Source organism: Dysidea avara, chromosome 9 (assembly GCF_963678975.1).
Source record: "Dysidea avara chromosome 9, odDysAvar1.4, whole genome shotgun sequence".
NCBI lineage: Eukaryota > Metazoa > Porifera > Demospongiae > Dictyoceratida > Dysideidae > Dysidea > Dysidea avara.
In genome coordinates this window covers 4497383-4641561 of record NC_089280.1, presented here as the reverse complement: position 1 = coordinate 4641561, position 144179 = coordinate 4497383, and the positions used below count along the sequence as shown (strand labels likewise).

The 144179-nt window shown below is 37.7% G+C and overlaps 6 protein-coding genes and 1 long non-coding RNA gene across 33 annotated transcripts; 3 read left to right on the top strand and 4 right to left on the bottom strand.

The window, feature by feature from the left end:
- Positions 1 to 12969: 12969 nt before the first annotated feature.
- Positions 12970 to 25018, bottom strand: LOC136265947 (uncharacterized). Its single transcript, XM_066060889.1, has 3 exons — positions 24846 to 25018; positions 19722 to 19890; positions 12970 to 13769 (listed from the first exon to the last, which is right to left on the bottom strand). The coding sequence occupies exons 1-3, from the start codon at positions 24898 to 24900 to the stop codon at positions 13178 to 13180; spliced, it is 816 nt and encodes a 271-aa protein (XP_065916961.1). The 5' UTR covers positions 24901 to 25018; the 3' UTR covers positions 12970 to 13177.
- Positions 25019 to 37626: 12608 nt separating this feature from the next.
- LOC136266391 (NLR family CARD domain-containing protein 3-like) lies at positions 37627 to 71145 on the top strand. The gene is made up of 4 exons (XM_066061403.1): positions 37627 to 37774; positions 37826 to 38182; positions 55955 to 56608; positions 68602 to 71145. Exons 1-4 carry the CDS (start codon positions 37768 to 37770, stop codon positions 70917 to 70919), a joined length of 3336 nt encoding a protein of 1111 aa, XP_065917475.1. The 5' UTR covers positions 37627 to 37767; the 3' UTR covers positions 70920 to 71145.
- Positions 71146 to 76760: 5615 nt separating this feature from the next.
- On the bottom strand, positions 76761 to 102719 carry LOC136266200 (TNF receptor-associated factor 2-like). 4 transcript variants are annotated; one of them, XM_066061202.1, is made up of 14 exons: positions 102628 to 102719; positions 102446 to 102568; positions 101944 to 102058; positions 94875 to 95140; positions 94662 to 94816; positions 94442 to 94609; positions 92166 to 92234; positions 90397 to 91197; positions 84184 to 84369; positions 82309 to 82342; positions 81242 to 81346; positions 81029 to 81193; positions 80908 to 80979; positions 76761 to 78178 (listed from the first exon to the last, which is right to left on the bottom strand). In XM_066061202.1, exons 9-14 carry the CDS (start codon positions 84330 to 84332, stop codon positions 77003 to 77005), a joined length of 1701 nt encoding a protein of 566 aa, XP_065917274.1. In that variant the 5' UTR covers positions 84333 to 84369; positions 90397 to 91197; positions 92166 to 92234; positions 94442 to 94609; positions 94662 to 94816; positions 94875 to 95140; positions 101944 to 102058; positions 102446 to 102568; positions 102628 to 102719; the 3' UTR covers positions 76761 to 77002. The 4 variants fall into 4 exon arrangements, with proteins under 4 accessions (XP_065917274.1, XP_065917276.1, XP_065917273.1 ...); XM_066061204.1 differs by lacking the exons at positions 102446 to 102568; positions 102628 to 102719 and adding an exon at positions 102172 to 102421 and having other exon boundaries at positions 94442 to 94504; XM_066061201.1 differs by lacking the exons at positions 102446 to 102568; positions 102628 to 102719 and adding an exon at positions 102172 to 102419.
- LOC136266202 (uncharacterized) lies at positions 102251 to 116378 on the top strand. 6 transcript variants are annotated; one of them, XR_010705939.1, is made up of 12 exons: positions 102251 to 102330; positions 108763 to 108907; positions 109608 to 109716; positions 109778 to 109865; positions 111227 to 111340; positions 111392 to 111474; positions 112851 to 112928; positions 113341 to 113457; positions 113766 to 113830; positions 114803 to 114940; positions 116068 to 116136; positions 116195 to 116378. It is a non-coding gene; the product is annotated as an uncharacterized lncRNA (long non-coding RNA). The 6 variants fall into 6 exon arrangements; XR_010705942.1 differs by having other exon boundaries at positions 108763 to 108857; positions 113341 to 113421; positions 116195 to 116377; XR_010705940.1 differs by having other exon boundaries at positions 108763 to 108857; positions 109676 to 109716; positions 116195 to 116376.
- Positions 116379 to 119282: 2904 nt separating this feature from the next.
- LOC136266436 (uncharacterized) lies at positions 119283 to 124012 on the bottom strand. Of its 19 annotated transcripts, none has more exons than XR_010706114.1 (9): positions 123728 to 124012; positions 123574 to 123676; positions 123107 to 123419; positions 122841 to 123040; positions 122350 to 122466; positions 121980 to 122044; positions 120706 to 120843; positions 119503 to 119575; positions 119283 to 119444 (listed from the first exon to the last, which is right to left on the bottom strand). XR_010706114.1 is itself a non-coding variant. In XM_066061454.1 (8 exons), exons 1-5 carry the CDS (start codon positions 123948 to 123950, stop codon positions 122005 to 122007), a joined length of 384 nt encoding a protein of 127 aa, XP_065917526.1. In that variant the 5' UTR covers positions 123951 to 124012; the 3' UTR covers positions 119283 to 119444; positions 119503 to 119575; positions 120706 to 120843; positions 121980 to 122004. The 19 variants fall into 19 exon arrangements, 1 of the variants encoding a protein (XP_065917526.1); XR_010706115.1 differs by having other exon boundaries at positions 122841 to 123257; positions 123306 to 123419; XR_010706116.1 differs by having other exon boundaries at positions 122841 to 123257; positions 123318 to 123419.
- Positions 124013 to 124434: 422 nt separating this feature from the next.
- On the top strand, positions 124435 to 131783 carry LOC136266518 (uncharacterized). The gene is made up of 2 exons (XM_066061530.1): positions 124435 to 124875; positions 129859 to 131783. The coding sequence occupies exons 1-2, from the start codon at positions 124751 to 124753 to the stop codon at positions 131024 to 131026; spliced, it is 1293 nt and encodes a 430-aa protein (XP_065917602.1). The 5' UTR covers positions 124435 to 124750; the 3' UTR covers positions 131027 to 131783.
- On the bottom strand, positions 130902 to 138624 carry LOC136266517 (uncharacterized). Its single transcript, XM_066061529.1, has 8 exons — positions 138520 to 138624; positions 136410 to 136604; positions 136192 to 136310; positions 135947 to 136136; positions 135462 to 135605; positions 133315 to 133594; positions 131354 to 131464; positions 130902 to 131303 (listed from the first exon to the last, which is right to left on the bottom strand). Exons 1-8 carry the CDS (start codon positions 138526 to 138528, stop codon positions 131047 to 131049), a joined length of 1305 nt encoding a protein of 434 aa, XP_065917601.1. The 5' UTR covers positions 138529 to 138624; the 3' UTR covers positions 130902 to 131046.
- Positions 138625 to 144179: the final 5555 nt, after the last annotated feature.

Genomic DNA, 144179 nt, shown 5'->3' with positions numbered 1-144179 from the left:
CTGAAATACTACCAGATTATTAATGCTTTACAGAATAGAGTGACTACCAGCCAAGTCTATTTTACTTCTACAAAACTAGTGGGAAGTATTAAATTAGGTATAGCTCAGCATTTGTTGATAGAAAGGGTTTGAGCAAATAGGTTCATCAACCTACCACATGATGAACTGCATTGCATCCTTTTACCCCATGAAATCATTGAATCTGATTCAACTACTATGTTCTCTACCAGATTGTTACATCATTTTTGATTGTCATGGCTGGACCACTAATTATCACTTTTCACTATAGTTGCTTTCAGTATAATTATTATGTATCTATAAATTTTTCAGGAGCTGTGATGCTTCAGCTCCCTGGGATAACATCTGCTTATATCCCAGCACACATGTACAATCAATCAATCAATCAATCAATCAATCAATCAATCAATCAATCAAATTCTTAATAATAGTGTGCGTCATCCTGAAAATAAACTGAATAATAATGACTTGAAAATAAACTGAATAATAATGACTTGAAAGGGCAGTGAAATATTATTTTATTATTTACAGGTAGCTGTCAAATTACAGTGTTTTGGTATCTATTTTTCAAACTTTTGCAGGCCAGGAGGGATATGGGCATGCCCTCAGGCCCTCCTGCATAGCTTCTTGCACATCTCCACCCGAAGATCCCCCCCCCCCCCTTATAATCCTTAACCACCCCCATATTATATTAGGAATTCTATATGGACATAAAATAAGTTTGTATATACTATACCTCAATACATGCACCTATCTTTTCTAAACTCACCACAAGTTTTGTTTTTCTTTTTCATTACATATTATAAATGTTACCAGTTGGGATTATGAGCTGATGAATTGGGCATAAGGGATCAGAACAGGCTGCTAAATCATGATACTGCAGATTAGTGGGGAAATGCAAAAATGCTAGCTCTATAGATTGGAAATTTAAAATCAACTCTGTTGACATTATTTTCACATCAAGATTTCTGATTTATGAGAATATCATTTTAAAATTCTCTAATAGAGCAGTCATACATTTTGTAATGTCATTTTCAAGATTTCATAAATCACAAAAAAATCAACATCCTTAAATGTGCTACACTATTGTACTGCACACACTCAGCACTAAAATCCATATTCACACTCTCTGTACACTATACAATATTAGCATTACTGGTACTTTTCACAACATCCAAATTAAAAGTATTTCCCTGTAATCCTGTAGTTATAGCATAGTATGAATTTATGAAAACTAGTCATTATTGTTCACGACAATGTAAGTACTATGGCTACTACAGCAGTGTCCATAGCAGGCTTTGTTGGTTGAAAAATACAGATCAGTATACACAATCAGACAATAAAATACTCTAATAAAACAGTCATCAAATAAGTAGTTGAAAATTATTTCAATTCCTGTCTGAAATACTGCCAGATTATTAATGCTTTACAGAATCAACTGACTACTGAAACCAAAAATGATTACAGAGTTAAATTTACCACATGTAATGCTTGTAGATCCTAACTTGTACAAAACTATATAAACTATCGCAAAGTGGTGCACAGTTGCATGCATTTTAGTATGTCATTTGGATTATTTTTAAACTACGTATATAGCCACATAACAATTTCAGTACAACCACGCATGCGTGCACTGTCTGTTGTATCAAAAAAACTTTACTAACCTGATGTCCTTAATAGGCTAATTCCAATTTTCAAAATATTGCATAAATAATAATAACTATGTCACCATATCCAATACAAAGTACTTCAAATTCAATGTACTATCAGTTTAGTATATAAACCATACTTCCCTTCAACTATTAGTTTTGCCAACAGACACTGCTTGAGATTTTCAGACAGACAGGGCATCATTATTTTCACACTTGCCACTTAATTAATAACAATAATTTGATTACAGTATGTATCTGATACTCTTGTTGAGTCTGTACATTATTAATAATAACCGATTTAATCAGTTAGTCAACTTCACAATTCAATCTTGATAATATTAACAGTGTTTCATCTATATACTGTTTCACATAAAGAACAAGGGTAACAAGGAATATATGTAATGCTAAATGCCTGGCAAACAAATTATAACTTTCTTTTGCACTTTAGTGCACCGGTCATCATGATATAAAGTAATTAAGTAATCTTGTTGTCACGTAATTCCAACCAAGTAATTGGTTGTTTTATGCTAAATAGATGACAAGCTTAAGCTTAAGTCAAAGTTGCTAGATGATTGCACCAATCTTTTGCGCATGCACTGATGACACAAAACAAGAAATAGCTAGCTACTGTGCTTATGTAAAGTGATTTGTATATTAAGGCACTTATATCCCATGGCAAGGTTAAAAGTGATCATGTTATTGAATTTTTAATTTAGCTAGTGGACTGTAACTAAATGAAACGATTTGGATCGTAAGGCAATTGTCCAAAAAGTATAAGGCATAGCAGCTAGCTAGTGCACAGGATTGGTCTTGAGGTAGCTACTTTTAATCAAATGTTAGACTGTACAAGTCACATGATTTAAACAAAACTTTGAGTAGCACAGTTATTTTAGTCTGTCTTTTACAACTACGTAGCTTCATCGCCTTTTGCAGCTAGCCCAAAGTCACTTCTGTACAACTAGCTTTTTGTCCACAACTACAGGGGGGGATCCAGGGTTTGGCAAGAGCAGGGTAATAGATATATATGGAACAGGAGGTCTGGCCCCCTCCCCCCCAGAAGCTAAAGCTATTGCACATGTTTCAGGTGACTGAATATTTTGATATAGAGTGTATCTAGATCACTCTGTTTTTTTAAAGTGGACTATATTGATCAAGAAATGTATAGAGATAAGTGACAATGAAGAGTAGTTCAATTAGCTATAGCTGGACCTAAAGTAATGACATACACAAGGCCATGTACATTTCATTTGCAAAAACATGCATATGCTTAGCAAGATAAACGTGTCCAAGTACTGCAGGTACTAGCTTTTTCGTACTTAACAACTATGGAGGATACACAATAGGTTGTATATGCAAGGTGATTGTTCTATTAGAGTACTTGACTGACTGCCACTGTGAAAAAGGTGGGATATAAGATGGTATTTCCAGTGGCTTATTGAATACAAATAAGCCTTAATATAAATCCTGTATTATACTCATCTTACACTTTAGTATGATGCATACTATACTATTGCATGTATGGTTTCAGTTTATTTACCACAATACTTGAAATAGTTTATATCTGATAAAATGCCCACACTATACCATCACATAAATGGTTTCAGTATGTTTAACACATTAACTAAAGCCTTATATGAGATTGTTAGTATACTACAGGTTATACCAAGCTTTTTGTATTCAATAAACCACTGGAAATACCATCTTATACCCCCCTTTTTTCACAGTGTGCTTTATTAGAGTATCAAAATATTGTATAATTTTTCTTTATTGGACTACCACGATCTCGTACCTGATATAATGTTTTTATTAGTAGGGATGTGCCCCCTTGGATCCGCCACCGAACTATGTAGGCCCCTTTTAGCTAGTGAGAAATCATGTCTTATTGACCTGACCACCAGTATCTCACTGGCTTTGTTGCCTTTGTATATAAAGCATATAGCTACGTAGGACAAAAACAAATTTTAAAAGACTGCAAGGTGCCAGGCACTAAATTAATACAGTTTATTTTCACCACTTATATGGCATTTCAAGAATGCTTCAGAATTTTTACTGATGTCTTGAATTATGTGTAGTACTTATAAGTGGCTAAAGTTCTTGTAAACTTTGGACTTCCAGCCCTTTCACTGTAATACAATTAACAGTCAAATACTCTAATAATGCACCTATGAAAGTTTTTCCCCAGGCCACCTACCCCCATTCAAGCAATGAAGGGGATATAGGATTTGACCAAATTCTATATAAGTCTAATTCCCCTACAGTGGGGCAAAATTTTAGGTCTAATCTTTTCCTTTCTCCATTAGAATATCTGTTTCAAGCATTCTCTAAACCCCCACACCTGGGGCCTAAATTGTTATTTAATCTCTCCATACAATGCCCCTCATTTTCCCACATGGGGGTAGGTAGGGTAAAACTTTTATAGGTGCATAAAACAGTCGGGCACAATTGAGTCAGACTCCCAAGACAATTCCATAGTAGTCTTTTGTATATTATCTAATGATTTATTACAATTGTATCTACATGTACAACCTATGGCTTTAAAACATTTTTAGAAGAGATCTGTAGTAATATAATTATCTCAAGTGGTCAAGTAACAGTGATACTGCATTACACTTACGGAATGGTTATACAGTAATGACTGGCAGTGGCATAACTGTATACATTTTGTTTCATAAAATTAAATTTCAGCTCAATTACTTCTGAAGTATAGCACATTTCAATTCTCAATCTTTTACTTAACACTTATGAAATCCCCTCTGTATAGATCCTTCCCTGAGAGATGAATACATCTATATTATTACATGGATTATATTTTTAAACACATGATGTTGCATGTTGTTACTCATTAGCTACTTTGGCACTGCTGGCAAACTAAATCATGTGTCCAGTTCCTATGTATCATATTCAAAAAGTCCTTGAAACCCCAACATACATGGGTAACTTTAAACTACAGAAGTCTTGGATAAAATGACCATCCATGCACTGTGGTAAGGGCAGAAATTTAAACTAAATCAGTCAAGAAACATCAAATAACCATTCAATTAGCTAGGATGTTGAATTGGAAATTTCAGCATGTGTAGTCAAGTCAACTATGGAAAGGTTGAGATGACCAGCTACATAAGTACACTGGTATAGCTATGCATAACAACTGTATTAATGTATGGGCTATGTTTTGATATGTTGTACACAGTGATCTAAGAAATGCTGACTTGAGTGACTTTAACTATTCACAGTGGAAACCCTAACAGCTTGCATTTGTTTGCAGTGTGGTTGTTCTCTTCTGAAAGTTTTCAGCAAAATTCAAGACTATAAGAAGTACAGCAAGTTGATAAAGGCATAGCTACCACCACTGCTGAAATTGAAATGGAAAGATTTTCTGAGCTGCATGCGGTTTAGCACATAAATAGATTTTAAAAAACCATGCAAGCTTCCACACACATCTATAGATATGTGAATCTAAAGGACCGTAACTTGACATAGCAGTAGGGAATCTCTTTTAAATTTTGACCTGTTATTGTATGATGAAATGAAACAATTGCATGAAATTAAAATTGTAGGTTGACAGCATACTGAGAGGTAAATTTACCAAGTCAATGAATTGGATGTGTGGAAGCCTGCTTTTGTCAAATCTAGTCACATATGATGGTGGTACCGCACTAATAGAACTCACCTTTTCTGGAGCAGGGTGCTGCTGTAGTAGAAGGTGGAATCACTTAACTAATCAAGACAAACTCTCAGTCTCACTGCATTTAATTTACATGTGCATGTGTTCAAGTATTACAATAACAACAACAAAATAACAAGTCACATTAAATTGTATTGTTGGACACACACTGATATAATATTATACCATCATGTGACAAACAGTGTGTTAGCATGCAATATGGGCAACATATGTTTGGATGGTATCATTGTGGTATCAACCGTTCCTTGTATCATTGTGGTGTCAACCGTTCCTTGTATCATTGTGGTGTCAACCGTTCCTTGTCCAACAGACAAGGAAAGGAAGGGTTATGTAACAACAACTCATTATTGAGTTATTGAGGAACTTAACCTACAGTTCTTGTTGCAATAAACACTACTGGAAGATTTGCCTATGAGCATCCATTCAAATTTGGGTTTTCATGAGAATTTTTTCATGAGAATTATTCCAGTAGTGAAAGCATGCAGTTACAGCGATTCTGTTGTATCCACTAATACAAGCTAAAAGTGAAGTGTTGATGTAAAACCAGTTATGTGGCTTTACTATGTTGGATGAAGTGAATGTACAGTAAGATCATCCAATGGACTATATTGTGGAACTACTATCTCAGTTGAATAAGTGCAATACCATCACACACTGCACCTTTAGCCCTCCATAATAATAAATGTGTAGCGTATCTGTCTGTTTGTGCATGCAAACACCCTCCTGCATATTTAAAGCTACTGACAATAATCTTGACATCAAAAACACAGTATACACACTGAATCAACCCTGCATGGTGACTGATTTCAGGCATCTGAAGAATGACCCATGGTTCTCCCAACTAGGTTTCTATACAATACAAGAAGGACTTGGGTGCCAGTTGTTTACAAAGACAGGACAGAGTTGCTACACCCAAGTGGCTAAAAGAAACTATCTGAGAGTCAAATTTCACCTGTGCAGTAGCTTAATCCAATTCTTTATTTCTCACATGCTAGTCACTTTACCGTTTAATGGTTTTAATGACATAGGCACATACGGACAAACAGTGAAACAAATATAGGTAGATACAAGTATATAAACACACACACACACACACACACACACACACACACACACACACACACACACACACACACACACACACACACACACACACACACACACACACACACACCTTATACTTTATTGGCCTGTCAAATGACAAAGGCAGCTCAGCAGAACTGGACCTAGCACAGCCTCAGCTGAGCAGTATCACAGGTGGTGGGTGAGATCACCTTTGCTATTCTACCTCACCCACATTGAAAGTCGGTTTGGGGAGGTTGACTAGCACAGTATTGTGGTGATAAGTTAGATCTCCAGAATGGCTCAAGAAGTTCTCCCACAGCCCACAGACAACAGAGCCAGTGACTATAGTATGACCTAGTAACTCCTCCAGATGAGGTAACGTCAAGCTGAGTTTGTACCAGATCCAGTTCTGCAGATCCAGGACCCTGCCTTTGTCAGTTGACAGTCTAATAAGGTGTCTACCTATGTTTACTTGTCCATATGCACCCACGTGAAAAAAGCCATTAAATGGTAAAAAGCAACCAGCATGTGAGAAAATGAAGCCTTTAAAACATGCACAGATGTTACTGTCAGTATGAAATCTCGTATGGCAGTACATCTCTATGTAACATCAGCTCACTTGTTCTGAAGGCGTATAATTTTTATATTCATCTTTTAAAGTGTATACACATACTAGTATGCCATCATGGCAACATATGTTTGAACAGAATCATTGTGGTATCAACAGTTCCTTGTCCAGTAGACTCGGAAAAGGAAGAGCTATCTAACAATTCAGGAACTTCCTTGGTAGAGAACTGCTGTCCTTTTTGCAACAAAGCAGTTACAGTGATTTTGTTCTATGCACTAATACAATGTATAGTTGAAAATGAAGATTACACTGTTGATGTATAACATGTGGCTTTACCATGTTGGGTGAAGTGGATGTACTGTACGATAAAATAGTCCAGTAGACTAGATTGTAGAACTACTATCTCGATTGAATAAGTGTAATACTATCACACACTGCACCTTTAGCCCTCCATATAAAAGGTGCAACATGTAGTGTGTCTGTCTGTCTGTCCCTGTGCATGCAAACACCCTCCTGCACATTTAAGGCTACTGACAGTAATCTTAACATCAAAAACACGGTAGACACTCTAAATCAGCCCTGCATGGTGACTAATTTCAGGAATCTGAGCACCCACAGGTCACTAGATAATGGTTCTCCCAATAATGTTGTCTACCATATGAACTTGAATGCCAGCAGTTGTTTACAAAGCCTGGACAGAATTGCTACACCCATATTTTATGGTAGCTAAACAAAACTATCCAAGAGTACTGTGCAGCAGTTGGTTGCTTTACCATAGAGTGGTTTTACTCATGTGGGTACATAATTTATGAACAAACAAAATAGGTAGATGCAACTAAGCAGCTGTGCACATAACCAAAGCAAAGACTCTGGCAGCCATAGCAATTGCTGTCCAGCAAACAAGCATTGGCCTGCCTGTACACCACTCATACACTCGGGCAAATAAACATGGGGCAGGACTAGTAAACCCGCAGGAGGACTGTCCAAGTCTCATGAAGAGAGGTCGTGGAACCCAAAGGTCCTCAATGATCCCAACACCCCTAAGTGAGACAAGGACGGTTGGGCATTTGCTTCCTCAATAAATGCCAAGGTATGTACATACCAAGTACCCATTGATGTTACAGCTTCATGGCCACCAGGTACCCATTAATACTGCTGGGCAGGTGAATAAAGTTTCTTGCTCAAGGAAACTACAACAACACCAATGATGTGGCATAACCAAGGATCAAATCTGGCATCACCAGACCAATGCCCTATCCTTTTGGCTATGCTGCCTACACAAACACACGCACGGTTTTACAAAAGCAATCCTGACCAGTATTGTGGGGCTAGTTTCTGGTCAATTGAATTGTTGTAGTAACCCTTGTAGTACTGTATGATAACATCACATAACAGTTGGTACTGTTGATAATTATACCATTTAAAGTCAATGGCTTGTTTCTAGTTAAGGTAATGATCCCTAGTACTACTGTACTGTTTGATGGCAATAGTTGTAATATATATATTTATAGAAAGCGACATTTTCAAATGATACCATTTACATTAAAGCTAATACTCCTTCAAATAAACAGAATTACCATTTTGCCAATTATTAATGATGCAACTCTTGTGCAAACGTTTCCCTATTTGTCACACTTTAGCTCAGTATAAATAAATCTTGTGACCAGTAGATTTTTAGTTGATACAATCAGGAGCTTACAGTAACCATGTTTCTGATTACTAGTTGCATTCTGGTTGGAGTGATCTTTTCTGCTCATGCTGATTTACAGCAGACAGTTGACCTACTAGAAAAGAAAGTTGAAAATCTTGAAGAACAACTAGAGTACGGTGGAAAACGTTATCAGTCTATAACATACAGTAAGTTATGCATGTCATTACGTGCTTTGTATATGATATTACCGTGCAATTAAATCGAAGCTGTCACTGCATGTGTGTACGTATGACACAGTACCCACCTAGCACATGTTGTATAACTACAACCTAAGCCAGACAGTGTGTTTTTGTTTAGCTACTATGCACAAAGAAGCTTATCTGCACTTGTATGCTCTACAGGCAATGAGGAGTTGAGAGATTTTGACTACTTGAGACTACAATTCCTGGGTGCTCACAATGGCTGGCTTGGGTGTCCCTTGTCCGTATGTGATCTCCGTATATGCCCAAGTGGTGATAAATATAAGGACTTTAATCAATGTACAGGAGAAACATTTCAAATAATTGCAGATGGTAATGCCTTTGGTCCTATTAAGTCAGGTCAACGCATCAGACTGCGCTTAGTATCACTACAAAATTCCTGGGTGAGCTGTGTACATTATACTCAATGTGACCTCCAGACCTGTCCTGGTACACTTTCGGAAGCTAGAGATTTTAACAAGTGCCAAGGAGAAGTGTTTGCAATTCATGCTCGTGGCAAAAAGAATGGTGAAACTATCCACAGTGGTGATGTAATGATGCTTGTATTTCATGGAAGATATATTATCATACAAGGAAACAATGAAGGAGATGATACCAGTCTTGATGTCTGTCCTGGAATTGCTCCTCCAGCTTATCTCAGTTATGGGATATGCTCCAATAATGTTTTCCGTGTTTACCGAAGGCCAGGACCAGTATTCTCACTGCCTTTCTCTGGATAAGACTGTATAATTGCGCATAATTATTACATGGTAAATGATTTTTGTTGTTGGTACTATTGTTATAGAAGCTTGACTTTGTAGGTAAACTAGGTATAGGCCATAAAATCACAGACTTGTTTAATTGTATATAGTTGCATACAAGATGGACTTCATAGAAAGAATGGTACACACAGCATGGAGTATGAAGCATATGAAACAAATGTGAATGCCATTTTGCGGGTCTGGGAGCATGCAACAATTTAGACTATTCTCACTCCATCGTAATGGGTAATTCGAGTAGCTAGCTACTTAAACTGAGCTATGAAGTTTAGCAATTATATTAGTCTAAGAGTGGCTGACTGCTCTCTGGTGAGTATCCCAATCTTGCTATCCATAATTATGAAGTGTTTGATACAACTGAAATATTATTAAGCATGTGCCTATATGCCATAGATACATTACATCAAAAGCTATGTGGATGAATATTATACTACTGCAGCCCTTGGGCATTGTGGACATACCAGGCAGACCACTCACAACCGTGCATAACATAGCATACAGACATATATAGTAAACTCTTTGAAGTATGGATTCTGGGTAATAATTAATATATATACTATATGTAATTAAATATACAGCAAGAAGTTATCCAGTTATTCTGTTGTACACAGTATTCATCTAGAGCTTCTAATGTTATGTATCTATGGCATAGTAAGGAGGCCACATAGACATAATGTAGATACTTTAGCTAGGTTAAAAGTCACCCTGTAGAGGGTTAAGCTATAGGTTAAAAGTCATCCAGATACTTCAGCTAGGTTAAAAATCATCCTTTAGAGAGTTCAGCTAAGTTACAAGTAATCCTGTAGACAGTTCAACTACATTAAAAGTTACCCTGTAGAGACTTAGGTTATATATATAATAGGTTAAAAGTCATCCTGTATATACTTCAGCTAGGTTAAAAGTCACCCTGCAAACAATTCAGCTACTAGTAGGGTAATTACTTTAGATAGTTTAGCTAGCTAGGTTAAAAGTATAATCCTGTAGAGAGTTCAGCTAGGTCAGAAGTCACCTTGTAAACAATTTTGCTATAGGTTAGAACTCATCCTTTAGACAGTTCAGATAGGTTGAAAATCATCCTTTTAATTCCTTTACATTAAAAGTAATCCTGTAGAAAGTTCAGCGAGATTTAAAATTCCCTGTAGAAGCTGGGTTAAAGTAATCCTGTAGATACTTTGGCTAGGCTAAAAGTCACCCTGTACACAGTTCAGCTTGGTTGAAGGTCATCCTTTAGAGAGTTCAGCTAGGTAAAAGTGACTCTGTAGAGGGTTACGATAGGATCATCCTGTAGCTAGATACTTCAGCTATCTTTAAAGTCAATCTATGGAGAGTTCAGCTAGGTTAAAATTAATCTTGAAGATAGGTTAATAGTTACCCTGTAGAAGTTTTAAGCTATAGGCTAAAAGTCATCTTGTATATACACAATTCAGCTAGGTTAAAAATCACCTTGTGGATACTTATCACTTCCTCAACTAGTTTGACACCCATCTGATTGTGGTTGATTTACAATAGCTTACAGAGATTAATTACTATCTTGATAAAACAGAATTTATTATATAATTTTATGATGGAGCCCATGAACTGTCTGCACCTTTACTGTCTTCTATCAACAGTCACCATTATTCTTTTTATGTGAATACTGCATGTATTTTTGTGGAGCACTGCATCATTTGATACACTCACTATCAAACCTGTATATTCTTTTCATCATGCCATTTACAGGGTTGGGGGTAACGCGTTACTTAATTAACTCATTATGCAATAATTATTACTTTTGTGGTAACCAAGCAATATAACAAAATGTGCTATAATAAAACTAGGTTAAAAAAATCCATCCTGTAGATACTTCAACCATAGGTTTAGGTCACCCTGTACACACTTCAGCTAGGTTAAAATCATCCTTTAAAAAGTTCAGCAAGGTAAAAAGTCATCCTATAGAGAGTTCAGCTAAGTTAAAAGTCGTGAATTTAGCTAAATTAAAAGTCATGTCATAGAGAGTTCGGTCAACATAAAAATTGAGAGTTCAGATACATTATCAGTCAGCCACCATGTACACATTACAAGTCATCTTGTAAAGAGTTCAACTAAATCTAAAGTAAACTTTTAGAGAGTTCAGCTATAGGTTAAAAGTTATCATGTAGATAGGGTAAAAGTAGACCAATAGAAAATTCAGCTAGGTTAAAAGCCATCCTTTAGGTAGTTCAGATAGATTAAAACTCATCCTGTAGAAAGTTAAGATAGGTTAAAAGCCACCCTCAGCTACAAATAAGTCACACAGTACAGAATTCAGCTAAGTTCCAATTTACCCTGTAGAGAGTCAGCTAAGTTCCAAGTCACCATGTAGAAGTTCAGCTACAAAAAAGTCACCCTGTAGAGAGTTCAGTAAAGTTCCTGTAGAAAGTTTCAGCTACAAATGCGTCACACAGTAGAGGGTTCAGCTGAGTTACAAGTCACCCTGTAGAGAGCCCATGCAACTTGATTAGTTCCAAGTCACCCTGAAAAAAAAAGAAAAAGTCTATACAAGTCACCTTGTAGGGAGTTCAGCTAAGTTCCAAGTCACCCTGTAGAAAAGAAGTCACACTGTAGAGTTCAGCTACATTCCAAGTCATCCTGTAGACAGTTCAGCTACAAGCAATTAAGTCATGCTGTAGAATTCAGCTAAGTTCCTCCAAGTCATCCTGTAGAGAGTCCACTAAGCTACAAATCACCCTGTAGAGAGTTCAACTACACATTGTAGAGTTTAGCTAAGTTACAAAATCACCCTGTAGAGAGTTCAGCTACAAACAAGTCACACTGTAGAGGGTACATGATGTAGATAATTCAGCATACTTTCAAGTCACCCTGTAGAGAGTTCAGTTAAGTTACAAGTCATCCTGTAGAGAGTTCAGTTAAGTTACAAGTCACCCTGTAGAGAGTTCAGTTAAGTTACAAGTCATCCTGTAGAGAGTTCAGTTAAGTTACAAGTCACCCTGCACAGAGTTCAGTTAAGTTACAAGTCACCCTGCTGAGAGTTCAGTTAAGTTACAAGTCACCCTGCAGAGAGTTTAGTTAAGTTACAAGTCACCCTGCAGAAAGAGTAGCTACATTAATATTGTAATTCATCCTATACGATTCCCAAAGCAGCTTGCAATCTAGGCAACTACCTCAGTAGTAAGCAGCAAGAGCCACATAACTGAGATCTGGAGTTCCTTGCTACTACACGCTTTGATGTTTTGCTTCTCTAGAAAAGTATGTGGCAGCAAAACTAAATGATCATTATGAGGCACATGACAGTAACTAGTACTAACTACTATATTACATCACTGAACCACTTACATGTAAATCTTCAACATAAATGACAAATATTTAGGTACATTTAAACACACAATTTACAGGGATACATAAATAACACAGCATTACAAAAGTAACTATTTTAATAATTAACTAATTATGCAAATAACAACTCAATAGCTACACATGTATGTACAGTATCAGAAATAAATATATTCTCTGCCTCTGCACATGATAACAAACATTAACAATACAATCACTGAACAGTTAACATAGGCACATCATCAGTAGATACACTAGGAGTATACTCAGGTGGTGGTTCTGATGGTACATCACTAGATGGAGCAGTTGGTGTAGTAGTGTAGTCACCAGTAGCAACTGGTTGATAACCTCTTGGTGGAACTGGAGTATAATCACTAGTGGGTTTGGTTGGAGTGTAAGGAGGAGGTGGTGGGGAACCTGATGGGACTGTAGTACGAGTCACTCTGGCTACTAATATTCTTGGACGCTGTTGAGTGATGACATAGGTTTGGTTCCGTTGTCGTGTACGTGAGTGCCTTGCATAGACACGACAAATAGCTAACAAGACGACACATCCACAAATTGACAAGCTTGCAGTTACAGTGCCAGCGATTCCTCCAAAAGATAAGCCACCACTGTCAGAAGCAGCATTGTTACAACTTCCATCATCATCATCATGGCAAGTGATAACAACATCATCATAGTGGGAACAACCACAACCATTAGGATTGTACTGTACTGTACATTGACTAATAGAACTGGCATCAGAACTACATTCAATGCTACAGATAGCAACTGGAAGTTTTGAAGAATAATCTCTGCTACCCCTGCAAGATATTACAAAATAGTATGTATGTGCCCAACACCATATGTATCTCAACTGCATAAATATGAATGCATAAAAATAGGTTGACCACAAAATGGCACTTAGTTATTAAAACACAAGTGCTTGATAAACTTCAGTTATGAATATAAACCTCAATTCCAAAATGACAGTAGTTAAAGAGTACCTTGTGTAGCAGATCTAAAAAAGCGTAAAAGTGACTGATTCACTGTTGTAAGTGGGGCAGACTGCTGCCCTACTAAACCCACTGACTAGGCCTGCGAAGTTCCTAAGATCCATACTCTTTAATAGAACTGTCACCTTGCAGTGAAATACTCTAATAAAGCATTCACTGGTTACAATAACTATTCCAAGATTGTTGTAAGAAATGTTGTTACCCTAGGAACATAATGCAAGCATAATTGGACAAACAAAGAAGAAACGACTCAACTTCCTTTGCTTTGTAGCATGTGAGTTCTGTGTGTTATTGTGAAACTTTTTAGTGTTATGTGTGAATTGAGGAAATGAAGGTCATTCGAAGATATATCAGGTGGTGTCCATGCGTATCAAACAAGTCACACTAACTATATTGCTTTGTTTTTTGCAGTTTTAAAAATAATTCAGGTAACAAGGGGATATTATTAATTAATTAATTAATTAGACATCTGGGTTACTCATTCAGCCAGATTACTATCTGGGTCAGTGATAGAGTCATATATCCTTAAAATTTTGCCTAAAATGCTTTCAGGAATTTCTCAAATTTTCACCTATTTTGCTCTTCCGGGAAATTACAAGTTGAGCCACCATCTTGTTGTTACATCTGATGACGTCGTACTGTATATCAATCGACTCACCATCATGTGACGAGTCATTTAAACTTTATTTCAATTGTTAAGATGAAAGTTACGACAGCTTTTTCAAAGGTATGTAAACAGTATATGTATTTAAACTTCTACTGCATTTTCTAAGTGGTGAAGAATTCCCTGGCTGATTCTTTTGGCTTCACATGATACACCATTCAAAACACCTGGCCCCCCTAAATGAAATGATAATGGTTTCAGCCCTTTAGCCCCCAGATTGAAGGCGCTATGGAAGGAGTTTAATAGGGATGTGTTTGTAACAAGATAAAACAGAGGCATCACCAAGAGCTGCATAGATCTTCACAAATTAAATACGCATATTGCTATAAGAATGATTATCAACTGCAAGAAAGAAGTATTTCAACAGATGATATCAACAATTGACAAGTGAGTGTGGCTCCATGTAAGGCTACAGTGACCACAATTGGGCTCTCTTGACACCAGACTAGTTATTCACCTACAAGTAGCAACACTTAATCCTGATAAGTGGGTGTGATGCCATCTTCATTAAAGTTGAGTTTGTAAATTTATGATCACATATGATCCCATCCAGGTCAGACCCAGATATTCAATAGGATGAGACCCACTTGACCTGGACAATAATAATCTAAAGTACTGTAAATCATTGTTAGAAAGTTTAGTGTTGTGAAGTTAGCCAAGACACATTCATGTATAAAACATTCTGATTGCAGTTGTATCCATACCATCTGTAAAGTAAAGCTAATGAAACATAAATGGCAGTTTATATCAAGTTACAATCTAACCACGTCACTTCATTGTCTGACTCTATAATATGTTACTACACCAATTGCTTGTAAATGGAACAGCTACAAAACAGAACTTGTTATACAAAAAAAAATCAAGTTAGGTTTCTGAATTTTACAGCATACGAAGATCAAATTCTAACTTCCATGTACCATTATATAGCTATATGTGACCAGATCTGTGGAAACCTAACACATTTTGTATGGTCTGTATGCCTGAGTCAAATATGCTAAAACCTTTGCTCAAAATGCCTTCAGGAATTTTCCTAAAATTTTCATCTACTATGCTCATCAGTGTTCCCATTATGCTTGCTTTATGTTCCTAGGTTAGCAACATTTCTTATGATAATCTTGAAACATTTGAATCAGTGAATTCTCTACTAGAGTATTTCAATACAAAATGACCATTCTATTACAGAGTATTGATCTACGAGTGCTCTATTGCAGTTATATTCACTGGCTGCTTTATTAGGAAGTATCAGTCTATTTTTACAGAATTAAAGGGACAGTGCATCGGTATTGAAGCTGTTCAATTCTGCATTATTTCACTGCCAGTGAAATTATTATATAAGCGTAAGTATACGCACTTTTATGGTAAGTACATGCAGGATTCATGCTTCTTTATCAGCAGTTAGCCAGGTGACATATAGTCTAGTATATTTTCCAGCTGCACAACTGTCTGAACTTTGTGTATGAGACAATTAAACAGGCGCCTGGTGACAACTGCTGTATAGTGTTTCAATGATGATGTCATGACAATGGTAACACTCCACACATTCACCAGGTCAGGATGCATGAACATAAACTATAGGTTGTTGTGTAGCGTTAATTTCATACAGCTGTGCCTCGCCATGCTTTCACAGCAGTAGGAGTACACAAACTTCGCCTACTACTTTATTATATTACATCATGCAACTAAGTGATGTTGTGTCATAAACTGCTTTGCTATGTAAACAATACCGATGTACTGTCCCTTCATAGATTATAGATACACCCCAGGATTGGAAATGTGTCGCATGGTATCACAAAAATTGTTTCAAAATCAACTCTAAAGTTAAGTCTTATTGCGGAAAAGTTGTGTTGTTGTATTAAATAAGCCAGTCAGATAATACAAGCACCTTATCAAACAATTCTGTTTTCTATAGAACAGAATTTTAGGCTTGCGGACACTCCTAACCTACACACTTGTGGTACTGTCACTCATAGTGCATAGCAAAAATGAACAAACCCTGTGGATATATAGCTTATTTGATATATATTATGTACCTGAATCAATGCAAAATGTTTCTTCATGTTGTGGGGTATAATACAACATTCAGTGTTGACCATCAAAGGATTTTGTGGTACTGATTACTCAGCAATGTAGGCTACCACAAGGCAGTGATTCGAGTAATACAGTCCTTATGACCCACTATTCACCCAAGTTGAAGAATTATTTCTCTTCTACCTTCTGTTGGAGAGTTAAAACAGCTTTAACACCTGGCTGTAGGTGATGATCAGCTGCAAGTTTCCAATCCCGTGTGTGTCTCTCTCTATAATCTATGGTGGCCCCTTTAAGCTCCACAGTTTAAATTATCCACCTAATATGCTAGTATACAGTGGAACCCCTCTTAAAGGACACCCCTGAATTATGGGCAACTTCTCTGTTAAAGGACACTGTCTGGGTTCCAAATCAATACTGCTAGTAATTTATAAACCCCTAAACTAAGGACACCTCCTTTTAAAGTAAATTCCCCAATGGTATATCTTAGGGATTCCACAGTAATACTGAGAACTTTTGGAGTTACAATGCTATAAAGCAGAACAACAGAAACCTTGATTTTTATGGCAAGAATAGAGATTCAAATTAATTACAGCACTTATGTACATAACAGTAAATGGTCATGTTCATTACAGTATCTCTTCAAAGTGACATAAACATATGCACACATAACTTATGATCCATTATCATACAGTATGATAGTAACTGTATAGTAGGGACCACAAAGGAGTAGGCATGGCCCACGAAATAATATCACCCAAAAACCAGCCTCAATTTTCCCTTACGACGATGAGGCAGTATTGGTGAGGTAAAACTAAGCCCAAACAAGCTTTCAGATGGACCCGAAACACTTTCAAAAGTTGCTACTGAATTTAAAAAAATTTTTATCCAACAGAATTTTCTACTGACTGACTAAGTAAGTAAGTAACTGACTGACTGATGCCTTCAGACAAGCGTAACTCGATAACGGTTAGGGCTACAGGCTTGATTTTTTCACTGCTTGACGTCGCTTCGGCCCGACAGGTGCCTTTTGGCATACCGCAGTACGTACAATGCATACTTCATGGACTTACCAGTGTCCTCCTTTGTGTCCCATTCATCTTTGCTGACAGGGAAAGGTGTCGATTTAGCGTGAGCATGTGATGGCTTCCTTTCAAAGCGGAAATTGTCCGTGTTTTTCATAGTGGCTATTTTGATTACAGAGGTGCTTTTCAAACAGTTCTTGATTCGTATTGCTGTGTAACGGGTTGAACATAGCTGACAGCAAAACGTAATGGATACTTAACTTTCAGACGATGATTAATGAAATTGGGGCGCGGCACCATTTCTTTTGGTATGCGTAGATTGTAGAGGTGCTTCCGGGAGAGTTCTTGATTCGAAATGCTGTGTAACAGGTTGAGCATAGCTGACAACGAAGCGTAATGGAAATTTCACTTTTCAGACGATAATTGATATAGCTGGGCCGCGCGGTGTCATTTCAGTATGCGTGGGTTCACTAATCATAATAAAATTATTTACAAAAAAAGTTAACAAACAAGTACATGAAAAAATTTGGAATTTTCAACTAGAATAAGGACCATAGCACATCGATAAAAAGTACTGAAACTAGTCCATGAAATTAAATCACAGCAAAACAATAAGAAGTGTTATATTCCTACTGTGCATTTCCGTTATGGTATCTTGAGCACAGTAGGGATATAACACTTCTTATTGTTTTACTGTGATTTAATATCATGGACTACTCCAACTTGTTTCAGTACTTTTTACTGATGTGCTATGGTCCCTACTTTAGTTGAAAATTCCAAAATTTTTCGTGTACTTGTTATAATAGCATTTCAGTTATGGGGATGGGAGGGACACTCAACCCCTTTACAAATTCTTGCCCCTCCCCCACAAATTTAAGCATGGTTGTAATAAAAGTGCCTCAGGATGCATTAGAAGCAATCTACGAAACTCTAAAATGCAAAAAATTTCCTGCATCGACATGTCATTCTCAGGCACCTCAGAATGCACCAAAAGCAAACTAAGAGTCTAAAATTCAAAAAAATTTGTAGCAGCATGTCATCATTCTTAGGTACCTTAGAATGCACCAGAAGCAATCTAAGAGATCTAGAGTCTAAAATGAAAACATTTCTGGAACGGCATGTCACATTCTCAGGTACCTGAGAATGGACCAGAAGCAATGTACAAGACTCTAAAATGCAAAAAAATTTCTGCCCCTAGATACCACCCACATAAAAGTAAGCACTGAGATGTTTACACTATTGCTCCCCCTTCCTACTCTGGTAAAACTGTGTTTTGCAGTCCCCTTCGGTCATTTCCTAGATAAAGGCTTGGTATACTACAGACTATTGAACTCCTCCTATTTTCGCTACAGGAGGCAAAAAATGATATCTGTTAGACGTACCCTTTCTTCACAAAAAAAAACAACAACAAAACAAAGTGATTAAAAGTGTATACATTTTTTTAGTTCTCAGTAATACACAAATATTTTACCCATTAATTGATATTTGTAACATTATGATTGTGTGGTTATGTTGGGTTTTCAGATCTGGTCACTGCTAGTACAGCTATGGTCACTGCTAGTACAGCTATACTTATCTGCTTTGCTATCCAAATATTTTAGTTCATAAACCATTTTTAAGCTACGCTACATATACCCCACCCATTACAATATTTAGACACATACACTGGATAATGAAACTGAAATGTAGACTTTAACATTATGTACATCTATAGTCTGTTCGCGTTCACCTGAGCCCTTGTTTCTTGTTAATAACTCTTGTTACATGGGCCAGCTGCCCAAACATTTAGTAGCTTTGATACTGCAAGAACAAGTGAGTTATGAGGTTTTAAAAATATCCCATACATTTAGTATGGATGATTCAGGCACGCAAACATGTTTACAACATGAAAACATGCTTGTTCCAGACAAAACCATTGGGAGTGAACACATGTTCACTTCTTTGATATTACTATATTTGGCGGGGGCTCAGGCGGGGGGCTCAAGTGAACGCATACTGACTATAGGTGAGACATTTGTGTATGTACGTATATTAGTAAGTACTTACGCTTTTGCAATAAAAAGTGTGTCTCCATTGTATCCCAACTGCCTACATGCTGTGAAAGCAGCATTTGTGTCAAGCCCATTTTTACACACAGTGCTCCATGTTCCATCTTCCAATTGACACTCTAGTCTGCCAGAACAACCACCACCTTCAATCCGTACATCTACACAACCTGTTTAAATAGTGTCACACTAATAATCTGCCTTACAAAGAGAAGTAATAATATACATGATATCACTAACTATGACATCATAAAATAAGACTTCAGTGAAAATGTCACTATGGTGAGATAATAGGCGTGAAGATATAGCCAAGAGTTCATAATATGAACTTTTAATGTAACATTAATCCCATGCACCCATACACTGAAAGTTGTCTTAACTGTCGTGAAATTTTAGTGACTATACTTGAAAACAAATTTACCAATATTAAATTTTCAGCTTTTATATCCATGGACATGCACAAAACAAATTGCTCTAACTTTTAAACTGCTAATCCTACAGCTACACATTAAGTGAAACTGTATTTGTGATGTAGAAAGGAGGACTAGGGGTTCACTTTACAAAAACAAATCACATAGGCAGGCCTCGCAGTGAACACAAGTGGAACGCATCAGATTCGAATACAATACACACAACTCTTTCCAAGTTTGTTACATCAAGCTACAATTAATTCTAATGATTCATCATTCATTGATGAATCTCAACATTAGCACTGAGAATATACTATTGAAAACTCTACTGCAGCAACCGTCCTTAAGCAGAACAACTTGCTAAAGCATAAGCATGTTGTGTACTTTCAACAATTCGTCATTCATCATTAAATGGTGTATCTCAACATGAGCAGCCTAAGTAGATGCAATTATAAAAAATGGAATTATGGGATCGTAAAAAATTAAAAGTGCTATAACAGATGCTGTATTATATCAAGTGAGTAACTGTTGGTACATCCTTGCCCAGTTCATCAGACCAGTCCACATTCAAGGTGATTTTGAGGCCATGGACTGCTCTCACACAACTCCATGCATGCTTGTATAAACTCCACAGTTAGTTAGTACCACTCATGTTCTATCCATTTATGGCAATGACTTAGTCCAGTACTGCTGGGTCTGATTTACCTGGCTCGATTTGTACAAGTCTGTTATGACATACAAGACCTTCTACAAACAGACATAGGAAAGGCAGACCGAACAGTATTGGACTAACATAAATGGACGTATGTATATCATGTGTCCTAAGGGTAAGGGTTATTTACAGGTAAATGAATCTAGTTGCATGTACCTATGATCAGGTAGGCCGTACTAATTAGCTACTGAATTTAATTTGTATTAATGTAGATCTCATTAGATTAACTGAACAACTAATATGCATGGATGATTCTTATTTTTCTTTTCTTTTTGTTGATTAGCAAGTGTCATTAACAACCAAGGATAAAGAATTTCTCTTAACACCACACAGTGCTGATAACCCGGCATATTTATAGGCCATGCGTGATCTAGGGTGTGGCCCTCTATAAAAGTATATGAGCATAATAAGCCACCATTTTAAGGGCAAAAAATGTGTGTGCGCTATGCTAATAATTTCTCAATGCTAATAAGTTTTTGATCCTAATGAATAGTGATAGAGTGAAACAACACAGCATGTTTGCACTTTGGTAAAAACTAACAGCTTATAGTAATGTAAGCCTATGTAATTATTAATCGGGCTACTTCAGGAATCACCGGACGTCTTCAGATTTGTCAGTGAGTGGATTTTCAGCAGTTTTCAAATTCAAGAATTAATTCTAAAACACTTACAAACCCATTCATTAGCCTAAAAGTACATGACCCAATACACGTAAACAAGCCAGTCAGTTTCATGAGGCACAGATGGTATTTTTGGCACAGAGGATTATCGCTTTCAGTATAAGTGCCCGTGACAAAAAAATCTGCCAGTACCAAAGTTGCTCTGAGAAGCTATGCAAGTACTTATGTAACTCGTAGAGTCTCCAAGCAACACTTCACAGTACTTCTCCTTGGGAACTTCAGGTGAGAGTGTGTTCTATTACTGATAACCACCTAGAGCTGGCTAGGCTAAGTCTTGGCTTCGTTGGCAATTTGTTCAACTTTAATTGCCTTGGTTGCCATCTCTACTTGTGTGTTATGCGCACGTATTAATAAATAAGCTAATTTACATTTGGTTTAACTTGGGGTACTTAGAGATAATGAGTCACTCTCTAGAGTTTCTATGGATATAAATACTTGAAAATAACAAGGAAAATAACAAGGAAAAATACATCTTGACCGCCTGGTAGTCTCCTGTAAGTGTTCGAGTGTAAATTGGATGGCTGCAGGTTCGAGGCTGCCTAGGTACACAGTCAAGGATTTTTCTTATATAACATCTTTAAACAGGCTGTAGAACTAGGTGTCCTACAGGCCTTCAGCACTTGTGCTGTAAAGCATTAATAAAATAAAACGTGTATATACCAATTAGTTATCTCAGGTTTTTTGGTATGTCTCAGAACATTTTTGGTACCAGGAAGGTGTTAGAGATTTTTTTTTTTTGGCATAATCGCTTATACTGAAAGCAATAAGCCTCTGTGCCCACGGTCTGTGCCACACAAGACTATACCACAATCACTATTTGATCATAAATTTGGTGGATATTGCTGTTGTCATGGAGATGAAAGAACTCTTAGACTACCGGTTAGTGTTGTTGCACTGATATGAAATTTTGCTGATATTTTGATAACTGATTTAGATAATAGCCATATTCAAGCTGATAAACATAGCCGATCCGATATAGTACTGCATGCCTATTTTTCAACAAATTGTACTAGTCTAAAAGTTTGATTATAAAAGACAAATTTACAGTACCTCGTTTATAGTGGCAGTAGTGCTCCAACATCAGCTAACAGTACATTGAAACAGTAATGACAACATAGTAATGCAGGAGAATGCTACCTTTTGCATTTGTAAACAACATTTGGTACACAGGAACATGTATTTATACGTATATCTGTATCTGCTACTTTTTCTGTCACGGTGCTGAATTTGCCGATCCGATACCGATATTAGTATCACGTAACGAACAATATATTTTACAGATCAACAAAATATTGATACTAAATATCCAGGCCTTTGGCCTTTCGATATACAAAAATGTAGCCAATAGATTATGGTATTTCTGGACGATAGCTGATCCGATTATATATTACTGGACATGTGGACTAGTAGTATTATAAGCACTGGCTTGGCACATCGCTGGCACATGCAACTGTGACGTTCAATTGATTGATTTGTTATTGGGATAGGCAGCTTACACTGATATTATCCCAGGGAGCTGTGAAATATCACAGCTCCAGAGCATACGTACAACCTACAATTTATATACATACAAGTACACAAACAAGTTAATGTTATGCTACTTCTAAAAACCAGCTGGCGCCCATGCAATTAATACCATCCAATTCTAAATTCATGCTATTGTTATTATTAATTCAACTACATAATTAGATTGCAATACTATAATTTAGCATATTTCATAATTCAAACAGTGAAAAAGCACCTCTGCAATCAAAGTAGCCACTATGAAAAATATTGGTGATTTCTGTTACGAAGGGAAGCCATCACGTACTACCACAAAATCGACACCTTTCACCATCAGCAAAGATGAATGGGACACAAAGGAGGATTCTGGTAAGTCCATGAAGAACGCATTGTACATACTGCAATATGCACAAAAGGCACCTCTCGGGCTGAAGCGACGTCAGACAGTGATAAAATCAAGTCCAGAGCCTTAGCAATTACTGAGTTACGCTTGTCTGAAGGCATCAGTCAGTTAGTCTGCATAGCCAGACCACTTTTTCTCGGCATGGCACTTATCAATTGCATTATAAGTGTCTGCTCAAAAAAGGGTCTGGGAACAACCAAATCTGACAACTTGTTCTTATTACCTACATGTTTCTGTAGATATTATTTGCGAACAACAGCTGTATGGTGCGCCTACTCTAACTTCTGTACAACTAACAGGTGACACTGATGCCGATTTACATAAGTCCAGGTGGCGCTAACAAATTAGGCCAGAACGAGTTTTCAATTTGGTTGTCTTTTTCGAGCAGGCGCTTATCAGAGGAGGTACGACACGCACACGTGAGCGCATATGTTTTGTGCAGGGAAGCTATTTCGTGGGGTTATCAATGAAAAATACGTGCCGATCGAACTCTTTTCTTATGCTTAATTCAACTGTGCAGTCTATCCCATTCTACCCCAGTGGTTTAGTTTCGATATACACAGCCTATTGGAGGAACCGTCACGTGATGAATAACTAACCGTACGAAATCAAGCCAAGCAGCAAGTTGGGAAGAGAAAACCAGTGAAAATTAACTGCACAAGTGTCTAAGTAGCTTTGCAGTTAAATCTTGTCTGCTACGGATTGATTTTCCGAAATTTTACCATTTGAAGAATGCAATTACTGTGAATTCTTTTCAATAGCGCTTAATTCGTGTCGTACCGTACGACAGGAAATTTTGACGAAAGGAAACTTTGACGAATTATTTGTGTCGTCAATATTTAATTCGTCAAACTTCTACTAAATAAGCGCCTCATTTTGTATTAATTTTTGTGCGTATTATACCGGTAGCAGCAGTTCATCTGAAGCGAAATCAAATGTTTTTACAGGCGCTATAAGCTAGTCCAAACGTTTCGTCAATATTTAATTCGTCAATGCTCGAGAATTGTGGATTTGTCAAATTTTCCTTTCGTCAATATTTCCTGTCGTACGGTACCTCCTCTGGGCGCTTATAATGCAATCGATAAGCGCCGTGCCGAGAAAAAGTGCGAGACTAATCAATTATCTATGGTCAGTAGAAAATTCCATTAATTAAACATTTAAAAAATAAATAAATCTGTAGCAACTTGTTGAAAGTGTTTCGGGTCGATCTGAAAGCTTGTTTGGCCCTAACCAATACTGCCTCATCCGGTTTTTCAGGGAAAATTGAGGTTGGTTTTTGGGTGATGTTTTTCGTGGCTCCTTTGTGGTCCCTACTAGAGTATATACAGTACTATCATACTGTATCAGTGTATGATACCTAGTCTATAAAAAATTTATAACTAAAAGACGTTCACTACACATATACAATAGCTTTTACCTGCTAAAACGGAAGAAATGAAAGCGAAAGTAGACAGCAACTGAAACAGTTTCATCTCGAGTTTCTAGCGGAGAGTTGGTCCACCCCGTTTGATAATCAACCTTTACACTCTAAATAACCACACCGCCACGCCCGAGGCCACGCCACACACTGCCACACGATAGGGGAAACACTAGTCTCGCGGCGCCCGACCCTAAAAAGAGGGTCCGGTTGAGCTATGGAATGTTTATTGGATGACGTTTATGTTGACATACGTAAGTGCAATGATTACATCACAACATCGATTTACAGCATCACCAAACTAATGCAGGGGCGTAGCCAGGGGGGGTTCAAAGGGTTCGGACGAACCCCCTTTTCAGAGTTAAGTTTTTTAAATCGTGATACTGGTTAACTAGAACTGAATTAACTTACACAAATCCACTGAAATGGGTAGCTACAGGTCTTCAGGCAGAGGAATTCAAGTACCTCTACTCGCTATTGCGAATGAATTTATAAGAATACACATGTTTACACGTGTACACGGCCCCAGACCCCCGCTGTGGAGATTCTATACTTAGGGCAGAACCCTCCTTTTGGAAATCCTGCCTACGCCCCTGTAATGGCGCTACTTTACGATTAAACGAACCCAACAGAATTGTATGGCTGTTTTCGCAACGATTTTAAGCGGCAAAGGGGTCGGGCGCCGCGAGACTACTGAGGCCTGGGAAACACCTAACTTTCAGACTATGGACCATGTACTGTCACAAATCGTACTACAATGGACGCATTTTACGAGTGGGCTCCCACGTCTGGAGTGCAGCCGGGCTAGCTCACAGCAAGTATCCAACTGCAGGGGCGTAGGGAGGGGGGTTCCGGGGGGTTCAGGAACCCCCCCTGTAAAATTTTGACTTCTGCAAGCAGGATCCTAACACACCATTTAGTGTGGCAGGACAAAATGAGTGAGTAATATAGTGTAACGGCACAGCACAACAATTGATAAAGCTTGCATTCATCTCTCAAGGAAGGATTTACTGAGGTACATAGAGCAGCCAGGTATATACTCTAATAGAGCAGTCAGGTTTATATTCTAATAGAGCAGTCAGGTATACTCTAATAGAACATGTATGTAAATATATCCATGTCCATATGAAGTTTTTCAGACATTCTAACATTAAATGCAAAACTTAGCATGACCTTATACGCTATAGCTTTGGTGTGCAGTGTTTAAAGATATAGAGCTCCAGTAGTTTATCACTTGTGTTATGCAAAATGAATTCATGCTATGCATATTTGTATAGTTATATTGTTTTGATTGTAAGTCATTCCATTTGTATCAGTGGATTCATGGCTCTTATACCACAGTGAGATAACTATCACTTACAGATTACTAGTATGTGTCTCTATGTGTTATGCTGTCTGTTTCCACTAGGTGGCTTTATCTAGTACTACCTTCATCGCGGGGCACTTATATGCATCACAATTAATGTACTTTTGCGTAAAATATAGCAATTTGCTGAGTTTTGATTCATTAAAATATTGAAAGTCTCTGAGCGGCTGGGGGCTGCACCCCCAGACCCCTGCTTCTGGTAACTCAATGCTGGTCTGGAACCCCCCTTCAAAAAATCCTGGCTACGCCCCTGAACTGAAATGTGAGCAGAACTGATGGCGGCGGCCCTAGTGTAGCGGCGCCCGCCCTCTTCCGTTTATGCTAAGGGTGGGCGCCACCACATACTATTAGTAGCTGCCTACTGCTCTGGGATGGGACACACTGAAGATCAGAACATGTATCATGTTTCAAGCGGTGCAGCTTGAGTATTAAACACTGTAGCTACAGCTACATGCCATCAGTTAAGCCATGTACAGTTGCAACACAAAACAATGTGCAAATCTTTGAAAGAAGACCTAATTGCAGGGATTATATTATTGACATGATACTTAGCTAGCTACATGTAGAAAAATTTTCATACTAGTTAGTGACTTGTTAGATTTTGCAATGTAAGCAACTGCCTCAATAGTAAGCAGCCAAGAACCACACAAATTACTGAGATCTAGAGTTCCTTATTTCTGCTGCATACTTTGGTTTTGCTTCTCTATAAGGTGTGTGGTGGCAAAACTGCATGATCATTATGAGACACATGACAGTAACTAATACTAGCTGCTGTAATACATCACCGAACCACTAGTACTTATTTTGTAAGTCAATCCAGGGGTGTCAGAGTAAAAGTGAAAGTGGTAAGGCTCAGTCTGGGGACATGCTTCAAAGAAACTTTTAAAATTGCACATTTAGAGATGCCATCTCTATGAGGCACTCTTTGGGTTGTAGTAGTGTGTGCAAGTGTTCAATGGAGACTAACCAAAAAGCGCTTCCATAATTATAAATTACTAACCTTATCATTTGAGTCCATTAAGGAGTGTTTTCAAAGCAGCTACAAAGCCAAAGCTGGTATAACAGTAATTACTTTTAGGGGCGCTTAATATGGATGAAGTTGACTGTTCTGAGTGAAAGACAAGTTAAGATAACTTAAGTGTTGTTTTCGTCCATTATATTGCCATTAAATTAAAGCCAAGTATTAAATGTTAACTACTTTTAGTTTTGGTTTCATCAAGTTTAATTTTTTTTATTTCACCGAGCCAAAAAGTGGTGAGGCTCTGGCCTCACTGGTCACACCTACTCTGACGCCCTTACAATTATGAGAGATGTTCAAAATAAATGCCAAATATTCAAGTATATTCAACAGAATCAACACCACTACAAAACACAGGAATATACACAATAACAAAGCATTACATGAAGTAATTACTTTTGATACTTAGCAAAATAACACCTTAACAACTATAACAAACAAATAGACCATCCTGTACACATAATAACAAACATTAACAATACAATCACTGAACAGTTAGCATAGGCACATCATCAGTAGATACACTAGGAGTATATTCAGGTGGTGGTTCTGATGGTACATCACTAGATGGAACAGTTGGTGTAGTAGTGTAGTCATCAGTAGCAACTGGTTGATAACCTCTTGGTGGAACTGGAGTATAATCACTAGTGGGTTGAGTAACACTGTAGGTTTGATTCCGTCGCCGCATGAATGAACGCCTCTTATAGACAAGGCAGACAATCAGCAAAGTAGCTATTGCAAAAATTACTACTATTGAAATAGCAGATGCTATAATAGCTATGACAGCCCAAGACAAGCCAGAAGATTGATTGTACTGAACAGCAGCTGTAGTATAACTTTGACCATTATCATATGGAGGAAGTACATGTATACTGTAGTATCCTATAGCATACAAGACAAGTGATGATAAATCAACACTGAATTACTAGTTACTCACTGCATTGAATGTAGATGTCATCATCATGAGAACAGTACCACCATCCATTTGAGCAACTATCATTAGGAACGCAACCACTTAACATACAATTTGCATGCATGTGATCATGAGTTCAGTGAAGAGTGCTATGCCATAATCCAAACAATACAAATATACTGTCATCTTACTTGTTGCTTAACTACAAGAATCTTGACAAGAATCAGCCGTATAGAAGATTTACTGCTGTTAATTACACTGATTTTGAAGAGAATCTGCCTACATGAAAATCACTGATGAGAAACAAGTAACTATAGACATATCTTTGTCTAATGTTATAGCTTTTTTTCATGACTGCACATTTAGCTACATATATATAGCTATAGATGCAGATATAGATGTGATTGTAATTCCAACCAGGAATGACTTCTGTAAGGGGTTAATTCACTTCTGACTGTGTTAGCTAACACCAAAAGATGGCTGGCTCTAATGCCATTGCTAAGGTAACTGTTTCACAAGTTTTATAGCAATTCTTTCCTGCACAATACATGATGGTGGGCAAATCACCAAATTTTATGTAATAAGGACTGCTAGTATCATGATGAATACGTCAGTGAATGTTCCAATAAGTTATACAAACATCATGTTATACACCTTTCATAACCCACAGCATGCATCAGTATATAGATGAACTTGAAAGTAATATACTGAAATGATGTGAGCATGCAGGTACTCCAGCACAACTGTGTATATGTTTACCACACAGTTACAAACAATGTGAATGGTGCTAGTAGTATCTGTCCTTTATTATGCTATGCATAACCTACTGGCAATTGCTATAGCATTGATATCTACCCTACAGTGCAGGACTTAGTATAGAGGCCATGCATGTAACATACCATTTCACATTTTGCATGACATTCTTATTGACAGCAAAGAGAAAACATCAGTACTTGTCCTACAACACTGGTACCTACCCTATGTTGTACAATGTAGGAGTTTCTATATTGAGTAGAATCTATATTACACATTCAAGTAAAATGATAAATTTGTGACTGACAACTGTGTATTTAATTTTATTGCTCTTTAGTATAGTGAGACCTCTATTATCCGCATTGCATGTGCACCAGTTTAATTACAAAAGTGTTCGGATAAGCGAATTTGTTTGGATATGTAAATTTATATGCAAATCTATAAACTACTCTAATAGAACAAATGTCAAAATATTTTAATAGAACAGTGATTTATACTGTTTAGATAATTGAGAGTACAAATGATTGAAGTCTGGATAATCAAGGACCTACTGTACCACTATTTCTCTATAGCACTGCAATGTTAGCCATTTTAATGCATTAAGACAATACTGCACTCCTGCTCCCTTTGTTACTTTCCAGTCTACCTATTGTCATCACCTTCCTAAGTTAGCTACTTATATAACAAAAAGCACTTAATTATGGAAAAGTGTAAGTGTTTTGACTGAAACACTAAGGTATGGTATGAAAAGTTACACATGTAGGAAGAGGGAAAAAAAACAACAGATATATCAGAAAAAAGTTGCAACCAAAAAGGTTGCCAAAACGGTTGTTAAAGCATTAAAAAAGTTTTAGCCTGCAAAAAAGTTTGGCTAAAGAGAAAAAGGAAATGCATAATAAGGACACTTCAGACTTTGGCCCCAAAAGGTTCTGTATGATGTACATCAAGTCATAATCCTTTAGTCCATAGGCATCTAATGTTACACTGTACCACACATGTACATATTAGTAAAATGAAACAAAAAATTTGTACACAGAGTCATGAAATACAACTTCTCTAAATGATCACTACAACAAAGTGGTTGTAATAATGTGACTATGGAGTTAGGGGACGTACTTGACATGGTCATGAAATATACCATGTTTATATTTGGAACCTAACATGTTTATGTTTGGAACCTAACATGTTTATGTTTGGAACCTAACAGCTGAGCTAAATATTAATATGAATGCATAGCATCAAAAAGGCAAGCCTACTTACTTCATAGCTATAGCAATCTGCATGTTTGCTTACAATGATAGTACTGACAGTTTATAGACATTCTACAATGTATTTTCTCCACTGCAACAAGTAACAGGAAGCCAAAATATCAAGAGTTCATGAACTCTTGGAAATATGTATGATTTGAGGGTTAGGTACAGACAATTAACATATTTTGAGGATATCAAATATATATCAACACACAAGAGAGCATGACACTGTATAACTGTTATATATAAGTCACTATCTCACAAAAACCAATATTGGCAATGACGAGTCAGAGGGATCAATTTACATGGTTTGTATGGTTAGTACTTAGATGGCTTAAGCCAAATAGCTATTGCACTTCAGTGGGTTATCCGTTGTAATGTTTAATCTACATTTTAATAGCTTTTATCCCTTATAAGGAATGAAGTTCACTTTCCATTTCAGTTTCAATTTCCATTGTATCCAATGTCCCTTATCAGGGGTGTAGCCAGGATTTTTTGAAGGGGGGTTCCAGACCAGCATTGAGTTACCAGAAGCAGGGGTCTGGGGGCACAGCCCCCAGCCGCTCAGAGACTTTCAATATTTTAATGAATCAAAACTCAGCAAATTGCTATATTTTACGCAAAAGTACATTAATTGTGATGCATATAAGTGCCCCGCGATGAAGGTAGTACTAGATAAAGCCACCTAGTGGAAACAGACAGCATAACACATAGAGACACATACTAGTAATCTGTAAGTGATAGTTATCTCACTGTGGTATAAGAGCCATGAATCCACTGATACAAATGGAATAACTTACAATCAAAACAATATAACTATATAAATATGCATAGCATGAATTCATTTTGCATAACACAAGTGATAAACTACTGGAGCTCTATATCTTTAAACACTGCACACCAAAGCTATAGCAGTATAAGGTCATGCTAAGTTTTGCATTTAATGTTAGAATGTCTGAAAAACTTCATATGGACATGGATATATTTACATGCATGTTCTATTAGAGTATACCTGACTGCTCTATTAGAGTATATACCTGACTGCTCTATTAGAGTATATACCTGACTGCTCTATTAGAGTATATCGATCTTTTTAACAAGTTTTGAAGAAGTCTAAGGCTCATGTTACCTCTGTAAATCCTTCCTTGAGAGATGAATGCAAGCTTTATCAATTGTTGTGCTGTGCCATTACACTATATTACTCACTCATTTTGTCCTGCCACACTAAATGGTGTGTTAGGATCCTGCTTGCAGAAGTCAAAATTTTACAGGGGGGGGGGGGGGGGGGGGGTTCCTGAACCCCCCGGAACCCCCCGGAACCCCCCCTCCCTACGCCCCTGTTTATTATGTGCTAAGTATTGTGGCATGATATAGGACCAATGTGTATAAAGGGTATACAAGCGTGTAGATATGGTTATGATAGTTATGCATGGCCATCTTTTGTTGGATCCAGACCTTATATGTACTCCAGATCATAATGCTGCCATGCAAAGTTATATTTCAGGTACAGAATATCAAGTAGCATTAAACTTTGTGCTGGTTACAGTAAGATATTCAAGGGCACCATCACCACCAGATGATCTCTGCATAAAGCAGCAGGAGTGTTGCAAATAGTTAAAGGAATGCAGAAACAATAATTTGCCTATCACTTTGATCAGTTGTGCACTAAACTTCACTTCCCAACATTTCTCTCTAGTCACTCATGATCTTGATCTGCAAGAATCGCATAAAATTTCTGCATCACTTTCACTTAATCATAGGTAATGTAATCTGACTGCTACTTATTACCTTTGTAGTACTTGACATGTATCTGTTATGTATGCAACCAACTTTTGTGATTTTAGTTACTGCGCTGCAATATACTACTTGTTTTTTATAAGGTTTTATAGGTTGTTGTTTAGCAGTGATTTTCGTATGTCCAGCTTTTGTTTTGTATATATGCCACTTGTATGTGTCTATAACAGTACATGGCTTAAAGTACTTTTCCCCTATAGAATGGAAAATAGTTAATGTTGTCCTGGCTTTTAAAAGGTGATCCAGGTACTATACTGTATAGAGGCCCGTTCCCTTTATCTGTGTGTTCAGTAAGCTACTTGAACACATTATATAGCTATATTCCAACATCTGAAGAAGTCAAAGCACACTAAAATTTATTGTGTAAAGAGCAATGTATATTAGTTTCTTTTTGTTGCTCATGTACTTTTTCGTTTTATACTTGTTTGTGCTTATGTACGTTTTGTGTATCTATTTAGCTAGTATGTTGCTCTGGTAAGGAAGAACAGCTTTGTCCACTAGTGCAATGCAGTATGCAAGAATATAGGGGCAAGAGTTAGCCGGTGTAGAAAATGGTGGTATTCATTGCCCTTCCAATACAACTGATTTTCAAGACTGATGTTTGCCACTACTACTGTAACTCTGGATATCGGCTAACTGGGAATCCTGAAGTACAATGTGGTGCTAGTGGAAAATGAATCAGTAGAAATGTAACATGCAATCCAGGTGATATGATGAAACATGCATTATTAAGAATTTCATTTGTGATTTTTTTGTAGTACACTGTGATACCTTGTTTAACCCAGACAATGGCAATAATGTTACTTGCCCTTCTAATCCAGGTATCTTTCAGGATATATGTACTTATCATTGTGATCATGGATATCAGTTGGTTGGTAACAGCAAAACACAATGCTTAGCTGATGGAATATGGAGCAGTGAGCCAGTGACATGTAGCAGCTTAAGGTGCTTTCATACAAATGTGGAGATAGCAAGCAGCCAACCAGTCAGAACTTGCAATAGAACCTATGGCTCATATTGTTTACTAAACTGCACTAGTGGTTTTAGTTCTCATGGAAATAAAGAATATGTGTGTGATGATTTAAATGAAGTAGGTACTTCAGTAAAGTGGAGAGGTGTAGATGGTTCCTTAATATGCACTGGGAGTGCTGCTAGTGAATCTGGAGCTTCAGGCAATGCTATTGGTGGCATATATAGTAGCAGGAATTGTAATTTTCGCTTTGATTATTTCTATTGCTGTACTGCTGTCGGTGATATGGCTAAGGAGACGTCAGCTGAAGAAGTCATCATACCTGATTGCATCAACTTCAGAAGATGATGATGGTCAGTACACATATCAATGTAGTACACACACAATTAAGTTCAATTACTTTTATCTCGTCAGTAACGTTGACTATATTATGATAGCTATCTCATAAAATCTAGCATTACGTTTTGAGCAGTGCTTGACGAATCACTGAGAAAGTAGCCACCATCTTAGGCTACTTATTGTATGTATTACCTGATGTTTCAGCTAATAGTCTTCTATTCTGTTATACCTGGTTGCTAAATTAGAGTATTCCATTTCATAACTGTGTTACTAGAGTAGTATAATTGCATTACTGTTCTATTGCCATTTCTGACTGTGATCTATTATCAATCTTTACCAGTAGATTCTCTTACTGTAAAGCTTTACAGTTGCTTCAAAATGTCAGTGTAATGCCCAATTTTCACACATACATATTATTCCCAAAATTATGGCAGCATAAGTGCTGCATCCCTAAACATCATTCAAAGAACACTGTGACATTAATCCAATTTCTTGTTTGTTCTACAGGTGTGTTACTACCACAACGATGAAAAGTGATTCTTCATCAATGGAACATGTGTACATACATTTTGATAGCTACTAACTAGGTCTTTCCTCTGTAAGTGGCTAGTGATTATTGAACTGATTATCAATGCAACACTAATCTATTATATACATGAATGTGGATCCAACAGTGCCCCCCAAGCAGTGGCGATTCTAGACCTGATCTATGGGGGGCAAGTAGGGAACAGCATGACTATTGTTGTATGGCTATAGAATTTCAGGGGGCTCTGGGGGTGCAACCTCCAGGATTTTTGCACTTTGAAGGCTTGAAAACAGCCTTAAATTTATGCTAAAAACAAGAAAAATGCCAAAAATAACAATGTCAATGTATACTGCAACTTTCTCCAACACTTTCAAAAAGTTATTTTTCAGCAGGGGGGGAGGGACCATGGCTCCCTTAGAATCGCTTATGCCTCCAAGTTATGCAAAGCACAGCCCTTACTATGAAGCCATTAGAATATATATTGACCTGAGCAGTGTCCACTGCAAATCTATTTTCATCATTAGCCACCTTCACATAATTAGATATGAGTCAAGCCCACTAGTAGTTAAAATTGGCTAACCAGTCCAAAGAAGTGGTGATCATCAGCACCCACAAAAGGGTTGCTCAGTTACCAATGTTTACTATTTGGAGTGTCCTTCACATCTGAAATATTCTAACAAACACCTTGCTACATGGAATATATACTCAAAAGCACTGATTTACTTAGATGATATACTTGTAACAGGGACATTACAAGAAGAGCATATAATCCATGAGTTTTATCAAGGCAACAAGAAGCTGTCTCTGCAGCTTCAAATATAAGTGCCGAGTAATTCATGGCACCTGCTGTGCAGCATTATGTATAGAGATCACAGTTAGAAACTTAACTAGCACCCATTTATATACTCTAAAAATGTAAAACCAGTACACTTCTAGCTAACATGAATTATCTTCCCTATAAACTCATGCCCAAATGATGTTGCAACAAGAAAAACGACCTAGTGACCATCGCTACTTTTTGTGGAAAATTCCAGTGAAGGCCACTGACAAAGTAGTGATGGTCACTGGGAATTGCCACAAAAATGTAGTGATGGTTACTAGGTACTTTTACAGTAGGCACCAGCCTATTATACTTTTAATTTTGCCTATTATATGCTATGCTGCAGTGCTCAAAAATTTTGCTTATTATGCTCATAATTATGCTAAAAATTTTCTGCACTTCCCATGTTTTGTTACTTTCTAATGGATAATGATAAACTTTGGTTTATGAACATGCAACTGTAAAAGTTAACACTTGTGCATTAAGAATTTGGCTGCATTGCAAACTATATAATAGTTGTGTCACATATGGAAGAATTCAATACAAAAAAAAATGACAGACTGCTTTATTAGAGTGTTTGATGAAAATCTTTCTGTCATATAACAGAGATAGTCATACTGAGAGATGATTGATGTATACAAACATTTTTAGTTGTTGATCAGTTGCCTATCTAACCAATGAAATCCCTACAAGTGCAAATTATATTCATATGGCAATATGCAACAGTAAGTCTTTTCTATGTCCCATTAATTTTCTTTAACATGATTCATTATTGAAGGGAATTCATTAGCTCATACAGTGCACATAATAATTGTCTTCAAGGCAAACCCTTCACTTTTTCTTCAAGTGATCACTGTTTACTGTCAACAAATTAAATACAAACCTGGCCGACTGCTTTATTAGAGAACTTCAAAATAATTGTTATCGTATATCAGAAACAATTGTACTTAAAGTCAGTTGCTCTGTATTGCCTTCTTTAGTGGTCAGCTACTTACTTATTCAGGTAATGAAATTCTTACAACTGTTAAGTATATTCATACCACTCAATGAGACAGGTATGACATATTTGGTTTCTTAAATGTTATTCATTATTAAAGCAAATTCATTGGTCCATATGATGTATATAGCACTTTACTAAGTGTCTATACACACAAACATTCTGAATGTGTTATGTATATCAATGAAATCCATGGAGACTGTATTTACATGCTCTAATAGAACATTCACAGATGTCGCAAAATTGTTTCCATATGAAAAACTATGCTCCACTGCGGCATCAACTGTTCTGTCCACCTTTTTCAGTGGCATGCATATTTGCTTTATTTTGCTTACAGTATGACACATTTATTCTTCCTATTATGCTAGCATTATGCTTGATGCTTTCAGGCACCTATTATGCTCAAAATTATGCCAGCATAATAGGCTGGTGCCTATTTTACAGTGTACCAATACTTTTAGGTGAAGGTTTACTCAAGGACGAAGGTTAAACTCCTGTACTGTGATAAAGGATCAAGACTACAGAGAGTTATGGCTCACAATCTCAGATTTTGCAGCAATTTCTACCAGAAGAAGGCAATAGAAATTACCACCACTGCAGCTGTATTCAAATGAGAAACATGCATGTAACAGTTATTTTGATGATTTCGATTGGTAACCCTAACATATGTATTCCTACGCTCACTTGTTGAGTTTGTACATGATGATGAGAGACGTCTTATTTATTAAGACAATATACAACATAAAAGTACAGGGGTCTGGACTAAGGGGTAGCTGATGTATTGATATTGGCAGGGTGGTCACAGTCTGGGGAGGATCTACATAGCTGAATTTATATATTTTTTTAATTTGTAACTACAAGCAGGAGACTGCAATTCAATGCGAGCAGCCTGATCTTATGGTTTACAATAGCTACAGTAAAGAAATTTTGCCAGCAGCTCAAAGGCATTTCCAATTATTAAACGGGATATTCCACAGTGACGTAACTAGACTTGTACCGACACCAGGGCCCAGTGCAATAAGTTAAAGTCGTATTCACAAGTAAAGCTATTACAGTACTGGAATTATCGAAACGACAATTATTTCTAGAGGCGCTTATACAGATAACCTGGTAGTTTGAAGTGATTTTACTATAACGAAAGGTAATATAGCTGTTTTGCAACCAAAAATGTGTGCTGTTGTCAAGGTCTCGATCGATTATTCGGTGAAATAGTCTTTTTCTACTACTATATTGCTAATTCTGTGGGCGTGACTTAGGCCCGGTTTAGTTACGCCACTGATATTCCAATGGATATGTGCAATAGCGGGGCGTACGCTACGAAGCAAAAAAGAATGCACCTGTCAATTTCATGCCCCACCCCCGGGGGGGGGGGTTACAGGAGATTTGACAAAATTTAATCGTGGTGTCAAATTCCCCACTAGTGGGGCAAAATCGGCTGTCAAATGCCCACTATGTCCCCACCCCCAAAAGTAGGGGATTTGACAACACCTCAAGGGTGACTGACTAAGCGCATATTTCTTGCATGCGACTAGTAATAAACCTGCCCTGTGGCTAGCTAGTAATTATAGCAAGTGCGATTTTATTGTTTAGAAATGTAACTACCGAAAATTGGTCAGTGAATTGGACAACTGTCAATGCCCCAGGGATGGGGACGAAAAGCAATGTCAAATCCCCACCTGGGGTGTGGGGGGTGGGGCATGAAATTTAATTTAGACCAAAAATTTCAGAGTGTGACCGCCCCGTAAGGGTTTTGACAAAGCTTATTGACCCCAGTATACTGGGGAATATTTGACACCAAATCCCCTGTTTGCCCCACCCTTCCCATGGTCGGGAGGTGACATGTGCACAGCTAGATCGGCGGTAGTTATGATCATGATGGAAGTAAAATCGAAGGTGAACGAACCCTACACATGCACTCATCCGTCTTACCGATATCTCATATACAACTCGAAGGGCATGCAGGTTGAGGTGATGGCTCCGGGGCATTTAACATCGCAGGGACTGTAGCGCATCTTGCTCACGTGAAACTAATCAGTATAGGCGTGGCATGGGAATCAGTTCAAGGTAACTGAAGCGTTGAAAGGTCTCGATTACGTGTTTCGTCCGGCTATTGGTCATCTCGGGTCATTCAAAGTCACGCTTTGCCATACTGTGATAACCCGGATTCAGTTTGACCATGAATGGTGAGTTGTACCTTATAACTTTCATTGTGAGTCGGTAAAAACTGTCAACAGGGGAACACGAAAATTCTGCTGAAAAGGATATTGCTACGCAACCAACAATGGAAGATGTACTCAATCGTGTGGCGTCACTGGTTGCTCCACATTGGTATCAAATTCGAGATCATATTAGTTTGGCACTAGATTTGGATAGCGACTCCATGGGAAGCGTAGTGAAAATGAACAACAAGCTAGCCGCCACCAACTGTTGTAAAGAAATGCTAAGTAAATGCTTGAAAACTTCCCGTGGTAGTACAATCTTTAACCAGTTGATCAAAGCTCTGAACTCTATCAAACTTGACAAGATAGCCGAAGAGATCAAACTACTGAAGAATTCATTGGCTGGTATTTCTGAGCAATATACAACATCAGGTATGTCCACTGTAGATACAAACACTGTTTTAATACTGCTTATGACTTGTGACATGGCCATAGTTACCATATGGAGCAGGGACATGACATCATAAATCACGACCGTTGCATGCATGTTTCGTGGTGGGGTGTGCTAGGGATAAAATGGACACACCCATATGCTCTTATTTTATAGACAATCGGATTATTTCTAGACTTTTACAATTACTATGTAAATGTATACAAGTGTTTCTTGTTAGAACTAGGGTAGTTTTAAACCATTCTTTAACTTGAATTCTATGTGATAATGAAGATGTTTTCCATACATGAATGGAGATACCTGAAGATCTTGAACATGTCGGACAGGAGTACGTATAGTAGCGGACAAAAAAAAAGCTTCTGTTGTGTTTGCGTTGGATTCAATTGTGTTTGCATTGCACTTTCGAAGTAGGCTGTAAAGTCTATAAAAGGCAACTGGATTAGTTATACTTGTCAGGCTATCCGAAGGGCTGCCATAAAGGTAAAAATAAGTGTAAGTCCAAGCTCAAGCTTGCAAGTCACCACTCAGCATTGAAACCGGTTCACTACCACTGACCAGGAGAGCCAGATAGCAATTTGGGTCAGACCCAGATCTGAGTTAAATAAAACTGAGGCGTGCGCCAAGAGCTACTGTATAGTAAAAAGCTTTAGCGGTAAAAAATTCAGCGAAAACTCACTATTACAAAATTGACAGGGAAAAAACTTTGGCAAATGGGGCTTCAACTGACTTTTTTTTTTAGCTAGCATGTACTGTACCGTTTGAATGCAACATCGTTACGTGCGAGTGATTAAACAACTCACCAATTAAGGGGCATGGAAGCCATTTCGATCGCAAGTCTATCCCTCACATTGAGGATAATGACTTATGATGGAAACAGCTGCTCCCTTGCACTTGCGCATAACCACGTTGCATTCGAGTAGTAGCTACCGTACAAGTGTATGTGTCATTCGCTGGTTGACAGCAATGTTTGGATTTTCGTGAACTCTTCAGTGTGGAACAATGAATCTCATGACAATCGAAGGGAACACTTGGAAATACCCACGATACCTGTAATGGTACTTCGATACCTATCCTTTCAACATGGCTAATCTGATCATGTGATTGCTAAAAATAATTGGCAGATAAAACTTTGGCGATTGTAATGCCATTCGCCAAAGTTTTTTACTTTACAGTACTTTTGGATGCTAGCTAGAGTGGTACAAGGGTAGCTATATGTAAACTACGTACTTGCAAACAGTACAATACATTCCCGATATTAAAGTGGGCATGGCTCACAATAAACTGGCTTACCGCAAGACTATAGACCATGTTTCATACAATAACAATCAACTAGTTGGGCGTCACCTACGGGCTGCAATACCAACAATAAATGGGCATGGCTGCACATATTGCTGCAGAAAATCATTCCAATAAGTAGGCGTGGCTCATGAAAGAAGCTTGGTTGCATTAGGACTTGACTATGACTCATTTATACACTTCCTTATTGTCCAACTAATTAATATACTTTACACATGATCTAATCTGGGTCAGCCTTGGATAATCTGTAAATCCAGATAACCGGTTGCCCCAGGTGACCCGACGTGGTTAAACACAGATACTACTGCATGAGGGTTTAAAATGGTGAGTTAGAGTCTACTACAAATTACTGAAATTGGTTTTTTGTACAGTGTTGAAGCCAGGTTGAGTCACACTGTATCCGGGTCATCCTTGTGTGACCCAGTTATAGAGTATCTGGGTCTAATCATGTGTGAAATTAATTTGGCAATTAATGTGAAAGATAATGCATTGTAGTCAGGCTTTCATAAGCCACTTCCTCTTATAGGGATTATGTGTTACTGTCTGCAGGTGTATGTATGTGGAGCCATGCCCGTTTGTCAGTAGATATATTGGAGTATGTGTATGCACAAATCCATGTCCATTGCTGTCTGCAGGATTATGCCCACCTATCGATTGTTATTTGGTGTACAAGTCATTGTGTTTATAACAATAGAAATGTAATTATTTTACAAGTCATAATCTAGTCTTGCAGCAAACCACCTCTTTTGTGAGTCGTCCATTTACTCACCTTAACATGCAGGTAGAGCACCTAAAATGTAGTTCTTAGCTCATGCCTCTGTTTTGATTTATCCGTGTCAGACCCAGATTGCTATCCAAGTCAGTGTATAGTCCAGGTTAGCAGCAATGACCCAGTTTCAATGCTGGATTTGTGGAAGTATGTATAAGTGTGTGCAATGTAAAACTTTCCTTAGTGTTAATATTGTACATTTAAATGAATATTTCTACATATTATAAATTAAGAGTTTTTTTATTGCCATCTTCGTTGATGTCAGTAGATTAGCCAGTTGGCTATAGTTCTTCTCTATGCTGGTGCTGGTAAGGTAAGCTGAGTAGGTAAAAAGAAATGGACACACATGAGTTATATAAATTGTAGTAGCCACCAGATACTATACAAGCTAGTGCTGCAGTTTCACTCTGTAAACACAGTGCGCTTGTAATTAGGTATGCCAATTAATACTCCATCTTTCATGAAAATTTCAGCTATGTAGCTGGCAAGATTGGTGCCTTTTTGCCATTTTTAAATATAAAATACCATTTCTCTACTAAAGGTCATTGTGCCCAAGTGGTTAGTTATGCAAACTTAGTTCATAATTATATTTGTGATGATTGTAGTAACTTACAATGTAAGTCTTTCCAAACAGATAACTGTCAGCTTAAAGTCTTGCAGATTTTGGCCAAAATCCTATGTGAAATTATTTTTGGCTATTCTGGATGCAAGTACGCACACTATACAGTTGCCATAACCTGATATAATTCCATTGCCTTTCATTAGGACTTTGTCCACACCATTATGTGTCTCAAATGCCACAAAGTGCCTTGTATACCTATTAGGGGTTATATGTTGGATGTGATAGAATTGGATCACTTAATAATTTCAACAATCACTCACAGCAGCAAGTACAACAGTCACAACCAAACAGCCCATTACACACATGGATAAGTAGTCATCAGTCACCACTGTGGTATCTGTTATGGTAGCTCTCTCAGGTGAAACAGTGGTATTTCCTGCTTTATGATGCAGTTGGTCAAAGTGATGCTAAATTATGGAGCCATCTTCAAGCTCTACTTCTATAGACACTGGACATGTAAGCTTCACCACCTTGCCATATAACCATGGAGAACCCAAACAGTTCTGCATACATTGCTTCTCCCTCAGTAGAAATACAGTTTGACGCAGTCTTGTCATGTATTGTCATTTGAATATCTTGCTGTCCATCCCAAACTGGTTTAAACAAGTCCAAGTGAATCTTGGCTGTCTGTCCAGCATTAGCTCAGCTGGAGACTTCTCTGTGGTACTGTGAAGAATTAGCCAATAGTTAAACAGCAACCTAAAGAATTGTTGTTCCACAGTGCCTTCTGTAAAGCTTGTTTAAAAGTTGAACAGCCCATTCAGCCATACCATTCAATGATGGATGATGTGGGGCAATCAAGGAATGGTAGATACCATGTTTATGGCGAACTCTTCAGAAGAGAATGTCAGAGACAAATGTTTTTGGCAATCTAAAATGAGAAAAATTGTTTTAAGGTGCTGTGTGGTTGCAGTTGAGGTTGTATTCAACATTTGACACACTTCAAACCACTTAGAGTGAGCATCAATAAGATCCGAACAAGAAACACCTTCCCTTACATAGGACCAGCAGGTCAACATGTACATGGGCCCAAGTACATGTGGGCCAACACCAGAGGTGCAAAGGGGCTCTGGGTGGTTACTTGTCGGCATTCTTCACACTCACATACTTACTGGTCATTGTCTTTGTCCATACTGAACCACTACGCATACATTCTGGCTAAATTAATGCCTTCATCTGTGAAGAGCCTGGGTGACCATCATGAAGCTCCCTCAAAACATACTGGCAACTTTGTTTAGGAATGTAAACTTGGCTGCCCCACAGTATACAGTCATGTAATATTGACAGTCCTGCCTGTCTCTGCCAGAATTGTTTCACCTCATCATCTCTAACATATTTGGACCATCCAACTGTGATGTAGTTGCTAACACAGAATCTGTAGGGTCCAGTTTCTGAACTATAATGGTAGCATTCTCTAGGTGCTGAACCAGTGGTACTAATTCAGCTGCATGGTACCGGTACATTGGTGGGCTGCTGCATTGCTGTGTTGGGAGGCTCTGTAGTGTACTCAAATGAAGCTACTATGATTGCCATCCTACCAGATGCTTGCACAGGTACAGGCTTGTCTGCTCATAGGAGGAACTGGAGTGGCTTGTGCATGGTCTGTCGCTAACAACCATATATAAGTAAGAACGGAAACAAGTTACGCCAAACACACATGTCAAACCTTCTTTCACGATCTGGGAGTATTGCAGTCACTGACACTGTTCTGAAAACCCAATTGGTTTTTCAGTTCTGTCTGGCAGGCAATAAGAAAGGACTACCCTGGCAGAGACATCACAGGCTACCACTGTGTCTAATTTGGGGTCAAAATGTGCTAGTACTTAAGAAGACAGCAGCAGTTTCTTTGACTGCTGGAATACTTCCCCCTCCTGAGTAGAATGCCAATGTACATTTTTTCAACAGCTGATAAAGTGGAGCCAAATGTGATGACATATATGGAAAGAACTTTGAGTAATAGGACAGCAGGATTTCAGTTCAGTAACATTCCTGGGCTCTGGAGCATCTTTTATAGCTTTGCGCTCTGGATGCAGTCCCTCAGCATCAATACGATTGCCAAGGTATGTTACAGATGGTACTAAAATCTCACACTTAAGCCTCCTGAAGCTTTGGAACACTATATCCAGCCTTCTTAAGTGTTCCTCTGATTTAGTTCCTGAAATTAAAATGTCATCTAAATACACCACCACTCCAGCCCTGCAGGACACTTTCCATCACTCTCTAGAAAATGTCTGGAGCAGAGGAAACACTATACGATAAGCAATTATCACACAGTACAGTAGGGACAGCGAAGGTGTGCAGTGCACGAAATTGTGCTGTAAAGCATTAATAAATAAACTAGTGTCCATTTGGTTCTACTTGGGGTACTTTGAGATAATGAGTTGCTCTCTAGAATTCCTATGGATATAGTTACATGAAAATAACAAGGAGAAAACATCCTGACCACCTGGTAGACTCCTGTAAGTGTTCGAACGTAAATCGGATGGCTGCATGTTCGAGGCTACATAGGTCCAGTCATGGATTTTTTCTCCTTTCTCCAACTTTTCAAACACACCTTAAGTAGTTAAAGTCTTTGAGCAGGCTGTAGGACCAGGTGTCCTACAGACCTTCAGCACTTGTGCTGTAAAGCATTAATAAATAATTTTTTTTAAAAAAGAAGTTTTTGGGACCCCACCTGACTTACTGTCAGGACATGATGAAATTGGAAAGACATTCTCAAAGATATCCGGACATGAAGATTTGATTGTAACCATACATATCTTTTAACAAAGTTACTGTGTAGTGCATGTATGTAAAATAAACACAACAGCTAATAATAAATTGTAGCCTTATTATAGACTATTATAGATAAGTACATACTCGATTATGACGTGCACACAGACACTAGAGTACTACAAAGGACAAACAAAGTTACTGTATAAAGTCTGTATTACCATTACAGTCACAATAATTAACATAATTATATTACACAATCACAAAAAATTAAATGGTAGCAGATATCACACAATTACAGGTAACTAGGTAACTAAGGTATTGTAGGCACTGTATCTTATATATGCATCACACTGATGATACTATAACTACACAATCATCATCACCAGATTCATTGTCATCATCATCAACACTAGGCAGCTCATCATTATTAGACTCTTCACCAATGCCAACGTGTACCCATTCTTTCCATTCATCCAAGGAAAAAATGGCTGTCACCTTTATCTTTTGGTTGATCCTTTGATGCATGACCTGTGGTACTGGTAGTTCTACTGTTGGCAGCCAACTGTCTAGATTTTTCTTTGTACCGTAATTCTATAGCACTCAGGCATCCCACTTATCCAATGGTGAACCTTCAACATTAATCCTCACCAGTTGGTCAAGCCTATTCTCAGACAAGCTGGTGCAGTGATCAGTTTAAGCTGAGAAAAGACTCTTTCCAGGTGACCATTGGAAAATGGGAGACAAAACAGAAGCTCTACTAGCCCTAATACATTGGACCAATGTTTGGAGTCTACACAATTAAACAATTTCCACCAAACAGTCTTGTAATCTTGCACCAGATTCAGATACTGCTTGCTGTACTCCACCATATCATCCCATTCTTCCTGTATAGCAGAGGTATCTATGCCAGCTTTCTCCAAAGGAATGGCAAACCACTGGCTGATTGCTTCTAATGAAACTTGCCCAAAAGAAGGAGCAGCAGTCCGCTCCCAACCTTGAGTAGCAAGGAGTGTCATGGCATGTGTAAACAGCACAAGCTCTTCCTCTTGTGCTTTCAGTCGATGCACAAGGCATTTATCAACAGCAGTGAGCCAAACCTTATAATCTTTTCTCAAAGAAGATGGAGCCTCAGAATGAAAATGTAAATCAGTACCTTGATAACAGTAGACTGTCTTAGTAACCGTGTCAGTCGTTATTTTATTTTGTTGAATTCATGTCAAAATCTTTTTCACAGTTGGAATGTCCTCAAAATGCTTTGCTTTTAGTTCCTCCGATTTTTTTTGTTTTGATAATTGCTTCAATTGCCCTTACAATACATAACTCGTCTCTTGTAGCACTTTGCTAAGTATTCCAAGAGGCTTTAATACATCATGGAAAAGGGCGCAACCTAGTAAAACCTTCAAGTTCCTCCATTTCAAGACATAGCTTTTCAATTTCTGTCTATCAAGTGATTTGACTATAGCATCCTGTGAGAGTGCAGTCAAGTGACCAAGGTAAGCTCCATACCTATCAACCAATCTTGCCAGAGCAGGAACTTGTGTGCAATGAATCTCGTTCCACTTTCCATAAGTGGTCGGGTACCTCCCTTCTTTGGCATTTCTATCTCTGTTAGACATTGTTTGAGATCATCTACAATATCCTTCAGTTCGTGACACTTCTTCGGCAACTTTTCATATACATAGTATAATACCCTGTAAAAGCAACTCATCAATTTCCTTTAAAAATGTATCTTTTAATGCATCCTTAACAGAAAGCTCCAGCCTATGAGCAAGATACCATGAAACAATAAGCCAAGGGATGTCTTTTGTGAGATAACCCTTAAGACCGCTCCCACTTTCTATATTGGAATTAGTCCCATCACACCCCAGCCCAATCATCTTACACTGCCATTCTAATGGTGTCATGCCCATGTAGGCCAGAGTTTTCTTCACACAAATATAAAGACCTTCCCCAGTTCTGCGTGAGAGATGATGAACAGCAAAAAAATTATCCCTCACGTGTACCATACCATCTTCTGAACCGGAGTAGGGATCAAAATAAAGCACTTTAAAAAGCTCTTCATCTATGTTAGCACAATCAGTGCTGCTATCTATCATCAAAGAAAAAAAACTTGGCCTTGGCCATTCCATGTTTTAAATTTTCTTTGAGGTCTGTGGCAATAGAGTCTACGAATGAAGCACAGCCATGATCATTTCAGCTTGCCCCAGCCTCCACTCCGTGGCTCTCCTTGATGTCACACAAAGGCTTCATCTTCTTAAAAGTAAGATTTTCCTTCAATCATATAAGCAATCTCGAACTTATGCTTCAGTGTCTGTCTAGTTGCTTCATCCATCGATGGCTGTAGAATAGCTTTTGCTATTGGTGCGTACTCACAGACATTCATAGAGTGTTGCTTCTTGTATAACATCATAGCACACTTGTGCATTTCTTTTTTTTCTTTTTTTATTAATGCTTTACAGCACAAGTGCTGAAGGTCTGTAGGACACCTGGTCCTACAGCCTGCTCAAAGACTTTAGCTACTTAAGGTGTGTTTGAAAGTTGGAGAAAGGAGAAAAAATCCATGACTGGACCTAGGTAGCCTCGAACCTGCAGCCATCCGATTTACGCTCGAACACTTACAGGAGTCTACCAGGTGGTCAGGATGTTTTCTCCTTGTTATTTTCATGTAACTATATCCATAGGAATTCTAGAGAGTAACTCATTATCTCAAAGTACCCCAAGTAGAACCAAATGGACACTAGTTTATTTATTAATGCTTTACTAGTTTATTTATTAATGCTTTACGTGTATCGGCGTATTCCTTCAATGTGGTATTCTTCGATCCATTAACAAAGGCTGGGTTATAATTACGCAGTGAAGTTAGCCACTCATTAAACTGTATACAAACCCTGCACTTGAGAGCAGACACGTGCTCACGGTCACCAGGTACCATGTCAAACTTCAACCATATCGTTGTATCTAGCTCTTTATCATTTTTTCTATTATCCATTTTTCAACTGTTCTTCGTGTTAGCACTCGTTTCTTGCTCGAATTGGATTGTCCAGACATAATTTCCGTACATTCTAATTATTGCCCAGACAGGTGTTAATAATTTCCAGATATTGTCTGGTGACCGACCATTATTTCACACACTGGTGTGGGTGTGGCCCGTGATATAATATAACCCAAATACTTGCCTCGATTTTTCCTCACAACAACGTGACAGTATTGGTTGGGTAAAATCAAGCCCAAAAGTGTCTTCAGATTGACCCGAAATGTTTCTGTCAAGTTGCTACAGAATTTAAAAAAAATATTATTCAACAGAATTTTCTAATGCCTGCCTGCCTGCCTGCCTGCCTGCCTGCCTGCCTGCCTGCCTGCCTGCCTGCCTGCCTGCCTGCCTGCCTGCCTGCCTGCCTGCCTGCCTGCCTGCCTGCCTGCCTGCCTGCCTGCCTGCCTGCCTGCCTGCCTGCCTGCCTGCCTGCCTGCCTGCCTGCCTGCCTGCCTGCCTGCCTGCCTGCCTGCCTGCCTGCCTGCCTGCCTGCCTGCCTGCCTGCCTGCCTGCCTGCCTGACGTCTTCAGTTAAACGTAGTGGAAAACTGGCTATAGCTACAGCCCTAATTCTTTCATAGAAACATTTCTAATTCAATGAAAAAGAACCCTTTGGTATATTGATAAACATACAATGCTTGTGCTATCGTCTTACCTTTTATCCTTCTTTACAATGGCCATCAGCCAAGGTTCTACCGCTGATAGTGCTAATGGACTACAGTAGGGCTTCCATCTACAGGTGTATATTGCATCAAACTATTCAAATACACATAGCTAGTTTAGCATTGCACCTGAACACATGTGGCTCAGTGGTTTTCGAAGTTGGTAGTTGATATCGATCAGTGAGAGTAACTTGCAGCAAACTATCCACGTGTATTGAAGTCAATAAATATAGTTTAGTAACAGCGTTAAAGCTGAGTTGGGTCATCCAGTTCCTGCTTTACAGATTATCTGCCAGATTGGATCACATGCTAAATTAATTAGCATATTGATGTGGACGTGCACATCTTAGCGTAGCCCTGCTTCTTTTGTGAGACACCCCCACTGATGTGTAAATTACTGCCTGTAGCCATATGATAGCCGCGCCCATTTATCAGTCTGTAGGTATGCATGAATCCACATCCGTTGTTGTCTGCAGGCTTATGTAGAGCCAAGCCCACTAACCAGTTATTATTGTATGGGTCATAATTTAGTATAATATTATAATACTGTGATTAACATATAATATTGTGACTGGTTTTGTAAAAAGTAGGCTAAAGATGGAATGGATTTCTGGGGAATGGATTTTAAATGGATTTTAAATTAGAGTAGGGATAGTGTATAGTGCTGCAATAAAAGGTACTGAAACTAGCTGGATCAGAGTAGTACGTAATGTCATAAAACAATAAGAAGTGAATGCTACAAAATGCACAGTAAGGATATTCACTTCTTGTGGTTTTACAGTATTTGGACATTACGTACTACACCGATCCAGCTTGTTTCAGTACTTTTTATTGCAGCACTATATAATGTCCCTACTCTAATCTAAAATTCCTAATTTGTTCTTATATTTGTATTTATACAAACCTCTGTGAGTGTTTATCACTGCCAATGTCTTCGATTCATTGTCATTCTTGGCTCAAGTCCAATTTTGAAAAAAAATCTCCTCTTACCAGGGTATATTCATCACTTGAGGCTTGGTCACTGCTCTCCTTCTCAGTCAAACTGCACTGATAAGCTCTGGGGTAGGTATAAACAGTGGACCCAGTGACCGGGGATCCAAGGACTCGGGGACACAAGGACCCATAAGGACCCTACGTTTTGTGGAACATTTGGGAATTTTGCATACTTCACAATGTTTATACATTCTATCCTTGTACTAGATACCTTTTCAAGTCACAGTGGCTAGTCTCAAATAGCCTAGATCACTCTTACTTTGTCCTATCATCATGACAGTTCCTTCCACAATACCTAGAAATTAAAAGTGCCTCATAGGCCACTCATTCTTTGTGCTTTCAGTAACTGTAGTATTAACCAAAGGATTCTAACAGGTCATTTCCTTCATGCACTACATGGCACAAAGTCTGTTTATTGAGCTGCTAGTGTACCTTGCAGTAATCACTTCACTGAAGCCATCTTCATGTGCACTGAATTTTATTAACTGGTGACTAGCGTACTCTTTGTGCTGCACGAGTAGGCAATTTTCAGAGGCACTTGTTATGAATTAAACACAATGTGAACAATTGCAACAGACAGAAAGTTGATTGGCCATGTGAGATTAGCCAGCATGTATATAAACATTGCAAAGTATGTGAAATTCCATGAAAAGTTGGGTCTCTGCGGATCCTTGGGTCCCGGGTCCACTACCCACTTTTCTGTCACCAATGGGCTACCTTTGTTGTTGGGCAGTGTGGTCTGGACTTCCTGTTGCGACATGCCCATTTGATGTGTCCAATTTTGCCAGATTGGTGGCATTTGGCTCCCTTGAATGGACATTGAGCTGGACTGTGGCCACAACAAAAGCACTATCAGTCTGAAACACTAAACCCATCTTGTGAATAGAATCTGGTATGCCAGGTGTGGTTTTCACTGACAGCTGATTTCTCTATTGTTCTTTACTGCCGCCTCCAGGTTCTGAGCCAGTTCAAAAGCCCTCTTGAAAGTGAGTGTACTCTCTGAAAGGAACTTCCGCTGAATAATCTCATTATTATTCCCACGACTAGTCAATCTCACAGCATGTTCTCTAAGGATTCACCGAAATTACACCATGCATCAAACTATCGAATGCAGTTTTGAATTATACTTGGCCACTTGTTGCCTGCTTCTCGTGTGGAAGTGGTGGACAGTAATGGTTAGTCAGTGCCTTCACCACAATGCTGTATTTTTCTCACCAGATGTTACTGGAGTTACAAGGCTTCCTGACAGTTTGTAGGCCAATAGTAGAGAAAAAATAGTGTGGTTTTTCCCTGCATCTTCCACACCATTGGCTATCAGCTAGGTATTGTCTAAACGTTTGACATACTGTTTCCACTCTTCCTGACCTTCCTCGTACGCTCCCACTTGTCTGAAAGTCACCATCCCCATCTGAACAGCTGTTGACATACATAGCAGGCCATGACTATATGTGACCAAATCTAAAGAACCCTACATGTTAGTGCATTTTTCATTTTATTACATTTTCTGTATCTAGATACCCAAAGGAATGGTCAACCAAAGTGTCAGCTCTAGAAGACTTGAAGTTTGAAAGACACAGCACTACAACAGAAAAAAAAAGATTTATACAGTAGCAATGTGGAAATAAACTACAGGCACTTAATTAAACAGTCGTAACTTACAAATGCGATTCTCTACCAAGATGCAACTTACACCATTGAATTCTCCATGAACAGGGTAATCCATTGCTGGATAAAAGGCCCTTCCTATGACCAGGGTGAATGCAAAAATGTGAGAAAAATAACAATGGTAAACCGCTCGTCCAACATGAGGCAGACTAATGCTCACATCTTCCATCTCCTTGGGATAACTGACACAAAACAAAGATTTCTGAACTCCTTTTGCTTTGGGAATCACAATGCTACCAAGGTTGTTTCCATTATCACCTTTTGTCACTGTGAAACAAGTGTTTCTCAAACCTTGGCTATGCTCACAGCTTCACTGTTTTTGCATAGAAGGACCCAGTCATATCTCCATGATTAATGGTAAACACTTAAGTATAAAGATTTATCTGAAACCACATAATGGTGTATTGTGCATCCAAGAATTCCAGCAAATCAAATCACACAATCACATATTAACAGAAACAAACAAAAAAATTTTTCATGCATACTCAGGGGCAGATCTAGGATTTGTAAAAGGGGGGGGGGCTAACTCAAGGTTGGGTAGAGGTGTGCAAAGCACACTTCCCTAGGGAGGTCTGGGGGCATGCCCCCCCAGGAAAATTTTGAAAAATAGATGCTAAAATACTGCAATTTGGAGACATTTCCACATAAAATTCATAATATTTTCTGCCTGCAGATATTTTATATACTGCCTTTAGATTATAGGTATGGCTCTCTAAAGCATTTTGCTAATCGAAAAGTTTGGTAGGTACAGACAACCAAGTACATGATGCACCCCTCTCGCAATTACACAATACTGAATAGGTGCATGTTAGAATTATTAAGAATGTTGAAAGTGGAAAATTTTGAAATTTGAACAATACAAGATTGAATCTGAGAACATTTTCAATGGAAATTGTGCACTTGAATTAAGTATTGCCATACATATTAGCTGCACAAGTAGATGAAAGAAGCCCTTTAAACAGACCAATGCACTTCATTGTATGTATAGGTGCTGGCAGATTTGGAAAAATTCCATAACAGAACCAACTACATGTTTCCAGTGAATGTTCTATTAGAGTAGTTAGCTGACTGCTCTATTAGAGTATCTCGATCTTGTACACCTCCAATGCTGATCTGGGTCCTTGTTACATAAACTTTAGCATAAATCCACTGATAATACCTTGGAAAGATGTTTATAAGGTAATTTTATGAGTATTTGTATTATTAGTGATCATATAATTATGCTAAGACAAAATTTCATTATAATACTCAGCATATTGATCAAGTAAAGCCTAAATAAGAAGGGGGGGCTTCAGCCCCCAAAGCCCCCCCCCCTGGATCCGCCCCTGATACTTAACTATCTGAAATACGTGATATTTTACAGTGAAAATTCCCTCATCAACATACCAGATTTGAGAAAAATTGCACTAAGCATTACAAGATATGTACAAGACCTCAAAGGTATTTCTTTTTTCCATGCACTTTCATACACTTACAAAAAACTTCCATAGACCTATAGGCAAACTCTCTGAACCACAGTTGGTATAAATCTAACAAACAGTCATAAAGTTACGAGTGACTAATGCTATTATGGTACCAAATTTTCTGTTACACTTGCAGGGCAAACAGTTGCTGGGCAAACAGTTGCTGAAATCTTTTGACTTCCGTTGTTACAGTACCGCTCAAATGTAGCATCATCTCTCAAGAACGCGAGCGATTATAGGTACATGTCACAAAACATCACATTAGATAATTTCATATCAAATCATCATAATGTTATTACTACAGATTTACTAGGCCCAGGGCAAATACAACCAAGTACAATTACCAATGGGACAACCTACTAATGGGGCATGTACAAACAGTGCACGGACAACACAGTGTATTCAGATAGAAAAGATACACAGTAATACAATTCTAGAGAAATTGACTGGCACACATAAGGGATATATTAGTATGCAATTACAACCAGTGATTATCTGACCATGGAGATGTGAGGCTTCAGGTGCAGAGGCGTAGCTAAGGTGGGGACTGGTAGGGGACAGGCCCAACCAATCAACTCCAGTGCCCTACCAACTCGGTTTGCAGAAACTATTCAAGCGAGATCGAAATACTCTAATAGAGCAGTCACCCTAATACAAGAGTCAAGCATTACAGTATGATAGTAAATGATCAACTGCTTAAATTGCTCTAAACTTTAGAGGGTCTAACTTCTAAAAATTTGCTGGGGGGGGCATACCCCCAGATCCCCCTAGCAATAGCATGCAAAGCATACTGTGTGCTTAGCACATCATGGTTGCTGTAGGTGCCCAACCAATCCTTCAGGGCTAGCTATGCCACTGTTCAGGTGGAGAGCTATGCATAATCACACAAACTTACCAGCTGGAAACTGCACCTTCTTCGCACAATGGCCTGCTAGTTTGAGGCTTTCTCCCATCCCATACACGAGTGAAGGTAGCCTAGTTACACGAGACTAAAGAAACAAGACTATCACAGTGTTGTAACCAACACAAATTAACCTCCAGCGATTAGTAGCAACTTCCAATCATTAAGCAGGAGTAGCAACCACTCGTCTTCCAATCAAAATAGTCTCTGTCTCCCACTTTCAAACACAAATGAACAGTAGTTCACTTGTCTAGAATCCGCCTGATCTATTAATAGTGGATGTCACATGCAAACTGTTTTGATCGGCATTAAATATATTCATTGTACGTTTCCATCACCTTCACGATAACACCCGCCCATTTTACGATTGTCTCTTCATACAACATGGATTCTATTCCCAGTGAGTGCGAAGCCTTTGGCCTTGTAGTTTTCTCAAACATTATTAATTTTATTGTTTATTCATTATTCATTCATTATTAATGACGTAATTTTAACCACATTTCGTATTATCTTTAGTACTTGGTTGTATAATTATGCATGTGATTTAACAACATAACAGTGCATGGTTGCTGAAGGAGTTTTGGATGTCAAAATACTGTGCTCACATCCAAGCTTTGAAATCTCAGGGGGGGTATGCCCCAACTCAGTGTACTTACGTATGCTGCTAAGCATTGCCATACAATGTCAGATCAACTTTGACTTTGATCTGACATAAAGACTAGTTATAATCTTCTCTGGCCTAGTAGCATGCTTCAGTTGTGAACAATTAAGTGCCTGTAATGTTTTTGCTGTATTGTTGCTGTGCAAATTGAATTTCTTATTGTTCTAAATGCCTAGTCTTATAATTCCAAGACAATTCATTATAAAAGACTAAAACTTTGGCAGTCAACTCCTTTGTTACTATAGATACAGTACTGCTCAACTGTAACATCGTCTCACGAGAGTGCAAGCGATTAAAAACTTGCTAATGAAAGGGCATGGTACCTGTTTCACTCACAAGTATTCATCCCAAATGAAACCGGATTAATACTTGTAAGTGAAATGGGTACCATGCCCTTTAATTAGTAAGTTTTTAAATTCAATAATGGTCATATACTGCAGGACATTTAAAACCCCTTTAGAAGCCACTAAAACAGTGTGTGAACATGTGGTAGAATGGTGCAGATTGTACTTCATTGAAGGTGCAGGTTCGATTTCCCAAGTCAGACAACTTTTTTTCGCTGTTTTGAATCTTTTAGGTATACAGTGTTGGGACAGTTACTTTTTATAAGTAACTAGTTACATATTACTTACAACAGAACTATTTAGTTACAGCTACATATTACCAAAATAATAAAGTAACTATAATAATAATACATATCAAGACACACGGTAGTGTGTTGTGCGGCCAAGAAAGCCGGCGACCACACCGTGAGTATACTTGCAGGAAGAAAGAAAACAGCTTTTTCATGTGTGCATACCTCCATGGCCCCTTCTCCAAAGCACACCATTTTTGCATTATAGCTGTCCCCCAAGTAGGGTACGCCACACAGAAAATTTGATTAAATTCGCAACAGCCATTTGCGAGATATGGGCGTTCAAAATTTCGTTTTAATTTCTTTGTTTTTTCTTCTTATGCCGTACGGGGGCTTCAATTTCTTTTCGCACACTTAGCAAAAATTGCTATAAAATGCAAACATGTAACTCGATTGCCACGATCTTTGGCACAAATGAAGAGTGTGTAACGGTGGATTCACGTACTAAGTTTGTTGTGAATCTGAGTAATATTCAAGGAGTTATGAGCATTTATTCACGTAAAAAAAGATCAAACTTCTGTCACGGCTACAGGGTAAACCAAGTAAAGAAATAACTTGAAAATTGGTGTATAGATAGGCTGATCATCGTAGCAGTGCCTTTTAATAGTTTGAATAGCAATATAGTTACAGCGACAAAGTTATAAAGCAAAAACTAAGCATATGTAAATCGCGGGATCGAGATACTCTAATAGAACAGTCACCACGGGGTAAAAAAGGTGTGCAAAAAATGTCGAAAAAAAACTTACCAGAGTTCGAACCAGGGACCTCCATACCTAACATCTGCATCCTTAACCACTGAACCTTGGCTGATCACCTCACTTAATTTCTGCTTTATAATGAAATTTCTATTTGAAATCTGCTCATAATCAAACGTTTGTAATTTCATAGATCTACCAATAGAAGTACTACATTGTTCTAGAACATTCTATATGTGTTCTATTAGAAGTCCTCAAAAAATGTGCACTCTATTAGAGTATTACAATAATATTATCAAATATTGAATTAAATCATGCAGTGAAATACATTTATAAGTCTGTCTTCAATAATCATCATTGTATCTACATAGAAAAGAAGAAATGTGAGTGAAAACAAACCTCAAAGTCAGCCATAGGCTGGTTTTGGGGCCTTATAAAGTACAAAAAGGAGTGAAATCCACACAAAAACAGCCAAGCTGTGAAAAAATGGTGCGGCCTTAAAAAGCCTGGGTGAAAAAAGTTGTGAAATCAAAGGTGGCGGCCAAGAAATGGCTGCAATGATGTTAATGCTAAAAATTTTAATAATGGCTGTGTGCATTGTTAAAATATATTAGCATTAACATCATTGCAGCCATTTCTTGGCCGCCACCATTGATTTCACAACTTTTTTCACCCAGGCTTTTTAAGGCCGCACCATTTTTTCACAGCTTGGCTGTTTTTGTGTGGATTATATTACTTTGTGTCCACAGCCTTAAGTGGTCAAGTGTGAAACTACCACCTTATCACGTGACATGATTGCATTGTTGGGCAATGTGCAAATCTTGGTTATAAGTAAGAAGCTGGTGAATAAGCTTCATTCAGCAGGCTTCATTACTTCGTTGTAGCTAGGCATTATACACAGTGGATTACTAATGACATTAGCAACTTCGTTACTTGTAGTAATAATATTATGTAATATTAGACTCGTTATAGCAACTATATTATTTAGGTAACGCGTTACATTAGTAAGTAAAGTAACTTGAGTTATATTACCTGTTTTTATAGCATATTTCATTATATTACTTAGTTACCACAAAAGTAATAATATTACATAACGCGTTACTTATGTAACGTGTTACTCCCAACACTGTAGGTACCTTTTTAAAAGCTGTTCGGCTACTCTATTAGAGTCGCTGATTCTATTAGAGTATATCAACCTTTTTTTAGCAAAATGCAGTTGACCATCCTTGACCGGTTCAGTAGGTAATTGGGCATTCTTCGAGGTAATAATTAGTTATATCCCATATACTTGGATGATAATATTGTTATTACACTGGTCCTCACTTTGTCTCAGACTTGAGTAAAGACAGTGATATCACCCTCATAGCTATAACATATAATTAAGACATACGTATGTACTAAGGATGGTAGAGGAAGCAAGTACTAACCTCTATGCATGTCAATTACCCTATGACTGGTTTTGATATGTTTGTGCAATAATTATAAATCTACAAGTCTTCGGCTAATGTTTTGGAGATACATAATATAATACTCTTACATTATTTTGTTTGTTACATTGACATACTTGTTTATCAGTAACACATATTGGCTTTCCTTTGCCACTACTGTGCACCTTAATTGTATTGTTTGGGTATGTATAATGTGTAGGTGTTGGCACACATGATGAAATCAACCAACCACAGTTAAGCAATGACATGAGTACATATCGCAAGTTCCTGCAGAGCAGGTACAACTCTCTAGAGTTGATCTCAATTGATGACTGCTCGCCATCATTGACTCTTGTGAAGATTGATAAACAAGGAAGAACAGTATCAACAGAGAACAGCAGAGATGACTATGTTACTTTATCTGAAGCACTTGATATCGATGATAAAATAAGAACGATGATTCTCATTGAAGGAAATCCGGAAATGGAGAAAACTACCCTTGCAGTCAATATTTGCAAATGTTGGGCAGAAGGCAGTTTATTGCAAAACTACAATGCAGTGATTCTATTGCCGTTGAATAATAAAAGGATACAAGAAGCTCAAACAGTTGATGAATTACTACAGACTGCAGATGATGAGTTGAATGAAAATCTCATTACAGAAATTACAAGGGATCTAGGAGAAAAAATTTGTTTCATAATTGAAGGATATGATGAGCTACCTCACCAATGTTCTGTGCTTACTAAATTGAAAAAATATCTTCCTGAATGTATGTTGCTTTACATAACCCATCCTGAAGCTTGTGACAAGGACAGTTTGGAAACTTTAACTTCTCGAATTATCAAAATTGAAAAGTGTAAAGAAAATTCAATAGGTAAGTACATATACTTTCATGCACATTTGAACATGTTAAAGATGGAGGAAAGTTATTGGGAAATCACAAACAAATTCTCCTATACTATAGCATAATGCCATGTACTTAACTTAATTATACTAACTTGTGCTAAGACCATAACTTAATAACAAAAGCAGTAGTACCTGTAGCTGCATGATAGATTTTTCACTATAAACATAGCATGACAACAATGCTCCTTGATGATCTAACTGGACATATGTGACCGGATCTTTGAAAAGGGATCTTAAAGCCTTTCCAAATTCCAAGTTTGACAAGTCATAGATCATCATGTGTTTAACCTATTGTCATAATATTATATTCAGCAATAGTGCTATGTTAGGAGTATAAAATGACCAAATTTCAGGCTGGTATCATACTCACAAGTCAAGTTATGGATTACCAAGTACATGCAATTGGAAAGGCTATAAGACCCCTCTTCACAGATCCGGTCGCATATAACGATTGAGCATAACAACCACACCCCTTAATGGTGTGACTACATTTTTATCTGTACCACCTAACTTTAAAAGCGAATTTCAAGGTAAGTAACTGTCTTATTGGTTGCAAATGGTACATTTAATGGCTTGCTGTGGTACACTTTATGGCTTTGATGTGGGAGCAGTACCACCAGTTTATTTTTATAAAAATTTAGGATTGTGTAAGTTTGTTATTGCTCACATGATGAACACTATGTGCCCAGTAGTGTAATGTGATGGAGGAAATTTGTCACCCTTATCACCCTATAAGTAGTTTAAGGTGAGAACTAGTACTATAGCCTATTCTGCCACATTTTTGAATCTGGATAATTCCCACTTTTCTTATAACATGAGGTAACCACCCTATAGTGAAGCTTATCCCTCTAGATGTTCATAAACTTTGTAAACAGTTTTGAAATGATGCAGCAGCTTTTAACCAGTTTTGTTTAATTGAACTTTTCCATGATATCTGTAGGATTTTCCTGTTCATACTAACAAATGTAGTTACAACGTTACTTGCTGCTGACCCATAATCAACTTCATTGCAACCTTTTTGTCTCTGTGGCTGATTAGGATCACTCTTGCTGTGTGTGCAGTCTCATTTGTACTGGCCTTTGCTGACTTGTGCATGTCTTCTACTATAGCAGCCACATGGTTGAAGCATATCTGCCAGATCTACATAGTTCTCTTATTTCCTTACCAGTATAATCCAGCTAGAAATGATGTTGTACAATGTTCAATTTGAGTTCTTGACTGGTCCACCTGAATATATTTTTCTTCAGGAAAAGAGATTTTAGTCACTACAACTGTGGGATAATATCCAGTAGTCACCGCCAAGATAACTTCCTGTTCTTGCCAATCTCTACCTGCTGTCTGTAGTCGTTGATGTTAGTAGCCTTAAGTGACATGTATGGTAGTAAGGCTGCTACCATTGAGCTGTGGTGGGTGTTCACAAAATACCACTGATGTACTGGTCCTACTGCGAGCCAGCTTTTACTGCATGTTTGCATGCTGAGCATCATCTTAAGACTTCTGCTAAACCTCTCAACTGCTGCATTGCATTGGGAATGATTCACAGTGGTGTTCAATTTCTCATTCCTAACATCTTACAAATGTGACCCAGTCTGGGAAAACCAGTCTTATCACCTATTTAAAAGTATCAAGAAACGCCAGTTTTAAGTATTTAGTGTGTTGTAGCTCACCAATGGTTGAAGCTATGTGTACCAAATTTTCACACGTTTTACACCAATTCCTTACCTTCCACAGCATCCACTGTGCAAGTAGCCAACTAAGTTTCCCGCCATTTTAGATAGCTTTTAAATCGAGGTTGACTGTATCAGGCAAGCTGCAAAATGGGTGGGAGGTGGGGGGGGGGGGGGGGGGGGGGGGCCTAGAAGGTGAACAAGATGGTGTTCAAAAATTAATAAGGAAGGCGTAGGGATGAATTAGGCCAAGTTTTGGGCCATTGAGGTCTCAAAATTGGCTAAAATGAAAGTAAATTCACAGCAGAGGTACTTATTCAACACCACAGAGCTGTACAGCCACATATATACAGTCATCCCCAGGCTGACCAGAGCTCCATTAAGGCCCCACACCGCACGTACGGATCGCCACTGGGCTTGGGAAAAGCAGCCAGCAAAACCAGACCTCTCAAGTCTAGCTGATTTTTACTGTGGAATTAGTTAATTTCTTCATGTAGCTTTGTGTCTTGGGTGAAAAATTGAATCTGCTGACATGGGCGATAAGACTGGTTTTCTCAGATGGGTCACAAATGTCCTTTATCAAGAACAAGAGGTTTGCACCTAGTATTGCTTCAGGCACTGTATAACTTCTTCAACTAACAACTGCATGGGAAATGTGCACTGCTTTCTGGTCTGGTATAGGGAAAACCATCAGCCATTTCATAAATAAGTTTTGAAACACAATTATGTAATGGTTACCTGTAGAAGTGATAAGTAAGTCTTCCCCAACTATCTAAAAAGAATGCTCAATAACAATGGGATGTATGGTGATTTCTGTCATCTCCTTAAACCTTGCACTATGACACACTTAAGGGTAACTTTTAGAATAATCTAAAGCATTAGTGTGCATTTGTGCATGACAGGTTGGCAAGTTAGTGTACATGACATTTAGGTTGGCAAAATGATCACTACAACGTGTAGAGTATGAATGCTGGCTGCCGAAGATTATAGGGAGGTCTAAAGGTAGTGTTTCTTGTCGCTGATAATAACGTGACATAGCAGCTATAGACTGCAATTGCACCATGTGTGAAACAGTTTTCTGTGTCAGTTTCGTGGTGGTGAAAAAGACTTGGTAAAGTAACTGGCTTGTGGTCTCTCAGTTTTCATCAAGTACTGCTGCTTCTTCTTGGGCTCATTCAATCTTCTTTTGTCTGATTTGGTTGCTAGACACAACTCTTTGTAATTCTGAGCATTAGAAAGGTGACTCCATCAAGCTCTAACCTTTTCTTCAGTGCCTTAGTAATGGCCTGGTAAGATTTCTTATATTCTGGCTTCTAGCTCTTACTTTCTATAAGGACTCTTTAGGTGGTAACCATTCATTCCATCTAGATGCTCTCTGTCTCTGTCTCTCCTTCTCTCAAGGTCAGTAACCAGTCATCAAATGTTATCTTTCCATCCTCAGCAATGAAAGATCTACTGGTGGTGCCTTTCCTTGACAAGGAGCACAAGCCCAACTTTCAGTAGTTGATTTACTATACCTAAGTATTTCAGTAGAACTTGTTGGTTTACTAGGACATCGGATAACAATGTACTTATCTTAACTTAGTTATACCTGTTGGCTAGATTGACACTTAAAGGAAGACTTCTAATTCTGATCAATAGAATGCCTCTCATTTATCTGTGGTGTATAACTAGTCACTAATGGCTGAATCAAGGTTGTCATTGGTGGCAACAAATGATCTCCCTTAAATAGTGTGATATTTCTTTTCTTGAAATGGGCTTGTTGTAATCACACTTTGCAAATATAAACTATCAAGTGATGTTGATGTTGAAAATTTTCCTAAAGTGAAAAATCAGCTGATGTTACTTTTGTACATACAAACGCATGACCTCTAGTATGGTCTGACAGTGTTGAAGCCCTTGAAATGGGATAATGAGAACATGAAATATGGTACTGCCCAAGCACAACGTTGCAGTCACCTGCACCTCGAAAATGCAAGGGATTAAAAAACTTGTTATTTAAAAGACATGGCATCCTTTTCACATGTGAGTCTTTATCCTTGAATTCAAGGGATAAAGACTCACACGCAAAATGGGTGCTACGCCCTTTAATTATAATCCCTTGCACTCTTGAGGTGCGGACAAGTGCGGCATTGCACTTGAGCGGTACCATATCAGGATTTTCCTGATAACCTTCTCCAGGTACACCACTGCTTGTAGAAAGAGATTGACTTTTACTGCCCAATATACTCACAGAGTCTTTAATGTTTGGCTTTGTAGCTTTACTTGAGAGTTCCATGGACTTTATCCACAATGACATCACGAGCAACAAGATGGCCACATTATTTGGGGTAACAATGTACAGGTGTCTATGGAGAAATTGTATTAATCCATCATATTTCACTCGTGAAGCAAGATATCGAGGAGTAACCAACAGGTATGGATATAAAGTAACAAAAACTAATGCAAACAAGCATTATCTTGAAAATTTTCCAGCATGAGATACAAACCATTTGTTGTACTGTCTTGTAACCGTACCTGCTGCTTAGAGCTTGGTATCTTCTTCCCTATGATCAATCAAAAGAATTTCTCCATAGGCGCCTGTACATTAGTACCCCAAATGACGCGGCCATCTTGTGCTTGTGACGTCATTGTGGATAAAGTCCATTCCCCTCAAATTTGACAACTTCAATCTGGCTAGCTCTAGTTTCCCCATTTGCAACTGTCTGTAATTAGTTGCCTCCCTTGCTCTGTTAAAGCATTATTATACTCTATCAGCAGCTTGCAGTTTTCCTGCCAGAGTTCCTATTCATTGGCGTTACTGAGCTCAGCCTTCAATTGAGCTACTTCACCCTGGTTGACTCTAACTCTACATAGCCACTTTCTCTTCTTCTATCCGTTGAAGTAAATTACATCTAATCTAAAATAGCCGAACCAGCCAAACTTTAAAAGAGGTGCGGCCTTCAAAAAATAGAGTAGCGTGAAAAAGATGTGATAGTGTGATATCAAAGGTGGCAGTCAAGTGGTTTATTATTGCTGTCACCAACAAATCACACTATCATTGACTGCTCTATTAAAGTATCTCAATTGCATGACTATGACTCTTATTGGTATATGGCCAATTGTGCTTGTTTCACATGCTGGGATTTTTCTTTTATCTCATTAGCTAATAGTGATGCACCAATCCCTATACTAGCATCAGTATCGGTCCTGTTTTCATGGTATTACCTATTGGTTTAAGTACAGTCCGCTCAATACTACCGATACTTCAATGACGTGGTATTTTTCAAGATGCAAGATACAGGTGCAAATGGTGAAAGTAGCAAATGCCAGGTGCACCTCCTTTGGCCTTGTTGTGGCCAACATGTGCCGATAAAGCAGGCGGCATACAAACATATGCCCATCAAGCAAGTGGCATGTTGATACTCCCAGTGTAGGAGAGATAGCATTTGCTGGCTTTTGCATTGTGCTGACTTCTGGTAGCATTCATGTCCCTTTGAGGCAGTTAGCATTAGCTACATGTAATGGCCTGGTGGCTGTGGTAGTCTAGTCGTGGTAGTGGACCAGCAATTTCAATGATGTGGTCTACGGACTAGATGTCTGACTGCACCATCTGCATTGGTATACAGAATAACATACAGCAGGGAACACATGTACAGACAATAGCTAGTGTAGTTGTGTGCCTGCCATTATGTATGTGTACAGTGCAGTAGTTATGCACACATACAGGTCATGCACGCCCACTTCCTTATACATACATACATATACCAAAAAAATCTGTGCTCACTTATGCCTACCTGATAATTTTCTTATTTTTAATAATGTACTGCCAAACTGATAGCAACTAATAGCAACTAGTTGCAAATGGTGAAAGTAATATGGCTGTGATAATTGATGATGTGATAAAATACAAGATGAAATGAGAAGCCATGACGCTGCTGAAAGTAGCCACGAAGCCACTGTACAAACAGAAGGTGAACTGCAAGTGTTAATAAAGGAGTAAATGAATGAAAGAAAACCGGTGATATACAGAAATATTTAAAATTGACAGCAGCGACAATAAAAAAGTGGTATATCTTACGTGTGAGGTAAATGTTTTGCAAGGAGGAAGCGTTTCAACCGAATTCAACATAAGCAACCTTCGTAAACATTGGATGATTTACAAGGATCAATTTCAATAGCTTTTACAACAGGAGAAAAAAAGAAAGAAAACAAACATTGCTAGCATGCAATTGAAACAAATGATTGAAACATTCTAATACCATATTCACTTACCCAATGCGGTATGTTGTGATACTGTTGTCTCTTGTTTCATTACGTTCTTTTGCTTAGATCCTTTCTTCATTAAGAAAAATAATACACTGGTTTGTTTACTTTGTGTTGTGAGTGTTCTATTAGAATATCAAACTCGACTGCTGTATTAGGTAGACTGCTTTATTAAAGTATCTCTCTCTGTCCTGCTACTAATCTCAAGTGAGCCTTTAGTAGAAGTATCCCACATAATGAATCATTAAGGAACACATCACCATACTCTGTTTTCTGCAGTGAAGTAACTGATTACAACAACAGTTAAATAATTTGGGCTGTGGTTGTCAGAGATAGGGGTCAAAAGTAACCTATTAGTTACGTATAACTTATTACTAAATGCAAAATAATATGTTACTAAGTACATGTCATTCTCAGATAAAAAGTAATATTACTCGTTACCTCATTTGTTACTTTACTTTAATATCAACTGTTCTTAATAGCACTGTAAGTTATAAACAAGCTAGTCCAGCCTACTATACTGCAACTTGTTCCAGCTGCGAGTCCATCTGCGTCTGTTAAGGCCTACACGTACGCATTTTTCTCAAAGATTTCCCACCAACTGCAACTGCCAATGGCATAGTAAACAAATATTGGATGAAGCTCACTATCCACAGCACGTTGGTCATCTCAACTCTCACTGTGGAAACAGGAGTCATGTGCAACACACAAACAATTAAGAATAGCACTGATCTGGTTAGTAGCTGTTGTATATACTGTATATTAAGTGCTATCCCACTAGGAACCTGTGAGTAGGCTATGTCCAGCATCACTAGTAGACTGTAAATACAGATAGGCTTCACTGTAGATAGTGGACAAGTTAGATTACTTTGTTGCAATAATGAAGTAGTATATAATAGCAGCTCATTACTTTAGTAACTTGTTATATTTTTCGAAAGTACCGTTATATGTGTGCAGAAACCCAACACAATCTTTCAAATTCCTGTTGTTAAATATTTACAATCTACTTAACCAAGTGCATGCTCTAGCAAAGTTTCAGCCTCATATGCTAATAACTTGGGAGTTATAGCGGCTTATACAGCCCTACAAAGTAGTATCAACAGAAAGGTTCAGCAAGTATAGGGAGAATAAATTACAGGTACTTACTAAAACAGTTGCAACTCAGAATGACACACAGAGTTGAAATTTGCACCGTTATATTTGCCATGAGTAGCAGGGGCGTATCTAGCCCAAACATGATGCCCGGGCAAGCTCATTTACCTGTACACTAACTCCAGTGAACAACCTGTGTGGGTTCATACATGCATTCATCAAATTGTTGTTTTCAAGTGCATGGCATGGCTAGCTACAGTTATTAACTCTTATCTGTATGCATATAGAATAGCTCATCAGTCTACAATCACTCCATACTAGTCTCTAGCTACGATGCATGTATCGATTGTGGGACTGCAGCATCACGTGCACACAAAAGGATACTTCCAACTCATAATGAACAATACTACTGAACCGATAGATTTCTTGCACTGACTCGTACATGTGCGGATCACAAAACGCATGACACCGGTTCATCTATGCCATACTCAGTAGGGGCATCATCTACATACTCATTAGGGGCATCCATTCCCTGCAACCACCCACCAACTCTACCATGCCCTGCTGAGTGGTCCTACGAAGTATCATCAGCAGTTCTCTCACGTTATTCCCTCGTCGTAGTTGTATCGCAATAAATCCGGGCACAGATTATTCAGCACTAGACCTCTACCTGCTGAAATCAAGTAGCCAAACAGCTAGTCGTTTTGAGTATTTTCCACTTCACGCGGTCTATATACAGGCAAACTCCAAACTATCATCACTTCGATGCTCGCTTCAATGAGACTACACTATTCATTTTGGGTGGGCACATCTCCGTTTTTCAGATTTAAATATAGTAACTCGTAATATACGGGGCTATTATTAGAAGTCAGACTCTTAATTAAACACGCAGCGCTTATTTTCCATGCAAGAATTCGCGGTTCCCTAGTGGATAGAACTGTAATCATGAACAGTGTATTCATGCGTGGCCCTTGTGCGTGGCTGCCACGCCAGAAGATTTTCTGATGCCCGGGCAAGGTGAGCTGATGCCTGGGCGTATGCCCGGGTGTAGATACGCCACTGACGAGTAGTAGAACCCTTGTATCTGCTTTATTCATTACACACAAAAGTAAAATTTTGATCGCAAACTATCGTTTTGATGTGACATACATAAACAAGTGTCATTAACTTCCATATCCTTAAGTCTGCTGCAACGAAAAAGAAATTTTCGAGCTCCTATTGAGTAGGCAAATAAGATGATATACAGGTTTTTAAGGCCCTTTCTTGACTAAGAACAAAGCAGTCAAAACATTTGTGGTATGTTTTTAATAATATGTTTCACCCATTGTATTCAATGCTTTATACTGTAAATTTAGGCTTGCGTGATTGTGTTGGGTTTTTGCAGATCCAGTCACATATTACTTGTCACTTAAAAGTAACATGTACGTATATTACTTTGTTACTTAAAGCGTAATATTATTATGTGATGCGTTATCCCATCTCTGATGGTCGTCAACTTTCTGTACACTTTTTATAACCAATTATAAGTGCAGTAGGCATGGTTACTCTGAATCCTGTAGTGAACCGATCATTATAAATGTACCTACATATTTACTCCCTCTTATAATAGCATAAATGCTTGAAATAGGATTTGGGGGCTATGGGAAAGTCCCTACTTTGGCATTGAAAATATTTGTTATAGCTAATATGCCAAAGTAGGGACTTTCACACTGAGTTATGCTGTAATACCATCATTTATCTCTTGTTTCACTACTTTTTATTGCATAGATCCTTACTTCATTTTAAATTTTTTTTAAATACTAGTTTGGTTTTTGTTGTAACACAACTAGGTACAGTGTAATTTGTGACTGTTCTATTAGAATGTCACACATGACTGATGTATTAAAGTGACTGTTGTATTAGAGTATCTCGAGTCAGCCAAGGGGTTTACAGCTAGCTAGACCAATATGGGGTGAGGTCATCTTGTTTACTGTTAAGTAAACAGCTAGATTGTTAAGAGGTGTGGCATCCGTACTCCATTGCTATTAGTCCACTTAGATCTTTATTTGATGGATGTGGTTGCAAACCTATTGCGTATGGGATCCCCATTGATAAGTTGCAAATATATACTACTAAGCTAGTATACCGTATAGCAAAAAACTTTGGCAGTAAAAAATTTGGTGAAAATCCACTATTGCAAAATTGATGGAAGAAACTTCGGCAAATGGGGCTTCACCTGAATTTTTTCAGCTACCACATACTCAAATGCAACATTGCTACGTGCAAGTGCAAGTGATTAAACAACTTGCCAATTAAAAGATGTGGCAGCCATTTTGATCGTGAGTCTTTATCCCTCACATTGAGAGATAACAACTCATGATGGAAACGGTTGCCACACCCCTTACTTAGCAAGTCTTTCACTTGCATCACTTGTACGTAACGATGTTGCATTTGAGGGGTACGTAGCTACCATAGTCTCGCATAGCCAGACTGCTTTTTTTCTTTCAGGAAAAAAGGACACCCACACAAAAGAAAAAAGCAGTCCGGCTATGCGAGACTATAGCTACTGTACAAGCATAAGCATTCTTCGCTGGTTTTTGTAATGTCAAGAGCAATCTTTGGATTTTCGTGAACTCTTGTGGGACAATGAACCTTGTGGCAATCGAAGGAAACACCCACGACACCTGTCACAATACTTCGATACCCATATGCTCATGTGATTGTTAAAAATAATTGGTGGACAAAATTCTGGCAATTGTAATGCTATTCACCAAATTTGCTAAAGTTTTTTACTATACGGTACCTCTTATAGTAGTACCGGGACTAAAGCACTAAATCCAGCTCTGAAATAATTCTGTGGCGTCTAAATATTCTGCTGAAAAAATGTTGATACAGAAAATTAATACCTTGATATGGTTTCATTGGATGAAGAAGACAAGTGGCCTGATTGAAGATAAAAGAAAAGACAAGGTGCAGAAGGCCTACACTCATTGGAACCACAAAAAGCACATCCCACTGGTGAGTTTGTTATTGTGGCATAAAATGGTGGCCGTGCACTGCTTTGTTTGGCCTCTAGCCTTGTGACTGTGGTCAGTAAGGCAGTGAGACCAAAATTTGAGGATTTTTAAAAATTCTATACCCAGCCACCTACAAGTGTTTTGTTATATTTAATGTATAATGTGAACTAGTACTATTCTGTAAAGGTGATTTTTGTCACATAAGATGTCTCTAGGATGATGTTCAGAGGCAGGATTTTGGGCAGCGTGCAAAATGTTTGGGGCGATTCCTACTTAAACAGTACTACCATACCATTTGATACAAAAAAATTAATGCCTTTGTATGGTATCTTCTTAAGAAGAAGACAGTAATGACAAGGATTGGTGAATTCAAAGCACAGAGAGCAATAGTATGTATTTGTTGAACCCCAAAAGGAACACACAAGAGTTTATCATTGTCACGTAAATGGAGGTTGCATTATGCTCTAGCCTTTCAAACTGGCTGATTAGCAGTCAGGCAGTCGGCAGGCAGGCAGTCAGCAGGCGGGCAGGCAGTCAGCAGGCAGGCAATCGGCAGTCAGCAGGCAGGCAGGCAGTCGGCAGGTAGGCAGGCAGGCAGTCGGCAGGTAGGCAGGCAGGCAGGCACAGGAAGACAAGCAACAGGACCAATCATAGGCGGTGGAAAGGGGGGGCTAGGGGGCTGAAGCCCCCCTCGGTCAGCTGAGGGGGGCTTAGCCCCCCTCAGAATGATATCACGCCGAAATTATCCTTCTTGGAGTGAGCCGGGGCTGAAAACTGCGATAAAGATCGAGATAATCTAATAGAGCAGTCACTCTAATAAAGCAGTCACAGTATTAGAGCAGTGTGTAGCGAGCTATGTAAGGATTTTTATGTAGTTTATAAATGCATAGCTAGTGAGGTGGACTGCTATTGTCAGCTGGTTGTGACCTTTTTTTTTTTTTTGGTCTCACCTTACCAAACCAGAGACAATGTAGTACCTCATTTCCATAAGTCTGGGTCAGCCCAGCCCCCCCCCTCATATGAACTACTTCCTCTGCCCCTGGGACCAATAAATGGATTTTGGTGATTTTTTATTGGATATTGGTATTAGATCACAGAAGATTAAATTTTCAGTGCTAGAATTAATTTATGCCTCCTGTGAAAATATTTTTCTTCACACAAAATTCTTCTAGGATAAATTTTGGTACAAGCATTTAGGGTCAAGGGGTGCCATTTTCTTTAGGGTGACTTCTACTCTACTGTACAGCACTATGATAAAAAATATTTAGCTAAACAAGTACATAACTACCTATTATAAGGGAATGCTAAAGCTAGGGGATTGTCATCAACAGTGCCCTGTAGTGCCCAATACCTCTTGCATTGTGTCCGATGCTTCATGCCTCAGGTTTTTTTCTTGCGTTCCTTCTAGCACTCTAGATCATCTCATTATGCTGTCTGACAATCAAATTCATTATTTGAAAGCTGTCAATGGTAGTTTTACATTTTATGTCAAATGTACTGTGCTACAGAAGTTGTAATGGAGAAATTTTTCTTGCTAAGTAAAAATAAGTAGCAAAGGTTACTACTCATATACTAATCTCTGCCACAATACTCTAGGGCATGACAAATAGTCCTGACAAATGGATCTTCATGTATTTACTCAATTCTACATATTGTATTCTTTATACTGTCTTAATTCCAAAAATATAGTGTAATGCTATAGAATTAATCTGCCAAGACATCTGCAAATAAGCCTTTTATTTAATTTGTGAGCCGTCACTTACATGTTTCCAATGTTTACTGATTAATTTTATCGATGTATCACTAGTCACTACTAGAAGTATTGTCTATCATTAGTGGGTATTGTGGCTAAGATAAATAGTAAATTTCATTAGGTTTTACTGCATGTACATACATGTGTTATGGTGTTATGTGTGTACATATACCAACTTGGAAGTTGTACGCTGTCCTTGTATTCACAGATGACGTAATCACCAACATGAAAATTACAAGCATCAAAAATTACAAACAGCTGGATGTTTCTAAACTCTACCAAATTATAGCACTATTAAAAAGTAAAGATACTACAGCACTTATCACCTTATACGCACCTACTTCAAAAAATAGAGAGAGTAAACCATCCATGTCACCAAAGTTTACAGATATCGAGAAAATTTTTCATAATCCATTTGACAACAATCATAAAAGAGTAATACTTATTGAGGGACATCCTGGAATTGGTAAGACTACACTTGCTAATGAAATTGGTTTTAGATGGGCTAAGGGTGAGCTGTTGACTTCCTGTAAACTGTTACTTATTTTACCATTAAGAGATCCTACTGTGCAGAAAATCTCCTCATTAAAAGAATTTGTCTCGTATTTTACACATTCAACCAAGGAAAAAAGCTTACTTTGCAGTTATTTAGAAAACAAAGGTAATGTCACTATAATACTCGACGGTTTTGATGAATTAAACAATAAACTGCATGATCGTTCCTTTTTCATGAAATTGATTCAAGGCCAGTGCTTGCCAAAGGCTAGAATAGTGGTGACTTCACGACCTCAAGCCTCAGCTTGTCTGCATGGTAGGGTTGATCAAAGAGTTTTAATTTTTGGATTTAGCCGCGATAGCCGGGAACAATATACCAATGATGCCCTTAAAGGCTTTTCTTCAGAAACCTTATGGAAACATCTTCAACAACACCCCGGTATTGATGCATTGTGCTACACACCATCAGTAATGGCTATCATCACCTTTGTTTACTTGCATCAGCCAGATGAACTCCCATCAACTGCATCCAAATTGTACAAAATGTTTGTCTTACTCACAATATATCATTACGTGAAAAAAGAGAAGATGACATCTGACGACATCACCATTAATGAGATAGAAAAATTTCCACAGTCAATTAGCAAGGTTCTGCAACAGCTACAAAAGTTTGCATTTAAATCTCTTGTAGAAAACAAATCTGTGTTCACTGAAGAAGAAATACTAGATGTATGTCAAGGTAATCTGGCATGTTTTGGACTGATCCAATCCATTGAGCATGTCCACAGTTCTACCAAGTCTTTTCACTTCGTAAATTTTTCAGTTCAAGAATATTTAGCAGCTTGTTATATCACAAGTCTACAATCAGATGAGGCAGATCAGCTCTTTAAAAAAGTATTTTCCAGTACTGGTTGTGAGGAATTTTCTGATCATAGGGTTCGCTTCTCCAACATGTGGATGTTTTGTTGCGGTCTTACTGATGGAAAAGATGTTTCTCTATGGCAAATGTATACCACTGAAAATATAGAATTATTCTCTAACAATGATACCTTTTCACCAGAACTTTTAGAAGATCCTACAAAAATCTTTTATTCATCGCAATGTTTTCAAGAAGCCCAAGATGATAGGCTTTGTGAGGTTTTTTCCACATCATTCAACGATAAAATACTTAATCTCAGAGATAAGCAATACTTGATCCCACACCATATAGAGTCTCTGGGAATTTTTCTGGCAAGTACAAAATGGACAAAATTGATTTTGTCTAATTGTCAAATTGGAGATGATGGTATCATTCTGCTTCATCGTTATCTGTGTAGAGATACCAAAAAAGACCAAGAAATTTCAGTAATTGATCTTATGGAAAACAATCTTACTGATGTGTCTTTGCCTCTCATATCTGAAATAATCATTTATTGTTGCCCATATATTTTGAGGTTAGGTTGCAATCAGTTTTCTAGTTTGGAAGATATAACTAAAGCTGTAATCATTTCTTCTGCACCGAAAGTGCTTGACATGTGGGGTTGTAACATAACAGCTCAAGGAGCAAAAGCAATAGTTGACATGATGAGTCATATAGTGGAATTGGTTATTAGTAACAACAACCTCTCAGATGAAGGAGCAAAATATGTAGCACAAGGACTGGTCAAGACTAAAAGCCTACAAGTGTTGTACATTGTTGATAACAAAATTGGTTCAGAAGGAATAGTCACCATTGCACGTGGTCTTTCACTGAACACTTCACTGAAGGTACTAAACATGACTAACAATGTCATAGATCAAGATGGAGCTAGAGCAATTGCTGATGCCATTCTGAATAACAATACGCTAGATGAACTTTTTCTCTGGGGTACCTTGAATGAAGAATCGGCCATTTTGCTGCTAGAAAAGTTATGTAATTCTAACAATACCATTACTAAGCTGGGATTACCTGAGAAGCTTTTCACCAACAATTGCATAATAAGCTACATGGAAAATATTAACTTCACAAGAAAAAGGTATAATAAACAAGGTATAGAATTTGACTTTTACTAGGTCCAAACATGCACTGTATACATTGCTAATGTATATAGTAGCTATTTTAGTTGCACACAGCTATGTAGTTATATTTAGTCTAGCTTAGATTTATAAAAACTGTAAACCTGGATAGTTAAATAAGAACACTAAATAGTTTGTTGTCTGATAGCAATCTTATGTTTGTACGCTAACATTAAACATGTAGTGATAATATTTGTGTGTAAATTATTTTTGTTTGCCAAGAGAGACCTGTTGATATGCATCACAAAATAGCTAGTGATGGTGATCACAGCATCAGCGTGCAAATATGTAACCAAACATTCATCATGCATGAGAAAACGTTTAGGGGTGTAATTATCATGATAATTGATACCATTATGAATTAATAAATCTTCCTAAGCAGCCAGACAACAATAGCAATGGATGGTACATACACTTGTGAGAAGGTTCTCCAATTCAGGGGTGGATCCAGTGGGTTTCTGAGATTTTTCAGAAACTGGTCAAGTATATTCAGACAATTAAAATTTGCAAAGGTATCAAATCGAAATATTCTAATAGAGCAGTCAACTATCCTAATAGAACAGTCACATTTTGTAAATTTAAGATTTACATAGTTTACCTGAACCAACACAGTGTAAGAGTGATTGAGAACTGAAACTTTTCCTGGGACATGCCCCAGAATGGCTGCTATATGCTTCAAACTTCACATTGCTCCAGCTCTTAACTCTTTTGTCTTCTCCTGATACTATGCCAACAGAAGTAATATGTATAAGCAGCCTATAAGATTGTTTTGGTGAACTTTGTTATCTGACTCAATCTAGAATACACAATTTTCAAAAATTTCCTGGTGGAGCATGCCCCAAGACCCCCCTAGATCTAAGTATACATGCAACTAAAAGTTTGGAAACGTGTCACAAAATTCCTAGAGCTGCCCTTGCGATTAGTTGTGACAATGCTGAAAAATACTATTTTAGTAAGCATACTCGTCGTTACTTGCATTGAGATGTTATTGTGTGACAACAATAATGTATAAGGTGCTGTAGTTACATTATTTCATGGCCCTGCTGTAGTTCCTTTCTTGCAAAGCAATAGTTTTATAATGCCATATTGCTTCATGAAGATTGTCAATAATATCATGAAAAATTGCACTCACAAGAATATCCACTTTTATGACATTGTTCATAATTCTAATTTCTCATGCTGAAACTAGTCAAGCTGCAGAAGCAAAATATTATTGATTTCAGTTTTAGTATTATACTGAGACTTATTCTAGTACTGTTAGTATTTGTTGAAGTGGCAGTATCAGCTCTACCTGGTTTTATGGTTACTATTCCCAGGCATCTAATGACATCTTCGGAGAGTGACTGTGGAGATTTTGGAGTTTGTTTTAGTTTAATTGGAGTCTCTGTTATCACTTCCATGGACACATCTAGGAGGGTAGATGCATCCATGTCTTCTAAGTTGCTACTTGTAGGAGAGATAAAAACAGATATCAGCTTAGACTTGTGAATTTGTATCGTATATGTATGTATGTATGTTGTTAGAGAGTGGAGAAGGAGTGAAGAAAGAGGGAACTCTGAAGTTCAAAGTTCCAGTAGACTCTAACAATGGTATTGTCAATAGTCAGGTAACTAAGAACTCTATTAGCAGCCACTTATTAGCAGAGTAGTTTCAGAGTACTCTCAGTGCTCCCAACAACGGTCTGTTGTCTGACAATTTCTAGACAAATTAGCCAACATAACTGTATTTGGCAGGACATAATGTCCTATCAACAGAACTCACAAAGCCTATATATTTGATAACTGTTTGTTTCACTGATAATAGCTGTCACTTGGTTGCTAGGAGATTAAACATTCAAGCCACCCAAGGGAGTGACCACAAATGTACCAATGCCAACCCCTCAAATTTAACAATGCCTCAGCGCATAAAAGAATGCCTATCCCAGCACAACAAAAGGAATGCCTACAGCCAGAGTGCCTTACATTAGAGAATGCCTACTACAGCTGCAGGCAGTGTTAAAAGTCACTTGTGTCCATGCAATGTAAAAGTATGGCTGAACAACTGTTTTTGTCAGATAATTTTTTGTCCTGGAACTTAAGAATTCTTATCAGGAGCGCTGCTCTCTTCACTTGCATGATTTTAAACAGCAATTTATGCTGTGAACTCTCTTTATAGTTTGGGGAATAATATTACGTAGGTGAGAAAAAGAATTGTCAGAAAGAAAAATTGAAAGTTTAAGAGCATCGTAGACTTAAGCCATTATAAAGGAGGTGGTGCTGGCTAATGGCAGTGTTATAATAAATTTTATAGTTGGGGATTAGAAGTGGTCACATGGTATAAATGCTATAAATTATTTCAATGCATGTTTTATTTGTATCCAATATATTATTGCAAATCTGCTTTGTACAAAATTTTGCCTCATGCACCTATATTACTTATGAATATAGGTATAATGACTACTTTATTTTTACGAATGTATGCATTTCTAACTGAGGTTTATAAAATTAAAATCCACAGTTTGCTCTGATGAAATAATGCCTTTGACACAGTACTCATACTCAGGGATACAAATATTAATTTAAAGATTCAAAGTAGGGCTGGCCATTGGAGAATATGGTTGTCAGGTATCGAGATATAGGTTAACCATTATCGCACAGCCCTAATTCAAAATACTACAAAACTGGGATTGAAGCATGAAAACATCAAATATGCCAGCGTAATAAAAAGCAAATTAGGCTGGAGTGCATAATGTTAATGTATTAGGTGGATGTTTCTGATTATGGAGCTTAATTCCATGAAAATAGATTGATACTCCCTATTAGAACAGTCAGTGGAAACTGCAATAGAGCACTCAAATACATTGTGCATAGCTCCTAGCCTTACTCTCTAATAGAACAGTCACCTTGTGGTGAAATATTCTAATAGAGTATTCAATGAATGACACTGATTAAAATATTTCTAGAAAATTGTAAGAAAAGTTGCTAACCTAGGAGCATAATGCAAGCAAATGGGAACAATGAAGGACATAATATTGGGAATTCCTGAAAGCGTAGTGAGCAAAATTTTGAGCACGTTTAACTCAGGCCTAATGAAAATAAACTTGCTGAAAAAAAGAAAACTAAGAGCAGCAAGCATGTCATAATTAGGGTCATGGTGCCTTCATACTGATCAAAAGTTCATAATAATTACGAGCTCACATGTCTTGGTCCAATAGTAGGACCACCACACTCCAGGTTAATTAAAGTACCAAGTTCAGAGATATCACTGTAGAAAATCTGATGAATTCACTTGCAATTTTGTCAAACATTTTCCACTTAAAATTTAAAGGATTTTGTAAGACTATTTTGTCAAAATTCTATTTGTCAAACTAATTTTTATTTTATTTATTTATTTACAGATTGGTTAGAACCCATTAAGTGTAAAGTGTATACAAAAATAATGATAATAATTTAACAAGAACTGTAAAAGTAACCTTTAAAAGAGTCGAAATCACAAGTAAATATGTCCTCACTATTTTTATTGTTACAATCTCGGATTGTCCTTGGTAGTGGTAAGTGGTAACAATTTGTTCTTGTGTACAGTTGCATAAGCTTTTGATTGTGGTTCACCCTTAGGGGATGGTGCTGGCAAGTACTGGGTGGGAATCTGTTTCATTCTGTTTAAACACAATTAAACACCAGTGTCTTCTACATTTCTCAAATGATGGCCAATTCAATGTTTTTTAGCATTTCAGCTATATACTGTCTTGCAATTGGCGGTTCCTCCTCCATAGTTAGCAATTGTGTTTAGCACAAAGCACACAGCGCGATGCTGTATCTTCTCCATGGATGTATGTTTGTTGGTCTGGATCCCAGATTGAAGATCAATATTCAATTGATGATATTTGTATGTTGTTGTTTTAAATGAGATGGACAATGGTAAAGAATTCTGCATAAAAATCACAGTAGACAATCTGCTTTATTGCAGTGTGACAGCTTAAGTGCACCTAAATTGTGATGGTTCTCAACAACCTGTAAGGGGGATTTTGTACATTGTACATGGAAGATTGCTAGTGGAATGTAGAATGGATATCCGAATAAACAACATTTTATTTGTTGTCCACCTTGTCAAATTTTTGCCACTTCTTATCATGTTTTGTACAATTATAGTCAGTATATTATAGCTAATGTATTGCTGCAAATTAGTGCCGTATAGGCATGTATTGATTATGCCAGCATAATTTGGGGCATACTAAGGCACAATGCCAGTATAATAAGCAAGTTTTTGTGAATTGAGAAAAGATGAAACTCTGTATAATCACACTGAATGATCCACAATGGAATTGTCCAATAAACATGTACTAGATTTATAGCTCCTTATGAAGAAAAGAGTGGCTAGAGAATAGAGTAGTTAACACACGTTGAAATAATTATGCTAATTGAACAATCACAGGTGCATTAACACCCTACTAGAACAGTCAAGATACAGTTTTCTAGTAGCATATTTTGGGCATAATGGGGGAAATTTTATAGCATTGTTCAATAATAAGCAATTTCAAAAGCAAAATAGGGTCAGGCCTAGTTTCACGCTGCACTAAGCTATAGTTGGCTCCAGTCACATTCACCTAAACCCTTGCTTCTTGTTAATAACTTTCAATCTTTAATGCTGAATCATTTTACAGTGATGTAAAGGCCTATAAGCACAATTTGATGCAATTAAGTTATATGAGGTTTAAATATCCCATACATTTAGTATGGACAACTCAGGGTGCACATGTTTGAACACTTGTTCCAATACAAAACCACTGAGAGTGAGTCATACATAATGATATAATGTTATGCATGCTTGACTCTTTGATATTAGTGTTTTTGGTGGGGACTCAGGTAAACGAGAGTAGGGCTGCAGCACTGGTATTATAAAGTGCCAAGATCATTCTCCACACCTTTGAATGGTTTGGCCCCATACTAATTAGAGCAAAGCATGCATGGAGGCTAGCTTGCAACTAGCTATTATTAAATCTGTACTCATCCAACCCCCCTCTTCCTACAATGCATCCTAAGTTATTGTCAATCACCATTATGCAGTGCTACACCAAAGTCTTAATTTACAGTTTCTCATCATTTGGTTTAAGTATAATTATGTACTATGCATTCACGAAAAACTATATAGCCATCAAAGATAGATACTTGAAAATATTTAGTTCCAATATCACAGTTTGCAGCACACCATAATTGTTTCCATTATAATATAGGCTGAAATTTTTAGCCTGTTGGCATAGCACAACTACTAAGTAAATTAAATACATAATAGACCTTATTCACTGAATTAATTTCATAGCGCTTATAACTCGTTGCGAAGGAGATGTCCACCAAAGTTCGCCATTTGCAGTACCAAAACCATAGTAACATCACAATTCTCCGCCAAATTCGCCATTTGCAGTACCATAACTATAGTAACATGATAGCAACCGTTGTGCTCGCCCAGTTTTAGAACTCAAAATGGCGGCCGAAAAGCTATCACCATGGTAAATAGGGACCCTTGTATGGCTTCGCGTGACATCAGAGGGCGCTTACTGTTCTAAATGAATAGTCGATTATAGCAATGGCAATAAAGTTTCTAATTACTACCAAGAGTTAATGTAATAATAGCGGTAGGAAGAGTATCCAACACTGAATTATGGTCTGTGTAAAATGAGCGCATAGAGTGTAATTGCATTCATTTCACAGAAGTCATTTTAGTTGTGACGGAAACCAACCCAGTTCCTTTCTCTCAAAAGCCCTTAAACAGAATTCATTCCATAGAAACCCTTTGACTTCCTATGAATGCAATTACACTCTACACACTCATTTTTGACAGACCATACAGGTTTGGACACTCTTCCTACCACTATTATTAACTCTTGCTACTACTTTTTTTTTAATTGAAGAAAATCACGTGTACAGGATTAATGTACGACACAACACATACCATACATACTAATATTACTTTTTATTCATTTACAAAAGGCAACACATGTACATTGCACAGAACAATACTACTACTATTACTACTACTACTACTGCTGCAGCAAAATTAGTCTTGTTACAAATTTTAAAAAAAATCTAAATAAAATAAATTAGCTATTATGGATGAAAAATTTTAGAAATATCAACAATGGCTTTGATGTACATCACATCTTCCTTGACATAACTGGGGTGATCAAGGACTGAGAGCTTGGCAAAGTTAGGACAACCACTGGCAACATTCATGTCACTAACTGGTCTCTTAAAACTGCTGGAGTGTGGGTCAGGTATAAAGCTTTGGACTACATGCTTCAAATGATCTTGGTCAACAAAGATTAAACTGACTCTAGGCTCGAACGGCCACTGAAGGAGGGGGTCATACTCACCCCTCATTAGTACAAAGAAGAAGGAGAGGTGTGTCCCTTCTCCAGTACCATCACCATTAAGGTAAGCTCTGATGCACATTTTGTAACCATTTCTTCCTGTGTAAAATGGTGGGGAATAAATGCTGGTGATACGACCACTTTTAGCATCTTGTACTTTTCGACTAACTTCAGCAATACGCCATACGAATGTTCCATTGTGGGTACTAATGAGAGAGGCTTGTAATTGTAGCTCTAATTCTGAATGATGCAGACTAAGGGCATTAAGTGTACGTTCAATTTCCAACACCTTGTCTTCAACTTGTTTGACTGAGGGTGGCTTCTCAATCGGGACTACTTCACCACCATAACCAACCTTTTGTTTGATTGCTACAGTTTGTTGTGGCTGCTGTTGAACATTCTGAGAATAATTGTTAGTGTTTGAGCTCTTTACAGAATTTATATCCTCTCTCGTTGTAGTCCAATTCTTTTCTGTCATTGTTATTCTCTGTTGGAGATGCTGAATTTGTTGACCAATGCTGTTCACCTGTGCATCTAGTTGATCACTGTTTCTTGGAGAAATCGCTGAGAATAGATTTTCTTGCAACTGTACATTTTTCTCAGTCAGCTGGGCATTTTGCTTGTCTATTATTTCAATATGTTTTTCACAAGCTTCAACCTTATCACGCAAAATATCAGCTAAGGTTTCATATTCACCAGATTTGTTTTCAAGAAGAGCTAATTTTTCATTTAACTGATGAGCACTGTTCTCAAGTGATTTGTTCTTTATTTCCAAGTCCTCAACTCTCTTAACTAACTGTTGGTAGGCTGCAGTCATCTCCTGGAAAGCAAGGGACATCTTGGAGAACTCACTGATCGTTGGTGCTGAATGATCATCAAGTTCACTGGTGTCCTTGAGATTGTCGCTGTCAACCTGTGAATGATTTCACAAATGAATATGCATTGATGTAATGTACATGTAGGTAATTGTGTACATTCTATTAACCCATGTAGTGTTTAGAGTACTAGACGCACAAGGTATCACCTAAAATTCTACAAAAAAACAATGTGCAAAATATGCTCAAATCAAGACACATGGCAAGGTGTCACGTGGCCCAAGAAGGCGGTGTATCACACAAGCAAGTCATTGTGATTTTCACGTCTACACACCAAATTTGAGCAAAGTTATATATGTCTGGTAGTCCTGGAGATACGATCCTTCAAAAATTCTTCCTTTTGTTCCTTCTTACTTTACTTTGTCTTTTCGCACACTTACAAAAACACACGTTATTGATTGCCTTGAAATTTGGCACCCAGAAGAAGGGTTTTATGGTAACAAGTTTGGTTTGAATATGATAAGTAGTTGCAGAGTATTTACGAAAATAACAAATATGTTGTCACGCCCACAGGATAATGAGAAGATACTGAACTACAGTGAGGCAAGTCATGTTTAATAGGTGTCAGCTAAATATGATAGAATTTAAAGCCAGGTTATATACTGGTGGTTGCTAAGGGCAGGCTCCATGGTAATTCAAGAACTTCATAATTGACCTAATTAAAAACAAAAAACAGTTTGTCTTTTCCCATTAAGCCACAATGCTATAACATATCCACTCATACATTTTGTTCAATTCCAAAGTAGGGATTTTCCCACCAAGCTGTGCTGTAATATCATTATTCACCTCTTGTTTAATTACATTTTATCACTTGGATTATTCGTTTTTAAATCTCTAAATATACTAGTTTGTTTGAATTTGTTGTGGTAGCATACAGCTATACAAGTGTGAATACTCTATTAGGGTGACTTCTGTATTAGAGTGTCTTAAGTCAGCCTTTTACCTAACCAGGAGGCATGTCACTATTTCATATTCTCTAGATACAGCTAAACCAATAATAAGGGGTGTGGTTATTGTGATCAAGTAAACAAATTGTTAAGAGGTGTGGTCTACATGCTCGATCATTACTAATCAACCAAGATCATTAATGGGCGTGGTCTCAAAGCTATTGTGAAGTTACAGTTATCTACTGAGCATACGTGCTTCAAATAATTGTGCATCTAAATTTGCTGCTCAAAGAAAGTGTTGATACAAAAAAATTAATGCCGCGGTATGGTTTCACTACATGAAGATGACAACTAGCCTGATTGAAGAAAAAAGGAAAGACAAGGTGCAGATGGCACACTTGTTGGAACCACAAAATGCACATTCCACTGGTGAGTTTGCTTTGTGGCATAAAATGGTGGGCATGCACTGCTTCGTTTGGCCTCCAGCCCTGCAACTGTGGTTAGGCAGGCAAGCAGGCAGGTTCTGTGATATATTTTCTATATCCAGCCCACCTATAAGTGTTTTCTTGTTTTTAATGCTTGATGTTAGATGAACTAATATTATTCCTTAAAGGTGACGTAAGATGTCTCTAGGATGATTTCTAAAAGGAGGTATTTTAGGCAGCATGTGCCACTCCTACTTAAAACACTACTACCATAATGAGACATCGCAAAACTTTTCTGCAGCATACAAAGAGTGGTATTCACTAAACTTTTCCCACCAATGCTATTTGAACACCTTTGCTCCAAAAGTTAGACAGTAGTCAGATACATGTAGGCTACTTTGTTCAGATAACTGAATCTATTGATTTATAGAGATCCATTCAAATATTCTAATAGAACAGTCATTTATTCTAAAATGAAATACTCTAATTGAACAGTCACTCTTGGCATTCAGATAATGAGTTGTTCAGATTACAACTGAAGTTTGGATACTAATAGCTGCATCATTACTTAAAACCAGCACAACATTGTGGACCAGTTGTATAGCCACAAGACATGGGAAAACACTTTGTAATTTAGTTGGTCAAAAAATTAATTTTAGGTCAGACGTATAATGTATGCTGAAAATACACAGTAATCCTATATACTGTATGTAAGATGTTAAGGGAGTCTAAACAGCAGGCAGAAGAAAGAGTTGTGACTGGACATATGTGACCGGATCTGCGAAAACCCAACATAATGGTGCATTTTTCAAATTCTTTATTATTGCATATTTATACCCTACTTAGCTGAGTGCATGCTCTGGCCAAGTTTCAGCCTTGCATGCCAACAACTTTTGGAGTTACAGCCCTACAAAGTAGTAGCAACAGAAAGATCAATTTGTACAGCAAGTATTGAGAAAATAAATAACAGGTGCTTACAAAAACAACTATAACTTACAAACGCAATGCAGTACAGAGTTGCAACTTGCACCATCGTGTTCGCCATGAATAGGGACGTCCATTACATGGTGAGTTTTTTCCTCCTACCACCTTTCTTCACTACATACATCAGTGAAGAAAATCGATCGCGTATGACTACTTCAACATGACGTAAACAAATGTCCATAACTCACATATCCTTTAGGCTACTGCTACAAAACAAAGATTTTCGACCTCCTCTTGAGTAGGCGAATAAGATGGTACCATTGTGTTTATCATTGCACCCTTTCTTCATAAAGAACAAAGCGTTTATAAAAATTTAACGAATTTTTTTTTTTCATTTACGCAAATATTTTACGCATTACAATCAATAGCCTATACTGAAATTTAGGCTTGCACCATTATGTCGGGTTTTCGTAGATCCGGTCACAATTATAATATAAGTACACTCTTAAATTACATTGCTACAACACATACCTGGGATGCTGATAGTTTCTTTTTACAGTTCCCACAAAATTTCGGAGCATTAGGACACAGTTCAGTGTGTTCCTGTAAGTATCATCACATCACCCACACACTACACTACCATATTACATACCTTTAGCTCTGTGTAAACCATCTTCTTGCCACAGTCCTTACACTCTACTTGTCGGTAAAGACATTTCTCCTTCAAGTGCATATCTAGTTCTGACATTAACATTTGTTCACCACATCCAGGGTTCTTACACTCCTCTGTAACAAACTGACACATGTCTGTGTGCTCCTAAAGAGTGATATGTACAAGACAGTCACACATGTTTGAAATATATACCGTCAACTCCTTGTATAATCCTGTCCAACGACATCCAAACATGTAGTTATCACATTTCACATTGAGGTTATCTATCTCTCGCTTTTTATGACTATCTGATCGAGCCTATAGTAACATAATATTGATATGCAGTTCTTATCACTAAGTAGTACTTATAGGGATCATAAAGATTTTCTGCCAAACAAGTTAATGTTGTGTCACTTAAGGGCTAGGTACAGTGTACATCTAAAAATCCTGGACACAGACAGATTATATAGTAGACACCACTGGTATCTACTATATAATCTGTGTGTGATCCAGCTAGGTACAATAACTCCCGAAACATTGCACTGATTGACCTCAGACTTGCTGCATATTAATCACCATCAAGCTGGCACCGATGGGTTTACTAATAGAAATTTCTAGCTGCCGAAAAATTTCCATTACCACAAATTCCAATAGGCTTCCAATTATGCTTTGAAAACAGCCAGAAACAATAAATATAGCAACAGTACATATTTTCTTAATATGAAATGCAGCAATAAGGTGCAGTGTGTTCATGTTTGCTGTATTTTTGGCACGCAATGTGCATGTTAATTTTTTTTTTTAAATTGAAAATTGCCTTATTATGCTGGCATAATGCTTGATGCTTTTGCTAGCTTGACACTATACCAGCATAATCTGGTGCAAGCCTATTTTTCAAGCACAGCTACTTCTCACTATGTGGAATGCACTATGCCATTGATCTATGTTATAATGCACCCCAGTTACATGGTGGTTTCTATTACTAGGGTGTCACTATGGTGTAGAAGTCTTGAACATTTTCTGACACATGTATTATTTTGTCAGTAATTAACTTCAAACTCTACAATGTACCTCAAATAGTGTATCCTATGGTGAATTAGGTGGAATTTAAAACCTTTCTGTTTAAGGTTTTCATATTATTGCACCCAACTAATACTGCCAAGGCGATGGATGTCTATGAAGTACATACTGTACAGGCTGGTTTCTCCTCAATATTTTTTTGTGGAAGGCAGTAGGTGGGACAAACCTTTGTGATCCCTACTACTTACTGAACATACACTCACCTCATCTCCAGGATAAAACTTGATGTTTGGATCACTACAGTGACAAGTTAATTAGACATAAAACACTACGTTATACACATAACACTTTTAAAATGTACCAAATGTGTATAGGTAATGGTGCTCATTGGTTACTGCATCGTCTCAAAATTGTGATCTAGGCAATTATTTCTTTTCACCACTAAACAAGACTACATGCTTTAGGCATCAAAAATGTTCCCATTCTATTGAATTGCATGTATGGCTGTTTTCAGGTGCCATACAAGTGGCATTCTGTCTCCATTTCAATGCCGTTTGGACGCCATTCCCCTGCCTTCGCAACAGAACAAAATGCTGGCAAACTAGAATATTTTTTAGATGTCTACTGTATACAAGGCCAACACCCAGAGTCAAAGAGCTGAAGTGATTATTTGGATATTTGACTATTTGGTCGGCATGATATATTCAATTAGTTAACACACTATTCAAATGTTCGTTAGTCATTTGGAAACCATGATCAGATGGATGAAGCCAACCTTAATGCTCGCTTTGAAACTGTATAGACACGTGCTTAAAGAATAATCACATATTTGGGTGTTCAGTTCACAACTCACTTACTATTCATGCACTTCAGCACTGATTTTATACTGTGTTGTTTTCTACAAAATATTTCATAGATGTAAGAAGGGTTTTGCTTGGACATTTTTGGCACTGCCTAGAATTGCTAGAGAATGTGATTGCATCAAGCATTTCCTTGAGCTGAGACCTAACACTTATTGGTATTTTGTACTCCCACGAACTAAACTGCACTAAGCAAGGATAACAAGACCACTGGTAAGTACTACCTGCTGTTACTATTGCTTATTTTGTACAATCGGTTTGAAAAAATGGTGGTATAAGTGTAATGTACAACAGCATCTTTGTGCATAGGCATCATCTGTACTGTGTCCCTGCCATATATGGTACAGCTTTAATCCAACGTCACTCGAGCAATTTACTCGCCATTAAATAACTCGCTAATTAAGGGGCATGGCAGCCGTTTCACTCACGAATCTTCATCTTATGACTTGAGGGATGAAGACTCATGAGGAAAATGATAGCCATACCCCTTAATTAGCAAGTTATTTAATTGCAAGCAACTTGCTCAAGCGATGTTGGATTAAAGCTATACTGCAAATGAAGGACACATAAGTATTGTAGGAAACTTTTATGCAGATACACAACTTTTATGTCAGTTTGAAGTACTAGTCTAAACACACTGTGAACAGTTTTTTTTTGTCAGGCTGTACGGAAGTTTTGATGGTCAGGAAAAAAAACTTTTAGGCTAGTAGGTATATAGAAATAGTGCACGCCTATGAGATGAAATGGGACATGTTCCTTTTATATGTGTACAAAATTAAAGAGAATACTCAAGGCTTGTCAAAGTAATTTTAATAAGAGAAAACAACAGACAAACTTTAAAACAGCTGAATATGTGGATTTGAAGCAACTACGCAAGTAAGTCATGCTTCCTTTAAACAAACAGTAGTAATTATGTAATGAATTACAATAATAAACAATGAACTAAGAAATACCTGGCATTTAATGTATCATAAAAAATATACTGCCTACTGGGTGAATTATCCCAACATCAACAACAGAATTTTAAATTCACTAAACAGACATGCTATCAAAACATTCCTAAACTTTGTAAACAGTAACTAAAACCTAGGCAGTCAACATCATGTCCTATGTTGTCACCACTTGCAAGCCTTTGTGATTACAGTGAAGCCTGTGTTGTATTTTGGGTACCTTGGTACCTGAACAAAAGAATCCTGCATATACGTACATACATGCATATCATATACAAACAATATCAATCATGCAGTGTCCAGCTACTACATTGGTAATTTGACTTACTTCTGAGCACTATCAAAACACACCCTGCAAAAACAGTGTCCCGTTTGAGTAGTTTGCACAGGGTCTTTCATCACCAGACGACAGTAGAAACAAAGTAGTCCATCAGGAACTTCTCTACCATCTTGTGGGTATACTTTGTGCCCTTGCATGGCTCAGCAACAAAAGCCAAGAACGTCTGTACGTATCCTGGTAAGAAAACAGCAACATTACAGGCATACAGCACAGTATAAAAGCCCCAATAAAAACTGACAAAATGATTGTAAAGTGAACCAACACACTATGACGATAAAATTACAAGCAGTTTACATTACCATGGTTTTGCACATTACTGATAACTAAAAACTTTTCCACAACTAAATTATTGCTTATACGGTACATATTTTAGTATTAGCACCAATACTGTAATTGTCACTATGTACTGTCACAGTTATAATTGTCAATAATAATTATCACACTTTCTAACATCGTGCATCACTAGCATCTGGCACGCAATAATTGGAAAATTTTAACGATGCATGCATGTACCCTAAAAGCCAGCATCACTTTTCCTTCATACCAGCTTGGTAGTGATGATTAGGCAAAATTTCAAAATTGCCAATAAGTTTTAGTGAATTTCATCCATACATACCACACACATGTACGCACGCTAAATACATGCATGCATGCGTGCATGCACACACACACACACGCACACACACACACACACGCACACACACACACACACTACAACACACACACACACACACACTACAACACACACACACACACACACATACTACAAAAGCATAAAACAAATCCTTCAGCTGCTGAGGTGAACCAGCACTAGGACACTTGTTTGCCACTCAGGTGCTATGAGGACTAGTAATCTGCAGGAGGCTGTGCCATGTCTTACTGGTCAAGGTGTGGGCACCCAAAGTCCCACCTGGAATAATTTCTTCACCCACTATGTGAGACATGGACAGTTGGCATTTGCTTCCCCTGTGTACAGCAGGTATCCAACTACCAATTGATGTTACAGCTGAGCCACTTGGCTCAGCTGTACTCTAGCCACTTGGCACAGCTGTACCCTAGCCACTTGGCACAGCTGTGCCCTAGCCACTTGGCTATCCACATACTAATCACTACACACACACACACACACACACACACACACACACACACGCACTCACTGAATTAGGAATTAAACATCCAGCAGTATAGACGCAGTTAATAATGAACAGGAGAGAGCTGATGCATAACATCTCACAGGTGGTGTTTATGTATACCCGAGTACCAACCTCATGATCAGGCCAAACATTTGGCATTTGTTTTTTTAGTTAACTGCAGGACCCCATTACTACTACTGAATAGACTGTACCGATGCTAGTAAACGTTTCCTGTCTAACAGCAATATTAAATCTGGGACCATTACAAAATACACAATGGGGCAATGGAGCAGGTGAAAGAGTGAAGAAACCTCAATTTGGCCTTCACTGCAGTTTGAAGCACAGAAAATACATGGATGTTATTTCAGGGAAGTCTGCAGACATGCCCCTCTAATCATAACCCTCTAATAAAATGTCTCTAGGATGATTGCTAAAGTCAGAAAATTTGGCGGCACATGAAATTTTCAAGGAGATTCCTACTTAAATGGTGCTATCATACTGTTTGATTAAGTAAATTGTAATTTTTTATTTACAGGGTAAAATTCTTGAAATCAATGTGAATTTATATATGTTAAAAGTATTTATTTACAGTATGTTACAATTGCTCACATAATGTTTGACTAATAGCTACATCATCATGGAAAAGTTGACATGTACATTTGCTCAAAGAAAACTTTTAAATGAGGTTGTAATTGAAACTCAAAAACATCTTGGCTAAAGGCAAGATTAGTGGAAAATGCTATAGTAAAGAGTCCATAATCAACCATTCCGATTTGCTCTTGTACATTTGGAAAATGTACAGTGATCTTGGATAATCTACACATTCTCATGAGTTTATGTTTGGTCACTTCATCCAAGTCTGAGTAATTATAGTGAATCATAAACATTAACTTCTCCAACTTTTCATCCAATAATACTCACAGAGTACCAATAACACTGCCATATTTGGATATAGTTGTTAACCCAGAATCCAATGCAGTGCTGTAACAGCGTGTTGTGTAATCCTTAGTATATTGGAAACTGGTAAGCAACTTTTGGGCTGTATTTATAAGCATGTCGATTAGTTCTTTCCCTAGCAACAACAAAGTTCTGTCAGGTAGAGCTGAAAATCTGTACCCCCTCATCATTTTCTCCTGCTTCTTGCCCACTGCTAGCCTCTTCAATCTCTTGAATATGACAAAATTTAGGTTGCTTAGTTTGTTGTGTGAGATTCACCACTTTGCTTGTTGCCTGTGCCTTCACTGGTTTCTTAGTTTCTTCTCTGTCATCACTGGTTGGTTTTGTCCCTTGGTATTTTTCAATTTCTCTAGTTTCTTTGATGTCTAGTTTCTTCAACAAACTTTTTGATATCTTCAAAAATCAAACGATAAGGTGTTTCCTGCTCACCCTGTGGAATGCCTTCTTCCTCCAGTAATCTCACAACAAATTGTACCACTTTTCATTAAAAAAAAAAAAAACAGCGAACAAATGGGCAAAATCTTTCAAGGCACATGGCCAACTATCACAGTATCCTTCTTAATGCAAACAGCAAATGGGTCAAAAGCATTCCCCATTTCTCTACAACACTCTAAAATTTCTCCATTCATAGCCTCCCAAATATCTTGGTAGACATGGTACACCATTACCTCTGAGTCATAACATCATCCAGCTCTACCGGTATTCAACAGAAGATGTCGCTCAGTCTAAACTATGCGAGGGACCAAACCACACGTGTGGTGACGCTAATTATTTCAATAGTGTGCATCCCACCTCCTAGTGGTACCGACGTCAGTACCGAGTACTGACATGTATTAATCATTACTAGACCGAGATTAGCTATCGAGGTAAAGATTAGCTGTAAACCTTAAGGCACGAATTTTGCTCCTCACGGCTTGTCGAGATTAAACCACAAAAATTATACCAACAAAATTTAATACACTTGCAAACATGTTTTTTTTTGGCAAACCACAAAAAATTTACATTTGAAATTTAATATGCTTATGGTACTTTTTTTCTTTTTTCTTCTCTGATCCCTAATCCAACTTGAATTTCCAAATTTTTCCTATTACTTGTCATAAAAACTCTGAGATGGTGTCGTTATATGGTGCACGTGGTTGACTACAGTCAGCGTTGAAACTGGGTCACTACTGCTGACCTGGATTACCCTAGCAATCCAGGTCAGACCCGGATTTGACCCCTGGTTGTGACCAAGATTAATTAAAAGTGAGGCGTGCGCCAAGAGTTACGTAATGAGTGCCAACTAGTGCATTAAGGTGTCTATATATAATTAACGATGTTATTCAGTACCACATAGACTAAGTTAAGATACGTTTCCAGTAAGCGGGTGTGGCTTTCTGCATACCCTACACACTGTAATTACAACAGTATGACACACTCCCGATATAAAGTGGGCCTGGCTCATGAAAAAAGCTGGCCTAGACCGTATCTTGTACAACAATCAAGTAGTGGGCGTGGCTCCACATTAGTTTGCAGGCAGCTTTGAACATGGTTTCGTGCATACCTATGGATATCACCAATAAATGGGCATGGTTGCATGTATGGCTGCACAGTCATCTGATAAGTGGGCGTGGCTCATGAAAGAAGCTGGGTTGCATTAGGACTTGACTATGACACGTTTACACTCCCAACTAATAAGTTTGCTTCACATGTGATCCAATCCGGGTCAGACCTGGATAACTTTTAAAGCAGGTCAAACCCGGTTGACCTGGACAAAATGCAACCCGGATGACCCGACATGGTTTCAACACTGACTACAGTATCTCAGTAGGGAAGGGGGTGCCCTGTGTGCGTATAGTATCTGAATTATATGAAAAAAAATCTGCATTAGTTTGATAGCTATTTTTTTTTTGTTTGTTCAAACCTTTCACATCTGCTGTAGTAAAATACCTTATAAAAGAATTAGTCAATATGATAGTTCTGGCTCTTAAATCTCTGTGAAGGATTTGATAACATCATTACATGCACAATCCTATCAATTTATTTGTCATGGTATGGTTTGATTGCATTGTTACACAACAGACCACAGAACAGTTTCCATAAGACTTGTTTCACCATAAAATTTGCAAGGCCTAAGTTTCATTATAACGCTTGTACTAACAGAACTGTCAGGGATGCATGGTAGCATGAGTTCCAAGTCTAGCCCTTTGCAGTGAACTCTTTCTTCGTGCTTGGCACAATGGGACTGGATTTGCTGTTAGGCACTAATTACCTCATTATCTATAATTGTGGGAGCTACTTTTCTTATCAGGTCTTTAGTTCCTATGTTAATTAGTTCTGCCCATGCCACACAAAAATTTTATATAGTCATTTTTTCAAATTTGCCATTACCAGGTGATGGCAACTGGCTTCTACATATATACTACTGCTTGCCCATCCAAACTTGTAGTCGTATCTTGAGAAAATAGCAAGTTGTAGGAATACAGGGGTAGCAGGTGGCTGTAATAATCTGTGTTTATGCAACAAAATTTGGTGGTCAACCACAATAATGTTCATATTTGATTGCTACAGGCTCTCTACCTTCTGTGTTTACCCTCAATGCAGGGGCTTCCCTAAAGAGTGGTGTAGCACCTTACTCAAAATCCTTAAAAGGAATGTATGTATAAATTTTAAAAATAGACTTTGATGTTAGTAGAAAAAATTGACAGTTTTACCTAGCATTGCATGGCCAGACCACCTTTTTTCTTTTTCATTTGGTCGGGAAAAAAGGGCCTGGTCTGGTTCGAATACCTGCACTTGTTCTCAAAATCCCGGTTGTGGCCAGGATTAATTCTATGCGTGCCTTAATGCATCCTCGAAGCATGCTTGAATGGGCATTAAGTCTGCCAATGACTGGGTAATTGAAAAGATAGGATTCCGATCATTCAGTGATAAACAGGCAAGCTACGATTTTTTAATGTTTGCATTGATTGTAGTAAGCGTGCATAGAATTAATCCCGGCCACAGCTGGGATTAGAGAACAAGTGCAGGTATTCGAACTGGACCAGACCCTTTTCCCCCGACTAAATGAAAAAAAAAGTGGTCTTGCCACGCAAGACTATAAGTTTTACTGCTCTACTTTATTTTGCTAGGGAAAAGCTCTGCAGTGCTGAAGTGGATATATTGCAAAAGCCCTAATTCTTGCTATGGTCTATCTATCAAACTACCAATGTGGCACCTAGCTAAGTCTCACCTCCTCAATTATTTATGACATTATTGGTTGCAATTGGTGAGAATAGGCCTAACATGCATGCATATTAAAAACGGCAAGATGTACAAGAGCTGCTGTACATAGCAACTACAAACACAACACACCTAAACAAACATATTTAACACAATCAGTGTTGCCAGATGGATTGCTCCAAATGTTCATGTGAAAAAATAAATCTGTTCATAAAAAGTTCATAATCCAATGGTCACTCTCTGAAAACAACATGTATCAAGCCCACACTATAAATAGGTGGATCACTGGATTTGAGCACTAAAGAGCAAAACAAACAAACAAAAAAAAAGGTCACAGCCTGAGATTGCCAAAAGTTTGTAGATCTCAGGTTCACATGCAAACAAGACAAAAAGTTCCAAAAGTTCATAGATTATTTCAGGTTCACAAACAAGACAAATTATTCACAACATGGCAACACTGAATGCGATTAGTTTTAGGAATCACGTTAGTCTCGTGCCCAGACCGCTTTTCCACACAATAAGAAAAAAAAGCGGTCTGGGCACGAGACTAGAATCACGTGGGCAGATCTAACACGACAGAAACACGCCAAACACCATCTATTAAAGCACGAAGTACATGCAATATGTACAGTTTTATCCAATTCCTTTATAGCAGACTACATTTATTTAGTCTGCAAATTGTTCAAAAGGCTCCATGGGGTACATATTGTGAGGACGCTGCGCTAGTTATGGTACCCAGTTGTTATTCCTGCAAATACATGCGCCACTTCGCTTCAACTGTACAAAAAAAAATTAGAATAGTCTATTATAATCACTAGTAAAACACTACTTTGTACTGCTGTACTGTGCACACACAGATTTCACATATCTAGAGTAAATCAATCTACCACGTTAAAATAGCACAACTTACAGAGAAGACAATGTCCAATCGCAATGCTCAAATTTGGAAGTACTAAAACGCCGCTCTGCCACGGTGGAATACGAACGTGTCTCAGCCAGAACAAATCACCCTTTCTGCCACGGAGGGAACACGAACACCTTTATATGTGTGCGGCCCCGCCCCTTTTCGGAATGCTAATCTGAACCCAAATCTGAGTGTTAAAAAATGGCTCCCCAGTTCAGTGCAGTAGTGAAATAAATAAGTCAATGAATTTTCCTAGCACTGGAGTTGTCTTTCTTCCTTGTCATTGGGTATAAGCATGACAAAAGAACAGTGCATCTGATCAGTTAAAGGCATTAATACACTGTATAGTCAACTGAAGATTGTCAAAAATGATCACTATACTTGAATACACAGTACAGTAGTTACCAACAATATTTTACTGGTTGATATATGTAATAGCCACATCATATGTACAGTGGCTGTTGCCTCCCATGTTCACAGCTTACATTTCAATGTGTTGGCACAAAAGGACACCTGTGAAGTAGAAACCAAGCAGTTAAGCTAGTAAATTAAAAAAGCATTAAAAATGGTTTAAGTAAAACCCACTCAATCAATGCCAGGTTCAATGCCAGGCACTGAAAGTTATAGAAGGTGGTATTAACCAGTAAAATATGGAGCAGGGTTATGTATTCAAGTGAGTCAGAAGATTATTGTATTTCGACTGCGAGTTCTATGATTTCTATATCATCACATCAGCTGGTGATCAGTCACACTGGGGGTGCTGCTATGGCTTCAGACTGGTTATGACACTCCAAGATGAATTACTTCCTGTAAGGAAGTTGGCAATAAATAGAGTACAACAATATTATTACTGTAAACGACGAAAGTTTGGAGTGACTATAGTTTGGCGAATTTGGCAAATCGAGGAAATTCGCCAAACTTTATTCACCAATCAGCTATTCAGTATACGGGTTCCATATAGAATTCCTATGGATATAATTACATGAAAATAACAAGGAGAAAACATCCTGACCACCTGGTAGACTCCTGCAAGTGTTTGAGCGTACATCGGATGGCTGTAGGTTCGAGGCCACCTAGGTCCAGTCATGGATTTTTTCTCCCTTCTCCAACTTTTCAAACACACCTAATGTAGCTAAAGTCTTTGAGCAGGCTGTAGGACCAGGTGTCCTACAGACCTTCAGCACTTGTGCTGTAAAGCATTAATAAATAAATAAATATTAGCTGCATGGTAAATTTGCCAAACTTTTATCCGCCAACCTGCATTCGCCAAACTTAAGTCTCACCAAACTTTCGTCGTTTACGGTATACAATCTACATTATGTCCAGCTAATAACACACACAACTACGTATACTGTACGACAATAATAGGAAATGACCATATTCACATAGTAAGGAGTACAAACCAATCACTCAGAAATAATGTAACTCATAAAGTGAACTTTTACTATTTTTGTGAGCAAAGATTCATCCGTAACAGTTAGATGTGATAAACAAAAGTGATCTGGAAATATTGCTAACAGGAATGTTTCCAGATTTTTGTGGTATATACATACTTTGGAACGATGAGATATTTAATATTTAAACTTACCACTTCAAAATAAATTCTACTTAACCTCAGACACAGAATTTAGTGTGCAATTCTGCTCATGCAACGCTCTTTGCAAATAGTAAATACAACACTTGCACTCAGGCTGCATCAGTTCTGGCTTCCAAGAACATCACATATATTATCAGATGTCCCTATTCTACCATCATCACAACCAATATTAACTTACTGACAGTGCTTTATCAGAGTATTGGCATGTGTGTGTCCACACCCATTAGAACATTACACAACTCTCCGCCTAAAAACAAAATGAATTCTTTAAATCACTACACTCACACATAACAGTACGCACACACTACATGCTGTGTTTACTAGGTTAAACGCCACGGCGTTTATTACAGTACCATAGTTCTAAAAATCAATGTGGCGACTATTCAAATTTGACCACCACTCGACGCTTGAAACAATGTTAAAGTCTTTATTTTCCACATCGATCGTTGTACCACTCAAGTGCGGCTACTATTCAAGGTGCGGCGTAAATATGGTATGTACTGCATACTCACACATGCTGTGCATACACACACCCCAAGCAGAAAATGTTTATCATTCATACTGTATGATTAGGGGTCACGAAGTTTGGGCTTTTCTTGCCAAAAATATCACCCTAAACCAGTGGCCTCACGGTACCTTCATGGCGACTTGGCAGTATTGGATAGGTATAAACTAAGCCAAAAGTGCCTTCAGTATGACCTGAAACACTTCCAAAATGTTGTTAGAAAATTTAAAATATATATATTTGGTGGAATTTTCTACTGACTGTGTCCGATGCCTAGAGACAAGCGTAACTGGATAATGGCTAAGACTATAGGCTTGTCTACTGACCGCTTTTTTTCTTTGTTGCTTTGTTTGTTTATTTTTGGCATACCATAGTATGTGCTTCATGGACTTACTTGTGCCCTCCTTTGTGCCCCATTTGTCTGTACTGATAGCACAAGGTATTGATGCACGGTAGCACTGCATGATGGTTTTTGTACATTTGACGGGAATCTTCATGATTTCCATTGTGACTGATTGATTGCAAAAGTCCTTCTCCTAGTGTTTCTTCATCTGTAATGCTGTGTAATGGGCTAAACATAGCTAGAAAAAAACCAAAGCGTAATTTTGTGATTTCAGTAATTGATGTTGGGCTTGCATTCAGATGAAAGCAATAAGCCTGGCACAAATCTTTCAGTTTTTCAATTCTAATATTCGTGGATTCACCAGTCATAGTAATGTTACACAAAGGTAAACAAACAAGTATAGGGCAAAAATTAAGAATTTTAAGGGATCATAGAAATAAAAAGTAGTGAGATAGGGAGCTTGCCTATACCTGAACATATACTAGTGGACATTTATAATCCCAGTAGGAAGTAACTGTCCACTGGTTTCTATGATCCCTAAAATTCTTTATATAGCCATGGCATCTCTACTGTGTTGTTTATTGACAGAACCAATTAACACCCACTTGTGGACGCAAGCCACTTATCACATACCTGAGGGAAAGTCAACTAGGTAAATGGAGAGATGATCACCAAATTTGGCTCTAAACAAAACCACGTGGGAGTTTTGCTTGAATACAAACACACCTTCAGAAAGACACTATGGTTGAATATTTTGACACCTCAATTGTTTACACATATGCATCAAAAGGCACATAGCCAGTGACTTCTGAGATGCTTGTAAAACTGTACTCCAGATTTTTGTAATAAAATTGATCCAAAATTTTGGGGCACAAATGATAGCATAATTCCAGCAATAATAAACAACAGCAGTAGGAACCCTTACTGTAGGCAAATTTGTTACTGAACAACAACTAATCACTACAAGGCAGTGGCGGAGCAAGTAGTTGATATGAGGGGGGGCTGGGCTGACCCAGAATTTCTATAGTTTGGTAAGGTGAGACCAAAAAAAAAAAAAAAAAAAAAAAAAAGGTCGCAACCAACTGACAAGAGCTTTCCACCTCACCAGCTACCATTTCTAGCTGATAAACTACATAAAAATCCTTACATAGCTCGCTACACACTGAATACTTTATTAGAGTGACTGCTCTATTAGAGTATCTCGATCTTTATCACGGTTTTCAGCCCCACTCCAAGAAAGATAATTTCAGTGTGATAGCATTCTGAGGGGGGGCTAAGCCCCCCCTCAGCAGATCGAGGGGGGGCTTCAGCCCCCTAGCCCCCCCCTTTCCGCCGCCTATGCTACAAGGTATCCTTTCAACTGCTTCAATCCTTATTTGTGAGGTGCCCTGATTTCAGGGGTCTATATGTGTGTACAGATACAAAAAAGACCATGGACAAAGTATCCTGAATGTCGTATAGCTTAATGGGAAATATTTTCAAGGATAAAAATGGTAATGTTGTAGCAAAATTTTCACAGATTTATAGACAATCCCAATTGCAATATATATGGAGACTTATCATGGTTACCCCCCCAAAACTTCGAAATCAGCAAAAAAATTCTTACCTTGACATATGTATTTACGTTAAGGTGCTCCTGCAGTCTTCCCAATACAAATATTCATTTCCACTATAAATATTCAAACACAGACATCCAAATGACCACACATCAACTGTAAATACAGAGTATGTACAGTGTTTCAAAAAGTCCTGATAGTGTGATGTGCATGGATACCTGTAGTTAATACACATATCAACCAACTACAACACTATAAACACAACATCACCTCAGGAGTCTGATATCCTGGTAGCAGAACAGAGGCAAATTCAGTAGGCTCCTTTATACGAAGTCCTGATACAGTACCAGCAGAGTCAAAGTCTCCAAGTGAACTACAAGTAGTTTGCATCAACACTGCATTTTGGTCATATTGTATGTTAATCACTACAAAATATAATATTGTACAACATTGAATCATTTTGGTGGTTAAGCACTAATGTACCATTAATGTCTCTGTGGGTATAGCCATTATCATGAAGGTAGATTAAGTTTTTAGTATGTTATTAAATCCAATACACCGGCCCTGTATCTCATTTTCCAACACACAATTGTTGTAGCAATTCTTCAAACAGCCAACTTCTCTGGTAGAAATACTGTAATTTGTCACAGATACCATACATAACCCACAAAGTGGTATGTCTTTCTCCCATCAGTACAGTCACAAGATGAAGAATGATTCCATGTCTTAGTGCTGCATCAATAGATCACCTGTAGGACATTCAGTATTGTATATTTGCTTATGTAAGTAGCAGTCTGTAGTGTTCTAGCTATGTAGCTATATAATGTATATACACTGTATATATATTATATATAAGCAAATTTAATGAGATTTTTCTATTTGAGAACTATGGACAGATACGGTGCTAGTTATATTTGTAGAAGTTCCGGGATAGATTTTGCTCAAATTTCTGTTGTTGCCTCAGCCTTTTACGGAGATGAACCCCAAAATGTCTTTAGTACCAGCTACTAGTGACTAATAAATGAATATTTTGAATTAATATACTATCAGTTCTTTACAAGATTTCAGTGCATTTTATGGAAATTTAGCATGGCTATATTCCAAGACTTCAAAGAGAGCAGAAAGAGCATGAAGACAAATGTATTAACCAGGAGCCATCCTACATATATCCAGACAGATTAAAATTATTAAATTTACCATCTTTACAGTATAGCAGGAAGAGGGGAGTATAATCTTTATCAAGAGCTTATGAGCTGCCGAAGGCAGCGAAGGAGCATAAAACATGACAATCCAAATTACGTCACTGTGTCTGTTGTACGTTATGTACAAATGGCGCTCCAGCCAGGCAGCCACACGAAGTAGAGATGAGTTCGCCACCATCAAAGAAGAGAAATACCTCGAGGAAGACTCAGCCAACTTTACCATCGCTATGTGCACGCAATTTCATGTACGGCTTCAAATAACAAGATTTTACTTTCCTTATATGGAAACTAATCGGTGATTGATTTGGCCATGATCAACGTAAGAGAATTACTGCCTACAGAAGAATCTAACTGAGCTGCAGATAAAGCCAAATTTATTGCACTATGAAGGACAGTCAGTGATAATAACATTTCCCAGAAAATAAAAAACAGACACCATCACTTTATTATTGATTGGGATTAATTCTGAGATTGATAGCAAAGTCTGCTGTCAGCTGCTCTCTGTTAACATTCATTCAGTAAACTTAAGCAAGTATACATTGTTACTGATATGACTAAGGAATGACACAAGAAGTTGTTGCAGGACTGTGAAAAGATCAAGTGGTGAGTAGAGCTGGGCGATATCCTGGTATTTATTGATATCAGTGACATTCACAATAAACGACATTCATTAAACCATGGACAATATTATTGTGTGCATGAAAATAATAGAATTGAGAATGAAAAAATGGCATAGCTTGAAGAATGTGATGAAAACCAACTGAAAATTCTTCAAGCAAATCTGAGATTGTGTTAATCCCAAAAAAGAACACAAAAGCGCTAGTACTTTATGTTCAAGATGGACGCAACAGCCAGCCTCACTTGATGAAAGCACCAAAATATTGATTATGCTACCATACTGTAGTGGCAAAAGATTGTGATACTACTAATTCACAGCGACCTGAAGTATAAACACCCAGAGGGACATTCATTAGTGCAGCATGCCAGTGAAAAGGAGCAGAAAAAATAGAAAGCGCCAGATCCATTGCTTACAACTAAATTGGATAAATGGAAGCTATTATTGACATCGTCTAGGGAGCACAAGGAGTTGACAAAATCAGTGGCTAACTGTATAGCCAAAGAACCTTTGTCTACGGTAGATAAACCTGGTTTTCAGGCCATATTGAACAAGTTCAATCCAAGCATTTCACAAAGGTAGCAATACCATCATTTGTGTCACAGGTTCAAGATTAAATTGAAGGGCAAATTGCCAGCAGAGAGTTGGAATACTTTTAAACTACAATTGACCTCTGGATGCAAGAAACTAACATTTTAAAAATATGCGTTACAGAGATAGAAGATCCTAACCAATTGGGCGGAATCTTACTAAAAGAACCACATCTTATAAAGTGGACTCATTTCACAGCTCAATTTTGCATTTTTGTTTTATTCTGCCAAGGCTTCACTTAGTTCTTTACGTCAAAGTGTTTTAGGCATAGAGTTAGCTTGTGATGGCTGCAGTTGTGACAATTTCAAAGACAAAGACGCTTTACTGATACAAAATTTTTGGACATCAGTTTTAGGAGACCCATACATTACTTTAAGTAGTCACTTCATTGATAGCAGCTGGGCGATCAAGACCTATTGTCTACAAACACACTACTTACATGAAAACCACACTGCTGTTAACATTTCAGAAGTGCTTGCTGAAACCTTACAAGAATGGAAACTAGAGCAGCTGCAGTTTGGTGGGGAGTACTACAGACTGTGGTTCAAATGTAAAGCAGCCTGCAAGATTCTTGGTTGGGTTGCTTTGGACACAACCTAAATTTGGCAGTTAATATAGGCTTAAAAGATTCCCATGTCCATGCAACGAGTGTTGAGAGTGTGCAGAAGTATGGTTGCAGCCTTCTGGAAACAAGAAATGAGACTTAGCAATTGCACAAGGGCAAAAGAACCTTCCACACAAACTAAGTGTTGTAACACACTGAGGGTCTGCAATGATAAGATAGAGAGAGTGCTTGAACAGATTAAAGCCATTAGGATTGTTCTTGGTACTGACAGGAGCTCATCACATTTGATTCCTACTTGGCAGGACTGTGATGTTGCTGCAGCAGTCAAACCTCTGAAGGAGATAACCAATGCCCTGTCAGCAGAGAAGTGTCCTAGCATATCAGTTGTAAAGTCCCTGTTAAATCACCTCACCACAGAAGTATTGGTTGATAAGGACAGAAGCTTACAAGTGCCGATGGCGCCTTCAGTGCTTATAAGCTCCTGTTAAGGAGAAGACTATGTTGAGTTAACAAAAGAAATAAAAAGGTTAATAGTTTTGGAAAATATGGAAAGACAAATGCTCGAGTGCTTTTCCAGTGAACAAATCACCACTGAATCAACTGATGAAGACATAAGTACTGAACAGCCAGAAAGCCAAATGCTTGAGCAAGATACTCGGTCAGTACCTTGTTCATAGTTTGGCTACCTTGATCAGTATTTATCACCTTGATGTTGAAGAATGTCCACTTGAAAAAATGAATCAAGTTGATACCCTCCAGATGGTTGCTCAACTGGCAATAAGGGTAACTGAGTGTGTGTGCTACCAGTGTTCCAGCTGAATGGGTTTTAATTGTGGAGGAATATTATATCTGACAAAAGGTCATGCTTTAAACCAGACAATGTGGACAGTTTAGTGTTTCTAGCACTTACTGTAATATGAAAGACTGAGATTGCTTGAGTAACATGACATACAGACTACAGAATGAAAATGGCCGAACAGTTGTTTTGAAGTCCACAAAAAACAATTATTCGAAAGGGTGGGTACCTGTAACCAGAGTAACGGCTACAGCTAGATGCACTTAGAATAGTTTGCAGAACACACAGAAGAGTACTATATACAGTATTAGCAATAACCATTAAAAATGAAAATAATTCTGCTCCCCAAGAATAAGGAATCACTACTCGACGATTCATGACAGCAAACGTTACTAGTTAGCTGGCTCCTCGACAGGCTCCACTAAATTAAAGACCAAGTTGTTCAACAGTCAGTGATGCACATAATGGTGGAGCAATATATACAAAGACATGTACACCAAGTACCATATATGTTCCGTTCCAAAAATGGATGGAAATGGTGGACCTATTATCATCCACTTTTGGAAGGTTTTTAATATTACTCCAAAAGTGGATTGAAATGACGCATTCCCCTATATAGTGACCAAAATGAGTAATAATGATCCATATTTGGATTGTTTTAGCCTTCCACTTTTGGATGATTATTCTATCATAAAACAATCATCCATATCTGGATTGTTCTAGCCTTCCACTTTTGGATGATTCTTTTCTCTTAAAACAATCATCTATAACTGGATGGTTTTAGTCTTCCAATTTTGGATGATTCTTTCATCATAAAACAATCATCCACATCTGGATTGTTTTAGCCTTCCACTTTTGGATGATTCTTTTCTCGTAAATCAATCATCCATACCTGGATGATTTTAGTCTTCCTGTTTTGGATGATTCTTTCATCGTAGAACAATCATCCATATCTGGATTGTTCTAGTCCCCCCTTCCCCTTATCAACCCAAAAGTAGACATACAGAGGTCACCAAAACTTTTCTTCAAAATTTGTCTTATACTCATGCTTCGCATGAAAAGGTAGCTTCACAAAAGACTCTAAATGCTGCTGATACTATCATTTTCTAGCTTCACAAACAAGAAAAACATTTAATTTAGTGGGGATAAAAGTTTAAACAAGTAGAATAGGGATTGGACATATGATTTAAAAAAAAAACAGAGTAATCAAGAAGTACTCATATAGTACAGTAGTACTATAGGGATCATGGAGGCTAGGGATTTCTTTCCCCAAAATATCACCCAAAACCCTTAATATTTAGTTTCTGACATCTAGGCAGTATTGGTTAGGCATAGGCAAGCTCAAAAATGTCTTCAGATCGCTGCTTTGCCAGATTGCTAGATATTAATTATCAAGAATGCTTTCTTTGTCCCCAATGTGAACATACACCTAAAACCATTGTGTGTGATGGCACCCTCATTGGTTTTCGCAAAGACTTTCTGAGTAGGCTTTCTGTGCAGGAAACTAAATCCACTGACAGTATTCAGTGTGTGACAGTTAGACATTCAGAAAGAGTGTTACTGAAAACGGTAAAGTCACGAGAATTACTATTACAGTACTCGGGTTATACAAAGGACAGAAAGTGTGTGAAATCTCCCAAGCATCTTACTCTACCACAGTTTAACTCGATGATGAAATTGATGAGAGCCGAAGGGGCTAGTGCGCTTGCCGGTGTCATTGATCAACTCTATAAAGAAACTGGAACAACAGTAGCACCTCATGCTTACAGAGAATTTTTTTCTGAGTTGGCTCGCAACACGGCCATATGTGGCATGATTCAGATAGCAGGCAAGGCTGATGTCATTGAAGTAATTGATAAGGTGATTTCAGGAATTGACGTTAGACAGGCAGGTCAAAAAAAAGAGTTTGCACTTTTGCAAAAGAGTGCACCTGTTATCGCAGTTTTCCTGAATAAGCTAACGTTGGCAGAGCCCATCCCTTTAAGTGTATGTAATCTTTTCAAGCTGTTAAGAGATTTGTGCTTAGCACCATACAATGTTTCAGTACCTAATAATTTTTTGTCTCCACCGGATGAAGACTACTTTTCTTGTTTTCCCAGCCTACCACTGGTGCGAAGGGTACGAAATTATGCAGCAGACTTGAAATTACACAAGGAAGATCGAGACTCCTGCAGAAAGTTTTCCTCAAGTCATCCTGTCTTAACACCAGGAATCTTTACACTCTTTTGTAGCCATGGTGTATGTTATGGTTTTCAAATATTAAAACAGCATGAGTCTCCACGTCATCCATTTGAGTTAATATTAACAAGATTTCACAGCATGCCCGAGTACATAATTTACGACAACAGTTGTAAGCTTCATCAATACGTGCTGAACCGTGAGCCAGTGATGTTTCAAAACACTACATTTTTGGTGGATAGATTTCATTGGAGAGGACACACCGGCTGTTCAAGTGGATATAACATGGACATTTATCAGCAAGAGTATCTAGCATCCCTTAATTCCCAAATCAATGAACAAGCAAATGCTGGATTGCAAAAGATCAAAGGCCACATTGCATATATGAAGGCTCCAATTTCAAATTTCATATCAAACTGTTTTTGGCATGCAAGAATTTAAAGATTTGTAGGAAATTTCAGTAATTGTATAAGTGTATAATTTATGTGTATATGTGCACTACTACTAACGATAATCTTTTGCATTTTGTTAAGAGAATCTGTTTGCACGCTGGTACTGTGTAGTCCCACACGTACAAAAAGAATTTAGATCTACACATAAACAGACAAGCTGTAAAAAACTAAGGAGAATTTATATCCACACAAAAACAGCGAAATTTATATCCACGCAAAAACAGTGAAATTACAGACGTTTTATAAAATAAGTTGCATGAAAAAGTTGTGAAATCCAAATCGATGGTCACACAAGTTTCAGTGTCACAACTGTCATTTCAAAATAATATTTTATGAATATTTGCCATTACAGCTACTTTTGCCGGCATGAATGACAATAGCTGCAACATTTCTAAGCCGGTGCTAGCAAATTTACTATAGGTATCCGAATTTGGATGATTGTTTCATGATAAAAGAATCACCCAAAAGAGGAAGACTAAAAGACTCCAAATATGGATGATTGTTTCATGATAAAAGAATCACCCAAAAGAGGAAGACTAAAAGACTCCAAATATGGATGATTGTTTCATGATAACAGAATCATCCAAAAGTGGAAGACTAGAACAATCCAAATATGGATGATTGTTTCATGATAACAGAATCATCCAAAAGTGGAAGACTAAAAGACTCCAAATATGGATGATTATTACTCATTTTAGTCACTATATAGGAAAAATGTGTCATTTCCATCCACTTTTGGAGTAATATTTCCTCTGCGTAATAACCTTCCAAAAGTGGATGATAATAGGTCCACCATTTCCTTCCATTTTTGGAACGGAACATACCTCCCAAGTACTGCAGTGTGTCTTTTGTGTTATATCATGTACAAAATTTCTTGAGGGCACACAGGTAACTAAGAAGTGAACACGTGTAGGTGACCAAGTGATAAACCTCTATAAATGAGCTGTACTATAGTCTAAATTTTTCCAGCCAGTACAATTTTGCCACCACAAGGGGTTAAATCGATTTTGTGTTGAACAAATTGTTTAACAGTGAGAGCTATGTGGAACAACCCCAGAAGGTGTGAGTGTTGATTACTTTAACACATTTCATGCTGGATACACAGGCTTTGCCTCTTCAAATCATAATAATAAAACACCAAAGTCATCGTACCTTACTGTCACTGTGTCCTTTCTGTTCTCAAGGCTGATAGTCTACTCAACATCCTAGATTTATTCATTATCAACTTTATAGTAAGGAACTGGAGGGTGAATATAGAAGGCAGAACCTGTATGAAATACACTGGATAAACCTCGGGATAAACACACATGCAATATTATAATAATCAGAAAATCCATAAGTTCCTGTAAAAGCCCCTATTCTATGCATCACTAAACGTACCTCATTGATAGCAACGACTAGGCTTGCCGTTGGGCACGCGAGACTAAGTAACATGACTGGGACCTCTGCTCAGTGTCTATTTTTCTATTTAATGCGCAGCAGTGTCTTTTAATTTCGCAATCATTTTGAAAGAAACGATATGACGAAGTCTTTATTGAGGTATTGTATACGTTGTACCAAGTGAACTGCATCAAGTGGTGTACTTTAGAAAATAATTGTTTGATGTGATTTATAAATCTATGCTTTATATGTATACAATTAAAACTCGTTCTACCTGTTAAGCTCCTACCATAGATTATCGAGAGAATCTATGCTCCTGCTCCCCCATGGTTGGAATTTGATAAAGCAAATGTCCCACTGGAAGCTCCCCTGCTGGAATACTGCTGCTACCTGTAAACTGATTACAATTAGGTACAAATAGAGCTCGAAATAGAGAAGATGGCAAATGCCCCATACTTGGGAAGTTAAGTAATCATTCTTCCAACGATGGTCTCGTCCTCCAGACCCATTCTCCGGGGTGGGCGCTTATCGATTGGAAATTATAAATGCCCCCCCCCCCCCCCCTCCCCCCCCCGAAGAACAAGACTTGTATCTTAGCTCTAGTGTGCCAGAGTGAGTGGATCCAGATTGCCAATCTCTGATGATACATAAGTTAGAGGCCAATTATTAAGATGAGCCTCTATCTCTACTGCCATATAGTCTGTAGGGTGGGGAGGCTGACCAAATGCCCGTCCCTAAACCTTCTTGATTGTAGCTTTTGTGAGGCCGATAAGGCATTCCCAAAAGCCTCCATACCAAGGTGGGAATTTTTGAACTGCCAAAGTACACCTTGTCTGCATAAGGCCTCCTTAACAGATATAGATCTGAGCAGTTTCTTAAGCTCTGATATGTTGAGGCATTATCAGATACATATCATGGTACAAGGTAGAGTGATATTGCAACTAACAAATCTCCTGAATGCCTGGAGAAAACTTGAATCCACCCCTACTTCTAAATATACAGCCATTGTCACAGCACAAGTGAAGAGGCAAATGTATACCTTATTCTCCCTTCCATTACCCTTCGCATACAAAGCTCCAGTGAAATCACCTCCAGTATTTGTAAAGGATGGAGATTCATGATCATGATCATTTACCCTTGTAATGGTGGGGGATCTGGCTCCTGTAGGGTGCTCCCGAATGCTTCCTGCAAATGACACAACAACCTTCTTAATGGAGTGTCTTACTGCAGATATCCAACAGGTTTGTCTTATAGCAGTGATAGTGCTGTTTATTCCAGCATAATATTGTTTTGGCATGACTATCTTGAACTATGAGAGTGGTAAATGGATGATGTTGAGATAGCAGGTGGGAAACTTTATTAGCTCAGCGGCTGGAGTATTGTGGGTTCTGCTGCCATAACAAATAAAACTGCTGTTGTCTTGAAACAAACGTACACTGTAGCTGACAAACCTAAGGCAGATGGTTGCTGATTTTGAAGTAAGGTTGATAATTTCCTTGCTAAAATTTTGCTGTTGACATATAGATGCTAACTTGACTTGTTTAGGTGATAATAGACCTGACCTTGACAATAAAGGCTTCACATTAGGGACAAAGCACAAAACATAGGTTGTATAAACAGATTGAAATGATATGCCTGAAAATCACTTTCTCAATCTTTTGGGTTTGACAACCATAGAAACCTAGTACAATCTCTGCAACTTCATCCAGTACAGTTGCACATGCAGAAATGCTTTTTCGATGTCAGTTGACATAGACCAATCGCATGACAATGAAAGCATAACATAATGGCACGAATGTCATTCTGTTGTGGTGGTCCAACCATTGAAGCATTCAGACTGGCAACAGCTGTAGTCATAAAGGGAGTTATTGAAGAAGCCTTATGAACCACATAATATTGAATATTTTCCACTAATACCAAGAGTTCATAATATAAAAGGAGAACAGAAGTAGGTACCTGCTCAACAAATTCTCATTTGTTTTGTTCAGCTATAATGTTTCCAGGTGTTTGTTTGAGCCTACGTGCCAATGATCTGGTCCTTCTTTCAGTAATGGCATAATTATTGGAAACTAGCTTAGTTTCCAGGCAAACTTTACTGTGTCCTTTCTCATATTATAGAGTAAGGTTCATGTGACCTTCAGTTGTCTCTGTACTCCAGAAACTCACCTCATCTTCCCATGTCTTGAATGCTAACGTGGTATCACTTAGTAGCACACAAGATTGACTTATAGATATACCTGCTCTGGCAAACACCTTGGTTGATCTTTTTTTAAGAATTGGACAAAGAAAGCCACACCAGAGGTTTACCATCTCTTGGGAAAACTCAATAAACATATGGAGACCTATTAATACCTATTGTCCTAGGGATGATGCCAGAGGAATTTACACAAAATTTAGCAAGGGACGTTTGACAAACAGGAATGGGTCCTGAAAGGAGATAACCAAATGCTTGGATTACACAGTTGTTGGGCCATCACCTCAAATGATATGATCCCCAATGAGGTTCCAATAATGATCAGCATCAATTAACAATGATATTTCAATATGCTCGTCTCCTGATTTGAATGTGCCAACATTAGGCCTTGTTGAATGATGTACCTTACGAGACCACATAGCAAACTCTCCATCCATTAGCCGTTAACTCTATTTATTGAAGCCAGATTGGGCCAAACACTCCATGGTCTCAAGGAGTCCCTATAGGATACATAGTTCTAGTGGTCTCTCCTCATCTGATAGTGTAGCTACCCTTAGGGCATGTTGTACATGTTCACATTTTGTCATATGTTCACAACCACAAAAATGACCCTAATCCCAAGGGAACATTGTTATAGGTGTGATAATATGTCAGGACACACATGATAGTGGTTTGTGTTTACACTACCTCCAACAACTGAAACTCCAATCCACATCCTAAACTGTTCCCATTGGCTAGATCACACACCACACACTCTTTGTTATACTAGTAAACAACTTTTCACTAATTCCATTGGCTCTTTGTAAACTGTCACTATGGATACCATGTTTTTCCTTTTCTATCTTATGGTATGTTCTGATTGGGTTTTTTTGTCCTATAGCCCACAAGAATTACATAATTATGATTGTCAGTAGTTTTTAAAGACTGCCTAGTTGATGTTATTTGAACATGAAAGGATTGTTATTTTATCCAATGAGATTACTTCATGTCATCATGTTCCTTTCTAAGTGTCTAGATTATACAGGTGTCCTTAAATGTCCAGGTTCGGGACCAACCAATAGTTTCCAAACATTTTGGTCCCAGAGATCTTTTTTTCCTTGTACAATAGGACAATCTGTTTATTGCAACTGATCCAAATATTCCAGGTCCAAAAATGTCCATTATATACAGGTGTCCAGTTAATACGGTTTTCAGTGGTGTGTTCTATTAAGAATGTGGCCTTAATTGAATAGTCACTTGGTCACACTGAGAGGTGACAGCTGTCACATCACTAATCATATTATACACACCTCAAGGGAATTGTAAACATTCATCGTCAGTTGTCATGGCGATTATCACACTATGATAACATTTGGTTAAATAATGACATTTCACACTATGTAATGTGTGTAACCTGTTAATGTGGACACTTGAGGACACCTACATAATCCAGACACTTGTATCCCTTAGAACAGTCATTGACTAGGTAGAGAGTACTAAGGATTAACAGCTTTGTTGTCAAGCTAACTATTCTGAGGTTGTTAAGTGGTGTTGATGTGTACAAATGCTTGATGATGGTGTGAAGCCATTGGTGTAGCCATATAGTTGACTTCTAGTATTTTATGGTTTTTAAAAATTTTTGACCAGTGGTGACTAATTATAGCATTCTGGGAAGTTAAAATCTGTTTACCATCTTAGCTAAACCTGTTTATAGTTTGTATAACCATACTTTTAAAAACTCTAGGTGAAATTATGCATGCTACACACAAAAGGAAAGGTACGCAATTTTTAATCAAGTGGGGAAACAAGTCTAAACCTATACTCCATCTTATTCAACTGCTCATGGAAAGTATGGATACATACTTTTGTTTTGTTTCTGTAGCTGTATGTGTGTCACGTATGTTTGTTTATGATGCAGTAACGAAACAAGATTGTTGTAGTTTATTAATGTAAAATGCCTTCATTCATGTATACACAGTAAATACAGGGTTATTAAAATTATACAGTGAAACCTGTCTATTCCGGTCATCATAGGGACAAATTTTCTGACCTCATTACGGAGGTGGCTGCATTAAACAGGTCACTTTGTACACAGTTGGCACATGTGGGGATTTTTATAATGGCCAGTTTAGACAGGTGACCTCTTTATGCAGTGACCTGATTAGACAGGCTTCACTGTATTACAGCACAGTTCAGTGGGAAAATGCCATAAAAATATAAACATAGTATCCATGGTGACAGTCCACAAAGAGATTGATACAGTTTCCCTGTATCTTGGTTGATTTGCCAATTGATGGTAAACATTTTTAGCTGACTAATGCAAACAAAAGTTATGGCTGTGAGCAACTATAACTGTAGTTTATTTTCTGTTTAGTTACTGTACAAGTTTTCAAATACTATAATGCCACTGTAGTAAAGTGTGTAGGCTGAAACTTTGGTAATCCATGGCCAAGAGTTAACAATAGTGGAGTGTCCAACACGTCTCTAAAAATGAGCCTGAGTAGATAATGTTGAGAACAAAAGGGAATTCAGAAATTATGAACTAGAGGGGTCGGTGACATTTTGATCAAGCAAATTTGCTGTACAAATTTAATAGCAAGCTTACAAAATTGATTTGTCTTACAAACTTGGCTGATCTCTTATTGTAGTACTGATGTATGTATACAACAGGTAACGTAGTGTAGGCCAAGTGAGCTAGCCTTTAGTACTTTGTTGAAAATGCTTTGTGTTTACACAGTTGTAGGGATAACTGTCATGAGTTGAATAGGAAATGCTGTAAGTGTTACGTAGTAAACAATTGTGTGACTGGTTGTGATTGGAATTTCATGTCAGCCACAATAGTCACAATACAAGTCTAGTACACTAATCTATTTCGAGATATACAATAAAACGTCTCTTAGTACCACCTGTTTGTAAAGGTTGCCTTTCTATAAAGCACTGAATAAGATACTTGGAATACTTCATCTAGCTACTTATTTAGTAAATTGTAGTGGTACCTACCTAAGTAGGTCACTTTCAGGCGAAGAACTAAGAAACAACCTTAATACGTAGGTCAGTAGCCAGTGGATTAGTATATAAAGTCTTTGCACAGGGACTTTACATTATAGAAATGTAACGCAAGATACTCTAATAGGGCAGTCAACCACTCTAATAGAACAATCACTCTACTAAAGCATTTACATTTTCATTTAAAAGCTGTATGTAACTACTAAGTTTATTTACAAAGCATAATGAAATTAGAATACAGCATATGAAACAAAGTTTTGGGGGTAAGCTCCCCAGAGCACTATGAATAACATCCATGCTTCAACTCCATGTAATGTGTAAAATTAATTCCATTGTCTTTAGACTGCTCCACTGCCCCTGCTGAGAGAGTGCTCAGGTTTTCCCATCCATATTCACTGTGACATTCCAATACATTTAGACACAGACGGTATAACTACAGTAGCAGTAGAGATACTTTTGCTAGATATCATCGAGATAGCTGGCCTTGAGCTTGAATCTGCTACAAATTGTATTATTTTTTACTGACTGAACTGTAGTTTCAGCATGCTTTGCACACCCTGATGCCTGATGTAATCCTGCATCATACCATGCAAAAAGGTCCACCTTTTCTTCTAAAAGAACCTACAGTACCCAGGTAAAAGTCTGACTACTGCCCTGAGAAAGGAGTATAAAGTAAAAACCAAACATTTTAAACACGTAAATTCAAGATACTCTAATAGAAAAGTCATTAAGAAGATTGAATAGAATTGTTCAAGGTTCAAACCTGGACCTCCACTTTTGTATGCCCAAAGCCTTTTAGTAGAGCGGCTATGCAAAAAAATTGTTCACTTTTTCATAAAAGCATGGTACAAAATTTGCTTAATTCATACTATTTCATATTAGATACGGCGCCATTAAAATTACCAATCATATCACGCTCAAAAAAACGTGACAAGCAAAATGTATTATTGGAGAAGCCATAAAAGTGCACCTTAGAGGATTTTGGGATATTTTTAGCAGGTCAAGCTGTGCTAAAAATGAACCGAATTTATATCCATACGTTGTTAAATGCTCCAGCTCAACGTGTACATACTATACACTTCATTGATCTATTCAAGAACATTCTGTGTACACTGTATTAGGAGTGCTCAGAAAAAAAAAATGGTCAGATTTACATGATCAAGATACTCTAATAGAGCAGTCAACCTCACTGCGATTTGTTGTCAGACCTGCTTGCTATACCTCTTATGTAAATCAGAAAAATTTTCACTTTAGATAATTAGTTGTAAAATAAATTCAATGTGTTATGTTTTCATGGACAGCCCAAGCCACAATTTACCAGTGTGTTGTATCAAATGTACAACTTAATTATACAACTAAGTAATATTGTATGTACAACTTGTATGCAGTGTATAATATTTACCTGTTGCTAGGATATACAGCACTACTTGATGTCAGTTGCCAGCTTATCACACAGTGATTATGAGTAGTGTGGCATCCATTCTGATTGGCTGTATTTATGGATGGGGTGAGTTTGAATTGTGTGTCTACTATAAGAGCACCCTAATGGAACCTGAAGTAATGAGTGTATGTGTGTTCTATTCTGACTATAAGATACAGTGTAATAGAATAGTGGACACCTATCTTAACAAACTCCCAAATTTAGTTCTTTGTTGTAGTAGAAATGGGTCAAGCACTCTTGGTCCAATGTAGAGATGTTCCAGTGACCTCTCTGTGTACAGTACGTATGGGTCTAGTGGGTCTCCCTTGTCCGATAGTGTTAACACTACCATTAGGGGGTGTATTGTGCATGGTTACATTTTCGTCATACATTAACAGACACAAACATGATGCTAATCCCTGTATTTGTTATCAGAACATCTGGCTTGTGTTTACACTACCTCCAACAACCGAAATGCCAAGCCACATCCTAGACTCTTCCCTTTGGGTAGATCGCACCACACAGATATTTTACACTCTTTGTTATACTAGTAAACAACTTCCTCTCATTTCATTGGCCCTTTGTGGACTGTTACCATGGATACTATGTTGTTATTTTTATGGCATTGGGTGTTCTGATTGGCTACAGGTTTTTTGTTGACCCATGCATAAATATGATTGACAGTCAGTAGTTTTTATGAACTGCTTAATTTGGACAGGACGTGATTGTTATTTCAGCCAAATAGATTGCTTCATGTTGTGTTCCTTTTGAGTTTCAGTTTATGTTCACAGTTTTCACTTGAATACCAAATATGGTACAACCTCTTTTTTCTGCCAGGCAACAATGAAGCCATCAAAAGAATTAATAACAAGTTGGATTTATGCTCTGTGTGTGTGTCGCATTAGAGTATTCAAGATTGATACTGTGAACATGACATCCAGTGATAGTGAGTATATTGTATCACAATGTGCAACTTTTATGTGGTGTGTGATGTTGCCTATTGCTAGGATAAGCAGTACAGCGCTATTTGCCAGCTTATCACATAGTGATTATGGTTGGTGTGTCAACCATTCTGATTGGCTGTATTTGTGGAGGGTGAGTTTGAACTGTGTGTCTACTATAAGAGCAGCTGAATCAATGAGTGTATGTGTGACTATAAGATACAGTGTAATAGAATAGTGGACACCTAAACTTCCAAATTAAAGACACAAATAGAAAACACTTCCATAATAAGACAAGCTGCCCAGGTCCAGTAATGGATTTTTTCTTCTTTCACCTACTTTTCAAACATACTTTGTGAAGTTGATATAAATATCTTAGGCCTTCTGGTATACAGGCTCTGCCTTTACCCAGTACTTTAATCAATCGTAATCATAATCATAATAAAGCAGTCCCAACATGGTTAGGCTTCATTTGTGTATACCTCAGAAGGAGAACAACTTCTTTGTTGCAGTAAAAATGGGTCAAACATTCTTGGTCCAATATAGAGATGTTCAAGTAGTTCTAACTGGTCTCCCTGTGTACAGTAGGTCTAGTGGGTCTCCCTTGTCCGATAGTGTAAACACTACGCTTAGGGGATGTATTGTACATTTCATCACATGTTAACTGACACAAATATGGCGTTAATCCCTGTGATTGTTGTCAGAACATCTGGCTTGTGTTTACACTACCTCCAACAACCGAAATGCCAAGCCACATCCTAAACTGTTCCCATTGGCTAAAATTACACCACACAGACATGTTACACTTGTTATACCAGTAAACAACTTTCTTCTCATTTCATTGGCTCTTTATGGACTGTCACCATGGATATTATGTTTTTTTTCCTTTTATGTCATGGGGTGTTATGATTGGCTACAGATTTTTTGTTATCCCATTACCCATGAGAATTGCATAAATATGATTGACAGTCAATAGTTTTTATGAACTGCCTAATTTGAACAGGATATGATTGTTATTTCAGCCAAATAGATTGCTTCATGTTATGTTCCTTTTAAGTTTCAGTTTATGTTCACAGTTTTCACTTGAATACCAAATATGGTACGAGCTCACTTAGTGGCCACCTCTTAGTAAGGCCACCTCTTTATAGTGGTCATCTCTGTGTCCAACAGTACCACTTAAATGCAACATTGTCTCATACAAATGCGAGCGCAATTAAATACTTGCTAATTAAAGGGTGTGGCACCCATTTCATTTGCAAGTGTTTATTCCAAACAAAACAGGAGGAATAGTTGTGAACAAAATGGGTGCCACACTCTTTAATTAGTATGTTATTTAATTGCTTTGCTCTCATGCGAGACAACATTGCATTTGAGCGGTACATACTGTAGATAACCAAGTTAGCAATAGTTCTTTACATTTGTTAACATTAATTTGTCAAGCCTCAAACACTTAATTAAATTGGTAGCAAGGATTTTACCATTAAACTGTAACAGACCATTTGTTGTTTCCACCAGACAACAATGAAGCCATCAACAGATTCTGTGTGTGTCACATTTAAGTATATTCAAGATTGATGCTATGAACATGGTAGCATTCAGAAATATGCTAGCATTCAGAAATATGCTATAGTGAGTATATTGTACAACTTGTACGTGGTGTGTAATGTTGCTTATTGCTAGGATATGCAGCTCTATTTGCCAGCTTATCACATAGTGATTGTGGTTGGTGTATCAACCATTCTGATTGGCTGTATTTGTGGAGGGTGAGTTTGAATTGTGTGTCTACTATAAGAGCACCTGAAGCAATGAGTGTATGTGTGTTCTATTTCGACTATAAGATACAGTAGTAATAGAATAATAGACACCTATCTCCCAACTTAAGGAGACAATAGTAATTTTTTATTGTAGTAAAAATGGGTCAAAGACTCTTGGTCCAATATAGAGATGTTCCAGTAGTTCTAACAGGTTTCCCTGTGTACACTACGTATAGGTCTAGTGGGTCTCCCTTGTCCAATAGTATAAACACTACCCTTAGGGGGAGTATTGTGCATGGTCACATTTTCATCACATGTTAACAGACACAAATATGACGCTAATCCCTGTGATTGTTGGCAGAACATCTGGCTTGTGTTTACACTACCTCCAACAACCGAAATGCCAAGCCGCATCCTAAACTGTTCCCATTGGCTAAAATCACACCACACAGATATGTTACACTTATTATACTAATGAACAGCTTTCCTATCATTTTATTAGCTCTTTGTGAACTGTCACCATTGATACCATGTTTTTTTCTTTTATGTCATAGTGTGTTCTGATTGGCTACAGATTTTTTTGTCGTCTCATTACCCAAGTGCATAAATATGATTGACAAAGTCATCAGTTTTTATGAACTGCCTACTTGAATAGTAGGGCTGTACCGATACCGATATTATATTGATATCGGTACCGATATTACGAGTATCGGTATTGGTCAATTGCAGATACTTCACTTGAGTACTATAAGTACTATTAAAAGCACCTGGTGTGTACAAGTGACTTGGTAGGCAAGTGGTAAGATTCTGGATTACTCTCATTTGCCCTAGGTTCAATTCTCCAAAAGGATATACCTTTAAAGTATCAGTTGAATATTTACTATTGGTTTATTAGAAAATGTGTATCAGAAATAGACATTAAATATCGGATATCGGTATATACCACATGTACCAATGTATTTAGAGTCCAGTTCCTGTGCAAATCTTTTTCTGTAGTGCATAAATTCCATGTTGCAAAAGACAGTTTCACTTAGTGAAATCTATGTTATTATTGGCCATGTAGCCACATAGCCTTGCACCGATGACAAACCTCTGGCATTTCTTCTTTTGTATAGCTGCACCTCGTGTTCATGATCATGTTTGTCTGATCAACTATAAGAAATGAGTATTCGCTTACATAGTATGTGTTTAACAACCAGACTCTATGCTACCTCTTTAAAGAAAACTTTCCCAAGGATATCATCTTAGAGGGTCCCAGGAACACTTTAAGTGCGATCAGGCCAGCATAGAAATATCAAGTACATATAACAGCAATGTATTGAAATAAACATTCGTAGCTACATATAGTATGTATGTAAACTTCACATTCCTGTATTCCTAAACAGTATACTACTAAACTTATTAAGATGTTAAAAAGATGAGATACAGTGGATGTGAGAAGGTCACAGAACATCTGTGTAGTGGTATGTGCATGCATGTGTGTGTGTGTGTGTGTGTGTGTGTGTGTGTGTGTGTGTGTGTGTGTGTGTGTGTGTGTGTGTGTGTGTGTGTGTGTGTGTGTGTGTGTGTGTGTGTGTGTGTGTGTGTGTGTGTGTGTGTGTGTGTGTGTGTGTGTGTGTGTGTGTGTGTGTGTGTGTGTGTGTGTGTGTGTGTGTGTGTGTGTGTGTGTGTGTGTGTGTGTGTGTGTGTGTGTGTGTGTGTGTGTGTGTGTGTGTGTGTGTGTGTGTGTGTGTGTGTGTGATATAAAAACCAGACGACACTACGGTGTACTTACTGTGACAATGCGAGGAGTACTGGCTTAAGATTATGATTGTGGCTTTAGTGTGTTTTTGGATAATTGTATGGGTGTGTACTATCTTAAAAATGTAATAACAGATGCAGCTTTGCGACGGTACTTAGCAAGTACCAGAAGCCCATAAGCACCCCAAGGAGCAAAGCAGTGTTTCAAGCGAATCGGTGTACACATATCAATGTTTGTGCCTTGCGGCCCCTGTAAGTATGACTGTGAAAATCAGTGTTTCTGTTATTAGATATAGCTATTTAACGTATGTATGTCAGTGTGTATAACTGTTGGCCAGTTGTATAATTCTTACTGTGTATGTTTCAATATTAAAAAGCTATTTTCCTAACATAGCCACCCAGTTAATAAAAAATCAGGAGTTTTGTCCCTATTTTGAGTAGGCGTGTCAGAGGTGCTAGCTATGTAAGTTTGAACTCCGTCTAATTTAGCTTTATCCTTTTTGTATTATGCAATTTAGTTTTTTTATCCATTTTGTATTATGCAATGATTTGACATACAGAAACAACTGCTACCATGCGTTGGACATGATGGATCTATGATTGCATCAAGCACCAAAATTCTTAAGTGAGTTATGTCAATAGTTGCATGCATGTGATGTGTTATATACCTTGATGAGTCATACTGTATAGAGGAAAACTTTGGCAGGGGTAAACTCAGGCAAATAGCAAGCTAAATTACATTTAGCGAAATAAAGTTTGGCAAATTTAAGCTCAATATGTTTAGCTATAAAGATGCTAATCTGAGGTGCTGCGAGTAATTTGCAGGTTAAACGCTGTAGCAAATCACCAAATACACCAAAGTTTTTCCCTGCCAAAGTTTCCCTCTGTACAGTGTTTGCTGGGGAGCAGGGTCATGTTTATATGTGTAGACGCATACACTAGAATGCTTGTCTGACAGTGTCCGTAGCAACTGCTTAGCAACTTTAAAAGGGAGTAGACAGCACAATCACCATTACAGACATTGTAAAATATGCTGCAAGCAGTCATTTTATAATGCTATACTGTAGTATATACATACAATCTATAGTATTGAATTGTAGTTGAACAAAACTATTTTGTAATCACACATATGTACTTCTGTAAAGAATTGCAGTGTGGGTGGGTACGTGCGTGTGTGGGTGTGTCAGTGTGTGTGTGTGTCAGTGTCAGTGTGTGTGTCAGTGTCAGTGTGTCAGTGTCTGTGTGTGTATTAGAACTGAAAATGTTGATCGACTCCGTGTACGTAGTGGACATCCAATGTTTTGTTCTGTTCAAACACTTGGCTCCCATGCATGTGTAGTATGGATAGAACCCTACACACATTTACATCGAGTTATGTGTCCATTTGTCATATTTTTCACCACTGACTGGATTGTAAAATGTGTTAAAAGCCATTCATGCATGATATGATCTGGTCTTACATACGTGCTTTGTGAACTAAACTATTAAATGTTTTCCTACTGTGTCCACTGCATTTTCTATCTCTGTTAATATTTAGACACTTGTAAATACATTTCTGTGAAGTAATTTTTAACACCACTTTATTTTATTTATTTAGGTAAGACAGCACCAGCCAGTGAATGACTGCTTTTCCCCCCAGCTATGTTCTGGTACAATTTATACCTGGTTTAGCTGGGTGCTGTGAGTGGCTAGGGCAATGGGAGTGAAATTCATGCTCAAAGAAACAACAGTAGCGGTGAGTCCCCCACATTTTGTAAGATGTATTGTGTCACAATAATTTGTGAGCGACTAAGTGATAAAGTGAACATGACATTTTGAATGTCTATTTGCAGTAGGTGTACATCATATCAATGATACGGATTGGCTAACCAACTAGTATTTATATGCCTCCTTTTTGCTACATAGCTACAGTGGAATGTTTCTATTGTGGACACTTTGGTACCCAGAATTTTGAGATAAAACTGTAGAGGAAAGACTGGCCTATTTTTCTATTGTGTCCTTAATTTGGAGAGTTTGTAAGAGTGGTTTTTAGGCAGCAACGTATATTTGATAATCCGTTTAGCTACCTATTTAGGTTGTATCATAGTAAGTGTGTATATACATACAGCTGTATCAGAGTTGAAACTGGGTCACTACTGCTGACCTGGACGACCCACTGATCTGAACTGACCCAGATCTTATCCGGTTTTAAACCAAGGTGTACATCAAGAGCAATAGTTTGGGTGCTCCACTAGCTAGGGTAGGTAAGTTAATTCACGATTGGTTAGTGGTCACGTAAGTGTACAGATGATAAAACACAGGTAGGTGTGGCTTAGTGCATGCCTGCAGACTTCAACAGACCTTTCTGAAAATGAGTGTGGCTCCAGGTATATCTACAGACATTCCCATGCATTCCCTATAACTAGGCATGGTTAAGTATGAAACTGGACTGCAGCAAGGGTGGATTAGAGTATGACGCAGAAATACATTTTATCAGTGGATTAGTGAGTGTGGCTCCACGTAAGCATACAGGCAGCAACGGACATGGCCTTGTGCATACCAACACACCTTACTGATAAATAGATGTGGTTCCATGTATGCCTACTACAGACGATAAAGCACAATCCCAATAAGTGGGCATGGCTGGCAAATCAACACATACGTACACTTCCACAATGTCAAGCCATATAAGTGGGTCAGACCTGGTTCACCCCGACAAAATGTGGCCTGACCCAGTTTCAACCCTGAAATTTATTGTGACCTGGAAATATTTTCTTAGTAACGGTCATGGCAACAGTTGCTAAGCGATTGTTGTTAGTGATCACCAATCCATATCATTTTATCAATTGTGCTGTTATTTGAATTATTTCCATTACCTTACAGTTGTGTATGTCAGTAACAAACTGATTGTGATACTTGAAGCTTGCAGAAGTTATCGATGAATTATTATTGGTAAGTTGATACAATTACACTGACTTTGGTATATTGTGATTGTATGTATATTCTGTAGGAAGAGACTAGCATACTCAATTAAAATAAAGAACAATGTCTCATTTTACAACACTTGTACCATCATTTATTAAATTTTCATCATGTATGTAAAATTGTCAGATATATATATATATAATTTTTAGCTCACTAAGGTTAACAGATGTGCGTATGTGTCTGTTTTCACTTTTTATCTAGTAGTAGACAGAAACCTGAATAACAACATAATCGTAACCGGCTGCATGCCAGACAGTTATTTGAGAGTTAATACAATCAGTGTATATATGCTTCATTTAATACATACTTAAGAATTGGTATATATCAAGAATATAATTATTTTGTAATTTATTATAATGTACTATGTACTGTTCTATATTATACGTATATATATTGTGAATAATGAGTTAAATCTCATCTTATTAATCAGCTGCGGTGACTGTATTAGAGCAGATAATGCAGGCCATTTTTCACAAAGACACATTTAATCCATGTACTGTAATGTCAGTGTCAATGGCCAATTTAGGGTCAGGTGACCTGATCACACAAAAGTTTCACTGTATGTATTATTAGAGTAGTATATGGGTATGTTTATTATGAATAAAGAGCAGTTATTTAAATTAAGCCCATTTTTATTTCATAGCCACACTGTTTTTAATTCATGTGAGTAGCTGTATAGTTAAAATATATAATTAATTACACATATACACGTATAATATATTTCTGCTGACTACTGAACTGAAAGAAGAATATCTTTCTCACAATGTGCAAGTGGTATTCATGCAGTCACTTCATTTAGTAATGGGACCAAACTCTTGTACAACACATATTACTGTACATGTAATTTAACACAAAGCAGGCTAGCCAATTATTATTATATGGCAATATGTTCTCACTAGTAGTGTGGCAGCATAATACCGTACAGCATAATAATTTAACGGTGGAAAACTTTTCCTCATCAAAGCTCACATGACTGGTTAATTATAATACTGAAGTCAGTGCATTCGTCAAAATTTTCCTTGTAAATATTTGACAATAATGAATTCGTCAAAAGTTCCCTCGTCAAGTTATTACGCTGTACGGTAGTGTGGCAGCATAATAGTGTAGTAGTGATATTAAATTTTTAAACCCAAACTGCATGCACTCCTCAAGGTACAACTTCACCCTCTCATATATTCATTTCCTTGACAAAAATGAACCTACTGTGTACATCAGCTTCTGATAACCTAACATTCTCAGATGCAATGGTAATAATACTTTATAACCTATGATCAATATACATGCAGGACTTGAACTTACTCTTCAGTTGAACTTTATTTTCATTTTTAAGGTACTTGAGTCTCACATATTTACAAGACGACCTGTATACAATGTTTGACATTATTCCTTCCATGGTATTTGTATGCTAGCATCTATTATAATTAAAATGATGACACAGGTTCTTGAAAAGGCCACATATAATATCACAGATGCATAACTAAATTCTGAATTTCTGGAGCTGTTTCTACTTTGAGCTAAGAACTGACATCACTGGATGTTGTTGATCTTGAATTCATCTATGCACTTGTAAGGTGACATATCATAAGATGTGTCCATTACATAAATAGTCACACTTATTCAATTGTGATACTGTACATCACAAGTCATATATCTTGCAAGCCAATTGTGTAGTACATTGTCCTGTCGAGAGTCAGTTTCTATCACCAGATCACCAAAACAGCCGTATCCTACTTGCAAGTGGTGTGATGTGTTTTACTTGTTAGTGTGCATTCTATTAGATTAATTTTTATTTCTTAATGGACCAGACTTCACAGAAGATTGTGAGTGATTATTATTATGAATCCACAGTCTACATACACAAGTACAGTTTTACAATTTAAGGGGGGAAACAACTGAGAGGTAGTGAAATGTCATGTAATGTTATATTGGTGCGACTATTTGAGATGTATGCTTATAATTATATAACCAGTGTACAGGTGTATGCATACTAGGTAATATTACAGATAGTGAAGGCCAGTTGACCATCTGTTGACTCATATGCATAAATAACCTGACTAGCTCATAGCAGTTTGAACTTCTCTTTTTACAGAATCCTAACCATTTACACAATACTGTATACATCATCAGTTGCAGGAATCATTAATTTTGGTGATTTCGTTACATGATAATATTTAGTAACATTAGCACTTAGGAATCAGAATCAGTCTTACTTTTGATGAACACACCTAATTTCATATATAAATTCACCAAATTCAATTCTATCATCAAATTCAAGCTGTCCATGAAGTCATCACCCTTAAAATTTTGAAAAAGTCCTTAATATATTAACAAAAGCCACAATTGATTTGGACCATGGCTTCATAAGAGGTTACATGCTATGCATTATCACCCAAATCCTCATCACTGTTCTGACAATTTTACATACCAGCATATATATACTGGCTGAAGGCAATCCCACAACCATCTTTAGGCTTGGCCTTTTCTCTACATGACTTTGTCATTGCCCTTCGCTTGTGGTAGGGTGTCCCTCTGTTTCCTTTGTCACCACTTTGCACTTGCTTATATACCATTGATCAGTTTGGTGACCATCTCCTTGGTTGTTCACATCTCCCAATGCATATCCAATGTCAGTTACTGTATTACATCATGCTCTACTCCAAGACCACCCTGGTGTTCTCTGGGAGCAAGGTATTGCCTCTTCTGACCATTCTCATCTTGGGGATATTTATCACCCAGATTTCTCTCTAGGTCATCCAGCTTACTTCAATCCGCTGCTTCTAAGGCTGGGGTGGCTGCTGCTGCCGGTTAGGATCCACTATTTAGAAACTGTGATTAATCTTTTATTCCCAATTTGTGAGTCATTTGGTGTTTGGTCACCTTTTACCTTATCCACTCTATCAACTATATCACTGTTAAAATGACTTGTTTTGAAAGTTGGCTAGGAAACAATTGCTGCAATGCATATCTGTTACTCGTTGGAAATATAGTGCCAGAATGATTCTAAGGCACTATGCTTTGTGTCCAGAGGATGGCATAGACTTTGGTTAAGTTTTTTAATTACTGCCTGTAAGTAGCAAAGTTACTTTTAGTTGCTTGTAAGTAGTTTAGTTCTTGTACATAGGTTGATTTTATTTGTAACATGCATCAAAATAATACAAGTATTATAGCATTAGAGTGTGCAAATTTCACATACATGACGAAAATGTAATAAATGATGGTACAAGTGTTGTAAAATGAGACATTGTTCTTTATACAGTAATTGAGTACGCTAGTCTCTTCGTATAGAATATACATACAATCACAATATACCAAAGTCAGTGTAATTGTATCAACTTACCAATAATAATTCATCGATAACTTCTGCAAGCTTCAAGTATCACGATCGGTTTGTTACTGACATGCACAACTGTAAGGTAATGGAAATAATTTAAATAACAGCAAAATTGATAAAATGATACGGATTGGTGATCACTAACAACAATCGCTTAGCAACTGTTGCCATGACCATTACTAAGAAAATATTTCCAGGTCACAATAATTTTCAGGGTTGAAACTGGGTCAGGTCATATGTTGTCGGGGCGAACCAGTTCTGACCCACTTATATGGATTAATTGGCTTGACACTGTGGAAGTGTACGTATGTGTTGACTTGCCAGCCACTTATTGGGATTGTGCTTTATCGTCTGTAGTAGGCATACGTGGAACCACATCTATTTATCAGTAAGGTGTGTTGGTATGCACAAGGCCATGTCCGTTGCTGCCTGTATGCTTACGTGGAGCCACACTCACTAATCCATTGATAAAATGTATTTCTGCGTCATACTCTAATCCACCCTTGCTGCAGTCCAGTTTCATACTTAACCATGCCTAGTTATAGGGAATGCATGGGAATGTCTGTAGATATACCTGGAGCCACACTCATTTTCAGAAAGGTCTGTTGAAGTCTCAGGCATGCACTAAGCCACACCTACCTGTGTTTTATCATCTGTACACTTACGTGACCACTAACCAATCGTGAACTAACTTACCTACCCTAGCTAGTGGAGCACCCAAACTATTGCTCTTGATGTACACCTTGGTTTAAAACCGGATAAGATCTGGGTCAGTTCAGATCAGTGGGTCGTCCAGGTCAGCAGTAGTGACCCAGTTTCAACTCTGATACAGCTGTATGTATATACACACTTACTATGATACAACCTAAATAGGTAGCTAAACGGATTATCAAATATAAGTTGCTGCCTAAAAACCACTCTTACAAACTCTCCAAATTGAGGACACAATAGAAAAATAGGTCAGTCTTTCCTCAACAGTTTTATCTCAAAATTCTGGGTACCAAAGTGTCCACAATAGAAACATTCCACTGTAGCTATGTAGCAAAAAGGAGGCATATAAATTACTGATTGGTTAGCCAATCCGTATCATTGATATGATGTACACCTACTGCAAATAGACATTCAAAATGTCATGTTCACTTTATCACTTAGTCGCTCACAAATTATTGTGACACAATACACCTTACAAAATGTGGGGGACTCACCGCTACTGTTGTTTCTTTGAGCATGAATTTCACTCCCATTGCCCTAGCCACTCACAGCACCCAGCTAGACCAAGTATAAATTGTACCAGAACATAGCTGGGGGGAAAAGCAGTCATTCAGTGGCTGGTGCTGTCTTACCTAAATAAATAAAATAAAGTAGTATTAAAAATTACTTCACAGAAATGTATTTACAAGTGTCTAAACATTAACAGAGATAGAAAATGCAGTGGACACAGTAGGAAAACATTTAATAGTTTAGTTCACAAAGCACGTATGTAAGACCAGATCATATCATGCATGAATGGCTTTTAACACATTTTACAATCCAGTCAGTGGTGAAAAATATGACAAATGGACACATAACTCGATGTAAATGTGTGTAGGGTTCTATCCATACTACACATGCATGGGAGCTAAGTGTATGAACAGAACAAAACATTGGATGTCCACTACGTATACTGAGACGATCAACATTTTCAGTTCTAATACACACACACAGACACACACACACACTGACACACACACACACACACTGACACACACACACACACACTGACACACACACACACACACACACACACACACACACACACACACACACACACACACACTGACACACACACACTGACACACACACACGCACACACTGACACACGCACACACTGACACACACCGACACACACACACACACAGATACACACACCGACACACACACTGACATACACACACACACACGCGCGCACACACTGCAATTCTTTACAGAAGTACATATGTGTGTTTACAAAATAGTTTTGTTCAACTACAATTCAATACTATAGATTGTATGTATATACTACAGTATAGCATTATAAAATGACTGCTTGCAGCATATTTCACAATGTCTGTAATGGTAATTGTGCTGTCTACTCCCTTTTAAAGTTGCTAAGCAGTTGCTACGGACACTGTCAGACGAGCATTCTAGTGTATGCGTCTACACATATAAACATGACCCTGCTCTCTAGCAAACACTGTACAGAGGGAAACTTAGGCAGGGAAAAACTTTGGTGTATTTGGTGATTTGCTACAGCGTTTAACCTGCAAATTACTCGCAGCACCTCAGATTAGCATCTTTATAGCTAAACATATTGAGCTTAAATTTGCCAAACTTTATTTCGCTAAATGTAATTTAGCTTGCTATTTGCCTGAGTTTACCCCTGCCAAAGTTTTCCTCTATACAGTATGACTCATCAAGGTATATAACACATCACATGCATGCAACTATTGACATAACTCACTTAAGAATTTTGGTGCTTGATGCAATCATAGATCCATCATGTCCAACGCATGGTAGCAGTTGTTTCTGTATGTCAAATCATTGCATAATACAAAATGGATAAAAAAAACTAAATTGCATAATACAAAAAGGATAAAGCTAAATTAGACGGAGTTCAAACTTACATAGCTAGCACCTCTGACACGCCTACTCAAAATAGGGACAAAACTCCTGATTTTTTATTAACTGGGTGGCTATGTTAGGAAAATAGCTTTTTAATATTGAAACATACACAGTAAGAATTATACAATTGGCCAACAGTTATAAACACTGACATACATTAAATAGCTATATCTAATAACAGAAACACTGATTTGCACAGTCATACTTACAGGGGCCGCAAGGCAAAAACATTGATATGTGCACACCGATTCACTTGAAACACTGCTTTGCTCCTTGGGGTGCTTATGGGCTTCTGGTACTTGCTAAGTACCGTCGCAAAGCTGCATCTGTTATTACATATTTAAGATAGTACACACCCATACAATTATCCAAACACACACTAAAGCCACAATCATAACCAGTACTCCTTGCATTGTCACAGTAAGTACACCGTAGTGTCGTCTGGTTTTTATATCACACACGCATGTACACACACACACACACACACACACACACACACACACACACACACACACACACACACACACACACACACACACACACACACATATTACTACAACTACATTCGTACATGTACAATGTATATATACAATTAGAGAAAGATTATGGCAAACTCCCAATTACACCACATGACACAGACTCTGTTAGGTATCATAAAAACAAATAACACTTATAAAAAAAGTATTACAGTCAGACCAACCTACATACATAAACTTCAATCTAGTCAATATGTCTACAGGACTCAGAATTCAAAATACCTAGAAATTTTGATTCATCTAATGACCTCAAACAAATGTTGAACCACATGTTGAACTAATTGAACATTGACACCTCCTCTATCGTACATCCATACTAGTGTGTCCCAGGGATCTTACGGGTTTTCTCACATTGCTTTCCTATCTGTTACACAAGGTTTAACACATGGAAAAACGTTTGGTTATGTAATGGAATGCCATGGTGACCAACCTCTTCTGGATGCTTCCTCAGTTGACACTATGCAGCCCCCCACTTAAAGGTGACAATGTGAGAACAGTTTCTTGCACAACAACAACTGGGTATTAATACTGGAGAAACATTGCCTCGCTATTACCAGGCTGGTGCTTTTGGCATGTACAAGCTGTATTAATTACGTAGTTACAGGGACATGCACTATCCATGTGTATACTCAATGAGTCACTGTAGGCAATCTTCCTGTGGTGGTACCAGCACTGCTTATCTCAGAGGTGAAGATGTTGGCATTCAAAGTCCCACCTGACTCTCACGCATTACCACTTAAGACCTGCAATACACTTGCTAAATGGATGGATGTACACTACAGACATCAGTACGTACACAAAATGGACAACACTTCAGGTTGCAGATGCCCAGGCTACTACTATATTTGAACCCAGAATACAACCATGGTGTGTGCACTGACACACGAAATAACTTACTTCCAATCAACTGTCTGATGACCAGGAAAGCAGCCCTTGACATAGACCCATGGGAACAAACGTCTGAAAGCAGAGGTAGCCCCACAATATTAAAAAGAGTAACCTGTATATCTATGGATGAAGGCCACACGTGATAATCAGCCCTACAACTAACCTCTGTGCAATTTCAACCCACACCATGGCCATAGAAATACGCTCTGCTTCAAAGTAGAGAGAGTAACGTCCGTAACGTCCCCCGAGTGCCCTCAAAGCTCACCTCGCATGCCTCGACTAAACCCGAGAGGAAGAAACCTAGACTCGCCTGGTCTAGTAAAACCTCGTAACCTACCATGTGAGTAACATAGACCGTATTGGTCAAAATAGCGTAATGTGACCATATACCATAATGGTCTATTTAGTAACGATATCAAGTTGCCATAGAATAGACCCCACCCCAAAATACAACTGTGTAAATTTTGCGCATGCTCCTAACTCCGGACACTTTTTATCACGCCTGATACAGCACTTCCGAGGTTGACTTCGAATTTTAAACACCACCACGTTAAACTTGCATCTATTGCCCACCTCATACTCGATTTTGAGAGTCATAGTATCTTTCGTTGCCGAGTTATGGGTATATCAAATCTAGGTGTATTTGCGCAAATATATATGCAGCTTCAATAAGACTGGTTCTTACAAAATCATCCATAGCAAGTGTTTGGATGATTGTTTGCAAACGAAACTTGGTACAGTGGTAAGTCATAGTTGTCCTTTATGGGGTGCCATTTGTCTCAAAACCCCAAAAATTGCGATCTAACTAAATATCGTCGATATTTACTAAACATCGACGACATTTAGCTAAACATCGACGACATTTAGCTAAACATCGACGACATTTACTAAACATCGACGACATTTGCTAAACATCGACGACATTTACTAAACATCGACGACATTTGCTAAACATCGACGACATTTACTAAACATCGACGACATTTGCTAAACATCGACGACATTTACTAAACATCAATGTAACACACTCTATCCAATGAAATATCACATCTAAGATTTGATATCGATAGTTATGAGAGTATAGTTCATATTTTAACGGATTTAGTATTTTGCGAACTAGGATACACTTGGCTGTTTCCGTCACACGCGTTTCATTGATGATTGGTTGAATGGGAGGTGTCATGATATGGCAAGGAGGCATCTACAAGAACAATTAACAGAAGCTCTAGAGAGAGAACTCAGCTTACGTGGTTATTTGGTCAGCAATGGCTCTGCCGCGGCTTCTCAGCCTCCAGGAGGCGAGCTAGAAAGGTAGGTTATGTATTTTAATGGCTATATATGTGTGCAGTGTGTGGATGCTGTCTGAGTCCCGCCTCGTCGAAGCAACTTTTCGTTTAATTGCTTTCCCACCCACCCTAGGTGGCGAGACTACTAACTGTTCCATTGTACGTAACTACTAACAATATACTAGTCTAATTTCTTACTATCCACATTGGCTAAACTTGAATCTAGTGGCATGACAAAAACTGGTTGCCACAGTTGAATGCTATGGTGAGCATTATTTAGAATGTAATAGTTTTAGTGAGTCATTGTTGAAATGGACTACAGTTTAATGTGGGCTCAGATGGCACTGTGTATTAGTATGTTAATATATATGTAGACTAGAGTTGTGTCCACCACATTGGCTTTTTTGATCACTATATTGGCTGATTGGTAAACATTATACGTATTAGTGACGTTATGGTCCACAATCGACTTTTACATGTCAGGCTATAAAAGAATTCAAGTGATCTGTGAGGTGTCGTGTAGAGCTGAGCGATAGTACAACTATCACTATCACGATTTGATAGTAACATTTATATCACAATAACGATAGTATCACGATAGTATCACGATAGTACTACTAGTTATCTAAGACACTCAACTTCACATAAATGACACACAAATAATCCAATTACACACTAAGTATCTGGTTTTCTAATGCTATATTGGTAAATTGTTATGTATTACAGTTGTAATCTTTGTTGTGCATGCTCAACTGGACTTTCACAGTTTCCTCAACTTCAACACTATCATGTTTGCTGCTGTTATTGAGAGATGTTTTGGTATATCGCGATAGTATGATTGCATACTATCATTATCACGATTGTTACTCACTATCACGATAATCGATAGATCGCAACTATCGCTCAGCTCTAGTGTCGTGGTGGTCTCAGCTGCCAGCACTTGTGCAAACTGCAGCCAGTGCAATATCTGTATATTGCACTGTGGTAGGTGCATTATAACTTATGCACTCGTTGTGGTCTGAAAAGCTGCAACCAGTACGTTATAAGTGACAATACACTTGCTGTGGTCTGCAACAGTGCCATATACAAATTATGGCACTGGAAGTACCGACCAGCAGTATGGTCTCAATTTTACAAGACCATAATACACCTTATAATTCTTTAGGAACTTCTTGTTTATGAGGTCAGCTAGCTATTTACATACATGGCTACTTCACATTCATCCTAGCAACGTATAAAGTAGAGCAGTGACATTGTTAATATGATATCAATGTCAATAACAGTGCTGCACCAATAGCCAAATTCTGATAACCGATATTTAGTGACATAATTAGCCAATACCAATAACCTACACTTACAAGACTAACACTGATCATTATCATTCATAAACGACTCATTATTTGTGTCATAAACATTGATAAACAATTCTAAAATGTCAATTTAAGTTACCACAAGTAAGTAATACATTTTCACTACTGTTATGCAGTTGAGACAAGTGACTGGCATTACATAGAAATCTAAAACATCAGTTTATTTTGGGCATGGCCTAAAACCTGTTTACCTTAATTGTAGTCACCACTAAAGCATCAAAACATAACTCAATTAAATGCTATGTCCAGTCTTCCCCCATAGCACATCGGGCTGTTGAAGGTAGATCTGTGACAGCAGTCAAATTCAAAGTGAACAGTCAAAGCCACCGAGTCACTGTACAATGTCAAGAGAGGACAAGGAGTTAGCCGTACAACCGAAAACTTTATGTATTTTAAAACAGAATTATACCTAACTCACAGATTCTACAAAGCTCCAGTAATGATGTTTCTTCCACAACTGTTGGTAGTGTGCACTAAGAACTTATTACACTAAGTTGCAAGCACAAATGCATTGGAAAAGAGGGAATAAAGCAGCGGTTAAGACAAATCACTGATAAATGCTTCCAATTACAGATCAAGGTGAAATATTCTTGGTAAAGACTTTGACTGCGGTTGCAGATTGACCTACAGAGTACCAAAGTGACAACCCTTGTGTATCTATTCACCGGAAGGGAATACTGGACTGGACCACTGGACTGGACTGGACCACTGGACTGGCATATTTTTGGTTTTTGCACATTCTGTGGTTAAATTTTATTGAGTCTCACAAGCCAAGGAACCTACAGCCCACTACTAAATGCTGAATATGAGCAGTGGAGTATGCGATAACTGTCTTAATAATTTTGCTGTTATTTATTATGTCCTACAACACTTATTCCTTACCCTGGTGTATAGTAATGCTGTAGGGAATGTATATCAGCAATAGTTAACCAGTGATCGACTCGCCAGTTGACAAGATATCCTTAGTGTGAGCTCAAGGAACAAGCCATATATAGTATAGTCTTACGTTGCAATACCTTTACTTCTGGAGAAAGGCTTACTGATTAGAAATTTTTTCAGCGTGTGCTTAATTATAATCATTGCGTCCCACGGCACTGAAAACAAGTGCATCCATGCTAGCTCAAGTTTTGAGCTCGCACTAAAAGGATATTGTCAACTGGCAAATCGATCGCTGGTTAATTATTGCTGATATACATTCCCTACAGCATTACTGTATACCAGGGTAGGGAATAAGTGTTGTAGGACATAATAAATCACAGCGAAAATATTAAAAGACAGTTATCGCATACTCTACTGCTCATATTCAGCATTTAGTAGTGGGCTGTAGGTTTCCTCAGGACCCTGGACTTGTGAGACTCAATAAATTTTAACCACAGAATGTGCAAAAACCAAAAATATACCAGTCCAGTAAATGGATACAACCGTGACAACCCCTTGGACCCAATACTAATTATTGAAACAATTATTGGTGCAACAGTACATCAAAGTTATTTTACATTCTTTTTGTTATTATTATTATTGTACCGGGTCACATACAACCAAGTACATACACTAATGCGACAACCCCCTGGTGAGGCTATGCATGTATGTGACTGGGTGGTGAAGGCACAATCAAATAATTATGACCCCAAACTGCACAAACTACACTCAGCCAAGGTTGTGCAATGACAATTACAATGATTTATTAGTTATGCTTAAAAGAGTCAGTTGAATTACTTTTCACAATTTGTCAGGAAGCTGATTCCACACAGGGATAGTTTTTGACAAAAATAAATGTTTAGTAGAAATTTTCTACAGGATAGTGTAGTTTTTTTATCACATCAAGTAATATTAAGCAAACTAGAGCAGTGCTACCATTATTTAGCAAAGACTCTGATTTTGTGCACATATAGCCATGCACAGTTCTCCTTAAGGAGAAAAATTTCAGTGGATTTTAGTAGTTGAGTCATTCCCCATGTAAAAGCAGTCTAGTCACACTGTAACAACCATGTAAAGTAGCTACCTCCTTAACCCTTAAACCTACAAAGAATTTTTGTGGAGTGCATGTTTGCACAATATGGGCATGCACGGCAACCTTTGGTGGGTTAAATTATTTGCTACAGCCTAAAACAACACATAGTTCAAAAGCCTGTTAACTGGGCTTAGTGGTATACTTGGAGAAGGTTAAATGAACACTAGCTACAGCAGCTTACTTGTTATGAAGTGATGAACAACAGAGTCGTGCCTGTGTTTTGAAATTCTTGCAACATCTTTAATTTTGATTGTGGGTTTATTCATGTGAGTCGTATATGGCCTGATAGAATAATTTATGGCACAACAAATGGAACTTGTTGCAAGTTGATGGGAACCACCGCCGAGTTTGATCATTTTACAAAAGTATGGAAAGGGTTTGTGTGTTTCCTTGCCAAAAATTTATTTACATGGTTCCTCACTGTTTAGCATTAGGGAAAAACCCTTGGTTCATTTACATCCTTACAAGTAGAATGATGTAAATTGTGTAGCCATAAAATTAATGTCTCTAAAGTTACAGCATTTTGTGCAAGGCATGCATAATTGAGCCAGAGTTTGGCCTATGCAGGTTTAAGGTTTAATACTACCGTATTGTCTCAAATAGTGGCCTGGGAATTTATTTCTTTCGAGCAACTTTCACCCTGTCCTGGGTGAAAAAATACTTCAGCGAAATGAACGTGTAGGCAACTTTTTACCCAGGCCATTATCCAAGGCAATACGGTATATATGTTTGCTTGTGATATAAGAAGCCCACATAGTTCTCCAAAATTATTTAAACTTACATACGAGTGGTCACTTCAGTGGCAGTTGAATTTCATCTTCTCAAAGTGTAAAAATCTTCACTTTGGAGCAACACATTAGACTCTTTCTACCTTAATTGTGTTGTTGTAATTGGCATTGTAACTGCACCACAATGAGATTACATTTGATAGCCACCTGACCACATTATACAGAGATTATTGCAAGGGCTTGGGGATTGTTAAGAATTCTTTTGATTACTTGGAGCCTGACATGTTGGTGAAGTATATAACTTAATACTTGAATATGGCAACCCTGTATGGGGACAGTCGTTTGTTGTAGACTAGAGAAAGTTGAGAAAGTATATCATAGAGCCGCTTAATTTTTATTAACGCTTGCTTATACTGAAAAGTAATGTACGTTATAATTACCATCTCTGGCTTTTCAACCAATTGGAGGGAATCTTATTTATTATACAAAGTTCTAATTTAGGTCAGACTTTGATATCGGCTTCACTTACATTTGCTAACATTACAAGGGGACAGTCAATTCATGCTGTGACTGATCTATCAAGTTATTTCATTACTACATTTTAATACTTGTGCATTGATGCATGTATTTGTGCAATTTTAGTTTAGGAATTGTCACAGTTTGTTTATTACCTCTGATGTATCTCCTTGGTATTTAATTTGAATACACTACATTATTATCTATTACTAGCTATATGGACATTGTACATTATTTTCTTCAAAATATCTATAGTTTGTGTAGTGTATATAAGTGTTGTGCAAAATTTCAAAAAAGAAAACTTTGAATATATAATACATCTACTGAATCATGCCATTATACGTAGCTGTGGTAATCAATGCTAAATGTTTGTCTTTGTTCAGAATCAGTGGACGTCCAAGGGTGCAAGTAAACATGGATGAAGTCGAATTATTAAGAAGTTTAAGATTTTCTTTCACAGATATAGCAGAAGTACTTGATATTAGTAGAGCCACTTTGTACAGAAGGCTACAGGAAGAAGGGTTGTCTAGTGATTGCACTTACAGTGACATCTCTGACAATGATTTAGATGATTATTTGATCAAAATTAAACATAATCACCCTAATGATGGTGAACGGCTACTTGCAGGTCATTTGTGTCAGCTGGGTATCATTGTTCCAAGGTCATGGTTGCGAAGCTCAATCCATCGTGTTGATCCAGAAAATACAGCAATCCGACGCAGTATCACTGTTCGCAGAAGAGTATACAATGTTGCTGGACCAAACATGGTGTGGCACGTGGATGGTAACCATAAATTAATAAGGTGGCGGTTTGTTATACATGGAGCTATAGATGGCTTTTCAAGGCTGGTGCTATTTTTGAAGTGCTCCAACAACAATAGAGCCACAACTATGTTAAGCCACTTTACTTCTGCAGTAGATATCCATGGCTTGCCAACCCGCATTCGAACAGATTTAGGTGGAGAAAATGTAGAAATTTGGCGTTACATGATAGAACAGCACAACAGCTTGTCAGCTGTGGTTACAGGATCTTCGACTCATAATGAGCGGATTGAGAGACTATGGAGGGATGTTTTTCGCTGTGTGGGAAGTTTATTTTATGACACATTTTACAACCTTGAAAATAGAGGCCAACTTAACCCCTTAAATGAAGTGGATTTATTCTGTTTACATTATGTGTATTTACCTCGACTTAACACTGTACTGCAAGAATTTACAGAGTGCTGGAACAATCATAATTTGTCTACTGAGGGTAACTTGACACCAAACCAACTCTTTATTAGAGGTGCAATTGAACAGAATATTTATCCCAGTCAGCCACAACTGCTACACTCTTCTCAAGGTTTAGGAGATGCAGACCAATCAGTACTACCTAACGAGCAGGTTTCAGTACCTAGAATACAATTTAAACCCTGTGATGATCTACAAACCATGCTTAGTGGGCAAATTAACCCAATTCAACATAGTGATCAATTTGCAACTGATTTGTATGATATGACAGTAAATACAGTAGGAAATCACTTAAGTGGAAATTGTAATAATTGTCAGTAACCAACATCGTCATCTGATTGCTAAACATGGCCATAGATTTCATTAATAAGCGATTCTGTAATCTTCTCTGCAAACTTGGTGTACTCTTTGTGACATGTGGGTAATCTTAGAATTATATCGCATGTTGACGATGTGGCATACATCTCTCCTTCTCCATGCAAGAATTGCAATATTGCAGGTTTGTTAAAGCCAAGTACTGGCTGCTGGTCAGCACCAGTAAAAAATTTGAGGATGTCACCTAGCTGTATAATTCTCTGTTTTACTGTAATGGCACCATCTACATGTACAAATAGTAATTATGTCAACAAGAGCATAGAAATACAATACCTTCACATTCATCTAAATAATCCCAGAAAAATATATAGGCTTGTTCATCAGCAGCTCGATATGGGGACGAAGCAGACGAAAACTGTGGTTCCAGTAATGTTTTGAAATAATCTGTAATACACATGCATGTTTATAATGATGTTGCACAGATATTCTGTTCTAAATCTATGCTGCAGCAAAGCCTTTGCCACAAAACTAAAATTTGTACATTTTGTTGATTTACTAGTGGCAATACTTGTACTAGTGGATTTACTAGTGGATTTACTTGTACCTGTGTTTAAACTTCATTGTAGATACCAGTACTGTTTTGGTCAGTCAATAGTTGCCATTATCAAATAGCGCAGTAGTAGGGACTGCCCCAATAATGAATGGTGCCTGCCAACATGTTGCCTCTAAACACCACTCCACAAAGGGATTCATTGAACAACAGAATAAATGAAAATTACATTCTAAACAATTTTTATTATTTTTGTACACTATAGCATTTAATATAACATTTACCCCTCACCTCATTGGAACTCTGTAATCATGATGACACTCGATCCTCACAGCAATCTAAGACTAAACTAACCACTAGTCTTCAGGACAATCTAACTTAGCTAATCCACTTACTAATATAGTTTATTACAGAACACTTTCTGCTTGCTACATTACTTATAGACCCTTTGCAGGTGAGCTGCTGCCATAGCAACATCCACCATATTCGAGTACAACCCGTTTTGCAATCCTGATAGCATTGCTTTCTATAAAAGTAAAACAGTACCAGGAAGTATAGCTGCTGCTTCTGCATTCTACAGCAAAGGTTAAACCTACTCTCCTACGCTATCAGGATTGCACAATGAGTTGTACTCCAAGATGACAGATGTTGCTATGGCAACAATTCACTTGCAATGGGTCTACCATATAGCAGGTTATTTTCGAACCAGACAATTTTGCACAAAAAGCAAAATCTGAATTTCGAAGAATTTAATTTTGATGAGCGCATATTTTGAAGTCTGAAAATAAGCGGAAAATCGTGTCACAATTTCCAAAAACTGACTTACTGATGGAGTAATCCCCATCCCTGTGCACTGGAGAGAAGACTGGGGGAATCTTGAGTGGACCAAATTAACTAGCTTTTTTATCGTAGCTAGCTATCTGCCATAGATTCTAGAGCAGATGGCATCAATTCCCATTCTGGATCACCTGTTTTCTGGTTGTTAGCACAGAAATGATACAGTTTACCCATTATCATCAGTAATACTGAGCTAAAATTTGAGGAATGTGCCTAAAGTTGGATCTTTTGTTTCACTTGTGGAAATTTATTTTCGAAGAACAACCTGTTGTGGGAGTTTATTTTCAAAGAGAAGGGCCTCTTTGAAAGATCCAAAAATAAAAACCCATTAAAAATTACTAGCTATGCAGTATACTAGCTATGCAGTATACCAGCTGTCACACGAGGACTACCTGAATTTATTAGTGACAAAACACCCACCTCTGCTCTACTTTAGCCTGTCCATAACTTAGTTAGTCATCCAGTGACAAACAAATTTAACCTCAATTCAATATTAAGTGCTGTTTTTTTTAGTTCCCACCACTTTGTACAGCATGACTCAAATAAATTTAGGCAGTTACTTGTGTGTGATACCTGATAATACCTGGTATAAGCAGTGTAGCAGAAAGAACTGTAGTGATTGTGTAATAAACTATATTAGAAAGTATAGTTAAGCTATGTAAGTTAGGTTGCTTGTCTAAAGTTACTGTAATCAGTAAGTCAGTAGAAAATTCTATTAAGTAAAAATTGTTATCCACAAATTTTTTGAAAGCATTTCAGTATACCTAACCAATACTGCTAAGGTACTGTGAAGACATTGTAAGGCATCAACATTTCTTAGTGAAGATTGTTGTAAGTTCTGTGATCCGTACTATGCACTGTATGAGCATGCATAGTCATTTAAATTTCCAAGCAAGTAACAGCCTACCTCTGGTTAACTTCTCTTTTTGTGGTAAAAAGAACACCTTCATCAATTCTTCGTTGTCTTTAATCATCTGTAGCACACCCAATGCTTCCAATCCTTCCATAAACTGATCAGTTTCGGCTTTTACTTTAGTCAATGTGTGATAATTTTTGATAGAACTACACATCTCCCATCTTTCCAAAAAGCTTGGTGGTTTTTTGTATCCTGTTTCACCTAACAATCCCATCACCTCCTCAGATTGAAAGGTGCCTGCAATTGATTCTTCGTTGTCAGCAGTCCTCAGCTAAAGTGTATGCATATGTACCATCAATACCACTGTAACATATCCCCCAAATAACACACATACTTCATGAAGCAGCTGTCTAGCTCCAGCATCTGGCACATCACTATCATTGACATAATTGGATAAGTATTCTCCAGTGCTAAGGTATTTATATACTGCTGGCAGAAAGCAAGGAAAACCTGGGCCACCTTGTACAATTGACATGGCAATGTATATTCCCAGGATTTTATAATCATAGCCCTGTAAAAACAAGCAGTGTTAATTTTGTAATTTTTATAGGTAGTAACATTAAACAAGGAATTTTACAAGCTAATAAGGATCAATACACAATAAAAGTGCAAGGAGAAACCACAATGAAAATAAAATTTGTAATTAAATATGTGGGTGAAAGCTGTGAATGTTGTTGCGTTGCTACAGCTGTAGATGTCTAGCATGCCACAAGTGCCTGACAGACAAGCATGTTAAAATGGCATGTGGTTCTTCAGATGTTCCACACAGTAGTAACAATGTAGAACATAGTAAGGATGATAGCAACATGAGTTATTGAGTGATGATAACCTCATGTCAATTACAGGAATGTCAATTACAGGAGACAGTAAATAATCAGTCTGGACATGGTTTGAAGTTGAAGCTGACACAGAAGGGAAGAAGCCATACACTCAATTGTACTAAAAATAATGCAGAATATCAAATATTATCTTGAAGCTATTATATCCGATACTGGATGTAAAATTTGATGCCGCCCAACACTAATCATCACCTGAAATGCAAATTTAATTCCCATGTGATTACAAGGTAGTCAGTCAGACAAAAGTCTACTACTTATTAATTGTAGTAGTAAATAATTGAAAAGCATTTTTGGATTTCACAATACAAAATAAAACTGCCAACCTAGGTTCCAGTAAAATAAGGTTTCTGTCTTTGATACTAGAGTCAGAGAAACTATAAAATGAAATGTGACCAACTGTGCAAAAGTCCCACGAAGAGTTTATAAAAATACACAATATTATAATGGTCCCACATTCATGCATTTTCAAAAATTATCTTATCTAGATAGCCAAAGGAATGGTCAACCCATATCTAAGTCCCAAAAGTTAACAATAGATTTTGTATGTAGGGAAATAAACTACAGGTGTTAAAAAAATATAGTCATAACTTCCTTATTATGGAGATGAAACTTACATCATCACGTTACCATGTAGGCAGATAAGTTATGTGTTAACGGCTGAGGCTTCTGATCACCAACACATAACTGAATTAAATTCTGAATACCATATGTCTGGTCTCCCCTACATCATTGCATTACACAATGCAACCATCACTATAACTGATTGGTTATATCATATCACTCATTATATTGATATTAATCGATATACGTAGCATGGCAGCATAAGGTCAATGTGAGATAAACTAATAGTTATATATTCCATCTCCTTGAGAGCACTGACATGAGATTTTAGAAATTCTATTGGGTGAGGAATTTTACAGTGGCATATTTTTCCATTACTAAATGGGTGCTCAAAAATTTACAGAAAAATTTCACGTTTGCAATGTACTCTACTCCTAAAATTCGGTTTCTGTAAACGTGTGAGATTCTTGTAGATCCGGTCACGAATTCAGAAATTTCAGCACCATTTTAGCTCAGCCAGTGACTCACTCACTCACCCACTCACTTACACACATGTACGCATGCACGCACGCACACACACAAACACACACACATATGTCTGTAGCTGCCCATCCAAAGATAACTGCAGTATCCTCGGGGAGACCCTAGATAAGATGATTAGTGGGTACAGTTATGTTGCCTTGTCTTAACCGCACATACACACACACACACATACATGCATGTCATCACATAACACACCTGCAGTGCTTGGATGTCTCGTTCAAATGTTAACTTTCCATCGATACCTCGGCAATACTGTGCAGCAATTCCTTTCACTAGCAGATACCAAAACTCTCTGCTGGGTCCTCCTGTATCCACTGCAGGCTCACCAACAAAAGTAACCTATGCAAAATACACTCATACAAATATACTATATACATTCTGTACAATCCATCATCCATTTTCTACCCTGAATGCAATTTGCAAATTGAATTTTTGGTCATCCATATGAGTTGTTCCATTAAAGTGAATTAAAACTATGGGATAAACTCTGTGCTATAATAAGCTAATGAGTATGCAGATGTGTACGTTCATAATCAAATACCCAACTCCATGCATAATCAGTTAACATGCATCGAAAATTAAATTTTACAATCATGAGTGTCACTGTTGAGGTGTTAACAAAATAACACAATAATTATAATTTTACTGAAAAAGTTGTAAACCAAAAGCTTAATACTTACATTGATCAGTTTGGATGGACTAAACCTTTTCTTCCTGCCTTCTTTGACAGCATCTTTGACCAGTTCGCTTCGTCTGACCATGATATCTGCTCTGTCAATCTCAAACCAATCATGGTCTGTTGTTGGAATCACTATTCCATTCTCTTGTCGCAGATTCTCTATACACTCTTGTAATGAGGAGAGCTTATTGCTATGTGGAAAAAATGAGAAACATCTAGTTAAATAGTCAAGTGTACATAGCATACCTTTTAGAATTCTTTGGAGGTGGCGGTGGTGTTATTGGACTAAATGGTGGACGCATAGGACTGTAAGAAAATTCCAGCCACTGCTCAAACTCTTCATCAGTACCGAATCTAAAGTCATCCTATACAACATGTATGCATCATTGAACTTTCATGAAATGTACAGATACTACTCTAACTAGCATACTGATATGCAGTACTCATTGTATGTGGTATATTACTTGATTGTATTTAGATTCTGTTTGATTTTCCTTCTCTGATTCTATTTGATGACTCATCTGCCTTTCATCTGGAATTACAATAAAATCTGACGGTGTCTGCCTTTCCGGTACACCTGATGATGTCTGCAATGTCTGACTTTCCAGTAGACCTGATGATGCAGTTTCTTCTTCTTCAGACATCCCTTCCTCTTCACACTACCATATCAATCATATAACATAAGTGTGACAGGGTTATGAAAATCAATTATATTGTTAACACCAAAGGCAAATCCATGCCAGAAGCTGACAAAAGTCCAGACATAGCCATTATAGCAGCCTGACATAGGCATGCCTCAACCATCAATCACTAGTGATAATTGCTGCTTCATTTGTTCCACCTTTTACATGGCATTACAAAAGTACCACTATTACCAATTCTAAATTACGACTAAACAGGCGTCCGAACTACTGATAAGTAAAGCAGCCACTCCACTTCATTTCAAGTATGTTCTACCCATTATACAGTGGTACAAATAAAGAACAGTACGAGCGGCACTTCTCCAGTTACTACAGAAACTACAGATAATTCTACTGTGCTACATGTTACCGTAAATCAATGCCTGCACAGTAATGGAGAAAGAATGGGGACAAATGTAAGTTCATAATGCGTGCATTGCACATACTCGATATGCCAAAAGGCACCATGTTGACCTGTAACAGTAAAAAATCAAGCCTGTACCTTTAGCCGTTATTGAGTTATACAGATCTGAAGGGATCAGTCAGTCATGTCAGTATGTCAGTCAGCAGTAAAAACTGGTTATTAACCAGAATTGTCTAGGTCAAGCCAACTATTGGCTAAGGAGCCTTTAAACCAGTTTTGTCCACCCACTTGGTAAACCATAAATTACTGCTGCTGACAGGTGTTAACATCATAACATAACCTCAAAGCATGTGTAAATATGTGATTGTAATGACCATTATTATGTCAGCATTATGAATCTACAATCAGACAATAACTGGTCAATATCCAATTATTCACCTTCCAATAACCGGTTTTAGTAAACTCTGCAAGTTCACAGCACTACTCAGCAGAAAAGTTCATAGCAACCATTTGTGGAAAGTCCAAACCTCCATGATCCCTAATACAAACCTGATTATATAGTTAGTATTTTCTCAAACTCTTTTGTGGCTTTTTGCTACCTAAATAGTACCTGTTAAAGTTTCATTATTTTCTGGTCAATACTCTTAGAGTTACAGTGATTGAAGGTTTATAAAATATAGTACCTTCCACTAGACTTAAATGAGCTTTGAAGAATCTGCCATGGGAGTCATATTTATAATAGGCAGATAATCAGTTTTATAATGAATAAATTAGGGATGTACCGATCTACCAATCTAGTATTGGATTGGTGCTGATCTTGACAATTTGAGCAAAATTTGGTAGGACCGATTTTCTTTTGAAGCCACAGGTTCATGATACCGATCTTTCTTATCAAAGTTTCTTCAAACATACTAGACTCCTTCTATCATATAAAGTATAGTGCTATTTCTCCATTGAAACTATGAGAAACCATATAAGTAAGCGCGAGTTGGTTGTTTTAAATACTGAAACTTACTCTTGAACTTACCAGAGGTCCTGGCATAAAACAATGAATAGTGCTACACCATATCAAATAGACTAAACTATTAGAATCTCTGCTACAACAGCCTACAAGGAGCATGCATTAAAATATTTGTGGGTGCTGTCACTGCTGATTGTCTGGGTGGTGTAATTGAGGCCACACCACCATTGGTATTGACTCCAGTAACAATGCTGTGATCATCATTCAGCTAACAATTGACCAATTAGCTTAGTCTGAGATTATAAAGTGCTATTAAAGAACTACCTGTGCAAGATCAGTCATCATATTAAATAACTGATATCAGATCGGTACAATGTCGGTAGATCGGTAATAAATTTCCTAGATCGGATTGGTATCAGTAAAGCTCAGAAAAGTTGAATCGGTACATCTCTAGAATAAATGCAGCAGCTGGCACTTAAAATTATAGCTGTGTAGCAATATTGTGTGAAAAAGGTATCCTTTTCAAAACTGAATGACTATACATAATAAACATGTCTATACATACGTACTTTCAACATCTCCTCTGCCAAAATGTAAATGGGAACCTTTGCATTTTTTCCAGCTACTCCACTTGCAGACCATCTATAAGAGTCACTGGTCTTTGGAATTGCTAAAGATTTTGCAGATGATCCAGTTGGCTGCAAAATAGAAAATTGGAGTTTGTCACCTTTTGTTGCTTCCTTAAATACAGAACAAATCTCTGCAAATATCTGTGACTCTGTCATATCAGATGATAGCTTAATCTTTCCAGTCAAACCATGTCTAGCCAGGTAGTCCTTAGATTTTTTTCCCCTGGGTATACTGATGCAGCCACCATCTCTTTTATACTGACTTGGCAGACAAATTATGTCACGTTCATATGTGTAGAGCATTTCAATTTTTGCAGTGTTTCTTCTGAGCTTTGGCTAAGAAAGATGTTGGCATAGATGGTGTGTTCCTCCTGAAAAGGTTCATGTATTGTCACAGCATGACACAAACATGCCTTAGCTACAGTATGTTTTTCACATTTTTACAAAATCTTAAAGCTGTTATGGTTAGTTAAAGCACTGCTACACTTGTACAATATGAAAATAAAAGCACTTGGGCTTGGTCTCGAGCCTAATAAAGCACACGGCTTTGCCTTGTGCTATATTAATCTCTTGCCCATGCCCTCATGCTTTTATTTCCATATTGTATGTGCATGCAGCAGTGCTTTTAATTAACTATCCTTATTGTACTTTGTGTGGGAGGATCAAAGTGCCGCTGCTGCGTGTTGTACTTCCATATTGTATCAATTAGATACATAACTGTACTGCATGAGTCATACAATACAGTTATGTGGACAATTGAGCAAATAAAGTACACCTGGGAAAATACAGCAGTTATGCAGAACAGTTATGTAAGGAATGTTACAAAAACAACACAATTGATCATATGCATGACATTGTAAATCACTAAAACTAGCTAGACTAATTCTACTGGTAGATTCTATGACTAGAAATAGCTTACATGATGAACACTTATTGATGAAGTTATGCTGCGCTACAATTGTGGAGGTAGCAAAATTCCAGTAAGTGTTCAGCAATAATTTACAGTGGTTTGCACATCAAATCTTGCAAAAGATCCTCAGAATTAGAAGCATGTATGTATTTATGCAGTAGGTAATTGTAGACACCCAACTGTTAAATATACACTACAGTGTTTTAATCTAAATTTGGACTGTGTGATGATGGTTTGATATGAGAAGCAATTTCTGCCCTTATACCATCAATTGCAAGTATCACCAAAACACTTGCAGCTACTTTTGACATTCAAAACTAGCTAGTTCCACATGCAAGTGTATATGTGGCACATGCTAACTGATTAATTAAAAACTGCCATCACACAGTCTAGATTTAAATAAAACACTATTATAGTGTATATTGAACAGCTTACTACAATTAGACATGTGCAGAATGCTGTTGCCAAGAATGCCTATATGCTGAATGCCACTGCTGGCTGTTTTCTTGTTGCCAGACAGTGGTAGCTCATGCACTATTGACATCACAGTATGAGTTTTGTAGGATGGCTATAGTATAATATAATAGCTCAGGGGACAGAGATACTCCAATAGCTACAGTACTTTTAAGACTTCAAAATGCATGCATTCATGGGTTAAAAATTGACACTAAAACATGATTGAAAAATGCCTAAGTGGGACTCACAGTAGCTATACCAAAACTTCCAAATGCTACTACTTAACTCTTTTTTCAACTAATGGCTAGTATGATTATTTTGGTTTCCTGGGTGTACATGATAGCTACCAGCAGTGCTGTCTGCTCAATATTAAAGCTGAATGTTCATACGTTAATTGCTAGCTACTGTAGCTAGCTAACTCACTTTTTTTTCCCTTTCCTTTCAACGCTTGCACTGGCAGCTAAACTTATAGGAAGTGGTGGAGGCAGTGGCGGCACGTCCTCTTCATCAGAATAAACGCTGTTTCTTGAGGTCTGGTCTTGGATCCGTGACAGAACGCTGGTTAGGGCACCTGCCACTGCTTCAGATATTTCATCTTTAGTCAAAGATGATGATGACCCACGCGATGGGCCTTGAGCCATTTGGTAGCTATACTCTTGACGAGTCAATACTTACACAAGACTTTGACGAGTTCACACCAACTTGTCGTGAAGTACTAATTTGTCTCCTCGTCCACGTGTGACAAGGCACAAGTGCTATGCGCACGCGCAAACCGACTAAGTCGTGAATTTAAAAACTGCTGTGTAGTATCGATAACCTAATACAGTCTGTATCATTTCTTTATGCCATATGTGGTGAGTCTCAACAAAATTTATAAATATAGTAGATGTTTAGTAAATGTCGTCGATGTTTAGCAAATGTCGTCGATGTTTAGTAAATGTCGTCGATGTTTAGCAAATGTCGTCGATGTTTAGCAAATGTCGTCGATGTTTAGTAAATGTCGTCGATGTTTAGCAAATGTCGTCGATGTTTAGCTAAATGTCGTCGATGTTTAGCTAAATGTCGTCGATGTTTAGTAAATATCGACGATATTTAGTTAGATCGCAATTTTTGGGGTTTTGAGACAAATGGCACCCCATAGTCCTTCTGCACTGTATTAAAATCAGCCAGATAGCTTTTTGAGTTTGGGAATAAACAGCAATTATCGAAGAATTTTTGATAATTTTGCCACACACAGCAATAAATAATCACCTCGTTTAGAAAAACTAGCAGGACTTTTAAGTTGATTTTAGGATCACAGCATCATTGTATGGGGTGCCATTTGTCTCAAAAACCCAAAAATTGAGATCTAAACCAAATATCGTCGATATTTACTAAACATCGACGACATTTAGCTAAATATCGACGACATTTGCTAAACATCGACGACATTTGCTAAACATCGACGACATTTACTAAACATCGACGACATTTAGCTAAATATCGACGACATTTGCTAAACATCGACGATATTCAGCAACTGAGCTGCTTTCGCGTTTTAATTTTCTGCGGATCCTTTCATTATAGGCGCGTACAATACTAATAATTGCTGATTAGCTCCTTGTGACTGTAGATGAATCATCTGTGGTACTACGTGACTCATTAGGCATTCGGACCTCCTTTAATGCTGCGCATCTGTTAAGGTTAATGTTGCTGTGTTGGCGACGAGTTGGACTGAGAGGAAGGAACTCAGTCATCTGTGAGGATAAGAGGTAGCTATGGGGTTAGCCTCTAAAGCTGTAAATGTAACAGCATGTACACTACACGTTTTTCGCTTTTCAATGTTCCAGTGACAGAACTCAGTCTGGCAGAGACAGACTCTCACGTGAACGAGGGTCTAGAGACTCTATAGCATACAGGATTTGTGCACAATGACAGCTACATACTTTAATTTGTGCATGCGTGGTGTATGTTGGGTTGCCTTGTGTGGCCAGATCAATTCGGTAGGGAGAAGATGGCATCTAGTACAGTTCAAATCTTGGTTTATACTGGTCTTGACACTACCCATTTACATGTAGTGTTATTACATGGCAATTAAATTAGTTGTTTCATGGGCTTGACTGACCCAAGTGAATAACTACCTAACATATATTCAAAACCTAGCTCAAAAATGCACTATATGTATATGGCTGTAAATGAGTTGCTGTCTCATTGATACCATACCCCATTCTTGTATTTTGTTTTTACACTTCTATATGTCAACTTAAAAATGTGTATGCATCACTTCGTGTACTTTACCTACACTGCTGTACCATACGCAAGGAAATTTTGATGCAAGAAAAATTTGACGAATTCACATTTCAGCAGATTTGATGAATAAAATGTTGTCGAAATCAAAAAATTATAGACAAAACCTGTATTTTTGAAGACATTTGACGAACTTAAGTTTGATGAATTTAATTGATTCGTCAATTTTGTTAAATTTTTCTATGTCAAAATTTCCTTGCGTACGGTATGCAAGATGACTGATGTACTGTGAATGCTAGCTAGCTATTGGCCTTCTTATTCCAAAGATACCTATCTGTACATGTCTTAATACGTTACAACAGACAGTCATCTGCAGATTAGGTGACAAGTAGATTTAATACAGCTGGGAAAGTCATTTATAAAAACAAGAACAGTAAGAGGCCCAATACAGAGCACTGAGGTACTCCACTGGTAACGTTGACAGCTTCTGAAATAGAACCATCACAAAAAACTTACTATTTACGGTTGGCTAAAAAAGACCAAATACAGTTAATTGTCTCTCTGGTAATTCCATAGTACCTTAACTTTAACAGTAAGAGTTTGTGGGAAACCTTGTCGAATGCCTTGCTGAAATCCAGCAGTATGCAATCAGTTTGTGCTTTGTCATTTAAACTGGATGCTAAGTCATGGACAGTTAATAGTAGTTGAAGATCAGCAGAATGTTTTTGGTGGAAACCAAACTGATTGGTTGAGAGGATATTGTTACATTCTAAATGCCTTATCACATGCAATTAAATAATGTGTTTGAGAGCTGACTGTTTTATTAGAATTGTGACTGCTGTTGTATTAGAGTAAGCGACTGCTCTATTAGAGTATATCAAATCAGCCAAAAACTGTAAAAATAAGAGTACTGTGCATTTGATATCAAATGCAGCATTATGCATAGTGTGTTCATGTTTTGCTGCACGTATTTCTTACATTCACATTGCTTTAAAATCTTGTATTATTTGCTGGCATAATACTTGATGCTTTTGCTAGCCTGTTAATATACAATCATGACAACATAATTGGCACAAGCACATTAATTTTTAAAAGATATTAGTGTTTATAAAATACAAGTGCACCTGTAGCTTCTATAGCAGTACCTTCCTATTGTAGTTACTACACAGTAAAAAGAAAGTGTTCAAGCATCCCTATATCTATTCTTAGATGGCCTTTTGTAATAAAGCACATCTTATCTGTGCTTGGCAGCTACTGAGTTACACATGTGTACAGTACTTATGTATTTTGTACTGATATTAAACATTAACATGTTTAACCTTTTATTAATTCAATAGTATGAAGTATGCAACCATTGAAATCACTACAGCAGATCTTTGGTGACAATCAATTTCACCACTGCCAAAGTTTCTCAAGTAGTGGAACAAAGAATTAAGCATATTACTAAATGGTGCAGTGTCAGTGTAGGATTCTACTCCACTGTATTTGCTTCTATGTAGGTCTACCTAGTATGTAGTTGTTCATCAACTCGCTATCGATGATCCACAGTCAGAGCTCAGAAACGTACTGTTTTGGGTTTCTTTTGTGATTTGTCAGAATGTCCACATCAAGTTTGTGAGTGTATACCAGGAGACAACTAAAAAGGAAAGAAAACAAAAAAACATAATATAGTGAGGCTAGACTTTAGTGACATCACACAATGCACATGTGTGTTTTTCAGTTTGCTGTACAGATGTAAAAAATTGCACTATAGCTGTTTGAAATTACAGCTGTTGATTTACACACAATATGTCTCATGTTCTGAGGTGTTTACAAATTGTTGACTCTTAAAACTGGAAAAAAACTGTGATGATTTATTGCCATTGACTTTGAAAATTGTAGCAGCCTGCTGCTGAGTACTGACAGGGTAGCAAAAGGTAGAAGCAGTATTTCCAAGTATTAATTAAATATGAACTGTTTATAAAAATTTCATACTTTCATTGACATATAAGTGAACCAGAAGATGTAC

Excerpts from the sequence above, each read along its gene's own strand:
- LOC136265947 (XM_066060889.1), bottom strand. The coding sequence starts at position 24,900 with ATGAAACTGTTTCAGTTGCTGTCTACTTTCGCTTTCATTTCTTCCGTT. Across the intron at positions 19,891-24,845 it reads CATTTCTTCCGTTTTAGCAG|GTTGTGTAGATGTACGGATT; the intron begins GTAAAAGCTATT and ends CTATTTAAACAG. Across the intron at positions 13,770-19,721 it reads ACACTTTTTATTGCAAAAGC|GGGTAGCAGAGATTATTCTT; the intron begins GTAAGTACTTAC and ends AATATCTTGCAG.
- LOC136266391 (XM_066061403.1), top strand. Across the intron at positions 38,183-55,954 it reads TGAGCAATATACAACATCAG|GTGTTGGCACACATGATGAA; the intron begins GTATGTCCACTG and ends TATAATGTGTAG. Across the intron at positions 56,609-68,601 it reads GTGTAAAGAAAATTCAATAG|ATGACGTAATCACCAACATG; the intron begins GTAAGTACATAT and ends TTGTATTCACAG.
- LOC136266200 (XM_066061202.1), bottom strand. The coding sequence starts at position 84,332 with ATGCAAGGGCACAAAGTATACCCACAAGATGGTAGAGAAGTTCCTGAT. Across the intron at positions 80,980-81,028 it reads TGGTTTACACAGAGCTAAAG|GAACACACTGAACTGTGTCC; the intron begins GTATGTAATATG and ends TGATACTTACAG. Across the intron at positions 78,179-80,907 it reads AGAAACTATCAGCATCCCAG|GTTGACAGCGACAATCTCAA; the intron begins GTATGTGTTGTA and ends AATCATTCACAG.
- LOC136266436 (XM_066061454.1), bottom strand. The coding sequence starts at position 123,950 with ATGGTCACATTACGCTATTTTGACCAATACGGTCTATGTTACTCACAT. Across the intron at positions 122,467-123,573 it reads CATCAGACAGTTGATTGGAA|ATGCAGCTTTGCGACGGTAC; the intron begins GTAAGTTATTTC and ends ATGTAATAACAG. Across the intron at positions 122,045-122,349 it reads GTTTTTGCCTTGCGGCCCCT|AAACAACTGCTACCATGCGT; the intron begins GTAAGTATGACT and ends TTTGACATACAG.
- LOC136266518 (XM_066061530.1), top strand. The coding sequence starts at position 124,751 with ATGGCAAGGAGGCATCTACAAGAACAATTAACAGAAGCTCTAGAGAGA. Across the intron at positions 124,876-129,858 it reads CCAGGAGGCGAGCTAGAAAG|AATCAGTGGACGTCCAAGGG; the intron begins GTAGGTTATGTA and ends GTCTTTGTTCAG.
- LOC136266517 (XM_066061529.1), bottom strand. Across the intron at positions 136,311-136,409 it reads CAGAATCTAAATACAATCAA|GATGACTTTAGATTCGGTAC; the intron begins GTAATATACCAC and ends CATGTTGTATAG. Across the intron at positions 135,606-135,946 it reads GTCCATCCAAACTGATCAAT|GTTACTTTTGTTGGTGAGCC; the intron begins GTAAGTATTAAG and ends TATTTTGCATAG.